The sequence below is a fragment of the Lampetra planeri genome, chromosome 21 (genome assembly GCF_965212315.1).
Source record: "Lampetra planeri chromosome 21, kcLamPlan1.2.h2, whole genome shotgun sequence".
Lineage (NCBI taxonomy): Eukaryota > Metazoa > Chordata > Hyperoartia > Petromyzontiformes > Petromyzontidae > Lampetra > Lampetra planeri.
Window position 1 is genome coordinate 1,123,303 of NC_136127.1, and position 103,275 is coordinate 1,226,577.

Genomic DNA, 103,275 nt, shown 5'->3' on the forward strand with positions numbered 1-103,275 from the left:
TATTACCACCTTTGGACTTTGGAGCTCATACATTGAAATGGTTCAACTGTTACTGAGTTTCATTAGAGCAACCAGAGACTCTGACTGGAGCCTTCACTTAGCAACAGTGAGACGTATGCTGGCATGGTATTTTGCATATGACTGCCAAAATTATGCAAGGTACCTATCAGCATATTGGGTCGAGATGATCAATCTTCCAAAGACTCATCCACACTGCTATGAAGAAGTTACTGCAAAAGGAAACTGGACAGTACAGCGTAAGGATGCTAACAGGTTCTCATCCATAGCTTGTGACCAAGCAATAGAACAAACCTGCAACCGTGATTCAAAGACCAAAGGCGGCATAATTGGGATAACATTGAACAGAGGTGCCGTCCAGCGATGGATACTGTCTCATCCTGAACGTTCTGCAATCACAAGGCAGTGTGAAATGATGGCTGGAATGCAACATGAAGAGAGGGGTCATAAAGAGTTGGATGCAACAAGAATTGCAAAAGACAATGCTGCTGTTATATCTTTGGTTTCACCGGTTGAGTCTATGATCAATCCCTTCCTGCCTCGTGAAGATCTTGTATGTATTAGCTCTGGTGTTGTTGCTACAAAGACTGTCAGAGATGACATACAAAGTGCTTGTGATAAAGGTGAAACAGCTCTGAAAATTTTCATCCAAGATCGAGTCCAGTCATCAAAAACAGACTTCTTCTCTCCAATAAAGTCCTTGAAGCTCACTACGTTTGGGGATCAAATGAAGAAATCATCCAAGACAAAAGATGGAAATCAAGTCATTCTAAAAAATGATAGGAGACTCTTTGCACGACTGTTAGTGATAAGTCAATCCCGGTCTGTAAACTTGAAAGAGATTCTGACATATTTACTTGGCAATATCTCATCCCCGCTAGCAAGCACTGATGGTTCATTAGCCAAAACAAATAAGGCTGCTCTTCTAGCTTGTTTAGAATCAAAGAACAAGGACTGTCATGTGAACAAGACTGTTGGTGATAATGGTGCCCTACTGATAGATGGCATGGCATGGCATTGATCAGGAGTTTCAAGAATATACCAGACACATTCGGTGAGCTTGCTGATGATCTTCTTCAACTTATGATTAAGATGGGTAGAAAGTTCAGTTGTCCAAGGGTCGATTTTGTCATTGATCGCTACCCGGCAGTGAGCATCAAAAATGCTGAACGATTAAGACGTGCTGTTGCTGGACAACAATTACTGCAAATATACAGCATCAAGCAGAAGACTCCAAGTCAGTGGACCAAGTTTCTAGCCAGTGGTGAAAATAAAGAAGCCTTGACAGACTTTCTCTTTGAGACATGGAGAACTGTGCCTTTACAAGCAGCTGGAAAAGACATAGCTATCTTTGTGGTACACAGAAATGTATGTCATCAACTCACTCTTAAAGATGGCATTATGTCTGTCAAAGAGGTAGAATCTTTGACTTGTGACCATGAAGAAGCTGACACGAGGCTCCTACTTCATGCAAAACATGACTGGAGTGAACTTTATAATAAGATAATCATCTAGAGTCCTGACACTGATGTTGCTATCATTTCACTTTCAATAATGGCTAAGCTTCCCTCAGCAAAGATGTACTTCTGACAGGAACAAAAGACAGGCAAAGAATGTTAGATCTCCAGGCTATTGGTTTTGCTTTGGGTCCTTCACTAACAGAGGCACTGATAGGACTACACACATTCACTGGCTGTGACTCATCTAGTTCCTTTTATGGGAAAGGAAAAGAGAAACCACTAAATATAGTGTCTGGAAATGCAGAGTACATCAGTGCATTTGTTGCTCGTGGGAGGCAATTTGAAATGGACAGCACCACATTTGTGACCATAGAACGTTTTGCGTGTGAGCTGTATGGAGAAAAGGTATCAGATGTTAATTTGGCCAGATACAATAGGTTCCTGTGTCCAGGCCTCTTCCGAACAGGCATTACCTCCAACAAAAGATGCACTTACAGAGCACTTCAAGCGTGCTAACTACCAAGCTGCAATCCAGAGGAGAGCATTGGATCCTTTTATAAATGCTCCCAGTCCAGACGGCTTTGGATGTATTGTCAAGGATGGTGATCTCATCATATCATGGATGACTTAAGATCCAGCTCCTCAACAGATTTTGGGGTCACTCCACTGTGGGTGTAAGTCTGGTACGTGTACAGGTGGAAGGTGCTCATCCCACAAGACTGGCCTGGCCTGCACTGACCTATGTAAATGTGTTCATTGTGACAATGTGAGATTAACTGAGGATATTGTTTCATGTGAATCTGATAGTGAGGACAGTGATCTTGATATTTAGTGATGTGTATATGATAATAAAATTAATATAGGACATATATATTTAATATAAATCAATCAAAATTAAATCTTGTTTACAATAATCATTCCTGTGAATATGTACATGTAGTGCAGTTACTGCTCGTGTATGCGAATTGACAATTCACCATTAAATGTGTTATTTTGAAAAAAATGTTTTTATATATTATATTTTGGCTTAATTCTATTTGTTATTCAGATTTTACCTCAAATATTACCTTTGAATTGGAACAACATAATGAGAAGTAATTGGGATGTTAATGCTACAGTAGAAGTTTTCTTCATAATCTTATGTTTACTGTGCATAGATAGCAACTTCAGGTATATCACACATTTCAAACTGGTTTATTTTGTACTTCAAGTGGTAATTCTGCATTTTTGGGTTTATATGATAAACAGGTTTGAAAGTGCAAAATTCCCTATGGTTTCCCTTTTTTTCAAAATAGGCACCTTTAGCATCATTTTTCACAAAAACTGCAAGGTTGTGTGCGGAGAACTTTTTCCTAAAGAATCTCTATATATTTCTGATGTTAAATATAAAAAAGTAGGTAGTGCCCCACTTGGTGGAACGAAACCCTATTTCTAGGCCTCTTTTAGGCTACCGACAGCGGCCTAAATGGAAATCGTGCAATTTCCCCACGATGGAGCACCTGGGGAGTCTATCGCAGGAACCATTGGCAGTCTTTACAACAATGTGGTTCCCCTCTGTCGACTTGTGTTCTGACTCCTCTCCATTACGCACACTTTACCAGGCACCGATCTCTTTTCCCCCTTCTAGTTTTCCCCTTTGCTATCCCCCCCCTCCCCCCTGGCTCAGCTCTCCCGCCCCTCGTCCATTTTCCTGTATCACGGTCAGGGTTCCCAGATAAGTATATCCCACTTGTGCTTTACGAATTTGACTGAATTTCTGCCAGTCCTTTGTACTTTTACATGACTGAAAATCCTAAACAATGCACAGACATCAAAGGTAAAACAATTTTTCAAGTGTGTTTATAATTAAACTTTTAAGAAAGTTTACAGTATATTTGCAAACTTTAAAAAAAATATTGCCAAGTACACCATAGTGTATACATACTTCCATGCTCTTTGTCAATGCTAAATATGGTACTTTTTTGGAATAATTCAAAAATGTATGTTGCTTTATACCTCAACCATGCATTTAAAGGCATTAACACTTTAAGCATTCTATTTGTAATATTTCATGATATATTTTTTTCAACCAGCAATTATTCACATTGAATCATGCATAGATAATATACAGTTTCGTATTTCATAGTGCAAGGGCTGTACAAAAGTTACGTATCGATGCAAAGTTTTAAAAATATGGCATCAGCAAATCAATCCAACGGCGTTGAAACGGTTTATATGGGTCCTTGAGCAGCATCTCTTCTTCTTGGCGCAGGCCTTTCCAGACGCAACACAAGGCAAACATTACAAGCGAGGTTTTAGACTTGCAATACAAAAGTCGCCCGCTCCATGATACATGCCGTAGCTTACATTGCGACCGAACCTTTTGATAGCAAAAGAAAAAAACACGATTCCAACTGGTATTAGCTCGTTATTGATTTTGTGTGCGCGATATAATATATTTTGCTGTCATGCATCTTACTTAAAACCCCATCCAGTTCCTCCAATGACAATAGAAGCCACCAGTATGGCACCTGCAATGGATCCAATGATAATATTTGCAGCACTGGGCCCTGAAAATAAAATGACAAACAGTCAAATGCCATCAATGGCTGAGTAAAAGGGTCCTTCGACAAGCGCCAACCAACAGTTTAATCAAGGCCAAGAAATATTTTATAAAAAAAAAAAAACTAAATTATATTCATCATCCATTTAATCTCTGGATCCTTGGACATATTAACAAGATGGTAAAGGCACAGCCCTGCGATTGCTTCCATCACTGCTTGCAGAAGGGCCTCCACGAGGGAACTCCAGAGATCCCAGCTTGAAGGTATTTTGGTCTACTCTGCTAAATGCTTGTTAGATATCTTGAAAGGGGTGGGAGTACCCATGCTTTACCCCACCACGTCCACCCTACAGATCCATCCACTTGACGTGGTACCCACTGACACTGCTGGGTGGACAGAGGCCGATATAAGACACTTGCACCAATGTTTCAACTGCCGCAACCGAAAGACTGAACTGGCAACATCCGTATTGCAAGTCAAGTTTGTGCTAACCGTTACACCACAGCAGCATCCAGATATAATAATTATTAGTTGGATGGTTAAAATATTTTATTCCGGACGAAGGGAGCCGCCACATTGGTGTAATGGCACACTGGACGTAACCAGAGGACACCGGTTTGGTTCCATCTCCTGGCGCTCTCGCCACGTCGGGCCGGATTAAGGTTCTTGTAGGCCCTTGGCACTTCCGTTTCATCGGTCTTCAGTGATACATTTCAACAGTTGGTACTGCTGCTGTCACTCGCTTGATTGTGCAACAAACATTTTAAGATGTAATTGGTATTTTTGCAATGAAAAAAATATCAAAAAGTTAATCTCTGGTGTTAATTTCTCTGACCTCATGAAAAAAAAATCACATTGACATGACTCCTGACTTTTTGTATATACACTGTGCCTATCCTTGCTATAGCAATATATATGTAATGCGAGCAAGGACAGGGTCACGTGAGTGTGGGCGGAGTCAGGGTCACGTGTGGAGGAGGAGTCAGGGTCACGTGAGGGGGAGGATATAAGGGGAGACCGGAAGGGGATCGGGAGTGGAGACAGAATAGAGAAGGGAGAGGCCATGCAGAGTGCTGGCGAGGAGTGGCGCGATTGCCACGAGGCAGGAGTCACGGCACCGTCGGCCAGCGGTGTTCGTGGAGCAGCGGGGGTGTCTGCAGAGTGTGCGGGAGCACACGGAGCAGCAAGGGGGCTGCGGAGTGTGCGGAGCACACGGGCAGCGGGGTGGCTGCAGAGAGAGAGAGTGGGAGCGGAGGACTCAGACGGCGTGCGGAGGCACGAGGCGGAGAAGGTGCGGGTCGGAGCGGAGACATCGCGGGGTGCGAGCAAGAACCCAATAAAGGACACGGAGAACAACATTGGCTGAGAGTCCTTTATTACACTGGGGTCAGAAGTGAGACATGTCGAAACAGCTCAGAAGAAAGGCCTTACCTGCACCATCTTCTGCGCCATCTTCTGAAGCAGACGACGAGCTTTCTCCGGCGGTGGCGCTACCAACAATGGAAGGCGGAGGCGAGACAGGGACGGGCGACGCGCCGAGAGTGCTGGATGTCGCCGGCGCGGCGGGACCGTCTCCAGGGGTGGGCGCCGAGGAAGGGTGGCGACACGTGGCGGCCCAATTGGAGTCGCTGAAGGCTGTTTTAACTCAGCTTTGCACTCTGGTGACGCCCACGACGAGTCCGGGGAGCCCGAGCAGAGGGCAGCCGAGTGGGGCATTGTCGTCGCTTCCAGCCCTCTCCGCCACGCGGCACGGGGCCGCCATCTTGGGCGTGGTCGGGGAAGAACGGCGGGAAGACGCCATCTTGTCGCTACCGCATGGGACATCATCGGCGAATGAAGGCGGCGTGGGGACCCGCAGCCAGCGTCTGACGACGGTGAAAGAGTTCTCCATTGGTGGAGATTGGAGCGCATTCACCTGCTGTTTTCAAGCGGCGGTACGATCCGCTAAATGGACTGATGCGGAGGCTTTGGAGGTCTTGCCAATGGTTCTTGACGACGAGTCCGTCCGGTTCTTTCGCTCCATCAAAGCCGCTAAGAAGACGACGCTACAGGGGGTCTTTCAGGAAATGGCGGAGGCGTACGAGCCCCCGGACGATGCACACCGCAGGTTCGTGCAGCGGCAACGGGCACCTGAAGAATCGCCGGTGGCATTCCGGGGCGCGGTGATCGAGTTAGCAATGGCCGCATATCCAGAGACTGAGCCCGATTTGTTGGAACCCCTGATACTGGGCAAAATGTTGGAGTTATCCCGGGATTTGGGCATCCCCATGCCCGTGTGCGGCCACGATAAGTTGACGTCCCGGACGGCGGCCAAGTGCCTGGATGCCCAATTCAATCTTCGCCGATGGAAACAGGTGACGGCGTGGACAAGGAGCCCTACAGTCGACGGCGGTGCAACAGGAGGGGTCCCGAAGGAGGCCGTCTACGTTCGGGACGAGAGGGGTCCTGACGGGCTGACGGTGGCATCGACCCACTGGCCGACTCGGGAGAGAGCGGGGTTGCGACCAGGGCCACCGGCGCGGGAGCGTCAGGACAGAGGGGGTGCTGCACGGCGAGCCGATCTGGCATGTTTCCGCTGCGGCCGTAAAGGCCACTTCATCAGGGAATGCTGGGCTCGCGTTCAACAGCCGCCCCAGCAGGAGGCCTCGGTTACGGACGCGACGGGGAAGGACCACCCACGACAGGCAAGTCGGTACGCATCAGACACCCGGCAAGGCCTGTCACCTCATGCATCACCATCGATACGCGGGCCGGGTGCCATTACTGACGGGGGGGGCGTTCGGTGGTCAGCGTTGCTCGCTGACGCAGTGGCACAAATTGGCACGGAGAGTAGTTGCGGCCGCTACGGGCTCGTCGACCGTGCCGGGGTCGATCCAAGGGATCGACGTGCGCATTTTGGTTGACTCGGGAGCGTCAGCGACCATTATCTCCGACATGATATTTCACCTCTTGTCCATTCCGCCGGGGCGCGTGAGGCCAGTTTACGACTCTTGCATAGCGGCGAACGGGGGTAGTATGGGCATTGTGGGTCAGGTGGATGCCAATATATCGGTTGGGGGTGTTTCGGCTACTGGGACAGTGTTGATTTCCAGGTCCCTCCTGGTGCCCTGTTTGTTGGGAACCGATTTCCTAGCCAAGATGCCAATTCAAATAAGGGTGGATCATAATTGTATTGAATTGCCGGGGGGTCGGCGTGTTTCATTCTTGCCGTCACCCTGGGGCCGGGCAGCTCCTGACCGTCAGGTGCAGGCGCTGTCCGAGGTATCGGTCGATATTCCGCCTGGCTCGCAGATGCTTATTCCGCTGCGGTATCAGAAACCGGTGCCTGGAATCGAAGGGGCGGCGGGTGTTTTGTTATCACCGTCCGCTGCTGTAATGGGTGGCTTGACGCTAGTGGAGGCACAGACGATTGTCCGGCCGGGTCAACCTCCGTTTTTACAGGTATTGAATGGGAGCGCGGAAAATGTTGTTGTACCGGCCGGAACGGTTTTGGCTCACGCTACAACTGCTTTCACGAGCCATGGCGATCGTGACCGTCGAGGCCTTGTAGGGGGGATATCGGTCTCGACGTCACAGGATGATCGATGGATTGCCGAGTTGTGCCGTGAGAATACGTCTTTGACTGCGGACCAGCGGTCCGCGCTCCGCGCACTGTTGGGAAGGTATTCCGACGTCTTTAGTGCGGACGATTTCGATTTTGGGTCGCACCTCCTTGCTTTCCCACCACATTGATACGGGGGATGCCGCTCCGATTCGGATGAACCCGCATCGGTTGAGTCCGCCGGAGCGGGATCACATTCGCGGCGCAGTGGAGGAGATGCTGGCCGCCGACATTATTTCCCCGTCAAACAGCCCGTGGGGTGCGCCGGTGGTCCTTGTGAAAAAAAAAAAATGGGAAGCTGCGGTTTTGTGTGGATTTTCGCAAATTAAATAAGGTGTCGGTTGCGGATGCGTACACCCTGCTGTGTATGGACGATTCCCTCGATGCCTTGTCTGGGGCGAATTTTTTTTCTACTCTTGATCTCTCATCGGGATTCTGGAAACTTCCCCTAGACGAGTCCTCGAGGGTAAAGACGGCCTTCCAGACGCTGCAGGGATTATTTCAATTTAATTGTCTGCCCATGGGCCTGAACGCCGCCCCCGCGATATTCCAGCGCCTGATGGAGCTCGTGTTAACGGGTCTGCAGTGGGAGACGTGCTTGATATATTTAGACGATGTTATCGTTTTCAGCCGCATGTTTGAGGAACATTTGCGGAGGTTGGACACAGTGTTTGCCAGAATGCGTCCGACCAATTTGAAATTTAAGCCCAAAAAGTGTCACCTCTTACAACGATACGTGCGCTATTTGGGCCACATTGTTAGTTCCGACGGGGTCGCCACGGACCCGGAGAAGACGGCGTGCGTCCGTAACTGGCCGACTCCGGCCTCAGTGGGCGACGTGCGTCGGTTCGTTGGGTTCGCCTCATACTACCGCCGGTTCGTTCCTAACTTTGCCACGATCGCGAGGTCGTTGCACCTCCTTACGGCTAAAGGCTGGAGATTCAGCTGGGGACCAACGGAAGAGGCGGCATTTCAGGGCCTGCGCGATCGTTTGGCGTCGGCACCGACGTTGGACTATCCAGATTTCACTCGACCTTTTATTCTGGATACTGACGCTAGTGACACCGGGATTGGGGCTGTTCTCTCCCAGTCTAAGAACGGCGTTGAATGCGTGGTTGCGTACGGTAGTCGCATGTTGTCTCCTGCGGAGACCCGTTACTGCGTTACTCGCCGCGAACTTTTGCCCATTGTACATTTTCTTCGCCAATATCGGCCGTATTTGTACGGCCGTACGTTTATTGTGCGCACGGACCATGCGGCTTTGCAATATGCCCTGCGAGTCGACCAACCGTCTGGCCAATTGGCACGATGGTTGGAGACTCTGCAGGAATTTTCGTTCGATATTCAATATCGGAAGGGCACGCGTCACGCGAACGCGGACGCACTCTCCAGATTGCCGCAGGGGTCCCCTTGCGCTTGCGCTTCGGGCACGAACAGATGTACGCGGGTTCAGCAACCCCCTCGGCCTGTTGTGTCTGCTGTAGAAGTGCCCGAGACTCCCGGTTGCCCGGGACCAGTTGAGGTGCCCGAGGTTCCCGTATGCCCGGTACCAGCTGAGGTGGCCGAGGATCCCGTGTGTCCGGGACCGGCTGATGGCGTTTTGAACCTGCCACGTTCGGTATAGCTTCGCGAGTAATTGCTCGATGAGTCGCTGGGAGCCATGCGGAGTCGGGCTACAAAGGGGATGGGGGGCCCGCTGTCCGGTGGGACGCCGGGAGCCGCTCTCCGGGATGGGTTGCTAATGTGGAGAGAAGGGTTGCACGATCGCTGGCGCCTGGTGGTGCCGTCGTCGTTACAGTACGAGTTGGTTCGGACTCTGCACTCCGAGACGTTGTTACATCTCGGGGTGCAGAAAACCTTGTTAACATTGCAGCGGGACTACTTCTGGCACGGCATGACGACCGATGTCGTCGGGCACATTCGGGCGTGTCCCGACTGTGCCCGGCGGAAGCCGCCTAAACACCCATATGTTCCACCAGTGCAGTCCATACAGGTGTCCCGGATTAACGAGTTGGTGGCGTTAGATATTTTGGGGCCTTTCCCGCCGTCCGCTCAGGGGAATAAATTTTTGCTGGTCGGGGTGGAATATCTTTCCCGCTGAGCTATGGCTTGGCCCTTGCCCGATCAGTCGGCGGCGTCTATCACGGACGCGTTCCTGTTCGGATACGTAATGGACAAAGGGGCGCCGGAAAGGTTGCTCACAGACCAAGGGCGAATTTTTTCTTCTAAATTATTGGCTGAGGTGTGTGCTGCACTGGGGACCAAGAAAGTTCGAACGTCTCCCTACCACCCTCAAACGGATGGCATGGTGGAACGGCTTAATCGGACCCTGTTGGCTATGCTCTGTCACACGGTTAGCGAAAAGCAGGCTGATTGGGATTTGCACATCCCTGGGGTGCTCTCTGCATACAGGATGACACCTCATGCATCGACGGGGTACTCACCTTTTTTTTTAATGTACGGCCGTGAGAATGTGCCGCCGATGGACGTGCAGCTGGGTACGGGGCGAAGGGTCCTGTTAAGCCTCTTCTGGAGTACATTCGGGATGCCGTTCGTCGCATGGCGGAGGCGCGGGAGGGGGCCAGATTGGCTACGGCTAAGACCCAGGCCCGGAACGAACGTTGTGCTCGGCGCTCGGATGAGGAATCCCCCTGGCGAGTGGGGGACATGGCCTGGCTGCACTGCCCGCAGGTGCGGGTGGGGACCTCCCCTAAGTTGCACAAACCGTGGCAGGGGCCGGTTGTGCTTATCGAGGTGCCTAGTCCGCAGTCCGCGCGTGTTCGTTTTGGATCGCGGCGCTGGTACGTACATACGTCTCGATTGAAACCCTACATGGCCCCACGGCCGGATGCGTCATCTCCTAACGTTGCCTTGCCGGTGTCTGTTGCGTCCGATGCGCCACTGACTTTGCCTGTTCAACCTGCGAGCGCGCCTGTCGTGCCTTCTACAGACGGACCAGCCGTGACACGGACGGAGACAGTGAGTTCTGCTCCGGGTGGGCCTACCACGGCGACGGGGACACTTGGCCCCGCCGCCCCTCCAACCCCGCCGCGGACACATTTGCTGGAGACCCCGGCGACGGGTCTCGCTGGGGTACGGGACTCTGACATTGGCGGGACTCCAACAGCGGCGGGGCGGTTCCGATCCCGCCGCTCCTAAAATCCTGTCGCGGTCACGGTCTATGCGGGGGCCGCCCCCCGTTCAGTACGGGCCGGCGACCCGCACGCGTTCCAAGTCCCTTTCCTTTCGTTAATTGTGCTATTTATTGTTGTTGTGTTGTTGTGTTGTTGTTGTTATAATATCCGTTGTCTTGTTAGGCCTGTTGCTGGACTTTTGCTCGCATTATTTTGCTCTGTTACAGCCGGGGACGGCTGGGTTTTTCTACACGGGGGGGGGGGGGGGGTCATGTAATGCGAGCAAGGACAGGGTCACGTGAGTGTGGGTGGAGTCAGAGTCACGTGCGGAGGAGGAGGAGTCAGGGTCACGTGAGGGGGAGGATATAAGGGGAGAACCGGAAGGGGATCGGAAGTGGAGACAGAATAGAGAAGGGAGAGGCCACGCGGAGTGCTGGCGAGGAGTGTTCGTGGAGCAGCGGGGGTGTCTGCAGAGTGTGCAGGAGCACATGGAGCAGCAGGGTGGCTGCTGGGTGTGCGGAGTCACACGGAGCAGCAAGGGGGCTGCGGAGTGTGCGGAGCACACGGGCAGCGGGGTGGCTGCAGAGAGAGAGAGCGGGAGCGGAGGACTCAGACGACGTGCGGAGGCACGAGGCGGAGAAGGTGCGGGTCGGAGCGGAGACATCGCGGGGTGCGAGCAAGAACCCAATAAAGGACACGGAGAACAACATCGGCTGAGAGTCCTTTATTACATATATGTGCCTACTGGATAATTCAGCCCTGCTGCCACTGCTGAGGCTATTTGCAGGTCGAGTTGCTGCTGCTGCCCAGCCCAACAACTGTTTCCTGACCCTATCTCCCGCTCTGTTTTTATTTTCTTTTCCCTGCCTTCTTTTGTGATAAATTCTGTTCATCTCTGGGCTGTCTCTCACTACCTCCGATTTCTTTCCTAACCTATCCCCTGCCCTGCCTGGCCCTCGGTGTTTCCAGCCACCTGCAAGGAGCGCTGCCCTGGGCCTCGTCCGTCAGCTGGGCTCTTGCCTGGTGTCAAAGGCTGTGATGATGATGATGAGCTTGACATCTCGATGAGCGAGTTGAAACACACCACTTTCATAACTATATTAATTACGACTATAGGTAAAGGCAAGTTTATATCAATGTACGCACACCTGTCAGGCTAAGAGATGGAATGTTAAAGTACAACTCTGCAATTGCTGGCTTACGCCACTGCTGGTGAGAGCAAAACGAAGAGGGTATTTGGTCTATTCTTCCACGCTGGCCAGACCTGTGGGCATACCCACAGTTTACCCCACCACACGTGACCTACTAATCGAAAAACTATGGTGTACCCTTTTATACTGCAGGGCAAACAAGGCTGCGGGCATTTAAGGACAATTCCCCAAAGGTTATAAATTAGCACGGTTGGGTATGTACGGTGCAAAAGAAGTCAAACATACATACAAACATAACTTATAAATGTACCATTAAAACAGCAGACCTGGAATTGGTTTTTCAGTTGGAAGTGGTGCCATGATGAGAGGATCATAGACGCTGCAGTCGCTCCCAGCCCACTCGTGATCACAAACACACTTGGCCATGTTGCTGCAAATCTGAGAATGCAGGGCAGTGTTAAAGAAGCACATTTTATTAAATGTTTAAAACTCAAGGACTTCATATTGTTTGGCATTCAACACAGACCGTGTTCAACCACCGTACTGCAGGATTATAGCACTTCTCTGGCTGCTTCTTTCTCCACACTTCTCCACTGTGGAATTCCTTCCCATCGTCTCTCCCCTCCCAAGCTCTCATGATAATACTGCAATAATCTTCTACAATACTGCAATATCCCAGAAATGTGTGTAACGCGCGTGACGTCACTCCACATGAATTTTTACACTCACGTGGAAGAAGGTCGAGCGAAAATATATTTGTTTTCGCAAAGTCGCTTCAAATATGACGTTTCTTTACAGAAAGTCAAATAAATATATACGCAGCACAGTGCTAAATCCGTACGTGATGTCACTACAAAAATGACCACCCCCCCCCTCATTAATAATCATGAGCGGGTGGATTTTTACACTCCCGTAGGTCGATCGGAAATTAAAAAAATGTTTACGCAAATTCGCTTGAAATTTGACGTTTCTTTATTGAAATGTAATTAAATTAATATTTCTACGCAGCAAAGTGTATTTAGTGTCTTTATTTATTTCTTCAGCACTTGAAACAAAAGGTAAGTCTATTTTTTTCTTCTAAATTATGATAAAAGTAGCCTACTGCCCGTCCAAGGACGGTTGTATTGCAGTTAATCTGAAATATTCAATCGAAAAGAATGACCCACTCATGATTATTAATGAGGGGGTGGGGCCGGGGTCCACATGAGTGACGTCATCATCAATGATTATTGATTGGGAGGGCGCTCCATGTGGAGTGACATCATCCGCTCTTGATTATTAATGAGGGGGTGGGGGCGGGGTCCACATGAGTGACGTCATCAGCTCATGATTATTGATGAGAGGGGGGGAGCTCCATGTGGAGTGACGTCCTCCTTTAATGATTATTAATGAGGGAGTTTGCGTCCCGCGCGTGACGTCACTCCACATGCCGCACCCCCCGTCATTAAGAAGGTCGTGCGTAAATAATGTTTTCGCAAATTCGCTTCAAGTTTCACGTGTCTTTATTGAAAGGGAATCTAATTAATGAAAGTGAATCTAATATATAATTCTACGCAGCAACAAAGTGGATTTCGGGTCTTTGTTTTTTTCTTCAGCACTTGAGACAAAAGATAAGTCTAATTTATGCTTCTACATTTTGGTTAAATATATATTTATCGGTAATTTTCCAGATATTTTATTGCAATCCAATTTATTTGAACCCCAGGGACCGAAAGCAGAAGCGAATAACGTATCAGACCAGTGAATTAGAAAATCATTGAAGGCCAGTTTAATACAGTGCTAGAGTGAAATGCAGTGAAGTGTTTTATGACATATGTTCGTTATTGAAAGGGAATCTAATTAATGAAAGTGAATCTAATATATAATTCTACGCAGCAACAAAGTGGATTTCGGGTCTTTGTTTTTTTCTTCAGCACTTGAGACAAAAGATAAGTCTAATTTATGCTTCTACATTTTGGTTAAATATATATTTATCGGTAATTTTCCAGATATTTTATTGCAATCCAATTTATTTGAACCCCAGGGACCGAAAGCAGAAGCGAATAACGTATCAGACCAGTAAATTAGAAAATCATTGAAGGCCAGTTTAATACAGTGCTAGAGTGAAATGCAGTGAAGTGTTTTATGACATATGTTCATGCAAGATTCACTGTCATTCAATTTACACAAGATAAAATTATACTCTGCTCATTTTTTTCATAAATATTACAGCTTCCGTCCGAGGACGGGCAAAGAAGCTCGTAACAATAATAAAGGGACTTTGAAGTCGTTACGTTCGTCTCGTGTTGCGCACGACCATGTGGAGGACACATTGACAGATCTGACGACGAAAATCAAAGCATCACTGATTTGGGTGTCAGTGTGGTGCAGTGGTATCACTGGTGCCTAACAGCAATAAATCATTGGGTTCGATTCCCGACTTGAGTGCCTTTCTGTATGAAGTTTGTATGTTCTCCCTCGTGCTACATGGATTTTGTCCGAGTTTTCCGGTTTCCTCCAATCACTAAAATAATATATAATATAGTAATATATAATCTAAGCGCTATTGGCCAAAGCATCCCAATGCTGGAACCTTACCTGCAAAAATGTTTTCAATTGGGATTAACACACAGCAACATGACCCACGCTACTGCGAACAACTTGGCAGAACACTCCTGAAACATCGTCTTGAGGATGTCTTGGGTAAACCAGCGTAATCAGTTTAACAGATAGTATTAACCTATTTTTTGAGGTTAGATCGTGTAAATATAAAAGTGTCATTAAACCCGCCACCACCCGACACAGCCAATTAGTAAGGGTTGTCATGTAAACAAAACATGCCCATTCGTGACTAGTTCGGCACACCAGTGTGTTGGAGAGTAAACCCACAACATTTATAATTTGAGTAAGACGTTTCGCCGGTAATTACAACCAGCTTCATCAGGTGACAGCAAGAGTTGTACAGAAATCCTCCTCCTGTTTCGGTCTTAAATTTTGGAGGCATAAATGTGATGTCGTCACTTGTGAGCCAATCAGGTGCGAAGACTAGTGGGGGGTTAGTGTAATCATATAAATTACAATGGATATCTATTATTGGTTGGGTTATTCATAGTTATTCAACATTACTGTATGTACATCACGCATGCATATTAAGTGTAATAATAAAAACAATTCAAAAGAGACTAATTTTAAATTCAGTATTGATTGGTGCATTGGTGGCACGTCGCCCGTAAAAGGTCAAGAGCAGATGAAAGAGCGTTTTTACCCCACGTCCTGAGCAGCTGTCCTCCGTATTCGATGGGCACGCCGTGAGGTTTAGGCTACGGATTGCATTGCACTTTTGTCTCAAGCAGATCATATTGTGTCCACAGGGGGCTCCATCTGGAACATATCCCAGGTCCATTCCGTCAGCTAGTATCACGTGGCCACCACTGCAACAACAACAAAACATAGCACACAATGAGCATTTTACAGAGCAAGCGTATTGGTTACGTAAGCTGGCACACACTGGTCTTGTAATGCCTATTGATAAATGTGGACTGCTTTAGGAGACGCATGATTTGTGTAGAAATGCAACGCATGCATTATATCAGAACACTTACTGACACATTAACGTCACCGTGTACATTTTTATACTCAGAAATAAAATAAAAAACGGTCATTCTGAGAGCACACTGAAAAACACGCACAAATTACTACTCCCGTTTGAGTCACTGCATTTAACTACAAGAAACTGCAGTTAGTGGATGCATTTCTTGCAGATCTCTAAAACAACAGTTCGTATATCCCAGGAATCTAACTCTTTTTCAAATTAGAGATGAAGGTTCAAATGTCATACTTCAGTGTCTCATCAATGACGCCAATGATCACTCTGTGTTTTATGTATTATTTGGTTTTGCAACGAACCAGGACCCATATCTAACAGAACGTCCTTGTCTATACAAACATCTCGCAGTTCATCATCGTGGGTTTAAGCGAGCCTCACTCTGTTGATGAGACACTGAATGTCAAAATCGGTCCGAGTTTGCTTGAAAATTCAACTCCCAGAAGACCATGTACTTTGACTTTTTTACTATTTCATATTTTCATTGGTTAGGTGAATATAAATATGGGAGGAAGGCGTATCTGTTCATTCATTTTGTTACTTATGTAATAACATGCTGGAGACGGCTTGTAGAATCGGTCCTTTTATTTCACTTTCTTTGCAGTTCACAAACACTCCCCGTTGCTGGCAGGCAACGGGAAGCGGGCAGACAGTCACCAGAGACCCACCACCACGTGGCACCCAGAGCCCCACTCGCGCGTGGCCTCTCCCTCTCTTAGTTCCGTGTCTGACCCCATGTCTCTCCTCTCTCCCCTTATTTAATGCCTGGGTCACGTGGTACCCTCCAGCCAATCCTCAATAGCCTGCGCCGAATGTTCCAGATCCCCCATCAACTCCCGGGACCACGCCCCTGACTTGTCTTCCCATTGGCTGAGGCCAAGTCCACCGAAACCAATCACCTAGCTGACATCCCGTGATCACGCCGGGACCATGCTCCCAGGCTCTTCCCCCATTGGCTGTAAAGCGGGACCGGCCAAGCCGATCACCACGTGAATCTGACATAGGCTCTTATTACATCACCCCCCCCCCCCCCCCGGTGAAAAAAATCAGCCGTCTCGGCTGGGAAAAGGGTGACAAGCCGATTCCATAAAATTGCTTATTAGGGCGTCGAAGACGCATTAACCATGAAGGGCGAAATGGGCGTCTATGCGCCTGAACAACAACAAAATTCACCCATGAATAACCATACATACATTAGGGCGCCCCTGCAGCGCGGTAACAACAGGGAAGAGACTGCAAGGCAATCAATGCTATCGAAATGGAAGAGATTTCGACCGCGTACGCGATGCGGGACCCTCTCCGCTTCCTGCGCACGGTCGCCTTGCCGCCAGATCAACAGGAGGCGGTTGGCGTGAAGAAGAAGAAGGAGGATTTCCGATTTCGGTCGTGTCCAGGTCAGGTCCCGTTGGAGGAGGGACGGCGGGGGTCTCAGCAGCCCTCAAAACCTGTTCATCTGCGGGTGGCACAACACAGTCCCGCTGGGGATCAACGGGCGAGGCAAGCGGCATATTCGGCACAACGGACCCCGGCAGGTCAACAAGTGGAGATGAGGTGTCGGTACGCAGGTCAACGTAGGGTTTGAGTCGCGACGAATGGACGTACCACCGACGTTTTTCGTATTGGACGCGAACACTCTGTGGATTCCGAATGTCCACCAACGTGACAGGTCCTCGCCAAGGCCTGTGCAATTTAAGGGATGTGCCCACCGGCACCTGAGGGCAGTGGAGCCATGCCTGATCGCCCACCGACCAGGGCATGTGGGTACGCGATCGACGTGCACACCTCTCATTCCTTGCCTGCGTACGGGCCGTCGCACACCTGGCGGCTTCTCGCGCCTCTGTAACTCGTTCAAGCGAGTCCCGTACGTGATCAGGCAAGGAAAGGGACGGCTGTTTCCTCGGCGTACCCAGTTGTACATCAATGGGGGGTACGTTCTCACGACCATACATCAAGAAAAATGGCGAATATCCCGTGGACGCGTGCGGAACCATGCGGTATGCCGCTAAGACGCCCGGTATGTGCAAGTCCCAATCGGTCTGCTTTTCACAGACCGTGTGACAAAGCATAGCCGAAAGGGTGCGGTTAAATCGTTCCACCATGCCGTCCGTTTGCGGATGGTAATGGGAAGTGCGGATTTTCTTTGTGCCCAGCGCATCGCAAACATCCTTGAGCAATTTGGAGGAGAAGTTACGCCCCTGATCCGTGAGCAGCCTCTCGGGTGCTCCTTTATCCATGACATAACCATTCACAAAAGCATCGTTAATGGACGCGGCCTTCTGGTCAGGCAGAGGCCAGGCCATAGGCCATCGAGAAAAATATTCCACCCCGACCAGAAGGTATTTGTTGCCCCTAGCGGACGGAGGAAATGGGCCGAGGATATCCAGAGCAACTAATTCGTTTATACGGGTCACCTCAATGGAACGTAATGGCGGCACATAATGTGTCCGGGGCGGTTTCCTCTTCGCGCAATCATGGCATGACCGGACAAAGTCGTTGACGTCTGCCGTCATGCCGGGCCAAAAGAAATCTTTCTGCATTGCGGCCAAAGCCTTTTGCACGCCGAGGTGCATTAATTTGTCAGCGTGCAGAGCGCGAAGCAGATCATGGCGAAGGATTGTAGGCACGACCAGGCGTGGTCGGTCAGACAATCCATCGGTACACATTAATAGTCCCGCCTGGCCCCGGAACACTTCCATCCCGCCAAATGAGCTCTCGGTTTCCCGATCAATTTCCGCAGCGGAGCCAGAGAGGCATCGGCCTCCTGTTCGCGCAGCCAAACCGAGTGCGGCAGCCGCAGAGTATCATCAGTATCCACTGGTACATCCTGGCCGTCCTCGTTCAACATCGCCCCCATAACCGGACAGGGCGAGGTAAGCGGCGCCCCACAGCGATGCATACCCGTCAGACAAGTGCACGGGGGAATGGGTGGTAACCGGGGAATGGGTGGTAACCTGGAGAGCGCGTCCGCGTTGGCGTGGCGAGCACCCTTGCGGTACGTGATATCGAAGGAAAATTCCTGTAACGATTTTAACCACCGTGTCAATTGGCCTGATGGTTGGTCCAATTTCAACGAGTATTGCAAAGCCGCGTGATCAGTGCGAACGAGGAATTTCCTTCCATACAGGTACGACCGGTACAAGCGAACAAAATGCACGATCGCCAAAAGTTCCCGCCTCGTCACGCAATATCGTGTTTCTGCCGGGGACAGAACTCTACTGCCATATGCAACCACTCGTTCAACCCCATCTTTACGTTGCGATAAAACGGCCCCGATGCCGATATCGCTAGCATCCGTGTCAAGGATGAACGGCTGGGAAAAGTCTGGGTAGTCGAGCGTAGGCGCCGTGGCCAGGTGTTCCCGGAGCGAGTGAAAAGAGCGTTCCTCCTCTGGACCCCATTTAAACCTTTGATTTTTGCCCGTCAGAATATGCAGTGGTTTAGCCAGCATGGCAAAGTTCTTAACAAATCGGCGATAGTAGGACGCAAAGCCTATAAAGCGCCGAACGTCGCCCACCGAAGTGGGTGTAGGCCACTCTCGGACACATCGCGTTTTCTGAGGGTCAGTGGACATGCCGTCGGAACTGACAATATAACCCAAGTAACGGATGGAGTGTTGCAAAAGGTGGCATTTCTTTGGTTTAAACTTTAGGTCAAAGACGGTCTCCAGGCGTTGGAGGTGTTCCTCGAACGTGCGGCTAAAAACGATAATATCGTCTAAATATATGAGGCATGTCTCCCACTGTAGTCCCGCCAGCACCAGTTCCATCAGGCGTTGGAACGTCGCCGGAGCCGCATTCAAGCCCATGGGTAAGCGGTTAAACTCAAAGAGGCCTTGTGGCGTGTGGAATGCCGTCTTGGGTTTGGACGCGTCATCGAGGGGGAGCTGCCAAAACCCCGAGGACAGATCGAGGGTGGAAAATAATTTTGCCCCTGATAAAGCGTCCAATGAGTCATCCATTCGTGGTAAAGGGTATGCGTCCGCCACGGATATCTTATTCAACCGGCGGAAATCGACGCAAAATCTCGTCCCACCATCCTGTTTCTTAACCAGTACCACCGGCGCGCCCCACGGACTGTTGGACGGCGAAATAATATCCGCCGCCAACATCTCGTCTACAGCGCCGCGCACGTGTTCCCTTTCTGCAGGGCTCATGCGATGCGGATGCATACAAATCGGAGGTGTCGCACCGGTGTCAATATGGTGCGACAAAAGCGACGTGCGGCCGAGATCCAAATCATTTTTACTGAAAACGTCAGCATACTGTACTATCAACGAATGCAAAGCGGACCTCTGCGCGTTCGATAAAGATTAATTTTCTCCGCACAAGTCCGCGATCCACCGTTCCTGTGAACGATCGCATGGCGGTCCATCGGTGTGTGTTTTAATATGCGGTTTTCCGTCAAAAGTGGCGAAATCGGTAGTGGCGTGAGCCAATACCGATCCAGCCGGATCATTTGGGCCGCCACCAAGGAAAAAGATTTAGACACCGAATTCGACGGGGATAATAACACACCCAGCGTACCATCCTTAACCTGAAGGGGCTTACGGTAACGCAGCGGGATAAGCATTTGTGAGCCCGATGGAACTTCTACTGTGGCAGCGACCATGGCGTTAACAGCGTTACCCGGCGGCGAATGGGCCAGCAGGGAAGGCAGGAATAACATCCTACGACCCCCCGGCATTTCTAAACAATTCTGATCGACCAGTATCTTAAGTGGCATGCGGCGCAAGAAGTCAGTGCCTAATAGGCATGGGACGGCCAGTGAGCGAGAAATCAACACCGATCCTTCGGCGGTAATATTACCAATAGCAATTCGCACATCAACTTGACCGAAAATACCCATGCTACCTCCGTTCGCGGCTACACACGCGTCATTAACCCTGCGGATTCGCGACGTGGGAATAGACAAAAGATGAAAAATAACATCTGAAATGGTGGCAGACGCGCCAGTGTCCACCAAAATCCGGACGTCGATGCCGTCAATGGTACCCCGTACCGTCGACGAACCCGACGCCGCAGCCACAACCCTACGAGCCAATTTTTTCCATTGTGTAGTAGAGCGTGGTAATGACACCGAAGAATCACAATTATCATTGGAAGTGCAACTATGTGTGCGAGTGGATGAATGATGTGACACGACCTGCCGGGTGTCCGATTTGCGCCGACTCGCCCGAGGGTGTCGCGGCTCCGCGTCCGGTGAAGGAGATGGAGGCCCACTCGGCGGAAGCGGCGAAGGCAGAGGTCGGCAGCAGCAGTCACGGGCAAACTGGCCTCGTCGGCCACACTTGAAGCACGTGGCCGTCGTCGGCCGGCGGTCAGTCGACCCGGCCCCCGCAAGTGGTCGGTTTGCGTAGTCACCACTCCGGTCGTTCAGCTGTCGTCTCGGGATCCAGTGTGGAACAGCAGCCACCAACTCGTCGTCGCCGGAGTCGTCGGAGCAATGGACAACCCGTCGTGGAGACCACCCTAAAGGTGGGACGTCGATTTCGGGTTTACCCGTCCATGCCGCCATCTGATCCCAGCGCTTGATGTTAAATTTAGCGTCCAAGCAGCGCGCCACCCATCGCGATGTAAGCGGTTCGTGGCCGCATACCGGCAGCGAGATGTTTAATTCCTGAGACAGCTCCAGCATACGGGAAAGGAAAAGGGGATCGAGGTGATCCGCCGTCGCGTCGGGGTAAGCGGCCATGGCCAACGCCACCAGCGCCCCCCGGTAAGCCAAGGGCGACTTCTCTGATCCTCGACGACGCGACATAAATTTCCTCGTGGCCGCCGTCGGCGGGTCGTAAAACCCCACCATTTCTGCGAAAGCATCACGAAGCGTCTTCTTCTTGGACGCCGGGACGGATCGGAAGACCGCCAGTGAAACATCGTCCAGCAGCATGGGCAGTGCTTCCAGCGCCTCTGCCTCCGTCCATCGCACGGATCTGAAGGCCGACTCAAAGCGCCACGTAAAAGCACTCCAATCGCCCCCGGCAATAAATTCCTTAATCTGTGGAAGCCGATGTCCGCGGTGGCAGGCAGATGCCGCGGGCGTCTCCACTTGCGATTCCCGCGTTCTGCGCATCTCCGACAAAATGGCGTCCGGAGGCCGCGTGGTAGCAGCCTCGCGCAAGATGGTGTCGAAAGGCTCCGTCGCCGCCGCCCCGCCCAAGATGGAGGCCTCCCCCCGTGTGGCAGGAGCTGTGGCGGACGTCGTTTTCCGCCGAAGATCCTGGTCCTCGACATCGAGCTGAGCCGCAGGCGGCCGACCCAGGGCCGCAGAGGACGCGACCGCCGTCACCAGATTGAGCAGAATCGCTCGGAGCGACTCGATCTGCTCCGCCATCAGCCGCCATCCTTCGTCCGCCCTTGAGGTGGTTGCCTCTTCCTCCCTTGGGCGATGAGCGGCGTCGGGGAGAGCGGCCGTCGGAGATAGAAGAGCCGTAGCTCCCAGCAGATCGTCATCGTCCGTCTCCACAACTTCCTCCGATGGAGGGTCGGGTGGGTTCTTCTTCCTGAGGTGCTTGGACATCTTGAAGATCGTCCAAACGGTCCCAGAAGAACTTCTGACACCAATGTAATAACACGCTGGAGACGGCTTGTAGAATCGGTCCTTTTATTTCACTTTCTTTGCAGTTCACAAACACTCCCCGTTGCTGGCAGGCAACGGGAAGCGGGCAGACAGTCACCAGAAACCCACCACCACGTGGCAACCAGAGCCCCACTCGCGCGTGGCCTCTCCCTCTCTTAGTTCCGTGTCTGACCCCGTGTCTCTCCTCTCTCCCCTTATTTAATGCCTGGGTCACGTGGTACCCTCCAGCCAATCCTCAATAGCCTGCGCCGAATGTTCCAGATCCCCCATCAACTCCCGGGACCACGCCCCTGACTTGTCTTCCCATTGGCTGAGGCTAAGACCACCGAAACCAATCACATAGCTGACATCCCGTGATCACGCCGGGGCCATGCTCCCAGGCTCTTCCCCCATTGGCTGTAAAGCGGGACCGGCCAAGCCGATCACCACGTGAATCTGACATAGGCTCTTATTACACTTACATTCTCCACAACGACGCTAATGATTGTGTTGTTATAAGGATAACGTGGGCCTGTGTTGGCCCACACCTTTCTGAAGACCTCCGACCTCTCGGCCAATGGGTTGAGTCATATTTGTCGTCGAGTAAAACCTTCCACATTGTTTATCTTGCGATGGTCTAAATGGTGATTCGTCAATATCCATCCAAAGCAACACGTAGAACATTTTACCTGCAATCGATGTATCTTCCTTCCTTGTACATCTCCACCTTGGTAATGTCTCCATCCATTTCCCCTACTCGGGGAGGCCATGCGATGCTGGAACAATGCAAGTATCCGCACAGGATGTCACTGCAATGACAAGACACCGATGGCAGCTGAAGTGAATCCAGAGGAATTCAGTTTGGCTTCTTCACTTCATCGACATGAACCACGCAAGGGTCCATTGCAGCCTGCAAATCCGCCCTGCAGGCAAAGAGTAAAATACTCGGCCAGGTGGCTCTGTGGCAGACCGAGCAGTTCACAATCTGAGGTTGTGATTTAAAATCCTGGTTGGGGGTTGACTCAGCCCATCATCACTCCCATCATAAAAATGTGGAATTTCCATTACTGGTTTAAGGCTATAAATGGGAGAGAGTACCACCTCAATGCGTGTTTAAGTAGCAACTTAACATTCATCAAGAGCTGGCAATGTTGTTCATTACCAAAGAGAACAGGACTGCAGCTGGGCCAAGCCAGTATGAGGGGTTACACTTCCGTATGATTTACAAAGCGTGGTTTCTGCTGTATGGCGCGCAGCGTGCAATACCCCCTACAATTACGACAGAAAGCCCATCACGGGAGCGTGCATCGCTTCTTCTCAGCTCGGCATTCGCTCATCGTCACATGGGGCCCAGACCGTACAACCATTTCAGTCCTCCAGTAAATTTACCTTCCTCTGAGTTTGCATGGCCTCGCACACATTACGAAATATTTCTAAGCCCAAAGTAAGCAGATTAGCTGGCCTGAGTTTTCATTCGGTCTTCCAACCGACATACATTGGCCAAGAAGATTTGCAGCCTCGCACCGATTAGCACGGTTAGCTACGCATGGTGCGAGAGAAGTTCAACGTACATGGTAGAAGCTGTGAAAGAAGTGGCCTGCGGAACACACGCTGGGCATTGTGGGTAACCATGTGGGTCGCAAGACTACAGCCAACCTCGAATATGAGCACGAGATGAATAAACATGATACATGACCGATTCTTGGGTTAGGCAATGTAATAATCCGGCCAAATATGTGTCTTGAGACAATCCACCACCGGAGAGAACCAATTAATGAAATTGTCACGTAGTGCATAAGCATTTATCAACGCGTCAATTATCTTTTGTTTCCTCTCACTTGCTGGTGAGTTGAAAGATAATTCTGAAATATAATAATTGACGCATTGTTAAACACCCGCATGTGTGGCTGTGTGCGGTGATGGAGTGTTGTATGACACTTATTTGGCGAGGTCATTCCCTGGCCAAACCTAATAATCTATTAATAATTATCATAGCATTGACTGTGAAGTCATACGTGCTAAGAAAATAAACATGTATGTAGGTTAGAAAGGCCTTGGTGTGTGTGCATGACCAATCCTAAGCTTATCTTAAAACGTAGGTTTTTGTATCCAATGCAATGATCCATTATTATTTGGTTCTTTCGGTTAAGTCACGTCTAAAGATAAAATAATAAATTAAATTAAATAATAGAATACGACGTTTCGATTGCAACACAAGCAATCATCATCAGGTATAATGAAATAGCGACATAATATCTAACCAGAAAACTATAGACAGACATATTAGCAGACAGATATCACAAGATACATACATAGCGAGAGCAACACAGGTGACAGAGAGGGGTGATCGTCTCTGTGGGGTGGCCTTAAATAGACAGAGGGGGGGCGGAGGCAGAGAGAGGGAGGGGGGTTAGAAAAAATTAGCATATCAATGAGTGGTCCAAAAGAAAACGTGGTGCTGCGAGTACGATGGCACAGCAAGCAAGCCTGAAAATCAGGAGAAAGACACACTAAAATTAAATAACCTAGTAAAATATCGAAATGTAATGTAATACAACACAGAGGGTCGGTCAACACACAATTAACGCATAGCCTGGTTGATTACGTATTTCAAAGATTGCTAAGTTAGAATTTAAGTGTGAACATTCTAAAGAGGACACAGGCAGAGAAAACAAGTCGCCAGAGAGAGAGAAAAAAGATAAGCTTAAAACTTCCCCGTAGAAGTGGTTCAATCTTAATTTTTTTTTTAAAATGTATGTCGGTTGGAATAATTCCTGCAGTCACGAAAGTTCTAAAATTAAGATTGCAATGATCCATATTTGATTTTGGGTCAGGTAACATGATAGTTTTACGCCACCTTTCTTGTCATTAACCCTACACCGCCTGATACGATTGGTACCCGCCGTGACCTTCACGGCGGGTACCTGAAGCTGTGGCCTTCACTATGTTGGGGAGACCGGCAGCAAGGTCGGTGTGCGTATGAAGGAACACCAAAAAAACAAACGCATCAGATACGAACAGCCGAATGCACATTCGCACCTCCAACTGGCACGGTTCGCTACGTATGGTGCGAAAGAAGTTCAACATCATACATACATTCTTCTGTGGCAGGACCTGCATGTCAAGGAGATGGACGCACGGTGGATTTCTATCAAGTGGATGTCCTGTGCAAATCCAGTTATGACTGGTAAAGTGTGATCACACAAGCGATTGAGGGAGAGAGATAAATAAAAACAACTTCAACAGACCAGAGAGTTATAAACAAAGTGCTGCATGGTGCTCCAACATCAGTGGCCAGTAAATATTTAAACTCGATACTAAATCAACAGAACCAACACAACTAAAAACATATATACGTAAGCTGACAAACGCACAAATCAGTGCCATGAATAAATGGAAAACATCTTTGAAATAATTAACGTATTTGAAAGTAGCCAGTCCCAATGACCCAAAAAATGGAATGATGCATTCGGTGGCAGTTGGCGATGCCACGGCGGGTCCTGAAAGCACAGGGTGAGCTGAAGCCGCCTCAACTCCATTTCCGAGCTCACTGCCTGACGAAGCTCACAGCAGTTTGAGCGACATCTCGTGTTGCATGAAATTCAGCTGTGAAAAGTCTTCAGCCGCAGGCGAGGAGGAGCTTCGTCGGTCACAATTTGATTGGTTACATCGGCACGCGTAAATAAATACTCTCCAACACATCGGTGTGCTGAACTTGTAACTAATTTAAAATCTGATTTAATAAAATTCGGAAACAAATAGTTGGTCCTCCCCTAAGAGATGTAGGCCTGTATTCTTAGCCATGGCTCAGCTCAAGCTTGGTTCTGACTCAAGTGAGCCAGCTCAAAGCCACGCTTAACTTGAGCCAGCTCTAAGCATGGTCCCAGCCACGCTCAGGATTCCAATCGGCCAAACCCTGAGCCAAGTCACCGCTGAGCTGCTCACTCACTCATCTTTTGAGTATGACGTTTCGCTGGTAATTACAAGCAGCTCCATCAGGAGATTTTTCCCAGAATTGTGGCAAAACTGCCTATTGAGGCTGGTTGTAATTACCTGCGAAACGTCGTACTTAAATTGTAAATGTTGTGGGTTTACTCTCCAACACACCGGTGTGCTGAAGTAGTAAGTAATTGGCACGTTTTGTTTACATGACAAACCTTACTAATTAGTTGTGTCGGGTGGTGGTGGCCGGTTTAACGACACATTTATATTTACCCCCAAAAAAACCTTCTATTGTGGGTAAATAATATCTTCATAAATGTAACAATCTTGTCGAGTGGAAGATGATCAATAATGAGAGTTGTTTTCAGAAAACTAGTAAGTGCCTTAACTCAAAAACAAATACGGATCACCCTGTGCTACGTGGGGTTTACGTGGCGAGGATTTTGTGCCAGGGCAGAACTGCCGCACCGCGCCCCACCCCTCTCGTTCCGGCAGCACCGGTCGTCGCTCACCGCCGCTGTCCACCCGTGGGACCGTGCGCAAATTACCGCGCTCGTCCAGCGGATGCCACGCAGTGGAGCGTTTTCTCCGCAGGATGCGGAGCCTGCCGTCACTCTTTCGCCGACACGGCAATTTTTGGCTTTGCACGAGGAACACCGAGGAAACGTTTTGGCCGAGAAGGCTAAATACAAAATGCTGCCTCAGTGATTGCATAACAAAAAATTAGGGGATAAATAAGAATAAAAACACGGTATTTTTAACCATCAGTGATAAAATACAGAAATATCACAACATTAATCTGACTGCCATTCGTCAGTAAATATTGGCTTGAGTTTATCTTAATTGTATCTTAATACTGAGCCAAATGGCACACTTGGCTGCATGGGAATTGTATCCGGTCAATAAAGGGACAAGGTAGCTGAAATATCGAGGGCCTCCTTTCTTTCAAAGCGGCAGACGAGAGTAAACTATGGGTAACAAAGTTGCATACTTACTCTTTTTGACACCGTATCCAGCTGCTATCACGTTTGCCACAGTTGCCCTTCTCATTGGCTTCGACGTTGAGTTTTTCATAGCAGTGCTTATCGGCCGACACCACGCCTGAAACAAGAGAGGAAACAGCACGAAGAATGCAAAAGCATGTAGCAGCACAACGCTCGACGTTACCGCCATGCTTTGAACGCAAGCGCTGCTTTACCCTTGCCGGCAAGAATACAGTCGTGTTCTCCTGTAACGTGGTGGTAGTTGGGTTCCTGAAGAACAACGCGTTATGGAAAAATCGCGTTATCATGAACAATATCGGGTAAAGAACAGTCCGCGATAACACATGAGATGCGTACGCAGGCCGAACAAAGACTGAGGCGCTTTGGGTAGCATCTAGAAGCATCCAGCAGCATCCCGCCTTGTGTGATGCTACGCCGAGGCAGCCGTACGACTGCTCATCCCTACTCGCGCGACGTAGTTCTGTTCGCTGAAGCGCGCTATATCCAATTAGCATCCACGTTATAAAAAATGTGTTCCCGAATGCATTCATTGCGTTATATCCAATTTGCGTTATGAAAACATGCGGCGTTATAGGTGAACAGACTGTACTGGCAAAAAAGAGTCCTGAATATAATTGCTCAACCCAAGCTATTTAGACTTTTATGTTTGCGTTGTATTTGTGCTGTTCGCCTTTTGACATTCTTCGGTCTGACACTGGTGAGACAGGGCCATAAAGGAGGTTGTCACTGGTGTAGGCCAATTCGTTTCAAGGACAATTAATCTATTATCGAAGCATCTTTGCATGTTTTACCACAAGCGAGTATGGTTAATGCAGACTTGATGCCTTGTGATGGATGTCTATTTGGTGTTTGGACTTCTTATCATCGCGTCTATTCTTTCCGAAAAGGGTAAAAAGGCAATTTTGTCCATCATCTTGATACTGGCAAAAAATGCTGCCATAGATACATGTGTAGCATCGGAAATACATAGCACACACCGCCCTATGTACACTTACCTGTAGTTGCGGGCTCGGGTATGTAGGGAGTGCCACCATGAGATACAGAGAGAGAGCCGGACCGTTGAGAGGCCAAGTTCCCCCCGACTCCAGGAGAGGGGTTGGGGGGTTATCCCAGAGCCCCCTGGAAGGTTCCAGAAAGGGGGCGGTACCGGGGGCAGAGAGTCCCCGAGGTGGATATAAAAGACGGACCTCAGGACGGCTTGGGGGCAGTGCTCTGAAGACGAAGACTGAAGACCAGCTAGGCTAGGACCCTAGTGACCCCCCGGGACCCGACGTTTTTTTAAGGGCCGGGGCCGAGTGCGGGCCAGTGGTCGAGACCCGCACCTTGGCTGGGTCGGGTCAGCATAGCCTCCCCTAGGTCACCCTTAGCCTGAGGACTCAGAGCCCGTAGTCCATGTGATAGGGCACGTCAGACCGGAGGCCATACCTCCCCAGGTAGCGGGGGTAAAGTTTCCTGGTTTCCGTGGGAACCCACTACATTTGGTGCCAGAAGTGGTTATGGAGACACGCAGAAGAGGACGCACCCAGAGCCCGGACGGCAACGATGGTGTACCGGCGGCCGGGGTCCCTGCAACCCTGGCTGCCGACGAAGAGGCGCTGCCGGCTGTGCAGCTGCCCATCCCGGTGCATCCAACGTGCACCTCTTGCTGCAGCGGGAGTCTACCGTTGCCGCCTGCACCGGCCCGGCCGATGCCTGCAGCTCCGAGAAGGCGCAACATCCCGACTGGGCCTTCGCATCATCCTCAGTGAGTGGCTGGAGGTCCAACAACTACCGACCTTGGAGGGACCCGCACCGGTAAGAACGGACGACTCCACACTCTGACCTACTACAAATGCGGTCTGCGGGCCACGTGTCATCCAGCTGCCGGGCTCCCGGTCACGGCAACCTCGGACCACGGACCCAGGAGCAGCGATCGCCCTCAACTCCGCGTCAGGCTCAGGCAAGTCACGGCACCTCACGCTCTTGGCCCCCACGCGCTACACACGCACACCATCACCTTCCTTGGGACGGGCATGCGTCGGACGGTGGGGAACCGGGTCAGTGGTCCCAATTGGCCCACAGAGTGATCGCCGCAACTGCAGGTTCCTCCGCTGTAATTGGCTTCATAGAAGAGGTTGAGGTCCGGATGTTGGTCGACACCGGTGCTTTGGTGACCATAATCTTGGACCTCATCTTTAACATACTCCCCAAGACCTGTCGTTCCTTGCAGCCAGTTGATGTTCCGTGTTTTTCCGCTAACGGGGGTTCGTTGGGCATTTTCGGATGGATCGACGCGCAAATTCGGATTGGCGATATCAAATTGAAGGGCCCTATTCTTTCATCAACCCTCACCGTTCCTTGCCTGCTCAGCACCGACTTTTTGGCAAGATGCCTATCAAAATCCTGGTCAGCCAGGGTTGTATCGAGCTCCCCTCCGGCCAGCGCATGTCCTTCTTGCCCTCTCCCTCTAGGCTGCGTACGGCCTGTGCAACCATGCAGGCATTGGCATCGTGCACGGTCCGTATCCCATCCAGGTCGTATATGCTCGTCCCCCTTCATTTGTGGAAACCCCTCGATTCGGACACGGTTGCTAATGGAGTTTTGTTGGCACCCTCCAACATGGCTATGCGTGGGTTGAAATTGGTCGGGGCACAGACACTCGTTCCTGGGGAGCGGGAACCTTTCATCCAGGTCCTTAATGCGGGCTTGCGTACCACCATCATCCCCCAAGGCACGGTGCTCGCTCATGCAACACCGGCACTCCTGGGGGACTCGGTGGTGGGCCACGTAGGGGATGCTCGTGTGCCCCACCTGCATTCAGCCCTCGATGATGAGTGGATTGATGCCCTGTGCGCCGGTTGCATTGACCTATCGGACTCCCAATGGGGTAAATTGCGCACGTTGCTCGGAGACTTCTTCGACGTCTTTAGCAAGGGAAAATTTGACATCGGGTGCACCTACCTGCTTAGTCATCACATCGATACGGGGGATGCGGCTCCTATTCGGCAGAATCCATTCCATCTCAGCCCCGCCGAAAAAGAGCATGTTCGGGTGGCCGTTAATGATATGTTCGCAGCAGATATCATTTCCCCATCCACCAGCCCTTAGGGGGTGCCGATCGTCCTCATTAAAAAAACAGATGGTAGCCTTCGGTTTTGCGTGGATTTCCGCCGTCTAAATAAGGTTTCCGTGGCCGATGCGTACCCCCTGCCCAGGATGGACGAGTCACTCAATGCCCTGGCTGGCGCACATTATTTTTCTAATCTCGACATTTTGTTGGGATTCTGGCAATTGCCTCTGGACGACGCTTCAAAACCCAAAACGGCGATCCGCACCCCACAGGGGCTCTTCGAATTCAACTGGCTGCCTATGGGTCTCCACTCGGCCCCAGTGACGTTCCAGCGCCTCATGGAGCTGGTCCTCGCTGGGCTCCAGTGGGAGACCTGCTTGATCTATTTATATAATGTCATCATTTTTAGCCGGACTTTCAAAGAGCACCTGGAACGACAGCGCGCCGTCTTTGAAAATATGCACGCGGCACGCCTCAAATTCAAACCACAGAACTGTTTTCTGCTGCGGAGCTGATTGTTAGCCAATCAGAAATTGCCACAGATCCCGCAAAAACCAGCTGCGTGCGTCCATGGCCGATCCCTACTTCAGTAGGGGACATGCGTAGCTTTGTAGGATTCGCCTCCTACTATCGGCGTTTCGTCGCGGGCTTCGCGTCCATTGCGAAGCCCCTTCACGCTCTTACGGCCAAGGGAGAAAAGTTCCATTGGGGTGAAGCAGAACAAGCCGCGTTTGACGCCCTTCGCAATGGCCTGGTTGATACCCCTCCCCTGAGTTATCCAGATTTTTCAGCGCTGTTCCTCCTGGATACAGACACTAGCAATACCAGCATAGGAGGGGTATTGTCTCAGGTCATTGATGGCGTGGAGCGTGTGGTCGCCTTCGGCAGTAGGGTGTTGTCGCCCGCTGAGCAACGATACTGCGTCACCCATCAAGAGCTGCTGGCTATCGTTTTCTTCGTACAGCAATACAGACCGTACCTGTACGGTAGACATTTTACCGTCCCCTCCGACCACGCAGCTCTCCAGTATGCTCTCCGGGTTGATCAGCCATCAGGTCAATTCTTCCACTGGTTAGAAGTCCTACAGGACTATTCGTATACTGTAGTCTACCATAAGGGTGTCCAACACGGAAACGCCAACGCGCTATCACGGTTGCATATATCGGAACGGTGCGCTTGCTTCATGGGGTCGGGCCGCTGCAAGCAGCCCATCGATAACGTGCCTCCTTCCCTCACTGCGGTGGCCGAGTGTGTGGTGGATCCCCCTCCGGAGCCCGCTGTGCCCGACGTGCAATATGCTTTGTTGGGCCTCAGCTCTGAGTGGGACCACCTCCACGTGGAGCACGGTTCCCTCCTTAGGATGCGCCGTCGAGCCGGCGAGGTCCACAGGCGAGCGGATCCCGAGGGCCCGGTCTCCCCTGCTCATGAGATGGGATGGCAGCGACCAAAAATAACAAGTTAGTCGTGCCCACATCCCTGCATGGGTGGGCTGTGTGGGCCGTTCACGAGCGCCTTTTACATCTGTAGATACAAAAAACCCTTGCCACACTCAGGCTGGATTTTTTCTGGTCGGGCATGGCGGGGGACGTCGCTAACTTGCTTCAAGGTTGCCCGCAGTGCGCTCGGCGGAAACCTCCGTCGAGACCGTCGTGTCCTCTTCAGTCCATTCATGTGTCCCGCGTGAATTAACTTGTTGCGCTTGATATCTTGGGCCCTTTTCCTGTCACTCCATGTGGTAATAAGTACCTATTGGTTGGGGTAGAGTACTTCACCTGCTGGCCTATGGCCTGGCCACTCCCCAATTAATCGGCAGCGGCCGTCATGGAGGCCTTTCTCCAGGGCTATGTCCTGGATAAGGGTGCTCTGGAGCGGCTGCTGACCGATCAAGGGAATCATTTTTCATCTACTTTGCTATGGGATGTCTGCAACCTTTGGGCACGTAAAAAGTTCGTACCTCACCTTACCATCCACAAATAGACAGCATGGTTGAGTGGCTACACAGGACACTTGCCTCCATGCTTAGCCACCAGGTGTCCGAATCACAGGAGCATTGGGATCTCCACATCCCCAGGGTCTTGCCCGCCTACCGAATGGCACCTCATGTGGCTACGGGTTTTTCCCCATTTTAGTTGATGTACGTCAGAGAGGCAAACCCCCCAGTGGATGTTCAATTGCGTGTCACGCAGACCTCCCCAAAATCCAAGGTTGCCGAACACATTCGGTGAAATGTTCGGAAGTTGGTTGAGGCGCGAGAGGCTGCAAAGCACAACTCGGAGGCCCGCCATTTAGCCAATGAGAGATTGCGGAACCACCGGGTTTCTACTCACAAGTGGTCTGTGGGTGACAGAGCATGGCTCCATTGCTGCCAGGTGCCCCTGTCAACGTTGCCAAAACTGTTGAAACCCTGGAGGGGCCCGGTCAACATTGTACGGGTCGTCTGGCCGCAGTGCGTGAAGGTCCGCCACGGGAAGCGGTGCTGGTTTGTGCACCCATCGCATCTTAAGCCCTTCTTTCCTCATCACATTACACCCACTCCATGCGGGGGCAGAGAGCGTGACGTGTCCGACAAGCCGAGCCGTGCAATCGCCGAGCCTAACCTTCAGCCCAGCCATGTTGTTGCTCCCTCAGATGCCTCGGGAGTAGCGCCTCGGCAGCGCGTTGCACCAACCACTACAGACGCCTCCCGCCCGCCTGACACACCACTGCAGGACCGCTGTCTTCCACTCCATGCAACCCCACGGCCACATCTTTCCCCCACTGCTTACGATGGTCCATCGACCAGAACTCGATCCAAATCAAAAACTTTTTCATGAACACTCCCGCGCTCATCCGGCCTCCGCAGCTTTGTCATCACCATCGGCCAGTTCATGTGGGTTGCGTCGTATGTTTGGAGTGCGCTGGTTCATGGTGGTTTGTGTATATTTCTGTGTATAATGTATATTTGTACAGGCGGGTTGGGTTATTTATGTGGGGGTGTTCGTTTTTCTTGTTGTTGATGATGTTTTTTTTTTATTGAGGCACACGTACTCGTTTTTAGTTCTTGCCGGTCTTTATTGTTATTTGACAGCCGGGACAGCTGTGTGCTACGAGGGGGGGGGGGGGTGATGTAGCGTCGGAAATACATAGCACACGCTGCCCTATGTACACCTACCTGTAGTTGCGGGCACGGGTCTGTAGGGGGTGCCACCCTGAGATAAATAGAGAGAGAGCCGGACTGCTGAGAGGCCGAGTTCCCCCTGCGACCCCAGGTGAGGGGTTGGGGGGTTATTCCAGAGCACCCTGGAAGGTTCCAGAAAGAGGGTGGTACCGGGGGCGGAGAGTCTCCGAGGTGGATATAAAAGACGGACCTCAGGACGGCTTGGGGGCAGTGCTCTGAAGACGAAGACTGAAGACCAGTTAGGCTAGGACCCTGGGGACCCCCGGGACCTGACATCCTTTTAAGGGCCGGGGCCGAGCGCGGGCCAGTGGTCGGGACCCGCACCTTGGCTGGGTCGGGTTAGCGTAGCCTCCTCTAGGTAGGACCCTGGGGACCCCCGGGACCGATGTCTCTTTAAAGGCCGGGGCTGAGCGCGGGCCAATGGTCGAGACCCGCACCTTGGCTGGGTCGGGTCAGCATAGCCTCCCCTTGGTCACTCTTAGCTGGAGAACTCAGAGCCCATAGTCCCAGTGATAGGGCACGTCAGCCCAGAGGCCATACCTCCCCAGGTAGCGGGGGGTTAAGGGCCTTGTGTTACGGTATTTAAATAAAACGTGTTGCCTCTAAGCTCCGTCTCAGGTCTCCTTAGGAACCCACTACACATGCACTGTTTCTGTAGCAACGTTACAGCATCCGAGAGGGCGACCGCCTTGAACCCCCCACACTGCACCCCCCACATGTGATAAGGAGGAGACCTTTATACTAGCATAAGAAGAATTATTACGGCCTTTTGTTTCTGTACAGGAAGCATAATTGCAAGCGTTGGCACATTGAGCGTTGTAATTAGGTAACCATGATTTAAACTAAGGTCGGTACTGTGTAGTAACAGCTGTACCTTCGCATTGACGCCCATGAATTATAGCCTAACAGCTTATTGGGCTCTTCCTGTTTAAATAAATACCTTTGAATACATATAGTGCATCCATCTAATTATCGTATTTTGTACTAAGCATTGAAATGTGTGTGGGAGTCTCAACAGATTCCAAGGTAATTTTCACGACCAATATTATCCATAATAGAGGTTGTTTTTTTGTTATACTCTGGTTGTTGCCTGATTATGCTGGTTGTAATTACCGGCGAAACGTCGTACTCAAATTGTAAATGTTGTGGGTTTCCTCTCCAAAACACCGGTGTGCTGAAGTAGTAACTAATTGGCACGTCTTGTTTACGTGACAAACCTTACTAATTGGCCGTGTCAGGTGGTGGTGGTGTTGGTGGGTTTAATGGCACATTTATATTTATGGAGATTCCAAAGTAGTTAGATGTGCTGTGATAAAAAATAAGTCAGTGTCTGTACCCATATAATCAAAGGAGCTCATATCAGCAGGTAATGTTGGCCCAGTAATGGGAATTATACATTTCTATAGCGGAGGCCAGTTCATGTATTAACACAACAAATTTTAACTGTGTTAAAATGTCAGCAGTTTATATACGGCCAAATCTTTTGAACTTAAGAAACCGATGACGAGTGTGCTACACGTGTCTAATTGGAATACATCAGCTTGCAGAGAATATTTTTGTATTCGGTAAGCATTACGATAAACTGTGAAAACAAGGCTGTTTGGAACTAAAATTTGCACATTTTTAAATTCCACCATGTTTACCAGTGCATGGTAAGTTTTGCATGAACTATGGAATTTTGTGTTGTGGTGCTTGTACAGTCCTGTGGGTAGCGGGGACCCGATTTGGATTCCCGCTCACAACCAACACCAGTGATGATTTTCTAAACCGGTCCTGGACCTCCCCCAGGTCGACTCATCCCAAGATGAGTACTTGGTGCGGTTTGTAAACATCGCCACTAGGGCATGGTGCTGGCCACCCAACCTTCTCGTGTGCCACAGTGCCGGCCTTCACAGGTGCTACTCGCTAAGAGCACTTGCCCCAACAGTCTGTTAAGGGTTATGGGGGGGAATCTTTGTCTTTGCACAGTACTGTACACAACTCACCCTGGACACCACTCATTTAACAAAATCACGGATATATGTGGCAAAGACCTGTGAAGAGTGCCACCACAGCAATGTTGGGATTTGCCAAGCATGAAACAATGAAATACGCTACTCACGAGATCCCCATATGTACTTGCAATGTCCATCTCGTGACTTGCACTCTCCTTGATAGCAGCGTCCCTGGAGGACGCACAGTGACAGTTGGTCACAGTCAACATGATGTGGCTCGGTAGCGCAGCAAGGTGGCTCATCGACAGCACTCGTGGCTCACAACATGAAGTGCCTGGGTCCGATTCCCGAATCGGGTGCCTTTCTTTGAGGAATTTGTTTGTTTTCCCCCTGTTCTGCGTGGGTTTCCTCTGGTCTCTCCAGTTTCCTCCCAAAGCTAACAAAAACGCCACACACTGTAACTGGTATTGGCCAAACATCCCAATACTGGAAAAAAATACCTGCAAATTACTCACTTGATATAAAAAAGTGAGGCCTTCCTGAGAAAACAAGCTTAAAACTGGAATAAAATAAGATGAAGCTTGCAGTACAATGATTTTAAAGATGATGGCAGCAAGCAATGATCGTACCTGCTGGTCGTTGCACCAGTATCCATCTTGCTTGTGCACATTTTCTGGACACTAAAACGAGACGCAGTGAAACGACACAGACACAACCTCATCTACACAGAGGTCACGCGCAAAAAAAAAAAACATCCCCAAAATCGCGACGAGCATTGTCACACTCACACGATGAAATGCAAAGGGGATGGAGCATGCGCCGATATATTAATGAAGTTAATTTGTACATTCATGCACTGAGTCAGACTACTTTTGCAAATGAGACTATCCTAGCTTCTTAAGGTCCAACCTGGTTAAATAAAATAACCTTTCACTGTGAAAAATGTTCATGCAGTAATTCAACAGAGACCAATAAGGCGTTAGTTATCAATGTTCTGTATTTAAAAAATCACAGCAGAAAAATGTGTTCTCTGCAGATACATTAGCCGAGGCACTTGCCACAAGCAGTGTGGCAGACCCAGCCTACTACATCCCAGCGCACTGCTGTGGAGTTTCCATCGCCAGCTTTATACCCCGAAAAAGTAAACTGCACTTGGGTTAAACTTCTCCCATTGATGTCCCCGGGCACAGGGCTTCAATTCGAAGGGAGGTAAAATCAGCAGAGCAGAGAGGATTATCGATACATTTGGCATCAACATTAGGGTCTGCAGCCACCAGGGACATGGAAATAATGAACAACTTTTTGAAAAGAGACAAAAAAACTCAACAGATTTGTCAAGAACACCTCAAAGAATAAAAACGTTAACACTTTGGTGATTGAAGGAGGTGACTGGGGGTGGGAGGCTTGAGGAGTGAGAAGGTTCCATTGGGATCAGGCGTGGAGGTGGAGTTCGTGAGAGTCACTCTGCTTATTTGGCCTGTCTCTGCGCCGTAAAAAAGGGCTATTGCCTGAAACGTGGCTTATCGTAAACTTTTTTTTCTTTGCAAGGCCCAAGTAGTAGTATTTTTGTTGTTATTGGTGAGTGTGTTGAGTGTTTTTGTTGTTGTCTGTGCTTGTGCACCACTGCCAACACAGCATCATCATCATAATATTTTTTTAAAAGGTGGCTTGAAAATAGACACGGAGGAACACAGAAAATAGCGAAACTATAAATGAAATGTCCGACATTGTTAAAGATAAACCCCAGAATTTCCAGATATATTTCTGTAATCGACTTCCCTGGGTACACGTTCTGCTGCGTGTGTTTTTTCATTTGTGTCCCTCCGGCAAGGAATTTTCATTTTAACTTTAAATTTGTACGCCACGGTGGCTAGGAGATGTTTACTACCTCGCCTGGTATACAGGAGGTCATGGGTTCTATTCCGACCCCGACGCTTGCTGTATATTAGGAGTTTGCACCCCGTGGTCGCATGGATTTTTCTCCGGGTCTTCCGGTTTTTCCCTCCACATTTAGAACCAACACGCATTTCGAGTATTTGGTTGCTATAAATTTCATCATTTGTGATAGCCAAGTCGCTTCTGAAAAAATGTATATAGTTGAGTGGGCTGGGCCTTACCTGGTAACAATTAAACATAGTTTTAGTTTCGTTTTTAATTTGTAACCAGAGTGGAGGTGGCTCCCACCACTGGCACCACACACGCACTCTGGCAAAGGAACAGAGGAGGACACCGTCTGGGGCTCACCTGGCTGGAATCTCCCGTGCACGTTTCGTTGACGTCACAATCATTCACCGCCTCCCGACACACTTCTCCCCGGGAAAGCAACTGCAGAAGAGGGATGTGGGTTACCACCAATGCAGGTAAAGTACAATTTGGCCATTCTTGCGGAACGTGGGAATACACTTTACGTTGAAGTGATAGAAGCCAGAGTTGTGGAAACAAAATTAAGTTCCACTAAAACACCGGTTATGCGTACGGAACACAACACATCCAGCAGTTCAGATGAGAAAGGAAGAGAGCTGCCACAGCGGTGAAACTGCTATCACATGGGGAATTGCGATCCAGAGGTCGCCAGTTTAATTAAATCTCGCAGTGCGACAGTTGAAACAATGAGGTAACGTTACTTTCATTCACCATTAAAATCCCACGGAGATTGGTCACCGGTTTCTGACTTTTGGAACTGGTAACCAATTCTGAAAAGCGCTTACCCATTTACAGGTTGTTCGTTGAGCAACCCGAGTATGAACTACATAGAACAACAACAAAAAATCACACTTCGGTCCACAAAGCTGCTCACACTAAATATGTACAGCTTGGGCTTTGACGAGCGTGCAAGCAGTTGCACAATTTCTGGCACATGATGCGTGCGCAGGTTTCACAAGATCTAGACCTCATCGTCACGAGCGTGTGCTTGCACAAAACCACATCGACACATGCATTCGCAAATTGCTCATGCAGTTACACTCGTACAAACAAAGACAAAGATCCCTCACGTAGCCTTAACAGACTTTTGAGACAAGTAGTGAAAGCGAGAACTTATGAAGGTCGGAACGGCACGCAAAGGGGGTGGGTGGCCAGCACCAGGTCCAGCCGCCTTTGTCTCCCTGGTGGCGATGTTTGCACATTGCACCAGGTACTCAATTGTGGCTGAGTCGATCTAGGGGAGGCCCAGGATCGGTTGAAATAATCGTAACTGGTGTTGGCCATGAGCGGGTTTACAGCGCAGCGCGCTAACCGTTGAACTACCGCTCCCCCGGACATACACACGCCACACACACATGTGCAAACGCAAGTCAAATACAATTCACACCTAGACGATTCCCTCGCATGAACAGCAGCAGCGACACTGTGAAATTGGTCGTCACAACAATGGATGGTGGAAGCAAATTCTACTCTGTCAGAAAAATGTGCTTTTCACTGTGCCGAAAACAAAGAAGGCATCACAGGGCCCTACTCGCACTCGTGGACACTCTCTGGATGTAGTCTGCTCCACTGGCTTCCCATTGCCGATGCAGGCCTATCTGATCACCCTGCACTAATCTTCGAGATGCCCTCACCTTGCTCACTCTCTTCCCGTCAACGCCAGATTTCTTATCGCCTGCTAAACTCCATTACTTCCGTATCAATTACGGATGTCTTTGCCCTTCCCTTCCTCTCTGTGAGCCCAGCCTCCCCTTTGTCGAGGAGACTGCTTTGTTAATTCCACTCTTTTGCACATTTTAGATCACCGAGCTCCTCTCATGACCCAACTCATTTCCACCACGAAGCCCTCCCCATGGTATTCAGCAGAGGTGGGACAAAGTCATTGTTATGCAAGTCCAAGTCGAGTCGCAAGTCATCAAATTCATGACTCGAGTCTGACTCGAGTCCAAGTCACATGACTCGAGTCCACATCTCATAGGTGGGACAAAGTCATTGTTATGCAAGTCCAAGTCGAGTCGCAAGTCATCAAATTCATGACTCGAGTCTGACTCGAGTCCAAGTCACATGACTCGAGTCCACACCTCTGGTATTCAGTCGAGCAACGGACGATGAAGTCAATGGCTCATAAATCAGAGAGGGTCTGGAGGAAGTGAGGTCTTAACCATCCATCAAATGCTCTTTAAAACATCACTCCGCAACAACAAGGATGCTATCTCTAAAGCAAAATATATACGTCTTGCAGCCATGATTGCCACTGGAAATAATACTCCGAGAGTTCTATTTGCCACTGTTAATCACCTTCTGAATGCAGGCCAGCAGGTTAATCTCAAATGATCATTGCAATTTGCTGCAACAGTTTTTTTCCTGACAAAATCACCACCATCGGCTCTTGATTACTGTCGACACCAATGGTCCCTCTCCCTCCTAATTTCCACAAACCTCTTTTTACCTCGCCTGGTATACAGGAGGTCGTGGGTTCAATGCAAACCCTGATGCTTGCTCTAAGATTTGATAGCCAGGTCACTTCTGAAAAAGAGCTATATCGTTCACTGGTAAAATAAAACTAGTTTATAGTTTTAAGGGCACGGTATTAGCCGAGTTCTCTAGTTATCACTCTTTCTAAACTTACCGCACTTATTGCCAGGTCTCATGTCCTACTTGTCGTCCTTCTAGACCCTTTCCCTACCGGACAACGTAGGCAGAATCTTTGCTCCTTTGGTCCCCTTTGCTTTAGATCTATTCAGCAGGCCCCTCAACACTCGGTACGGTTCCCTCCATTTTCAAGACGACAGAAAGTTGCACTGCTTTGTGAAGAAAGCTGGCTGAGACCTGGAACTCCCCCAGCAATTTCTGTCCAAGTTCAAATCTCCCACATTTGTCCAAAATACCTGAGCATGACGTGGCCGCAGGGTTTCATCAGAATGTATCCTTTGTACGGCACCACTAAAGACAGCTCTGCGAGGGTCGCCAATGATTTGCTAACATGTGCAGACGAAGGTTTCCCTAGCAATTCTTGTTGATCTAATCACATATTTTTATACAACTGTAGAAGAGTTCCAGCCCCGGTTAAGTCTTGAACCTCGTCTTTATTACGTCTTCCGCACAGCACTTCACACATCAGGGAATCACTCCGTTCAGGCTCCCCAAACCCCCTTCTATCCTTCCCTTTATTCTCTTCACTATCCTCTCTGGAATTTTCTATGATTCTCCACCAATCCCATTCATTTCTCCCAACGGTTCCCCGACCAACCCTGCATTTCCATTTAGTTTTCCCTGACGACCAATCTATTTTTTTCCTGCCCTGTTTACAAACTGGGAAACTGAACTAGGCCCAAGTTCCCATGGAAATGGTACCAGGCTGTGTCAGCACTGAATTATGAAAGATGAAAGTAAGAACAAGTGATCTCTCCACGTCTGTCAACTCAATCCTTCAGATCCTCTCCCCACATCCCTTAGGACTCCCTCCATTTTGTGTGTGTAGTTTCTGTTTTCATGGTATTCTCTGTTACGTTCCCATGCACGTTAATTTTCTACACAGACACACACACACACAGCTATGTTTCGTCCCTTTAACACGTAGGCTTTCGCGACCAATATTATTCATAATCAACGTTTTTGGGTTTAGATCGCGTTATTTATAAATGTGTCGTAACCCTCCACCACCCCAATCAGTAAAAAAGTGTCACGTTGACAAAAGACAAATAAATGGTAAAATAACACACAGCGTTTACAGAAAGCAAACGCACACTGATGCCTATCTGAATGCAGATTCACATCATCACCCAGCTCAGAAATCCTCTCTTATCAAGACGCTCATACATCGGGCTAAAACAGTGTCAGATGGTGAAAGTCTAGTGAGAGAGATTAAACATGTTAAAGAAGCACTAAGACAGAATGGCTACAATAATGCTCAAATTAACAGAGCACTAAATGCCAAATCGCGATCGCAAAGCAACACTGCTGAAAGCGATCAGATTATCGAAACAATAAAAATACCATTTATCTCAGGAGTAACTGACAAATTAGCCCGTGTTTTGCAAAAGCAAAACATTACAGTAAGATTTGGTACAGTACACAAAATTCAACAACTAGTAACGTGCACTAAAGACGAATTACCTAAATTATCAACAGAAGGTGTATATTGGATTAATTGTGTACGTGGCAGATGCTATATTGGACAGACAGGGCGTAACGTTAGTGTAAGACTAAAAGAACACCAGAGAAATATTAAACTATTGCAATCACAACTGTCGGCAGTGGCAGAACATGCATGCCACCAGGGACACTCAATTGATTTTGACAACGTTGAAGTATTGTGTAAAACTAGTTACTACTGGCAAAGACTAATTATATAATACATTGAAATTGAGAGAAACAGAAATAACTTTAATCGCTCAGACAGCGTATTATTAAATAAGATACATTACAATTCCTTATAAGGGAAACAAACACTAACTGATTACTAATGTAGCATAATCACAATAAAACACATGCCAAATGATTACTAATCTACAACTCGCATCGTAACAATAGCCTGATTACTAATCTAGTATATACTGTAATTACAATAACCCCCCCTCAAATCTTTGCACCTGACGAATTAATGAGTTAATGATGACGTCACCTTGCTGCTGCTCTATATAAGAACGGGAGACACAGCAGAGCCTCACCATTCTGGCGAATTGCCCGATGACGCTGAACGCAAATACCAGCGAAACGCGTTCCTGAACCGGTTCTCCCTGATACACTGCTGCGGCTCGTCGGTGTCCCGTGGGTTCTCCAGCCACCCCGGGGTGTGCGAGGGCCCCAGACCGGGTGGTCTGGGGTGGCCTTGCTGCCGGAGGGTGGGTGAGCCGCGGGCGCTGTGGGAGGAGTGACCCAGCTGCAGCGAGCACATGGAGATGGAGACGGAATCGCGGCGCACGGCGCAGCCTGAGGAAGACGCCCGGGGCGCTGCGAGAGACCGTAGGAGCGGGGCGGGCCCGTCTGGTGCGAGGGTGATGTCGGGTGAGGCGCAACAAGGGAAGAGAGTGGGGGGGGTGGAGGGGTTGGGGAGCGCGGGGAGGGAGGAGCGGGGAGGAGAACGAGGGTGAGCGCCGGGAGGAGGGGGTGGGAGTACCCCCGATCGGAAGGGGGAGGAAGGGGCAGGAGAGGCGCCCGCAGCCCAGGGGCCGGGAGGGGGGCAGTGGAGGTAGAAGACGGCGGGGGTTGGCCCGGTGGGTGCGGGGAGGCCCGGCGGGGGAGCGGGGAGGTGGCGCGGTGGAGCTGGGGCGGGCCTGACCCCGTTGCAGGCCAAGAGGCACAACTGCGTGCGGGTCGAGTTTAAGGAAGATGTGGAAGAGGGGGTCACCCTGGACAGGACGACCTTCGTGAGGTCGGTTGTGCTGGGAATGCTGCAGGTGGAGGTGGAGGACTTGTACTGCCTGATTGCCCTGCCGGGGGGGAGGGCATTCGACGTGAGCTTCACCACCAACATCCTGCTGCAAAAATTCCTTGCCCGTTTCGAGGAGAAGGCGGGGGAGAAGCCGCTGGCGTCTATGAGGACGCGGTTGCTATCGGACCTGGAGACGAAGGTCGTGACCGTGTTCCTTTATAATGAAGCGTTGCATGATCAGGACGTGGAGGTGTGGCTGCGGCAGCACTGTGTGGTCCTGTCGGGCTGCAAGAGGGTGCTGGATGCGGCGGGGATATGGACGGGGGCCAGGCAGTGGAGGGTGCGTCTGAAGACGGAGGGGGGGGCACTGAAGCATGTCCCGAGTGCTCTGAACATCGGCGGAAACAGGGGCTATGTGGTGTACGCGGGACAGCCCAAGCTGTGCAGGAGGTGTGGGGGAGGGGGGCACCTGGCAGCAGCATGCGTGGCGCGCGTTTGCTACAGGTGCAGGGCGCTGGACCACACGGTGGAGGAGTGCGGGGAGCCAGCCCTTTGCAACCTGTGCGGCAGCAGAGCGCATTTGTACAGGACCTGCCCAGAATCCTACGCTAACAGGGCGCGGGCATGGCGGAGTGGCCAGGTGGAGGAGGCGACGGAGGCTGCCGGACGGGAAGCGGGCCGGGAGCGGGAAGGGGAAGGGAAAGGGGAGGTGGAGGAACCGCGGCCCCCCGAGGAGGGTGAGGGAGGGGGATCGGCGGGGGAGGGAGCACCACCACCACTGGAGGGGGCGGAGGAGGGAAGGGGAGACAGCATGGAGGGGGAGGGAGGGGGATCGGCGGGGGAGGGAGCACCACCACCACTGGAGGGGGCGGAGGAGGGAAGGGGAGACAGCATGGAGGACTCGGGAACGCCGCTGGGGAACTGGTCGGAGGTGACAGGAGAGGAGGGCGAGGTGGGGCAGCGGGTGGAGGAAGGGGCGGATGAAGCATGGGAGGAAGTGGGGGGGAGGAAAAGGAAGCGAGACAGAGTCCTGATAGGAGCTAGTCCCCAGGAAGACACGAGCCCTTCAGGATCCGCGCCGGACTCGGGAGAGTCGGGGTGGAGGTGGGGGGAAGGGGGGGAACGTTTGATCCGGGGAAAGCCCCGTAAATCAAAGGGGAGGAAAACGGTTAAGGGGAAGGCGGGCAAAGGCAGGAGGAGGGAGCGCGCGCCGGAGTCCGACACGGGATAAATCACGCCCCGGCATGGACATATCCGCAGCATCGGTCAATGTGAGAGGGATGAAGGGGAAGGGAAGGAGGGGGGCAATCATGCAGTGGCTGCAGCTCACCAGAAGCGATGTAATCTTCCTCCAGGAATGTCACCTCCCCTACACCCTAGGGTCGGAGGCTCTGCTGGACGGATGGAAGGGACAGTACTTTTGGTCTGGCAGCAACGAGAGCAGGTGCACAGGTGTGGTCACCCTTATAGGAAGACGGGGAATGAGTGTAGAAGGGACCCAGGAAATAATACCGGGTCGGCTTCTCTGTCTAGACGCTACTTACCAGGGCGTGCAGCTTCGGCTGATAAACGTGTACGCCCCGGTACGGTGCATGGAAAGGAAGGAGGTGTGGGAGAGCCTGGCGGGCCTACTGGCCACCAGGAGGCAGGTCATCGTGGGGGGCGATTTTAATTGCCCGTTAGGCCTGGCGGACCTGGTGTCAGTGAAGGGGAGGAGGAAGTTAGATTCCTCTTCCAGGGAACTGAGGGAGCTGATGGGGACCTTTGGGATGGTGGATACGTTCAGGAGGATGCACGGCACGCGGCCAGAGTTCACGTGGGCGGACAAGAGTGGGGGAGCACAGTCACGCATTGACTTTATCTTCGTTTCCGACAAGGTAAACGTGGGCAGCGCGGGGGTGGAACCTTTTCCCCTCTCGGATCACAGAATGGTGGTGGCGGAGCTTGTGATCCCGGGGGGGGTGAAGAGGGGGAAGGGCGTGTGGAAGATGAATGTGGGCTTGCTGGCGGAGCAGGAGTTGGTGGAGGATTTCAAGCGAGCGTATGCCACCTGGAGGACGCTGCAGGTGTGCTTCCCCACGAGGGTGGAGTGGTGGGGGCATGTAAAGTGTAGGATCAGAACGTTCTTTCAGTGTTACAGTAGAAGAAAGGGGGTGGGTAGGGATTTGAGACAATGGAACGCTAGGTTAGAAAGGCTGTATGGGCTGCTAGGGCTAGGGTTCCCGGTGGGAGAAAGGATAGCAGAGATGAAGGGGAGGGTAGCCTCAGTCCTGGAAAAGAGGGCTAGGCAATTAGTGTATAGGGCGAGGGTCAGGGCAACAGAGGATAGGGAGCAGTGTACACGTTTTTTCCTTAAGGCGGGTAGGGAGGGAGACAATGAAATGAGGGAGCTGGTTAGTCCTACTAGGGGTAGACAGGTGACGACGGAAGGGATGATTAGTGTAGCGGAGGACTTTTATGGGGAGTTGTATAAAGGGAAAGGGATAGATGGGGGGCGGCGGGAGGAGCTGCTGGGAGCATTGGCGAAGAGGGTTGAGAACCCGGAGGCGCTAGGGGAGAGGATTCAATGGGAGGAAGTGGAAGGGGCGGTGAAGGGGCTGAACAAGAACAGGACCCCAGGCCCGGACGGGATCCCGGCGGACTTTTACATAAAATTCTGGGAACTCCTGAAGGAGGATGTTGTGCAAATTTGTAGGGAAACGTTGGAGGAGGGGCAGGTACCGGACGACATGCAGGAGGGCCTGGTGACACTGATTTATAAAGGGAAGGGGGAGCGTAGGGACCTGGGAAGTTGGAGGCCAATAACCCTCCTGAACGCGGACTATAAGATCGTGGCAAGGGTGGTGGCAGGGCGACTGGGGAAGGTGGTGGGTGAGGTGGTGGGGCCGGACCAGACGTGTGCGGTCCCGGGGAGGAGGATCGCGGACACTTTGGTGGTCTTGAGGGAGGCGATTGAAGGCGAGAGAGAGAGGGGGTGTCCGTTGGGGATCCTAAGTCTGGACCTGGACAAGGCCTTCGACCGCCTCTCTCATGAATTCATGCTGGCGGTGATGGAGAGGATGGGGGTGTGCGGGCCCCTGGTGGAGTGGGTGAAGCGACTCTATGGGGGGCTCAGGGCCAGGCTCCTGATAAATGGGGAATGCTCCGGGATCATCCCAGTGGGATCGGGGGTGCGGCAGGGATGCCCGATGTCCCCAGTGCTATTTGTCATGTGCATGGAGCCGCTGGCGCAGATGATAAGGAATGACCAGAGGATTGGGGGGGTGGTAATACCGGGGAGCAAGGAGCAGGGAAAGGTGACCCTGTACATGGACGACGTGGCCGTGCTATGCAGGGACGTGGCATCGGTATGGAGGGCAATGGAGGGGATGGGGAGGTTCTGCGCGGCCTCCGGATTGAAGGTCAGTGTGGGGAAAAGTCAGCTCATGGTTTTTGGAGACCCGAGGCTTTTCGAGGGTCGGCCGCCGGAGCTGAGTCTACAAACAGAGGGGATAAAGATACTGGGGGTGTTTTTCTGTGGGGATAGGATGGGGGAAGGTAACTGGGAGAAGGGGGTGAGGAAGGCAAAGGGCTGCCTGGGTAAGTGGGCTGGGAGGCGGCTCACGATGGCCGGTAGAATTATGGTGGTTAAAACAGAAATATTACCACCCCTAAACTACTTGGCGCAGGTGTACCCGCCAGGTGGGAGGGAGGCTAAGGCCTTGACCACGGCGATTTTCAGGTTTATCTGGGGGGGAGGGATGGAGAGGGTGAGGAGGGCCGTGGTGTGTCTGCAGGTCCAGAATGGGGGGAGGGGTGCCCCAAATGTGGGGTATACCCTGCAATCGACCTTTGTCTGCAATGCGCTGCGGCTGTTCTTCTCTGCGGAGCCGCGGGGCAAGGCAGCGTGGTATATGAGGTACCGACTGACGTGGCGGTTGCGGGGGCTCGGGATGACTGAGGCAGGAAGGAGCACCCCTTTGGACTGGCCGGGGGGCTGGGTTAGCGACGTGGTGGGGAGCTACGTCGGGCAGCACGGCCTGAGCCGGTGGGGGGGTCGGTGGGCCCCCAGGGAGGTGCGGGCTGCGGTGGAGAAGGAGGAGGCCTGTGACGAGGTGGCCGGTGCGAGGAGGGAGACGCACGGGAAGATTTGGAGGAATGTGGCGTCGGCAGTGCTCACGAAGGAGCAGCGGGACCTGTCATGGCTGGCTGTCCGAGACAGGTTGGAGACGCGGGGTTTCTTGTACAGCCGCCAAATGGCGCATACCCCCAAGTGCCCGAGGGGCTGCAACGCGGATGAAACTGCGGCGCATGTGATGGTGGCGTGCCCTTTCGCCCAGGAAGTCTGGAGGAGGAGTAAGCCGTTGCTGGCCCGTTTCGCTCTATCAAGGGTGACGGCACGGGACGTCATGTGGGGAGAGCTGCGGGGGGTGGGGAGGGAGGACAGGGACCGGGTGTGGGCTGTAATAGGAGCGACGAAAGAGGCGCTGTGGAAAGCGCGAAAGAAGGGGCTGGAGGGGTCCCTGACGTCCCCGTTGGAGACATGCTATGCTGCGAGGAGACTGTTGGAAAGGGTGGTAGAGATGGACCAAGGGAAAATGGGGCGCGAGGCCGCAAGGGAACGATGGAAGTGGCCGCTGCCCAGGGTGGGCTAGGGCGGGGGGGGGGGTGGGAGGTCCTCGCCGGCATCCGGGGGTGAAGGTGTGCATGGCTGGAAGGGGAGGCTTCCCCTCCGATGCTGTGGCACGGGTGATCCCGGCCCAGAGGATGGGTCGGTGACTGAGCGGGACCTTTAGGGCGCGAGTGAGGGGGCGCCCCCTCGGGTTTCGGTTTGTTTTTCGGTTTGTTGTCACCGCCGAGATACTGAATAAAACTTAAAAACCGCAATTACCAGCGAAACGTCGTACTCAAATTGTAAATGTTGTGGTTTCACGCTTCAACACACCGGTGGGCTAAAGCAGTGAACTATTTGTCTTTTGTCAACGTGACACTTTTTTACTGATTGGCCGTGTCGGGTGGTGGAGGGTTACGACACATTTATAAATAACGTGATCTAAACCCAAAAACGTTGATTATGAATGTTTCGTCCCTGTGTACCCTACAATTCCCCCTGCCCCTCTCTCTCTCTGTTTCATATACCTCTCTATCCATCTCAATCATTGTATATTTCTAGCATCTCTCCATCAATTCGCGAGCTCCGCACACGATGTACGTGACTAGACGGCTCTCTCTGCCTTTTCAATTGCCCCACACATCACGCCCACCAACATCATCATCACCTCGCCTTATTCCAGCTGCACCCTGACTCCGAATCCACGTCGACGACGACACGTCTCATCTCCCCACAGCTCTCTTAACGTTTTCAGGATCTAATTGACCTTTCCTTCTTTAATTGAATCTCTCATCACTGACCAGCTCTCCCACTCTCCTCCCATCTCTATCCCTCTCAAGTCTTCTTAGCACCTGTCTTCATCTCCCTAATTGTTACGGTATTTTGTTGTTCTTATAATTTAACTTTTTTACGTAAACAACATCACGTGCCCACTGTACACATGTTCACCGTAACAAGTCCCTGGTTGTCAAATGTAGCCGGTCACCGTATGACTGACACTCGCCACACGTGAGAAAGTAACTTTTGGTATCACTGTCAGTAACAGCGACTTCGTGGACAATTGCAATGCGGTTTACGAACCTGACATTCCGAGTCGCAGCAGAGACCATTTCCACAGAGGGCTTCGTGTGTCAGGGTGCATTTCTTGCAGCAGTTACCACCCATCTTCTCGCATTCCTGAAAAGAATACAAGGACAACGTGTTAGGTCAGAGGTTTCCAAACTGTGTCCGTGGACAACTGGTGATCTGCAAGGCCGTGGTGAGAAGAAATACTGTAATTTAAGGCGTAGTTTTTATTATTTTATGTATTTATGTATTATTTAACTTCTTTCGTAACCGTACATAGCTAATCATGCTAATCGGAGGTGCGATTTTAAGCATGTTATTGATGCATGGAGGTCCGCGACGAGGCCCCTGGGTGAGAAACGTGACTCGGCGTGCTAACGTTACAAACACGGCGTCGTTGCCAGGCTGAGAGTATCTCCCCTCTACTACCCTATCAGTGCAGCCAAGATGCTTGCAGGGAACCAATATTGTTTGTGGGCCGAATCTAAGCGTTAGGCCTCATGTGGTCAGTGGTCGTAAGAAATGAAGTCGTGGGCCGTTTCTGGCCTGCAGCTCCTAGATCCCACACCCCTAATCTATGGATGAGACATTTAAATGGACTCTCAATGGAACTGTTTTTTTCTAATATAAACAGTTGATTAGCTTTCATTAGCCCATTCTATTTGCCGTTCCATATTCACATATATTTTAAAATCTTCCCCATTGTGGAAGTGTTGCAATGGTAATGTGTCCGTAGCGTCAGCAGCAGATCCAATTATGTATGTAGAATTTATTTCGCACCGTACATCTACAACCATGCTAAGGGGCCATTCATTTAGTACGTACGCATGGAGGGGGGAGGCGGGGGTTAACCCAAATGTGTACGCTTGCGTATGGGGAGTCGACTGGCAATGTATGTACGCATAGGAAACGGGGGGGGGGGTGAAGCCTCGATAATAATTTGTCTACATTGGCCTTCAAATCAGTTAGATAGTCCGGCGGTGGATTATCTGTTCGCTTAAACACGTTGATATTATCAATCCTTGATAGTTTCTGCGTGGATTAAATATCGGCCGTTCTATAGGATTCGGGGGGGGGGGGTGCGTCAAGCGTACGTACGCAGGTGGGGGGGGGGGGGGTAAAAAGTACGCGTGCATACAGGGAGCGGGGGAGGGGTCAAGTTTCGACCGATTTTTGTGTATGTACTAAATGTACAGCCTTGGGCTGTACATGGATTCCTCTACTCACGAAGATTCGACACGAACTTTCAGAGATACGTATGTCCAGTTGCCTGTTTGGACCGAGAGCCGTAAGGTCAACCGCCGCACAATAGATGGCGGTGGTGGCATTTACATCTGCAGGACATGCAGAACCAGTGGCATCTACAGAAGATTGTACAACTTTTAAAGCCATTCTCCCTGTTAAGTGTACATGCCATACAACGTGTTTGGAATCGACATGAGTAAAGTTGGACTTACGAAAAAATCGACTTAGGAACAGACCTCTGTAACCTAAGTCGTTTGTAAGTAGAGGAATCCCTATAATAGGGAATCAACACACAGAGCCGTCTTCTGAAAAGCGTGAAACACTCACAGCGGAGGAGCCACAGTCGCATTCTTCTCCATGCTCCACAAATCCGTTCCCACATTCTGGAGGCTGCAAGAGCTACAGAACAGCATTAGACCACTCTTAAGACACATTTATACTTACGCAATCTAACCCAAACACCTTTATTAGGAATATTGGTCATGAAAGCCTACGTCTTAAACTTAGAATATTTACGTTGCCACCATTCCCATGAAGATCACTCACAGATTCCTCCACGAGCGATCAACCAGACGACCTACCACCACTCTTTCGAATGATTGACATCGTGTTCATCCATCACAGAGCAGGCCGCAACAACTCACTCACCCTCTGGTGCACTCGCCGCCCACTCACCGATTCACTCACCCACTCACTCCACTCGCTAACTCAACAACAGCAACAACCGCCATTCGACACTAAGTGGCGGTGACATCACCATGACGCTTGTGTCAGGCTATGTGCCCCTTGAGGCCACGTGAAGTGTTGAATGCCCGCTGCCAGGAGGTCTCGGGGCAGACCCAGATGCCACGGGTCGACTGACTGAGACGACTGGCTGATTCACCACCTGTGCCTCCTACTGTGCCAACTTGCTGTGCTTTAGCCACTCGGCGCTCCGCTCATTGTTGTGAGCATCGCTCCTCCGCCCTCCGTTGTTGTTGGAGGGCGACTGCCTCCAACTGCCCAGTAGCGTCCTTCACGAGCCTCCTCCACAAAGGCCGATCATGACACCGCTGTGACCAGTCATCGGCAAGTCCACTCAGCTCCACAACCTCCTGTACCACATCACTCCATGTCTTCTCTAGCCCGTGCCACACCCGTTTTGCCCCCTCGATCCGGCCAAACAAAAGTTTTTTAGGCATGTGGTGGGTGGGCATGCGGGTTACATGACCCAGCCAACGCAGCTTTGTCCGCCGGAGGAGCTCACCGATGGGACTTTGTCCAGATTTTTCAAGGATTTGTGAGCTCCTCACACAATCCAGCCTGGTTAAACCCAGGATGGATCGTAAGCAGGCCAGCCTAAATGTTTCTAAACGGCGAAGATGATCCATTAGGGGGGTCCACGTTTCGCATGCATAGAGAAGGGAGGGAATGACTGTGGCCGAGAAGACCTGAAGCTTAGTGTGGAGCGAGAGACCAGGTAGCGTTACGCAACCGATGAAAAGATAATGCCGCTCGACTGATTCGGAGTGAGATCTCTGCTGTTAAACCGGAGTCAGTCATGAGCACACTGCCAAGGTATGAGAAACTCTCCACTCTCTCCACAACTGCCCTATCACCAATTGGGAGTTGTGGAGGTGGAGTGTCTGATGGTACAAAATACCCAAACAGGTGCTTAGTTTTGGTGGACCTGATGGTAAGGCCCCAGCTCTTGGTGGCAAGCTCCAGGTTCAGCAGCAGCGCCTCCAACTCCTCCTTTGAGTGAGCAGCAATCACCAGATCATCGGCATACATAACGTGGTTGACCAATAGGGAGCCATCAACTTGACCGCACCCGGGCATCGATCAGCCTCCCATTGTATCTGTACCAGATGGAAATTCCTCTGGTACAGCTATTGAAGGCTTCACGAACTACGTGGTCAAAATATAAGTTAAATAATGTGGGAGCCAGAGGACATCCCTGTCACACCCCAAGGTGTACAGGGAATGGCTCTGACTCCCGGCCACATAGTTTTAAGCTGGCCCGCTCACCATCATGAAGGTCCTTAATGATTGTGAGCAGAGGTTCAGGTACTCCGAAAGCACGAATAACAACCCAGAGCCCAGGCCTACTGATGGTTTCATAGGCCTTGACCAGCAGACGTAGAAAAAATATGGCATGTGTGCAGGACCGCCCTTTCCTGAAACCGCATTGGGGCTCCGCAAGCCTCTCCCAGGCGTGCCTAGCAAGGCGGTGCTGAATAATCCTTGCCAGGACCTTTCCTGGCACACTGAAGAGTGAGATGCCCCTGTAGTTGTTACAGTCTGTGCGGTCCCCCTTTTTAAAGAGGGGGACACCGGGGCATCCTTCCAATCCTGCAGAACCCGTTCAGTGCAATCTGGGCACACCCTCCCTCAGCATTTCGCTTGGGAGATCATCTCTGACCGGTGCCTTTCCTGGTCTCAGACTCTGGATCGCCCTCAGTACTTCCTCCACAGATGGCAGCTCAACCAGCCACCCACAGGGGGTGACTTCTTACAATATTTGAGGCACCGCAGCCTCGGCAGGGTCATCCTCACTATGTCCCACGTTGTTTTCCTGGGTGAGGGATTTCCCCTCGCCCAGGACCTCACAGAAATTATCAGCACATCTGCAAACCTGTTCCTGGGGGTTGGAGATTGGATCCCCGTTCTTTCCCCTAATGATGGTAATAGGTGTGGCGCTGTAGGGTACTTTTTTGAAGGAGTTAAAGAGTGATTTGTGATCGTGAGCCACTGAGGCAGACTCCATCTCCTCAGCAACCCATGACCACCACCCATCCTTGCAGCGCCTCATGGCTCTCCGAACCTCCGAGCAAAGGCTGCGGTAAGCCTCCTCATTCTCCGACGTGGGATGCTGTAGCCGATGAGAGTGGGCCTGTCGCTTTTTCTCAGCCAGCTTGAACACCTCCTCTGTCAGCCAGGGTCTCTGGGTAGGTCTGGACCGTGTACCCAAAGTAGCCACAGTCCTAAACCTCGCCCATCATAGACGCCTGTCCCCCCGGGGCCTCCGGCACAAGCTTAATAAGTTTTATGCATCGTAGTTTAGTGGTAGTTAATTGAAGGTGGAAGGGTTACCAGCCTCTTGCACCCGTCCAGAGCCCCCATTTGGCCGCTGTGGTGGCTACAAAAGCCATGAGGGGAAAGACCAATCTGAATTGGCCCTCCCCCCACGGCACTGCCCACGACAGCGTTGCCCGTCCGGCACCATGAGGAGGTAGGGGGTTGTTAACTCACCTACTTAGCCACCCACTCACCACACTGTAGACCACACCACTCCTCTACTCTTCTTCCTGCTTCTTCCCTAGCACTGCTCAACTGTTGAACTTCCTCCCATCGTCTCTTTCCCCCATCGTCTCTTTCCCCCCCAAGCTCTTAATAATAATCCGGCTCAATTCAAGACACATACTACAACACCCTTATCTTTTACAACTTTGGCACGTGCCGTCTGTCGCTGACCCACTTGACGTTGTTTGAACTTTGGGCCTGTGCTCAGCAACTGAGTAACAAAAATATTAAGAATATGATGCTCAATGATGTATTGCTTTACAAACACGATTAACCATTTGGATGTTGCACCATTTCTCACATAACGTGTCATTGTTTTGCCATTTAATCATCACCATCATCACCACCATCAGCTATTGCCTCTCCACTGCTGGATGAAGGCCTGAAATACACCATCGCCATCACTCACAAGACTGCAATGCCACGATCCATCTCCGGATCCAGATTTGCTGGGGAATGTGGCCCGTGGATTTAGGCTGTCGTAAAAGGGGAACAGTTTGGCCAAACTTAACCGATGCATTCACATTAAATGAGTAAAACAGCGGCAAGCCGTGGCCTTACTGAATTTAACACTGCACAGAGCACACGATACAGTGTGTGGGCAATCGGGCAGTGTCGTGGTTTAACATTGAGAGCCTTACAAGGAAAAACAATATAACAGGTGACATCTTGAGAAATGGGCCATTCTTCATAGCACGTAAAATGGAATGTAGCTTTAAGACGGATGACGGCTGACAAACCTAGCTGTTGTGTGTCAATCAGCTCATTTTTTTGCAGCTTGCTACTGATGTGTCGTACGGAGGATAGACACTGACTCTTGAGAATATTCGTGGCTTTCTTGAGAGAAGTAATTTTCTCGTCCCGATGCCTCTATACAAATACTTTCACTGTGACAGCAACGCTGCAGGCAGTAGACCGACGTTGTCATGGGATGCCGTTTGACGAGTTACTCTCTTTACTCTACATATTATCAACACTGCCCTGTGTAATAGTATCCATTATTGAGGTTTTTGAAAAATATTTGTCGCGAAAGCCTACGTGTTAAACTGTGTAAAAGTAATCAACATGAATATTACTCTTCTTTACTGACAACTTTGAAGATTAATGCTGTCTTCTGTTTCCCTGGTCAGTGCATCGTTGGTGTCGTATGTTCTTGTATAAGCTGCTCAGTGTGCACGTACAGATTGTTACGATCGAGCGTTCACACTGACACACCATTACTCGCTTTTACATACATTTTACGTCTTATGTATTTACGTTTCTGACGGTGTTTTGATGCTTTCCGGTTGTAATTATTGCTGTTGATGCAATAATTGACAATCTTTTCTATGATCATTACATTTTTACGTAAAGCGCTCTAAGAGGCGATCTTTTCGCGGAAGGCGCCGTACAAAATAAAGATTGATCGATTGATTTGATGCGGTTTATTTACTGGTGAACTATACGGACACAACTCGAACCAGAACACCGACGCTCTCGTAGCAAAGCCAAGGAGAACGTCTCAATCCTCAGATGGGTGTCGGGGATCCGCATCGCGTAAGAATATTGTGAAGACACACACCTACGGTTGCCAATTCACTTTTGGTTTGCTGACTGAAAACTCAGCTTTTGCATTGTCCATTCGTTTGTAATTCGTCCAAGTATTGTCGAGCGTTGTATTGGGAAGCCAACGAGAGAGGAGACAATGTTTTGCCAATATAAGTAGAAATGTTGAACTTTTTTCGCACCGTACGTAGCCAACATGCTCACCAGGCCCTCGCTTGCTTCATGAGCTCACAAGAAGATTCTCAATCTCTCTCTTCTTCGTTGTCATACGGCTGACGTCGATGTAGAGCAATAGAGAAATGGCTGTAATTTTACATTGAGGTGGTTGATGAACCAGATTATTGCGTCAAGGAGTAGCGGAGTGGTTCTGATCTGGGTGACCATAGCCTCCGCATCTGCTGCCACGGTTTGTGTGCATGCGGTTTAGAGTTGTGGCCATTAGCTTGGCGGAAGATCGAAGCCAGGAACGGGTCTTTCACACGAGGTGTTTATAATAGGGACAGAGTTACGAGCTCCTTCGGAGCAGAAATCGACATCTCATCATTCTACGGATTCGTGCTGTAAATACCACGTATAGTGATTTACACGCTAAGCAATGCTTTTGTAAATAGCCTTGAAAAGTCTTGATGTTGCTTTTTATTCTTATCTTCGTTTTCTCTCAGACGCTAGGTACCTCACTCACTCCATGAAGCACCTGATTGAGCTCTTTAAATTAAATCTCCTTAGCAGACCATATATATGGCGTTCAAGCGCTGCATTTAAATTGCACTCATTTTCCTTTTGGAGATCTATTGGTTCGAAAAGTTGATTTAAATTGCTTGGTTGTATACTGGAACAGTGCCCCAGACAACATGTGAATCATTGACAAGATTTTAAGTAAAAAACAATACTAATTATTCTTCATTGTATAATTTTTTTTACTTGTACACCCTTAAATCCATGTAACTGTTTGTTTTTATCGTGATACATTAAGAAACACCTAAGTCCGTGCTCTGTGGTCGCCTGGGTGAAGAAAAGAGTCGGCGACGTCTCTACCCCAATACTGGCCCAGCCGTGCTCGACGCAACGAAGGGAACGCGGCATGCGCTCAAAGGGGAACAAACGCCGACACGACGAGCACGTGCGCGCGTGCTGTGGCGACAAAGGTGGCACCCAGTGCCGGATGAAGTTAGTGAGGGGCCTATGTTATAAAGGGACCCTAAATAAATAACACTAAACATTGAAAGACACATTTTTTACTCGCATAGTAAATTAATTGTATTTTTTTTCATTTTCTATACAGTCAGATAATACGACAAATCGCTAACCTTAAACACCCAGTCGTTCATAAAAGTTGAAGGCAGTATACCTACTATAATCACCCAGGAATGTATGTCCTTAACGCTCGTGAGGTCACTCCACATCGGTCAGCCACCCTCATTAATATTCATGAGCAGGTGACGTTCGCCAAATGGACACCCCCCCCCCCCACCATTATTATTACCTTCTATAATGAGCCAAAAATGTCTGTGTGCAACGCTCGTGACGTCACTACACATTGACCAGCCAGCCTCATTAATAATCATGAAGAGGTTACGTCCTCCAAATGGACACCCCCCCCCCCCATTCATAATAATGAGTAGGTGACGTCACTCCACATGGAGCACCCTCCCCCTCATTAATAATCATGAGCAGGTGACGTCACTCCATATCGAACTGCCCCCCACATTAATCATCATGAACAGTTGACATCCTCCAAATGGACACCCCCGCGCCATTCATAATAATGAGCAGCTGACGTCACTCCACATGGGGGGCTGAGGCGCCTCCTCCCCCCTCCTCGGCGTCAACTCACAACCCTCACTACAGGGGCAGAACCCTCACGTCACGCGATCTCCATAACGCTGTTGAGACATCAAAGTAAAAAGGACGTCATGATGAACAAGGGATTATAACCTTAAACTGAAATAGGTCTGTGTCACTGCACCCTTACAAATTGCACACGAATGGATGCAATGAACATCGCGTCGTGGTCTGCTTTTCGCTTGCAAGTTTCAGATGTACTGCAATACACCCGTCCTTGGATGGACAAAAGGCTAGTAGTACTATAGTAATCGAGCAAGTGCAGAATCACTGAACCGGAATTGAAGCTTGAAAGCATTTAGCGCGGGGCTCTTGAAAGTGCGGTGCCCGTAGCATATGTAGCCACTTTTGCTATGAGGATAATCCGGCACTGGTGGCACCTGTGTGGGCTTGTTGAAGAGGCAGGCGCCACCACCCTGCTGCAGCAGCTCCTGGTATTCCACGAGGCTGCACTGGGAAAACGTCCGTGGGAGGTGGAACCTGGGTGGGGGGGGGGGACGAAAACCGAGGCGTTCGTTTACACCTCGCATCAGTTTCAATGCTCTTGTTATTTGATTTGGTTTTGGTATTAAATGCCCTGATGATTTGTGCATCATTGTAACCGTTCATTTGCAGAGCTTCTTGAATTTCACTTCTCAGGCTGTCACCATCTGACAATTTCTTAGCCCGATGAATGAGCCACTGCATTCAAATAGGCGTCAGGATGCGTTTTCTTTCGGTAAACACTGTGTGTTATTCTAGATTTGAAGTTTTCGTGACTGCAAGGATCCATACGTTTTGGTTCTTTCGGTAAAGTCACGTAGGTGGAAAAAAGAATAACGACGTTTCGGGCGCAACACAAGCGTCCGTCGTCAGGTGGGGACAACCACAGCAAGAAACAATTGCTGAAGTAGGCAACCAAAGCAAGAAACAACTGCTGAAGTAGGCAATTGTTTCTTGCTGTGGTTGTCCCCATCTGATGACGGACGCTTGTGTTGAAATACAATGCAATACGTCGTGATTTAATTTTTATTCATTAAAATTTTATTTTATTTATTATTTTCACCTACGAGACTTTACCGAAAGAACCAAAGAGTACTGTGTGTTATTTTACCATTTCTACCCCGTCCGAGTTCTGTCAGCTTCCACTTCCATGGTAAACTGGATGGATGGGTTTTGTTGTTATTGTTGTTATGGCAAATAACAAGAGCATGGAAACTGCCCAAGTAATTAAAACGATCAAAATACCGTACATTGCGGGAGTAACTGATAAACTAGCCAAAAACAAAACATCCGAGTCAGATTTGGCACGGTACATAAAATACAGAATGTAATATCTGGTACGAAAGATGTATTACCGAAGCTATCAACAGAAGGTGTGTACAGGATTAACTGCACGTGTGGTAAATGTTATGTTGGGCAAACAGGACGAATGATCAGCACGAGACTAAAAGAAGATCAGAGAAATATTAGATTATCCCAAATGCAAATGTTAGCAGTAGCAGAACACGCATGCCAACAAGGACACTCCTCTCTCTCTATTTAAGGCTTCGACACAGAGGCGTTGTGTCTCTGTGTGTCTCTGTGTGTCTCTGTGTTGTCTCTCTCTGCTTGTGTGTCTGGCTGTGTCTCCGTGTCTGTTTTGTCTCTCTATCAAATTTAGCAATCTTTGGAAGAACGTAATCAACCAGGTAGGGTGTTGACTGTTGTGTTAGCCAAGTCTCTGTGTTGTATTGCATTGTATTTCTAAGTTTACTAGGTTTATTTTAGACCTGATGACGATTGCTTGTGTTGCAATCGAAACGTCGTATTCTAAAATTTAAATTATTTTCTTTCGACGTGACTTTACCGAAAGAACCAAACAGTAATTCCTGCAGTCACGAAAGCTTCAAATAAAGTTTGAACCACCTCTACGGGGAGGATTTAAGTTTGTTTTCTCTCTCTGTGTCTCTGTTTGTCAAATTACACACTTAACTTCTAATTTAGCAATCTTTGGAAGAACGTAATCAACCAGGCTATGCGTTAACTGTGTGTTAACCGACTCTCTGTGTTGCATTGCACTACATTTCAAAAATTTTGCTAAGTTCGTCTTCTCAAACTTCCTATTTCTCTCTCTAAAATTTACCAGGCTTGTTGGGTCTTTCTCTCTCCCGGCTTCCGCGGGGTGGATTTCCACACAACTCTCTCATTGACATGCTAATTTCTCTGCTCCAGTAGACCCAACTCTCTCTCTGCCCCCCCCCTCTCTATTTAAGGCCTCGACACAGAAGCGTTGTGTATCTGTGTGTCTATGTGTGTGTCTCTCTCTGCTTGTGTATCTGTCTGTGTGTCTCCGTGTCTGTGTTTTGTCTCTCAAATTTAACAATCTTTGGAAGAACGTAATCAACCAGGTAGGGTGTTGACTGTTGTGTTAACCGACTCTCTGTGTTGTATTGCATTATATTTATAAGTTTACTAGGTTTGTTTTCTACCTGATGACGATTGCTTGTGTGGCAATCGAAACGTCGTATTCTAAAATTTTAATGATTTTCTTTCTATGTGACTTTATCGCAAGAACCAAAAAATAATTCCTGCAGTCACGAAAGCTTCAAATCAAGTTTGATTTTTATACTGTTGAAGTTTTGTGCAAAACTAGCTACTACTGGCCAAAAATAATTAGAGAATCCATCGAAATTCAAAGAAATCAAAATAACTTTAACCGTTCGGATAGCTACCACCTTAGTGCTGCGTAGAAGCAAATCGTCAAACAATACATTATTTAGATGCATGCCTACAAAGGGGAGCGTACTTCATTAGGGATTACCGTTGGTACGGCTATTTTAATAAACACAATAGACAGGAAGGACAAGTTCAAAGGGCTCGCATAATGCACATGCATAATGTACGTTGTCTCAGTAATCCCCCCCCCCCCCCACATTGTGCAAGAACGCAGAAGGGTGGTCAACACATCTACGCCTCTATATACGTGTAATAAAGGTCGTGGAAGCGACTTCTGGAATCCGGTCTTTATTTGTCTTTCTTTACAACACTCCTTCACGCTGCTGACAGACAGCGTGAGAGGGATAGAGAGAGAGAAACGCGCGCTGCCACGTGGCAGCCTGGACCCCCGCTCTCGCGTGGCCTCTCCCTCCGTTCGTTCCAGTTCTGACCACGTGTTGTTCGTCTCCACCCCTATTTAATACCCGGGTCACGTGGTACCTTTCCACCAATCCTGGTTAGCCTCTATGGAATCTTCCAGACTCCATCGTAGGCTCCCGGGACCACGCCCCTGACTCGTCTCCCCATTGGCTGTGGCTAAAGCCAGCAGAACCAATCCTCTACTTACAGCTGTCACCTTTCCATTATGTCAGGGCCACGCCCCTAGGCTTCCCCCCATTGGCTATGGACCAGGACCGGCAGAGCCAATCATCGTGACGAGTTGTGATCCGTCAGTGACCCAGATATATCCTCACATTACATAAGGAACGAAACAGTAAGACTTCTCCACAAATCTGGCTATCGCCTGATGAAGCTAGTTGTAATTACTGGCGAAACGTCGTACTCAGTTTGTAAATGTTGTGGCTTTGCTCTCCAACACACCTGTGTGCTGTACTAGTGACGAATTGGCACGTTCTGTTTATGTGACAACCTTTACTAGTTGGCTGTGTCAGGTGGTGGCGGGTTTTAACGACACATTTATATATTTACGCGATCAAACCCAAAAACCTCTGTTATGGATGATATTGGTCACGAAAGCGTACGTGATAAACTCGCTCCTAAACTGTTCAAGCAATGGCCCTTCTTCAGAGCAAAAAAAAAAAATCAAGTAGACTATTGGTACCAAAACGTCACCTGTTATATTTGTAATATTTTAAGGCCACAGTGTTATTGACGAGCTTGTTGAGTTTTTAAGTCTAAATCTCGGCTATGGAACCACCGGACAGATTTCTCCACAGAAAGCCTAAGTGCTCTCCTTCGTCTTATTATGTAATCGTTCGATCCCGATCCGCCTCCAATACTCGCCCTGGGAACACATTATGCCCTGCGTTTCACAGTTGTGCCCATCCAACAATGATTTCGATTCGTTTCGGCAAAAAAAAATTGTTTGGGGAATTTAATTTTGCTCATATTTATCTTGAGCCCAATTTTTTTTTCCTATCAATGTTTGCTGGAAATCTTTCATTTTCTTACCCAGAATCCTCCATCATGATGCATCCGTTCCATTTGTCCAGACACTTGCAGCTCACTGCGAAACAACCAAACGCCGTGTTTAAGCGCAAGAGGAGCTACCGGGCACTGCTTGGGCGCACGCTCAGTTCACCTGGCGGCCGCCGCCACAGGGTTTGGTGGTAAACTAGAGTTCGATTGTCATTGAAAAATAAAGCCACCGGGAATCTGCCCGGATGAGCCATTGTGCTCGCAACGATGACGGGTTTTTTACGACAGATTCCGGTAGCCGCTGTTACATGTTGTCACGGTTTGATCCGGGAAAACAAGATTTTTGTTTGATTAAAAAAAAGAAATTTGGGCAATACACAGTTAATTCACGCCTTAAAAGATGAATATGGCACAAAATACTCTTGAGGAGGGTATATTAAACCGTGCATGAAGGATACATTTTTGTTTTATAAATATCATCAGTCATCATCATCATGATCCACGGTTAATCCACTACTAAATAAAGGTTTTCGCAAGCCATCACCATCTCTCGTGAGAGCTAGATAGCAGAGGTATATTTAGAATGGATACACGAACGATAGAGGGGAGGGAGGTGTATTTGGAAGAGGATAGACGAGCAATGATAGAAGGTATATGTACTGTGTAAGAGGATAGATGTGTGGAAAGGATAGATATGTTTACAACATTCTGCAAACACCTGAATCATCTGCTGAATGTCTCGGCTCCCACATCATCCCAAGGTTTTGTGCAATATTTTGAGACAGTGTAACAGCCATACCTTCAGGATTGCTATACTGAGAGAAACAAAAACACAATAAATCATCAACATCACCTCCACCATAAAATCACGTGTGTATGTTGAACTGCTTTTCCACCGTATGTAGCCAACCATGTTGATCAGAGGCGCGGGGCAAGCACAACAAACCAAACAAAAAAAGCAGTTCTAAAGAAATTAGTTTTCAATAAAGATTTAAAAATGCATCGTTCCAGTGGCTTCATTCAAGTTCATTTAGCTCAAGTTCATTTATTAGGTATAGCCCTGTGAGCCATTCAGCTCTTGAATCGGGTGCAACCGCAACAAACAAAAAACAAAAACATTAACAAAAAACATCTTAAAGTGAATATGCAAACAGAAAATCCAAGAAAAGACAGCAAAAATATTGCAGAAAAAACACCGTACACCAACGCTGTGTGCAAAAATCCCAGTGGGATGCAAGTCAAACAACAACAACAACAACCACAAGACAGCTTAGATTAAGGCCATCAGGCTAACTCTGTACTACAACAAACAAACATGGCTAAACCAATACACTTTTCGAAATCACCAAAAATAAAGCCATGAAAGCAATGAAAAAGCAATCATAGGAACTGTGACGGAATTTTCACAATAAATGGCATAAACAACATGTACTACCAAAACCCTGCAGCCATAGCTGGCTGCATGAGTCACTCCACAACAGCAGGAGCATCAATCGGAGTATTGTAATTTTTCAATGCACCTTTAAGATCAGCACACTAAATCAAAACACAGGTCATACTTTGTAGCGATCATCCGGAGCGAAACATTTTATTTTAGGTCACTGAATAGCACTGGCAGCTAGGGGTGTACAACTCCTCTAGAGCAGTTTTGAGTCAAGATCTCATAGGTAGTGACTCAAGTTTCAATTTATTGGCAACAGCATTCATAATAACGGAAGGGAAAGCGTTTCAGACAGCAACAGTTAGAACAGCCATTGACATCAGCACCCGTCGCATCGGCGCTTCCCAAAACACAATCCTGTGTGCGCTGCCGTGGCAGACTCGTGATAATACAGAACACACACACAAACTACGAATAAAGGGCCTTGTCTCAGCACCACAAACAAAACTAAATGGCATTAGAGTCCATCGGCCAATGGGCCTTCTTGGCAATGTGTGTCCAACCCGGCATTTGTTTTAATAACTAAACAGTGCTGATGAGACTTACAAGATCGAAACTGGTCCAGTGTTTTCCTTTCAGAACAATCCTCCAGAAGGCCCATAGCCTGATAGACCCCAATGTCATGTTTTTTGGTCCCCCCCAATGTCATGTGTTGTTGACGTAATGTCTAGAGAGGAATAATCCATTCAGAACACCATCAGGGTAGTGCATTACCCTGTACTCGAGAATAATCTGTGGAAATGAATATCACATAACTACTTATGAAATCTGTTCAAGCGACCTCCTATCTGCATGAGAGGTCAGCACTTTTCCACCTGGCCTGCTGTGGAGAGAATTGTTTGTGGAATGGCAGTCAACGGAGGTAAGTAATCCCAAGGGATGTAATTCATCCAAATTAAATCAAAGGCACATTTTTTATTCTGGGATTTTTGTGCATTCACTGGTGATGAGGTCACCACGTCACTACACCTGGCCGAATCACAAACAGCTCCCTGGGTCTCAGGACTATGTTTATTGGAGTGTTCAGTCAATTCCAACTTCACGAGTGTGTTGCATTTACCCAGAGAAAACCCACACATACGAAACGTGTATCAAACACCACATTATGAACTGAAAACAAATACAGTAGTCTCTCGATTATCCTCGTGAGGTTTATCCGATTTGCGTGGCTTTGCTGTCCACTTCGTGGGCGGAGTCGTCTGCGTGGTAGCAGGAAGTGTTATCACTGAGTACGCGCATCGATCGGTCGATCGTTCGTATTTGTTATAAATCGAAATTGACTTTTGTAATAAAACATTCCTTACTCGAAATTGTAGTTTTGTTCATTAACAAACTAAATTTTCTTAACTTAAACATAATTTATATCTATATTAGTGGCTTTTGGCATAGAGATCGACAGGAAATATATATTTTATCCACGATTTTGAAATATATCCACGGCCGCCTCCCCGTCATATTTATAAATAAGTGTATCTCTTGTGCTAAAAGACACCTCCTGCCGCATAACATGAAATACAGCTAAAATACTCCCCACAACACCACAGTGGCTCGGAGATGTTCACTACCTCGCCTAGTATACAGGAGGTCACGGGTTCGATCCCAACCCTGTTGCCTGGGTATTTGGAGTTTGCATTTTCTCTCCCCGTGGTCGGGTGGATTTTTCTCCCTTTTTCTGCCTCCACATTTAGAAACATGCGTTTAAAAGTATTTGGCTGCTATAAATTTCCAAATGATAAGCCACTTCTTTGAGCTATAATTTGTGGATAGGTCGCTTCTGAAAAAGAGCTATATCGCTCAGTGGGCTTTACCTGGTAAAATTTTAAAAACTGTAAAAAAATTGCATGAAAAGGGTTCAAGTTCAAGTTCAAGTTCATTTATTAGGTATAGCCCTGTGAGCCATTCAGCTCTTGAATCTGTGTGGCCATTGTGGACATGGACCAGAGTGAGACGAGCCTGAAAGCCTGGCCTTTTACCATTTCATGGCAGTGGAACAAAAGGAGCGATGTGTACTGGTTTCACTTTCATTAGAGACATCAGTCAAGTTTCGTCACGGTTCACTTGCCACCTTCACCGCTTTAGCATATATACAATGGGAGCTTTGGGATGCCTGCGATGAAGGCCCCAGATAGCGGAGCATTAGCCAAGCTCTTACCTCATTGATGCCTCCTCCTTTTGCAGTGGAACAAATGCTTCCAACAAACGCAGCGCCACTTCTGCTGTTCAGAAATGTTCTCCCACTAAAAAGCACAAACACATGTGTAGAGGTATTATCGTGCACTTCCCGTGCTGTTAGCCGGTAGTATCTCACACGTGCCAATAGGGGGCGGAAGAGGGGCTGAGCCCCAGTGGTAATGGACTATGGGCCACGGAGCCCAACGGTAACCAAGATGTAGACCCCAGACCCCAGGAGAGGGGCTGGGGGATGACATCACCCCCCAGGTCCTGATAGAAGGATCGAGAAGGAAGGTGTGGCCGGGGCGGAGCGAGCCACGGCCCTGCATAAAAGCCGGACCTCTGAACGGTCCCGGCAGTCGTCGTCCACCCGCAGATCGAAGAGGTCTCCTGAAGAGAAGAGCCAAAGGGCAAGAGCCGTACCAGTGAAGACCAACAAGCTTCACGCAAGAAGGGTGTAGATTAGCCAGTGAGAGGCGTATTAGTCTGGAGGGGCTACCTCCTTATTGTATCGGGTGTAAGGGGCCGTTACCCCTTTGTGTTAAGGAATTATTGTGAAATAAATTACGTGTTGCCCCAGAGAGACTCTCTAATCATTTAACCCACTACACATGTATTTGCATCCACTCCGCAAATAGTCCCTGATCAGGTCTTTAGAGGATCACAGAAAAAATTCACCCAGAGGCCCAAGTCAAAGTGACTTCCTGCTCAAATGAGCATTGAGGCATTGGCACTCATCTCTTGTTCACAGCCCTGAGCCAGTGGTCTAAATTCCACATTGTCATGGCGGGGAGGGGGGGCATGTCTATTCCATAAGACAACCACTGTTGACTTCCACACATAGTAATACTAATTTTATCGACCCCGATGGGATCATGAGGCTGAGCCAACCCCCAACCACGATATTAACTCGCAACCTTCAGATTGCGAGCTGCCTTGCTCTACCACGGGGCCACCTGGCCCAGAGTTCGGAGTTTACACAGTATAAATGAACTGTTCATACTGCTTTGTTATAACCCGTAGTTGCTGTGGGTGCATTCACAATACGCTGCACATCGTCTGCTCCACGCTCTACGGTGGACGTTAAAGATTCCTGACGCCTTTCGAACCGAGTCGGCCACTGTGTGCCGGTGTCATGCTAACAACAACAAAATAGAAGTTGTAAAAATTACCCCCCCCTCCAAATTACTCAATTTGGATTACACAAAGCAATCATCGCTCCCTACTGGAAGACTAATACCCACTTGCAGGCCAGGTGCTGAGTAACCCTTGTGCCACACAGGAACAGCTGGCACTGGGGGTGCCCTTTTAAAAGTGTTGTGCTGAGATGTGATGTAAGTCGCTTTTGTGGCATGCACAGCACTCTTAGACGGCCCAGACATAAAGGAGGGAGGCTCTATCGAACACAAACTATTGTGGCTGCGATTCTAGCAACAAAGAAAAAAGTCAACCTGACTAAAATCATTCAGAGTCTCGCTACGGCGGCACCTTGGGTGACGTCTCGCCACCGTGGGCCTGCATGCAGCACCGCCGCTGACCCTCACGTCTGACAATGGGTAGGGGGGGGGTGCAGGCAGAAGACGCTACGAAAGTGACTCGCGAATGCTAATCAGAAACGTGGCAAGTATTGATCGCGGTTGTAGTCAGGAAGACGAGATCGCAATGGGTCAGGGGCAGCGTGCAGATTAGAAGGGGGCAGGCTATGGACACAGGCACTGGAGTGGCACCCAGAGGGCGATGGTGGTCGCGATGGTGATGAGACCATGCAGGTTGGGTGTCGACCGTGCAACAACTTCAGGCTGTGTCATACAACGTGAAGGCAGCAGCGAGCTGTGGTGGCATCGACAGCATTGCCTGCGATGACCTTTTGACTTTGAACACTTACAGAAATTAATCTCAGTAGTGTTGGTATATTGCACGAATGACAAAGCAATGTGCCCCTGGAGCAGTGAGATGTTGAGAAAACAACTAATTTCCCTGGGAAAGCACAAAGATCTGATATTGTTGTTTGTACGTGGAAGCTTTGAGACGCAGCTGCACATTATCCTTGGAGATGATGGGGCACCACGGTGTAGAGATGTTAACTACCTCGCCAGGTATACAGGAGGTCGTGGGTTCGATCCCAACCCTGCCACCTGTATGTTTGGAGTTTGCATGTTCTCCCTGTGGTCACGTGACTTTTTCTCTGGGGCCTCCGGGTTTTCCCTCCACATTTAGAATCGTGTTTAGAGTATTGGCTTTTCTAAATTTCCACGCGATAAGCCACTATCATTTGTGGCCAGGTCGCTTCTGAAAAAGAGTTACATAGCTCAGTGGGCTTTAAGTGGTAAGATACAATTTTTTGTTCTTGTTTTAATTGTCAATTTTAAAGTGATTTGTTTACCTTTCCTGTACTTTGCACCCCTATCGTGTTTTTTTACTATTTGTTGTTGTAACATTCTGGATCCGCCTGTATTGGAAATCAGTGAAATAGAGCTATAGAGCTCATCGGATTCCTCAAGTATACATGAATATTCTGATTCTGAAGACAACGGCTGTTTATGTATGATGTATTGTATGTATGTTGAACTTCTTTCGCACCGTAGGTAGCCAGCCGTGCTAATCGAAGGTGCGGGGGAAGGACAGCAAACTAAACATAAAAAGCAGTTCTAAAGGAATGAGTTTTCAATCTAGATGATGATTTAGAAGTACATAGCTCCAGTGGCTTCCTAATATCGGGAGGAAGAATGTTCCAGACGGCCGCAGAAGTGCATCCGAAAGCACGCGGTGCGGTGACCGTCTTTGTTAGATGGTTAGCCAAAAAAATAAGTTGATCACCCAGAGAAGCCAATCAGGCACAGTCGCAGGATCCCGTAGCAAACAGAGGGAATGGACTCACGTGAACAGGTGTACTGTGTCACTCCTGCCCGACATGTTCTGCTGCCGGTACTGCATGAAGAGGTGCAGCATATGGAGAGGATCGTCGCTCTCCACCAGCCGGTTGCGGTCCGTCCACGTTTCCATGGACACCAAAACTATCCGAGTGTTCAGCTGCTCTTTATAGATCTGGAGTGAATTTAAAAAGACAGTAATTTTTTTTGTGTTGCTCCAGCAATGACTCATGCATACTGGCGCATACTAATAATTGTTCACAATTGTTCACAATTATTTTAGTTTTTCAGCTATTTGTCACTGAGCAGAAAGCTACTGGGGTTAACAAGATTGTTATTTAATTAGTTATGTATCGGCACACTACGTGTGATAGCCATGTTATTTATAGATTGTGCTACACACGTAAAATATAGAAATGCATGTGATATTTCAGTGGCTCTTCTCTGACAAAATCTGATACACTACTGAGAATATTGAAAACACATTTCTTAATCTCATGTGCTGATGACTTCAGTGTCAAAATCAGAACACAGCTGGTGACGAAAATGAAACGTGTGAGTTTGTTCGTTATTCACATTTGAATATTTCGCTTCTTATTTCAGCAGATTCTGGAACTCGTGAGACTGTCCACCGAGCTCCCTTTACTACCACAACGCGCACGAGCAGTGACACAGCGATACTCACGGCATCCACCAGATTCACCACGGACTTAGCAAAGCTGTTCGTGTGCGTCAGCGACAAATGATGTTTCTTAAACTGCAAAAACATATCCACATACACAGCACGATTTAAACAACTTTATAACCGTGTAATTTTGTTTTTATTATTCACAAACTTCAATCAACGGTTCAGAAAACGTTGGCCGAACAATTCACAAAGCCTACATTCGGCATTCGAGTGAATAACAATCTTTGTGCGCATCACATGCGACAAGCCACTCACACCCACCACACCTCATCTCAAATCTTCGAAAGGCAGGCCCCATTGACAGCGGCCCCTGTGCGGCACACGGCAGCTCAGCACCTGGCTTGGAAGCGTGTGCAATGACTGCTGCCATCTGTCATCCTTATTGGGTAATGCGTGTTGCCACTGTGACGTTGACACTGAAGGGACACGCCTCCTCCTCTGCTGCTACTGTTACCGGTGAGGAAGCGCGCGCTCGCTCGCCCGACCGCCCACAGATCAATCATCCACGGGCTCCTCCGAGCACATCCTGGGGCCTTGTCACCAACCCCCTAATCTGGGCCGCGTCGGCCCCATGGCCTACCCCAACCCCAGGTCACCCCTTAGCACGGCTAGCTGTCTCCCAAGTCCATGACCTCACCCGCCGTAACGTCGCCAACTTTTCCACGAAACTAAAACCAGACGTGCATCTCAATCAGCTCAGACTCAGCCTCGGGCTATCAAAATAAACTCCAACAAAATACCGCTATTCATAATACAGATTTTTGGGTTAGATTGCATACATATAAATGTGTCGTTAACCAACCACTACCCGACACAGCCAAATAGTAAGGGCTATTAGTTACCCACAAAATGTGTAATTTGAGTACGACGTTTCGCTGGTGATTACAAACAGCTTCATCGGGCGATATTGTTCGTGAAAGCCTACAAAGCAACTGCTGCCACCCGAACACATGCCAATTCCTGGACTGTCCACGTCCAACCCGGACAGGTGGCAACCCTGGCTTGCCGCTGAGTCAGCTCCACCCACGATTCTCGCCTTCCCCCAGTGCTTCCCCCACTCTGGTGCAACGTCTCGACATTCTTCTGCATTTAGATACTTACAAAAATCAAACTTGTATTGTACACTGTTGTTGTTGTTCTCATAAACCATGACCCTAAAGTGTTTAAGCTCACTCAATTAGCATCCTTGCCTCGCCTGCATGGTAGCGCAGATCTGCCACGTCACAGCCTAGTTACTGAGCTCTTGGTAAATTAGGAGGCAGTTGCATATCATAGTACCCCCTCTCCAGAGGGTGGAGAGACTCGACAGATCAAACTCAATGTTTTCACGAAATGGAATTGACAATGGAATAAAAATGAGCACTCGATCACGTTCCAAAAACCATGTGATGGATTTCACAGAATTGTGTCTGCGTGTCCCTCTGTAATAGTAATTGCCCTCAGAATATAGGGCTCGAAAGATGAAAGCAAACAGAGGTATTTGAGGATGATATTAATAATAATGGACGTCTTAGCGTGTGGAATCTGCAGGGACAGTTTGTCCTCCTGAGCACTGCACGTCCAACAGACACTTTAATTACGTTGTGTAAAGTTAACAGAGGAAAATGTGACCGCTATGCGCCAACAAAAACGTGTTCACATTCACGAAGTGATTGACTTACCATGAAGTAGTCATTCACTATGGCCAGCTCCACATATTTTGTTTCATCATAAGCACTCTTCGTGTCAATCTAAGAAGGAAAGCTTTCAAATGTCAGTACATTTCTGGTATGAAGTCGTGACATTGTGAGTATTTTGATATGGCTCATGGTACATTTGTATATGCAGCACTCGTATCCGGATACATCACATTTAGAGCCCAGGACACAGAGGGCGCACACGAGGATATTCATGTATGTTGAACTTCTTTGCCACAATTCTGAGAAAAATCGCCTGATGATGGTCTCAAACGGTGTTAGACCAGAGGACTCCGAAGGCGTGTTAGACCAGAGGTCGGCTTTGGCGTCCTCTGGTCTAAAACGAGGCTCAAAAGAAGCTGTCTCTGGTGTGGACCAATCAGTTTCAAGGACAATGCATATATTAATAGAGTATGTTTTTTGTTTGCATTCTGACCACAAGCATTGTGGTTAATACAGACATGATTCCTTGTAAAAGGTTTCAGTTTGGTGTTTTAACATCTTAATACCTGTTTTGTTGCCTGAAAAAATGGGAAAACCCTATTATCATGAATCATAATTTAAATTGATCAACTTGGACTACATCCTGATCGGCGGTTTGAATATATATTGCTGTAATGTATGTATAACGGTAAATTAATATTTAAACAATGGCCTGGTGTGAATCTAAACAACCAACATTGCCAAGAATATATTTGACCTACAGTGGTATGAATCCATTGCATCTCCAGTGGAGTGAATGTGTAATAACAGCCATAGAGGGTTCACGTGGGGATTGGCTTGCCGGTCCTGCTTTGTAGCCAATAAGGGTTGAGACAAGGAGCATGGCCCCGGCGTGATCATGGAATGTCAGCAGGGGTGATTGGCCTGGCCATTCGGGGCCCCAGCTAATGGGGAGCCGGATCAGAGGCGTGGTCCCGGGATTGACAGGGAACCATCGAGAACGGTCAAGGCTGTCCATGGAGGATTGGCTGGGGGGTACCACGTGACGAAGGGATTAAGAGAGAGAGAGAGGGAATGATCGAGAGCAGACTTGGGAACGACAAGAGCAGGGTCACGCGCGTACGGGGGCTCTGGGTGCCACGTGCGCGGTGGGGACTTGGTGTGAAGTCTGCCCTCTCTCCGTTGTCTGCCAGCAACGGAGAGTGTGTGAGTAAAGTGTATTTGTGGAAGTGGAAATAAAAAGGACTGATTCCGAAGCCGTCTCAAGAAGGATTATTACAAATGTATTGAAGCGACGGTGGTTTGAATCAATGAAATCTACAGTGGAGTGATTCCATAGTATTCATGTGCCCCAAACGGGGTTAATAAGTAATTTAGTGTCCTTATGCACACACAAGGAGACAAAAACTCAGAAAATTGTGCAAGTTAAGAGTTTATGTAATATTAAGCGATGATATAATTGTCTAACTTCCATATGGAAATGCATACATACCATCCTCTTTATCCTTTTGATAGAAATTGTACGCAGTACATCACTCTTCACGTCAGGATCTTGTTTGAGCGATGTGCGTTCTGTATGCAAAGATATTTGTATCAATAAAACACCGAACCACAGCTACTGTGGGTGACTCGTGAGACGCCATTAAAATCACAAAATGGACACATACACTTACCGACGCTATAAACAGCAGTTTCTTAATTCCTTCTAGATTTGAAGCTTTCGTGACTGCAAGTATTCATATTCTTAGGTTTTTTCGGTAAAGTCACGTAGGTAAAAAATCTGAAGACGGAAGCTTGTGTTGCGTCCGAAACGTCGTGATTTTTATTTTACTTTTATTAATTTTGATTTTTTTTACCTACGTGAGCATGTTTCTTTCTATGTTTTGCCACAAGTACGTGTGGTTAATGTCGACTTGATGCTTTTCAAAAAGGTTTCTATTTGGTGTTTGAACATCTTAACACTTCCTGTTTTATTGCAAGCAAAGGTAAAAGCTAGTCTTATTCTAGCTCATGGCTATTTATATTTATTAATTCAGTTCAACCAAGTAGGCAGAGCCATACCAACGTTGCATCCCTTGATGAATGTAATCACGGCCAAAAGTGTCATTGTTGTGCCAGATGCCCAGTTCATCTCGCCCAGTAGCCATTGCAATGGAGAGCTACAGCCTGGTGACCTCGTCCCTTGGATGCACTGGGCAGTAAACTTGCGGAGAGCCATGCCACGAATCGCACGACACGAGTTGAGCGCCACGCCGGCAAGATCAAATATATGATAGGTGACATTTCGGGTAATGACCCGGCATACAGGAGGTCGTGGGTTCGATATATATTTGAAGTTTGTATGGTCGCATGGATTTTTGTCTGATTCCTCCGGTTTTTCCCTTCACATTTAGAAACATGTATGTATTAGCATTTGGTTACTATACATTCCCACGCGATGAGCCGCTTCGTTGAGCTATCAATTGTGGTCAGATCACTTCTGAAAAAGGGCTATATAGTGCAGTGGGCCTTACCTGGTCAAACACAAAACAGCAAAAAAAATACAACAAACGGTATTTCCATTGTCAAGCCCACCTCTAAACATAACCCTCGCCACAGTATTCCCATCTGGGTTCAATTGTGAATAACAAGCAGTGTTGATCACTCTTCTTATCAATTTACAAAGGAGATGAATAACATAATCACAATTTACAGCCATTTGTCAATCCACTGCTGGATGAAGGACTCCCCCCAAGCCCTGTCGATCGTGGAGGTTGCTCTGACTATACTTCACCACGCTGTACAGCGTGGGCTGGTAAAGGAGGGTCATGCAGGATCGGTTCAGACGTCACTTGCTACAGACGTTTGTCGTCACCGGAGAATCAAACCCAGGTCGCCGGGTTAATCGCGCAGCGTGATAATCACTGCGCCACCGCTCCATTGCAAAGGGAGGTACAACGCGCACGCACTGAAGAGATGCGCGTGCGTGTCTGCATGCGGCGTGAGATGCCAAAATAAGCGGGGAGATGTTTTTTTCGTTTCTGACCGTAAGCAAATGGCCTGACCGCGGGGCCCAGTCCCGTGTTTCTGTAGACGGCATGTGGGTGCTCCTTGTCCTGCACACATCAAACGTGAATCATCGAGTTACTTAATTATTCATAATAGTGTCTGACACGTCGCAGTCCGTCCTTGTAAAGCTATATAAATATATAAAAATACATTTACAGCCCTTTGTTAAGTCACTGCTGGATGAAGGCCTCTTCCATAACTGGGGTTGTTTAACCATACTTCACCGTGCTGGTCAGTGCGGTTTGTTTAAAAGGAGGGAGGGACCAGGACTGGTTTAAAAATCACTTGACACTGATGTTAGCCATGGCCGGGATTGAGACTCGGATCGCCGGGTTCATAATGCACCCATCCACCTATTGCAGCACCGCTCCACTGAACACAGATTATGGACACCCATTGTACATACGGCATGGATAACAAAATGGAAATTTAAATCACTACACTCTTCTTGGTAAAATAACATCAACTGTAATCGGTATGCCATTGTTAACATGGAACAATCTTAGTATGCACAGCAAACGTCACGCATTGTCCAAATAGCGCGTCAATGACATTCTTGCGCTCATAAACACCCACATATACAATGAACCCCCCGATCGCCTTTGTCTCCCTAGTGACAATGTTTACACACCACACCAGGTGCTCATTTGAAACAGAGTCGACCTAGGGGAGGCCCAGGACCGGTTCAATTAATCGTCACTGGTGTTGGCCATGAGCGGGAATCGGAACTCGGGTTTCCGGGTTCATAGCGCAGTGTGCTAACCGCTACACTACCGCGACACCTAGTATCTCTCTCTAACACACACACACGTGGCCCCAATTTCCCATGGCACTGCTCCGGCTACCAATTGGCGACAGGATATTTTGGGGAATGAGGCTCAATTGATCCCTCATGGCAAAATCTAGCAGAATCACTTTTGCAGAACTTCTGTAATTCTGCATAAAGTGTGAAAACTAACTCTATTTGAATCAGGCCCAAAAGATCAACCACCTCGTTTAATATATGCTGTGCAGATCTTCGAACTATAACATCATATTCATCTTACCTCTATATAAGGAACGAAACAGGTAGACTTCTCCACATATCTGGCTGTCGCCTGATGAAGCTAGTTGTAATTACTGGCGAAACGTCGTACTCAGATTGTAAATGTTGTGGCTTGGCTCTCCAACACACAGGGGTGCTGTACTCGTGACGAATTGGCATGTTCTGTTTACCTGACAACCCTTACTAGTTGTACGTGATCTAATCCAAGAAAACCTCTATCATGGATTAATCTTACCTGTTTACTGCTCTTTCTCAAAGGAAGTATCAGGTAAGTAAAGTTCCCATCACCAAACATTCCACTGCAAAATGGAAAACAACAGCATTGATTAGAAATATGGTCGTGCACATCTATAGCTTTACACTTTGCTGTTTTGTTTTACAAGAATATATTCCTGAGAATGTTTCAAGGTACTGCAACAACAACACATTGTTGATCGTAACAAATGAATATTTGGTGACACCGCATCGGCAGTGGTGCACAAGCACAAATAACCTCCACACATTTGTCAACAGCACTGTGGCCTTAAAAGGAAACGTACATAATTAATAGGTGATATCTTTGGAAATAGTTCACTCTCGCACAGCAAAGACATAGAGAGCCCCTCTATATGCTGTGAAGAATTTACTTATTTACAGTGGAACCTCGGTGTACGTCGTTAATTCGTTCCAGAAGGTAGGACTTATACCGAAAATGACGTATACCAAACGAATTTTTCCCATAAGAAATACAGTGAAAGGAAATTATCCGCTCCAGAGGAAAATAAATTATATTTTATATGGCATATTATACATTAATGGGGTTGTATAAAATAATTTAGACACTAATTACAAAAATGCATACAGAAGCCACGTGACCGCGCTGCTGCCAGCTGCGCTGGTCACGTGGCGTGCCTCAACCCCACACGTCGCGCGTGCCTCGACCCGGGGCTTCACCCTCCATGGGGGCAGCCCACGACGCCCCCCGCCCCTCTCCCCCACGTCCCCCGCCCCTCTCCCCCACGTCCCCCGCCCCTCTCCCCCACGTCCCCCACCCCTCTCCCCCACGTCCCCCGCCCCTCTCCCCCACGTCCCCCACCCCTCTCCCCCACGTCCCCCGCCCCTCTCCCCCACGTCCCCCGCCCCTCTCCCCCACGTCCCCCACCCCTCTCCCCCACGTCCCCCACCCCTCTCCCCCACGTCCCCCGCCCCTCTCCCCCACGTCCCCCACCCCTCTCCCCCACGTCCCCCACCCCTCTCCCCCACGTCCCCCACCCCTCTCCCCCACGTCCCCCGCCCCTCTCCCCCACGTCCCCCACCCCTCTCCCCCACGTCCCCCGCCCCTCTCCCCCACGTCCCCCGCCCCTCTCCCCCACGTCCCCCGCCCCTCTCCCCCACGTCCCCCGCCCCTCTCCCCCACGTCCCCCGCCCCTCTCCCCCACGTCCCCCGCCCCTCTCCCCCACGTCCCCCGCCCCTCTACCCCACGCCACCCCGCCCCTCTCGCTTTGTTTCAGTCGTGAACAGGGCATACGCGGGTACTGTACGCGGTAACTCATCCCGACCCATACAAGTTCTAGCAAACGCGTCGTATCCCAAGCAAGACGTCGTATCCCAAATCATTTTTCTCGAAAAAAACACGACGTATACCAAATTCGACGTATTTCAAAGCGGTCGTATACCGAGGTTCCACTGTATTATTATTTATCCAAGAGAGGCACACTGAGCCAACGGACTCTTTGTCAGGTGGGCACCGCATTGGGTTTTTATTTTCAGATGGTTTCAAACTAATTAGTGTTCATATGTGTGATAAAAAAAACCGGAACACCGGGGATAAAATCCACACGTGCAATGGGGCAACACGCTATCCCCTTACAGATGGAAACAGAATGGCGTCTGGTCCACTTGCTGAACGGCCTTCTCCCGGTGAGAAGGCCGTATGGCACCGCGATGCCCAGGATGTTAAGGGAGTTTCACAACGTCTGTGTGCGATTCGCCAACCCTCGTTGCTGCCTCCACAGTACTCAAATACAGGCCACCTGCGTAGCCACTACTGGCCAATAAGGGCCATTACCCGAAATGTCACCTATTATATATTTGTTCCTTTGTACGGCAGTGTTATCGACGAAAGTCCGCAATTTTTGTAATAAATGATGTACGGTAAGTCCTCGCTTAACACATTTTCGTACAACTCGTTTTCGCAATGGCACAGTTCTTCTTTGCACAGAGCGACAACGCGCCTGTTATAACGCGGAGCGCGTCCATTATAGTGCAGAGCGTAACCATTATAATGTGGAGCGCGCCCTTCTGAGCGATCGACAACAAACTACTGTTTCCAGCTACGCGTCTGAGCGGTTGTGGGAATCTGGGCAAATGCGCGGAATGATTCAGTAGGCAGTGGCGTAGTCTCGTCTCAGTCCTTTGTTGTAATTGTGACACAACGCGATACGCCAATCGGCATTGGAAGGGAACAGAAACTTCCCGAGCAGCAACTCGAATTCGACACGGCAGGACTGTGCGAAGGGGTGGGGGAGGGATTGGACTCGCTGCCCCAGCCAGGTGTGGACCACGATTAGGGAAACGAAGATTTTTATGGGGAAGCTCATCTCAGTTCTTTGTCCTGCCATGGGATGACGGCAGGCTGATTATATAGTGCAGATGTGATTCGGTGACGGCAATTCTTCGCTGCACGCGGTTTCCTCTTAACGCGGACATTTTCAGGAATACATCTGCCGTGTAAAACGAGGGATTACTGTACCTTTAGAGTTGTGGGTAATTGCAACTTTGACTACCGCTCACGCCTTGTTGTTGCAATGACGCATGTGAAATTCACTTTGAACAAACTGTTTTCACGGAAAGGCCGTTGTAATTACTGCCAGGCCTCATTATAACACATGGTTACATCTATAAATTGGTTGAAAGTAATATTGAAAAACAAAAAATGCTTCGTATTATTAAAGTTTGTGAAAACGACGTGAATATTTGATTGTTTCTTTGTTATCACTCTCCAGCTCAGGTTGGATGAGTGAATCTGTTATCTCTGTCCAACTGTCTGCTGCTTGTCCGTTTGTTTGTAAAGGGGGGGGGGATAATAAGTCTGGTAAACCGAAGCTATATGAACATATGAAGTGATATATGACTTTATTATATTTGGCACTACACCCCCACTGGTGATTAATAGTGGGCTTCCTATGGCCAGCGAGATGTTATCTTCCTCGCCTGGTATGCAGGAGGTCGTGGGTTTGATCCCGACCCTGACGACTGTATAGTTGGAGTTTGCATGTTCTTCCTGTGGTTGCGTGGATTTTTCTTCAGATCCTCCCTCCACATGTAGAAACATGCGTTTAGAGTATTTGGCTGCAAAAATGTCCACATGATAAACGACTTCGTTGAGCTATAATTTGTGGCCAGGTCACTTCTGAAAAAGAGATAATAGCTCAGTGGGCTTAACCTGGTAAATACAATAGTTTAGTTTATTTAGAATGCTTCTACTTTTGTATGGCATTTGAACAAAACAAAACAGGCTACAATTGTATTTTAAATGTTTACATTGGCCAGCTCCACATATAGTACTTTATTCCTTCATAAGCACATGCAAATCATATTTTAATTTTACGTGTACTGTATATAGCGTTATTCATGCTAATAGCATCCCATAACGATGTAAGTTAATTATATCATTATATATGAGGACCAAATCCAATATCGAGGCGAAATCCAAAATTAATAAAGGTGTGAAATGGAAGATCGAGCAACCGCCAAATGTGTGAGTGCGCACCACGAATGACTGCCCAAGACACCAGGCGTATTCTGGTGGCACAATCAGGGACTCGTATACTCAGCACGCCCGGATGCCGTGTGTGATGGCTTTGCAAAATTAAACGTTTAGAAGGCTGGGACGCCTATTCGATCGGCAAAGCTGGCGCTGTATTTTCCGACTCTTCCGTTATCCGGATGGGCACGCCACCGTCCCAATGAAGGCGCTCCCCGTGGGTGGGAGAGGTTTTGTGGCAAAATTAAACTCGCTTGCAATCACCCAACAAAAAACGGTTTCAATCGGCTTCAGTGCTCAATGTGCCTTCCAAAAGTCATTGTACAGTTACGGACATTTCTGTACAGCAAAGATTTACGGTGGTTGTATATATTACTTGTCTAAATTTACATATTTTAATCTATTTTTATAGGTTTGAAAAAAAACGAATACTCTAGAACTCTTCCAAGCATCACCCCCTCATCTGCAAACCCTATTATCAGCAAGGCACAGTGCAGCCATTATAATTTCCATTGTCAGTGGCTTCCCAAGTAAATTGTTGATATATGACAAATAAATGAAACTTTGTTTACGACTGACACCTTGCCCTCTATCTCCTATTTGTACTCTGAAGCGAAATCAATCGACTGCCAACCCCCCATGGGGCCCAATCCCCACCTACGGAGGGCCCGTGTCGACCAATCACGCTGCGATCTTTGTGACACACGTGCACGGCAGCGTGTGCTCACATACACGCTCAGCCATGCACATTAGGGGAAGCAAGTCCACACTGCTGCAGCTCTCCGATGCCCTCTGCACTCGCAGAGGCTTGGGCAATGTGCGAGAGGCCACAATTCTGCACATTGCCCAGCAGCTACAAACTACAACTGAAAATTACTTAACAAATTTTATTTTACCAGGTAAGGCCCATTGAGCTATGTAGCTATTTTTCGGAAGCGACCTGGCTATCACAAAATATAGCTCAACGAAGTGGCTTATCGCGTGGAAATGTATCGCAGTCAAATCTAAATGTGGAGGGAAAAACGGGAGTGCCCGGAGAAAAATCCACACGACCACGGGCAGAACATGCGAACGTCACCGTTGGGATTGAACCCACGACCTCCCGCATACCAGGCGAGATGATTAACATCTCCTAGCCACAATGTAACAGGTATTGTATTGGCCAAAAATCCGATTGCTGAAAAATTACCTCTGCAAATTATTATACAAAGCAGCAACATCGCCCCCTATAGCGATCATTTCGTAGGACCCTCCTGAGCAACATCATTGAGGCTTTCCTGGGTTAAGAAGCGTGAATAACATAAATAAGTTGGTCCTGGTGCCGCGTTTTCACTCAATCATTTAAAGATAGCTCAGCGTGTGAAGCAAGCCCCATTTAAAATCATACAACGGATAGGCATGTGAAGAAAGCCCCATTCAAAATCTTACAACGGACAGGCCATGTGCCATCTGGGAGGGGCTGTGAAGGGAGTGGGGGGGTTGACGAAATAACCGCAAGCCCTCGAAATAATTTATTACCGTTCAATCTCAAAGGGCTTCCCGCTCGCGAGCGCGTGTGTGTACATATCGTAGTGACATATATGGGGAGCGGCAGTAGCGGTTAGCGGTGAACCGAGTTTGATTCCCGTTCTCGGCCAACATCAGTGGCGATCATCTGAACGGGTCCTGGGCCTCCCCTAGGTCGACTCAGCCTAAAATGAATATCTGGTGCGGTGTGTAAAAACATTGCCACTGGGGCCGTGGTGCTGGCCACCCACCCCCTCGTGTCCCGACCTTCATAGGTGCTCGCTAACAACACTTGCCCCAATATTTTTCTAAGGCTAGACGAGGGATCTTTGTTTTTATATAGAGACAGACTCACATTTGGATACGGTATACTTCACAAGGTCAAGACCGCAGCATAGTCAAGGCACTGAGACTGCTATAACTCGCCTTTAATTCCGTGAGACCCTGCATTTGTTGCATAACCCACACCTGTCTTCCAGGCTCAGCTCTCACTCTGATCGCCACCTTGGTTGTAAGCCTCTGGGTGCCTATTTTACTTCCTCCTTGGTTTCCCACCTCCATCCTGCTCTCGTGCTTCAACCCATCTCAACGTCCTCTTCTTTACGAAGACCACTGACTCGCAACAAGCTCGTGCCGCTCGTGTTATCGGCCCACCGAAAGAAAATGGGCCAAGTCGACACCAGACTTTGACTTAAAGACTCGCGACCTTTTTTTAAATCTAGAGTTGACTATATTCTTAGGTTTTTTCGGTAAAGTCACGTAGGCAAAAAAATTAAATTAATAAAAGTAAAATAAAATAAAACAAAATAAAAAATCACGACGTTTCGGAAGCAACACAAGCCTCCGTCTTCAGGTGGAACCGTCACAGCCACGACAGTTGTATCAAGTAAATGAGAGATCACAAGAAATACCACCCCGTATATATAATGGTTAAGGGGGAAAGGGCCAGGAACGGCACACTTTTTATTAATATGGTAAGGTGAGGCTTGAGACTAAGAATAGACTGCATAACAAAGGACTGAGCCTTTGTTATGGAGAGGTGCGGTTTGTAACTAACACCGAGCATACATAACAAAAGTGTGAAAAAAGAAAGCAAGTAAAAACTAAAACTGGTAAAACAACAAACTGGCTGTCTATCAATAACCTGTAATAGTTGTCTGTCAAATAAGATGGTCCAAATGAGTGTAGTTACATCTTTTTTGCATGGTTAATCACATCTTCCCAATGATTACTCAGTTTGTAAGCTTCAAATCTAGAATTAATGCCCTCTACGGGGAGGAATTCCACCTATCTGTTAGAGTTTTTAGACTCTCTTACAAACACACACATTTAATGTTAACACAAAAAATGTCACCTTCCGATTGGAACCACGGTGATAACATGACTTCTGCTTCTGCTGACTCAATGTCAGCCAAATGCAAAGTTAACCTGATTTCTAAATTCAACCTCCTATCTAAAAAGAAACCAGAGCCACACATTACAAAGCTGGATGTTAACAAGACCGTGATTAATCAGAATAACATCCCAATTTCTGACAATCTAAAAACGGTACTGGCCAAAGGACTAAATTTCGCCGTCACCCCTAAATATATACCAGTAGAGGATGTGATTTCTCAGATTGATGTAGCCCTCAGAGGCATAGGACACATCCATGCGGATGTAGCAAGAGCTGAAATAGCTACTATTCTTAAGAATGCTAAGAAACCCACTAGTAACATCAGCAAAAACGAAGGCTCTGAACTCGCGGACCTAAAAAAGAGAGATGATGTAGTCATCCTCTCGGCAGACAAGGGCAATGCCACGGTCATCATGGATAAAGATTCATACAACAACAAAATCCTGGACCTACTTAATGATGGGAGTTACTCCAAAATTAAAAACGATCCCACTAAAAGCCTAACGACAAAAACCAACAGCATCATCACGAGTTCGAGTTCCCTAATCGAACCAAGCAAACGTCCCTCTCTAAAACCATCGGCGGCAAGACCTCCCAGACTCTATGGTCTTCCCAAGATCCATAAAGAAGGCACCCCACTACGACCCATCGTGTCGACGATAAACTCCCCTACTTACAAACTAGCCCGGTTTCTATCAGATACTCTGCTTCCCTTCATAGGCAAGACCTCTTCGGCAGTACTCAAAGCAACCCAATTAGTCTCTATGGTTAAGGACATGGTACTATCTCCTGATGACATCCTCGTTAGTATTGATGTAGTATAATCTGTTTACCAAAGTCCCAGTACCGGACACCCTAACATTAATTGAGGACTTAGTCCAACATGGATTGAATACTGATGTACCTGCGCTGGTTAGGGATTGCCTCACCAACACCTATTTTACCTGGAATGGTACCTTCTACAAACAGAATGAGGGTACCCCTATGGGCTCCCCCTTGTCACCAGTGATAGCCAACATGTTCATGGAAAAGTTTGAATCAGACGCCATCCAGACATCCACCCTGCGTCCTTCCCTGTGGAAGAGGTATGTGGATGACACTTTCGTCATCTGGCCACATGGCCTCCCAGCATTGAACCACTTCTTGGACCACATCAATTCCAGACACCCATCCATCAGATTCACCATGGAAGTGGAGAAAGATGGTAAACTACCATTCTTGGATATTCTGTTTGAGAGGAGACCTGACGGATCCTTGGGACATTCTGTGTACAGGAAAGCCACCCACACAGATTCCTACTTGAAACCGGATTCCCACCACCACCCATCTCAAAATAATCCTCTCATCAAAACGCTATACCACAGAGCCCATGGCATTTCTGACCAACACCACCTGGCCGGTGAATTAAGACATGTACATCGGGCCCTCAGGATGAACGGATACTCTGACCGCACCATACGCCAAGCTGTTTCTCCCACCATACAGAAACAGCCACATGAAACTCCAACCAAAACTATCACGTTACCATACATCGCAGGCGTGACCAAAAATATCTCCCAAATTCTAAACAAACATAAGATCCAAGTCCGATTCAGTACAATGCATAAAATCCGTGATCTGATTCCATCTGTGAAGGATGTCGTTCCTGACTTACAGTATCCTGGAGACTACAAACTGAGTTGCAGTTGTGGTGATTGCTACATTGGAGAAACGAAACGTCATGTTTCTGATCGTGTCCGCGAGCACAAGTCAGATCTGAAACATGGCAGAACTGATTCTTCGGCTGTTGCCGATCACTGCTACAACTCTGTGGGCTCTCATGAAATTGTCTTTTCCGAGACCAAGGTGCTCTGCAAACCTCCTGGCTACCATCAAAGGTTTGTACACGAAGCCATACAAATATACAAACACAGACATAATTTCAACCGTGATGAGGGTTACAAACTGAGTAATCATTGGAAAGATGTGATTAACCATGCAAAAAAGATGTAACTACACTTATTTTGATCATCTTATTTGACAGACAACTATTACAGGTTACTGATAGACAGCCAGTTTGTTGTTTTACCAGTTTTAGTTTTTACTTGCTTTCTTTTTTCACACTTTTGTTATGTATGCTAGGTGTTAGTTACAAACCGCACCTCTCCATAACAAAGGCTCAGTCCTTTGTTACGCAGTCTATTCTTAGTCTTAAGCCTCACCTTACCATATCAATAAAAAGTGTGCCGTTCCTGGCCCTTCCCCCCTCAACTATTATATATACGGGGTGGTATTTCTTGTGATCTCTCATTTACTTGATACAGCTGTCGTGGCTGTGACGGTTCCACCTGAAGACGGGGGCTTGTGTTGCTTCCGAAACGTCGTGATTTTTTATTTTGTTTTATTTTAATTTACTTTTATTAATTTACATTTTTTACCTACGTTACTTTACCGAAAAAACCTAAGAATATGAATCCTTGCAGTCACGAAAGCTTCAAATCTAGAATTAATGCCCTCTATGGGGAGGAATTCCACCTATCTGTTAGAGTTTTTAACAGACAACGAGACAAGAAGTCACAGATTCTCTAGACGCTGGCCTTCCTCAAGAGATGCCGAGATAACAAGGTAATACCCATCGCTTTCACACTCACATCCGCTGCTGTGTCCTCACCGAACTCTAAACAGATCTTATTTAAAGCTAGTCTATCACTAATCTCGGAGAGAATAAGGTTACTCCGATCTGAACTCGATAATTTAGACAAGACTCTCTTACAAACACATTTAATGTTAACACAAAAAATGTCACCTTCCGATTGGAACCACGTTGATAACATGACTTCTGCTTCTGCTGACTCAATGTCAGCCAAATGCAAAGCTAACCTGATTTCTAAATTCAACCTCCTATCTAAAAAGAAACCAGAGCCACACATTACAAAGCTGGATGTTATCAAGACCGTGATTAATCAGAGTAACATCCCAATTTCTGACAATCTAAAAACGGTACTGGCCAAAGGACTAAATTTCGCCGTCACCCCTTAATATATACCAGCAGAAGATGTGATTTCTCAGATTGATGTAGCCCTCAGAGACATAGGACACATCCATGCGGATGTAGCAAGAGCTGAAATAGCTACTATTCTTAAGAATGCTAAGAAACCCACTAGTAACATCAGCAAAAACGAACGCTCTGAACTCACGGACCTAAAAAAGAGAGATGATATAGTCATCCTCTCGGCAGACAAGGGCAATGCCACGGTCATCATGGATAAAGATTCATACAACAACAAAATCCTGGACCTACTTAATGATGGGAGTTACTCCAAAATTAAAAACGATCCCACTAAAAGCCTAACGACAAAAACCAACAGCATCATCACGAGTTCGATTTCCCTAATCGAACCAAGCATACGTCCCTCTCTAAAACCATCGGCGGCAAGACCTCCCAGACTCTATGGTCTTCCCAAGATCCATAAAGAAGGCACCCCGCTACGACCCATCGTGTCGATGATAAACTCCCCTACTTACAAACTAGCCCGGTTTCTATCAGATACTCTGCTTCCCTTCACAGGCAAGACCTCTTCGGCAGTACTCAAAGCAACCCAATTAGTCTCTATGGTTAAGGACATGGTACTATCTCCTGATGACATCCTCGTCAGTATTGATGTAGTATAATCTGTTTACCAAAGTCCCAGTACCGGACACCCTAACATTAATTGAGGACTTAGTCCAACATGGATTGAATACTGATGTACCTGCGCTGGTTAGGGATTGCCTCACCAACACCTATTTTACCTGGAATGGTACCTTCTACAAACAGAATGAGGGTACCCCTATGGGCTCCCCCTTGTCACCAGTGATAGCCAACATGTTCATGGAAAAGTTTGAATCAGACGCCATCCAGACATCCACCCTGCGTCCTTCCCTGTGGAAGAGGTATGTGGATGACACTTTCGTCATCTGGCCACATGGCCTCCCAGCATTGAACCACTTCTTGGACCACATCAATTCCAGACACCCATCCATCAGATTCACCATGGAAGTGGAGAAAGATGGTAAACTACCATTCTTGGATATTCTGTGTGAGAGGAGAACTGACGGATCCTTGGGACATTCTGTGTACAGGAAAGCCACCCACACAGATTCCTACTTGAAACCGGATTCCCACCACCACCCATCTCTAAAGAATTCTCTCATCAAAACGCTATACCACAGAGCCCATGGCATTTCTGACAAACACCACCTGGCCGGTGAATTAAGACATGTACATCGGGCCCTCAGGATGAACGGATACTCTGACCGCACCATACGCCAAGCTGTTTCTCCCACCATACAGAAACAGCCACATGAAACTCCAACCAAAACTATCACGTTACCATACATAGCAGGCGTGACCAAAAAGATCTCCAAAATTCTAAACAAACATAAGATCCAAGTCCGATTCAGTACAATGCATAAAATCCGTGATCTGATTCCATCTGTGAAGGATGTCGTTCCTGACTTACAGTATCCTGGAGTCTACAAACTGAGTTGCAGTTGTGGTGATTGCTACATTGGAGAAACGAAACGTCATGTTTCTGATCGTGTCCGCGAGCACAAGTCAGATCTGAAACACGGCAGAACTGATTCTTTGGCTGTTGCCGATCACTGCTACAACTCTGTGGGCTCTCATGAAATTGTCTTTTCCGAGACCAAGGTGCTTTGCAAACCTCCTGGCTACCATCAAAGGTTTGTACACGAAGCCATACAAATATACAAACACAGACATAATTTCAACCGTGATGAGGGTTACAAACTGAGTAATCATTGGAAAGATGTGATTAACCATGCAAAAAAGATGTAACTACACTTATTTGGACCGTATTATTTGACAGACAACTATTACAGGTTAATGATAGACAGCCAGTTTGTTGTTTTACCAGTTTTAGTTTTTACTTGCTTTCTTTTTTCACACTTTTGTTATGTATGCTAGGTGTTAGTTACAAATCGCACCTCTCCATAACAAAGGCTCAGTCCTTTGTTACGCAGTATATTCTTAGTCTTAAGCCTCACCTTACCATATTAATAAAAAGTGTGCCGTTCCTGGCCCTTCCCCCCTCAACCATTATATATACGGGGTGGTATTTCTTGTGATCTCTCATTTACTTGATACAGCTGTCGTGGCTGTGACGGTTCCACCTGAAGACGGAGGCTTGTGTTGCTTCCGAAACGTCGTGATTTTTTATTTTGTTTTATTTTATTTTACTTTTATTAATTTAAATTTTGTACCTACGTGACTTTACCTAAAAAACCTAAAAATATGAATCCTTGCAGTCACGAAAGCTTCAAATCTAGAATTAGAGTTGACTATCTCACTACTCCACCACCTCAAGTAAAGTTTCCACCTTCTTCACTGTATACCAAACCTGGACATGTTTCTCAGTCAACCTGGGTCTATCAAAACTGTGCAATAAACTGTAAAGCAAAGTTCCACGCACCACCACCAGATAGATCCCAGTTATAATCAATTCCTGTCACCTGAACACAGATGCCAATCTTCATACTGGCAGCTTCTTCAGGAGCTGAATCGGTTCAGTTTAATCGGTTGCCGAAGAGGCCCCCATTACGTGGAACGAAACCTCCAAACGTCGTGCCGAACAATGCGCAGTGCAACATAAGGACACGTCAGAAAGTTGTACAGCAGGAAGCACGAAAACCCACGCAGTAGATTTCACATCCCTACAGCCGAATCTCTCTACTCGTGTTATCTCTCGCCGACTTGAACCGGTAGCCAGAGTGTGGAAGCTGGCTGACTTGAGCAAGTACGACTACACGTGGTCTGCTGCTCAAACGTTCTGCTTCTGGAGCGCCAGACACATCCTTAAGTTGTTACATATATATATTAAACGTGGCATGGGGTGTTAATGAATTACCCCCGTACAGTCGTTATCTGTCTGTCGCCCATTGAAGCTATTTGACATTACTGGCAAAACGTCGTACTCAGATTGTAAATGTTGTGGATTTGCTTTTCAACACACCGATGTGTTGTACGAGTAACGAATTTGCATGTTCTGTTTACGTGACAAACCTTAATAATTGGTTGTGTCGGGTGGTGGTGGGTTTAACGACACATTTATATCCACGCGATCTAACAAAAAACCCCTATATTACAGTCGTTATATAAACGCACGCATAAAAGGGGCGTTTTGCCACGTACTGCAATCCCTGGCAAGTGGAGATGGCCACAACGGAGAAGACGACTCCACGTATCTTCCCCTGGTAGTAGCAGTGCTCTCCACCCTGCAGCACACAACGGGGCAATGCGTTTACACCGCGCAGAATAACAGAGAAGAGGAAACCGCACGACATATATTAAACTTAAAAAAACAAAACCCGTTGATTGATTAATGTCGGTCATATTAAGAAAACATAATTCCATGACCCAAACCAACTGACTTCTCTGGGGGATATATTAGTTACAATGCGTTACAATACAATTTGTATTAATGTAGCGTTTAAAATTGATCACATCTCGACTCTACAGAAACAGTGGGCATCTCTTTAAAGTGGCCTTCCCTATTTAGTATGCGCATTATACAGTTGAATTATTATTATTATACAGAGAGAGGCGAAAGCACGGATGGCTGGGGGCAGTTCCAGACCCTGGGGAATGAGTGACCCCCCACTGAGTCCCCTAATGTAAACCTTGATGTTGGTACAGCAAACGAGACTGCACGATCGAGACAGGGCAACAACAACAAAAAACCCAATACAAACTAAATGGAAATACGAGGACAAAAAAATTACACATTCTTCAATGGGATCACAACCTTGATTTGTATAGATCATTCATTATTTTTTACCACACACACATACTTCCAAGCAGATTCTAGAAAAAGATAAGTGAATAGCAAACACCGCTATTCCTCGCATTTGTCAACAATGAAAAGGCATTGCAATGTAAAATGATGTAGACATCCAGGCGCTTACAAACTAAGAGCTTAACAAAAAAATGTACAGTATTAATCTAAACCATGTATAAAGACGGAAGAGCTACAATGACAGGTTGTATGAAGATACTAACAAAATACAAATCTGAAGAGGCTCAGGCGCAGGGATACATGGCCACCAAGGCTTATTCAAGGCGACATAAGAAGATATTGTCCAAAATACAGATTGGAGAAGGGACATTAGTATTATTAGATGTTATTTGCCATTAAGTTGCACATTCACACTTCAAAAAAATGGAATTGTTAGCATTAATTTTAAGCCGTGAGACAGTGAGTTTGCCTCTGGGGGTTTATAAGGACTGCTTAAACATATTGTAATTTCTTTTTAAATGTTAAAAGTTTCGTGGCAATGTTTCTTTATAATCTACCATTGAGAAACAATCGTGTTTCCACCGTGTTGAAACTTTCGTGTCCGCTCCGGTATCGTTGGTCACTCAACTTAAAAAAATGTTTTCCAAAGGTCAAGCGTAAACAAAAAAAACCCATCCACACCTGTGACATCACTTTGTGAAGTGTGTATTAAAAGCATAAAAATATATATATATATTTCACTAGAATAATCACCTGGGATGGAACATCTGGTGTCCAAGGTGGCAATCGACACATGCGTAATAGCAAACACGTATTGCGATCTCAATTAAAAAAATAAACTAACATTGATGACATCGTTTCTTACCTTCGACAGCAGTGATCTTCCTTCACCGTTAAAATGTTTTTCCATGTAATTTGACGAAAGCAGATCGCTACAAAACAATAACATGGGATAGACCTGTCATTAACCACTTTAATTCTCATGTGTCCCGACAATGGTTCAGGTTTTCATTATCAAACAAGATGCGTGCAATGCATGAACGCACGTCACTGATAATTCACGTCTACTGACATACATTCTTGAGAGAATGCATTTCAGCTGGCTTAACATGAAATGATAATCCATTGGCAGTCATTGCGACCGGAGTTAACACTGTTCTAACATGTAGATTAAAGCCATAATTAAACGCTATTATTAACAGTGTTTTTTATTTATGTTGTGAAAATCTATTATCTTCTGAACTAATTCTTTTTACGAGATGATTGTCAAAAGGAATTGCGTGGTACTCATTTTTGTTCACGATTTTGAGCAAGTGACTGCACGAGCATTCGTTAAACATGCTTTGTGCAGTCCACACAAGATCCGTAAGATCATTCCCAAATGGTCTTCTTCTCTACATAAACACACATAGGAGTAACACTTTAATGGCGTTACACATGGGCATCGTCAATTTACTTTGAAGAAGACGCTATTGATAGCTTGCGTTGACACTCGTATTAGAGCACAAGGGCAGACTAATGCATCGCGTATGCATTATTAATTAAGATCCGAGGAAACTGATTAATGCACATTTTAGAGGTCAACCAACCATAACAAGAAGTTGAATTAAGAAAAGGTTTCTCTACCATTGACCAAACACATACTATTATCAAGAAGATTGAATAGAAAAGATCAATGAGTGATGGATATCATTATGGCCGGCTTTTATTGATGATGAGGAGCCACGTTCGATTCAACAGAAACTGATTGCAGTTATACAGGTTCTCACAGACAAAGGCGTAATCACAAATAGACTTACATTCGCTCTCGTTTACAAAGAAGGAACCGCTGCATTGACATTGTATGAGGAAAGCCAGTCGCGGACTGGGACTAGAAATCGATCCAGGCTTTTGTAAATACACCGGGCCCAAATTTCTGTACGATCTCTAAGGTAACCTTTGGGCTGGTCCAAAAAACAAATGGACCGCTGAGGAAGTATCTTGGTGGCTGCTGAATATGGGTAGTTAATGTTAATTGAAAGTGTAAATAGGCAATGAAGCGTACACATTAGAGGTAATGAAATATTTAAATGAACATTTTTTTTTTTTGGATCACATTTTCTATTTCCCCACACCTAACGACTTACCGGCCCTCGGAGTGAACCGATCCACTGGGCATTTGCCAGGGCCAGTCTGGGCCTGAACAGAGTAACGTAATACGGGTCCCAAGAGTTAAACAAGCAGTAAGCAGTGGTTGTCCTAACAGCTAAAACTAAACGAATCTATTTTTTTATTTTACCAGGTAGGGCTCACGGAGCAATATAGCTCTTTTTCACAAATAATATGTCAATGAAGTGGCTTATTGCGTGGAAATGTATAGCAGCCAAATACTCTAAACGCATTTTGATTCAAAATGTTGAGGGAAAAACCAGAGAACCCGGAGAAAAATCCACGCCACCACGGGGAGAACATGCAAATTCCAAAAATACAGGCGTCAGGGTCGGGACTGAACCCATGAACTCCTGTATACCAGGCAAGGTAGTTAACATCTTGCCACCGTGGCACCCAGCGGCTGCATGCTCTGTAGAGAAACTGACCCCTATAGCAATGCAGAATTTCCATCACTGGCTCAGGGCTGACCAATGCAAATTTTGTATCGCAATATGTTGACTGTAGAGAGAATAAACAAATACAAGCATTTGAGTTATCACTGTGATCTGTGCGATCTTCCAATCGTTCTCCATCATGAGCAGGTACCGAGTTGGTTTTAGGATCAAACAGCTAAAATTAGATGTGAATGGTAATAAAATGCAGTGTGTGTGTATAACATGTTAAATAGGGGGTCACTTTTTCCTAGGAATAGTAGACTGCTAGATTAAGCAAAGCTTTGAATACTCACTGGTTTAGATGTACGTCCAGGATGAATGCTAATCCAAACACATTGATGAGGAAGCTAGCTTGAGCAATGTGGAAGATCTGTAATATAATGACACACAAGCATTCAATCAATTATATAGGTTAAAAATATACTTTAAAAAAGAAGACGTATGCGTACATCAAGCAAATTATATCAAGGATATTCATTCCAACGTTTGGACTAAATGTGCTCTTTCACAGCCTCTCGTACTCAATTTGAGAGATTGCCACGATCATGATGTCGTGGTAGCTAAACGTTCTTAATCTATAGGGCAGGAAAACTACCAAAGGGACCGCGATACCGCCGTGCAGAGGAGCAGCCACTGTGGTATCGTCTGTGTTTTTCGACTTCGATACGGCGAAGGGACATGTACAACATGTAACGCCCATGGGCAGCAAACACACACCATCCACACATAGACATGCATGGTTAGTACAGATACACATGCACACATATTCACACAGTTGACACACACGCACGGTCAAACGCATATTTGCACAGTGCACACATCCACACGGTCAGCATACGTACAACAACCGCCGTTCGCCGCTAACTGGCGGTGACGACACCACGGCACTGCTGTGCCTTGATGCCACATGCAGTATCGAAGGCTGACTGAGAGCAAGTCATGGGACAGACCCAGGTGCCATGGGTTGACTGACTGAAATGACTCACAGATGCACCACCTGTGCTCCCTACTGTGCCAACGTGCTGCGTTGAAGCTGCCCGGCGCACCACTCGTTCTTGCAACCATCGCTACTCTGCCCTCCGTTGTTGCTGGAGGGTGATTGCCTCCAACTGCCCAGGAGAGTCCCTCATGATCCTCCTCCATAGCGGTCTATCTCGACACAGCTGGTAACAGTAATTGGCAAGTCCACTCAGTTCAACATCCTGCCTGCAGGAGCTCACCGATGGAAATGTGTTCAAATTTTTCAAGGATCTGTGAGCTCCTCACAAGCGAGCATGAATGTTCCAAACCGGTGCAGATGTTCCTTGAGAGTGATTCAGTTTTCGCAAGCATAGAGAAGAGACGGCATTCCTGTGGCCGGGAAGACCTGAAGCTTCGAATGGGGCGAGAAGCCAGGTAGCTTCCACACAGCGTTACACAGCCCATGAAAAGAGAATGCTGCTCGCCTTATTCGAAGTGAAACCTCTTCTACCAAACCGGAATTAGTAATTTGCACACTGTCCAGGTATAGAAACTCCTCCCACAACTGTATGTATGAATGTTGCACTTCTTTCGCACCGTACGTAGCCAACCGTGCTAATCAGAGATGCGGGAAACTGCCCCATCACCCATGGGGTGGTGAGGGGCTGGAGTGTTTGATGGCACAAAATACCCAGGCAGGTGCTTAGTTTTGGTGGGGCTGAGGGTAAGACCTCACCTAACGAGCTTAGTTTGGTGTTTCCACGGTGGTGCTGGCAGCATACATAAACACAGGCACACAGCACACACATAATTGCATCCAAACATAAACTGCATAGACATGCAGTAATTGAATATTCAGGATATATGACCCAGCTAATGCTTCCTCGTCTGCTGAAGAAGTTAACTAAGGGGAACCATATTTACATTTTTCAAGAATCTGAGCTGTACACACTATCGAGCATGGTAAGAACCCAGTATGGAACTGAGACAGGCTGTCTGAGTTTTTCAAGCAAGCACAGGTGTTCTGATAAAGGGGTCTACCATTCACAAGTGCACAGATGACAGGGTTAATCAGTCATCCTTGTTGCTTATTTATCCAGGAAAGCCACAGTAAATTGTAGGACTTTTTTCACGAAGATCCTGCATTTTTTGTACATTTAAATATTTTCTGCTAATTAATGTTCATACATGTGGGAGGAAACCGAAGCACATGGAAAAATAACACGTGAGGGGACTACACTATCCCCGCACAAATGGAAATAGATAGCAATAAGTCCACTTGCTCTACTCCCTCCTCCTCCTCCTGGCGAGCAAGGGTATGGCACCTCGACACCCATGGGAAGGAAGGCTAGGAACATTTGTGCGATCCACCAACCCCTGCCTCCACAGTACTGGACTACAGGCGTGCACCACGACCGCCCGGGTTGAAAATATCACTGTTGAAAGCCATAGAAGTCTCCTCAAACTACGCGGTCAAAAAAGATGGTAAATAATTTTGAGGTCAGAGAATATCCCTGTCGCATCCCAAGGTCAACAGGGAATGGCTGACTCCCGGTCACGCAGCTTTACGTGGGCCTGACCACCGTCACGAAGGTCCTTAATGATCGTGAGCAGAGGGTCATGGATCCTGAACGTATGAGTAACCCAGAGCCCAGTCCTCGTTATGGTATCACAGGCCTTAGCCAGGTCAATAAAGCAGAGGCGTAAGTCCTATTGAAATTTCCCATACCTCTTGTAGCAGACTGACAGATTATATGGCACCTGTGCAGAAGCGTCCATTTCTTAATGTAAAGTGTTATTTTATGATAGCGACATTCATGCAAATTGCATCTCACAAAGCTGTACTGTTTGTAACCCGTGCAGTTTTTGAACACAGAGGTGCGGGGAACCGCAGACAAGAGAGAAGGCAGCCAGAACCGGAGCCAACAATGATGGCTCAAGCGATGCGATCTTCCAATAGAGGCCGATTCTTGCAAAGCATAATCCAAATTTATTAATTTGTGGATGACCTTCTAATTTGGACTATGACAATGGCACACAATGGCCTACTCTTGCGATAGATGTCACGAGATCTTGAACGTCCACTTGAAATGCTCCACTGGTTGCTACAATCTGTGCGGTCCTACTTATAAAAGTGGCTACCGGGCATTTTCCTCATTCATTCTCACCATCTTCAGTACCCAACAGCTGAAAATGAGGGGTCATATAGCAACCTCTACTCAGACGGTTTGCTCGAAGTGTGGAGATGCAAACTGACTTAGCGGTCCATTATCACAAATCACTGTTTATGACCTTAACATCAAAACTCATATGTACATACAAATACACACACAACTATCCATAAACACCGAGACTAAACATACTTACAACCATGGAGAAAATTAACACACTCAACCATGGACAATATCCCGCCAGTTTTCAGACTTGGAATATCACTTGAATTATTCATTACTCGAGGGCCTATGGACAGAGTAATGCTCAGCCAGTTAGCCCGCTCCTGCCCATTCACCCCCGCCCTTCTACTGCTAATCTATAAGTACAATGCTGTACGTTACAAGTACAGTCCTGTATATGAGACGTGTAAAAACCATACCCTTCTCCCAGCGATTCTACGAGTTACTGAAATTCCACCTCACGATTTGATTCAACGTTGTTTTTCACATCGTCAATGTTGTGGCCTCCAGTGGCTGCCAGGGTCACATAAACGTTACATGCAGGTTATAAAGAACCACACACTCGGGGGCACGGGCTTGCACACATCACCTTCAGGGTTCGTCAGCTAAAGTTACATTTTGAAAATTTCACGTTGCAATTTAATTGGATATCGGAAGCTAAGCTGGTTTGAGTCTGGTGTTTAAATGGTTTATCACCAGTGCTTGCCAGGTGTTATAGGCATGGGGGCTAATTCGAGACCCAAACATTGCACCCTCTGGCTTTGACCACTGGTCTAACCATCAACCGCATCAGGACATCAACCGGCAAGTGCGCACATCTCTGTTCACGAATGGAAAATTAAAGACAGGCCGCAGTGTGACTGCAGCCATGCAACCCAAGCTATTGACCATATAGTATACCATTGAAGTCTACGCTCCTTCAAAGGAGGAGGGATATCCACACATTACTCGAACTCCCCTGAAGCCCTCTCATTGCTAGCAAACCTTGACATTGGCATTTAACTCCTGCACATACTACTGTATCGCAAGAACAGAATAGGCATTGAGTTTGTGAGGTGACCAGATGCCATTGCTGGGTGTTATCCCCTCGATTTTCTCCCTTGGAGCTCCAACTTTCTCTCACGTCGTTATTTAGATCTGCCAATTTTTTTTTACCAATGTAGCGGGACTTCTGCTGCTGAAAAAAGCCTGGAGACTCGGCGAGGCTTTCCCGAGTAATTTGGCTTATGATCCTAAGTGGTGGTACGGTGGTTAACGCACTGTGCGGTTACATTTCTGACCACGGGTAACATCAGTGGCGATATCTGAACCAATACTGTGCTCTCCCCCGTGTCATTCGTCAATCCGGACTGACAAACAATCCCCATGACAGAATCAACATGTTTCAGAATCGTATTTATACTGGAGGAATGCGATGATCTATAATGCTCTTTTTACAGATGGCATGAAGATGCCTTCATCTAGCAAAGGACTGACACATGCTGTACTTAAACAAGATGCATATCATCATAAACAAACTTTCATCATTCGCTTATTTGTGATTTGTATTATATGCTGCGTCAAATTGAGACCCCCATCTCGTAAAGATTGATTCAGTTATTGATCCAAGCGAACCTGCTGATGAGACATTGCATGTCAAAATCGGCCCAGTCCTGCTTTCCCTGAATCAAATGCTGCTACTATTATTGCACTCCCAGAGGGTCGTAAAAGCTGATGGGATGTGTTTAAAAAAAGGCTTTTTATGTTGTGGAGAGACGGTCACGTGAAGGGGGACATTGTCCGTTTGTTTTGCAACAAACTTGCATATGAGCGAGCTACTGTGATCATAGACACAGCACCGCGAGGCCCAGCCCCGGCCTCCCTCCCTGGGCCCCTGGGTAGCCCGGCCCAGGGGGCCATGTAGAGCCTTGAGACAAAATAAAAGGCTTCTTTTCGGCCTATGAATTAAACAAAAACGGGCCAGTTTAGATGCATATTATAGACGCACGCTAGATGATAGAAGTAGCATTGATGAGGTTAGCTTAATTAAGATAAATTCAGTGTCTAATTAAACACCTGTATATCAGCACAAGCACCCAACTAAAGAACTCGGCCACATTTAATTTAGCGTTGCCACGGCAACCGCTTCTCTGGCCAATCAGAGAGCGCGATTCTTCGGGAGAGTTCCGATTGGTCAGTGACGGACAATCTAAGTGTAATCTACGTGTCATCTAAGTGTAATCGAATCTAAGTGTAATCGAATCTAAGTGTAATCTAAGTGTAATCTAATCAATGTGTAATCTAATCTAAATGTAATCTAAGTGTAATATATATTTCTAAGTATAATCTAATCGAAGTGTAATATAAGTGTAATTTATATTTCTCAGTAAACATTATAACCTCAAATAACTCTCATGGCATATATAAGCCTCTTATTGTTACAGGTTCACTATGTCATGCTACGGTTGGCTACGTACAGTGCGAAAGAAGTTCAGCGTACATACAGTATGTTCTATAAAGTGGCAGTTGTGTTCCTGAAAAACACGGCGTTATGGAAAAATCGCGTTATAACAAAATAAAAGTAGGGTAAAGCACAGTCCGCGATAACACGTGAGATGCGTACGCAGGCTGAACAAAGCCTGAGGCGCGTGGGTAGCATCTAGAAGCATCCAGCAGCATCCCAATGCCTCGTGTGATGCTATGCCGAGGCAACCGCACAACCGCTTATCCCTACTCGCTCGACATAGTTTTGTTCACTCAATCGTAGTTTTGTTCACTCAATAATTTTGCATCCGCGTTATATAAAATGTGTTCCCTAATATACATTGCGTTATATCCAATTCGTGTAATGAAAATACGTGGCGTTATAAGAGAATACACTGTACTTTAGATTAAAATTTTCATTGTGTTATAATTCGCAATGCGAATGGAGTGATTTGGCATTCAATCAGTCCACAATACATCTATCTCTTCATGGCCTTGCCCCACCTTATCTCGCCGCTCTCGTCTCCTTCCATGTGCCCTCTCTTCCTCGTCGTTCTCAGTCTTCTCTCTGTCTCTCTCTCTCTGTCACTCCACCCTGTGCCCAATCCCGTTTTCAGTTATCCCTCCTTGCACCACCCTTCCAATGGATTTAACTTCCTCCCGTACGTTAAGCAGTCCTCGCCTCCATAACCACCTTCCGTTCCTCTCGTCAAGCCTCACTCACCTCTTCTCCACCGCACATTCCCTTCCTCGTCCCTCCACTCGCTCATCCACCCCTTACCGTCGCTCCCCTATCGCCCTTTCGTGATCCCCAATTACCCCGTCTATCGCTGTCACTCATTCCTCCAAACCTTGAAGCAACCCCCTTGCCGACTCCATCACACCATTTTGTGTCGCCGTTTTGTAAACTGTGTCATCAAGGGCCTCGAGTGAGGGCGCTTTCTACAAATATACATTTTACGAGATTCTATGGAAATATCCACAATGTGGTATTAAGTTGCACCAGTTTTGTTTCTATCAAGCACTTGGTTCACGTCGGCGCGGTGAGTAACAACTCTCGTTTGGCTGTCCTATGGTTAGCCCTCAGTCCACAGTAACCTCCCCACGTATAGATAACATACACAAACTCAACACGATTAGCATGGTTGGCTACGTACGGTAGGAAAAAAGTTTAAACATACATAGAACAATGCCGTGGCCTAAAAAAGAAAGAGTATATAATAGCCCGGTAACCATGCCACTGTTGTGTCAACTTTGATCCAACGTTGTGGTAGTGTGGTAGTAGTGTGCCTAAGAACACGAGGCATGCAATTATTGATGAATACATTCGGTATGATGTTCGGGTCACGTTTCGATTCTACGCAATATATTTTTGTCACATTTTTTTGTATTCTCATTTTCGCTCTCTCAATCGCATCATTTTGTTATCTCCATTTGCAAATGGAATGCACCCAATAAACATTTCCAACGTTGGGCCAACGTTGGACCGACGCTGCACATTTACTGGGTGCACACTGCAGCAAATCACCTATGATGGATTCTCACGTGTCATACGCGTCTTCAATGCATTTATCAAGAGTACAATTAGGGGATGTACGGCTGTAGGTAAGGGCCCCTTGCTCTCTTGCGTGTGCCATCAACGGCCGATGTCACCGGCAGGGAATCTCCGCTGCTTAACGATGCACGGCTCGCGGAATCGCTCGCTGCAATTCGGCTGCACTGACCTTCACTTCATCAGACGGGGCGAGTTCCAAGTCAGCATGTTATTAAAAGCTCGCAATGCAGTCGTGCTTACATTGCGTATAAGAGGGATGATATATATATACACTTTAACTCAATTGTAAAAGGGAACCCACCGTGAATACAGTGTTTATTGATTATGTTCTGTTTCAAATTCCTCCGAGATGTGTAGCGCCATAGCAACGTCTTTTCACCAACATGTTCCTCAGAACAGATTTTTTTTGTGCTACTTTGTAATTGGAAGTCGCCTCGCACCTTTACTGCTTCAGAATCAGCACATCAGAATATTTATTTAGACTGGAGGAATCCGATGAGCTGTGAAGCTCCTTTTCACGGATACGATACGAGTTCCAACGCCTCAGTTGCCCACAAAGACAAAGATACACATGCGCGCACGCATACGCACGCACACGCACACACATGAAATGAGGTGTCTCTGATCAACCACAGTTGGGTACAGGCAAGACATTGGAGCAGCCCACCGTCGGGGTGAAGACGGCTGCAATTCAAATGAACACTGTCACGGCAAATACCATGCCAGTGACTTTCGTTGAGCTTGCTATAATTATCAGTGCCATGTACCGTGAAGACCACATGTTTATTCTGGAAGTCCGTACACAAAAGAACACCTTATACAGTAAACATTATTTATAGGAACCTTATGTAAAATTGCTCTCAGAAATGCAGCAAAAGATTTACCTTTGTTAGGAGTCATTTGTAAAGAACTATAGCATGTTTATTGCTCCATTGACAGTGAAGATGTGCCCTGTGGCTCACTCTTGCCGGTTAGAGCCACAAACCTGGACCAGACCAGATGACTCTGTGTACAACCATTTTCATGAGATTCTTTGTGTGCGTGTTTTTTAAAATCAGTCACCACTATTGGTGCTAGGAGCATAATCACACTCCCTGCAACTGAGATCCAATTTTATCTGCAGTGCGCTGCACTGCGCGCCCGCCACGGAGGACCTGGGCTGGGAGTGCTGTGTCAGTGTCTACTCGGCCTCCTCCTGCCTCTTCACAGGGGCATCGCTTTACCCCTTGCCACACGAGGACATGGAATGTTTCCGCGACACATTAAGACGGTTGGGGGTGGGGGGGGCTTTAACACGGGGAGAGGTGACAGCACACCTAATGACATTGCATTTGTGACCAACGTAAAGAGTCCCACTGCAACGCGACGTCTTATGCTCGTCTCAGTCGTCACACTCAACTAAATCCCATTGACTTGTTTTAGAACGGGGACAAATCTGCCACCACTTGTTGTAATTATTAAGGAATGGCACCATTCCGTCACAGCAGAGCACACGCAGTGTGTAGAGAGGAGGTGGAGTCGTGGACCCAGCGAAAGCAGGCAGCGCGCGGCCTCACGCGTGCGGCAACATCTGCCGCACATCAATCGATCAATCGTAGGTGCTCGATCAAAATCAGTGGACGTTAAAGGCCCTCTAACGTCGTTAGAAACTAGCAAAGGCCATCGTCGCACTTGCACACCGGCGGCACGGTACAAATTGGGCCAGTTCGAAAATGACCCGTAACAAAAAAAACGACTCACTTGGGAGTGCACGTCAGAGCGGCCACGGTCGCCCCCTACTGACAAACTAATGCCGCTTTTCAGGCCAGGTTTGCTCATAGCCAATCAACGTTGTTGCCGCACAAGGGCACTGGGGGGGGGGGGGGGGGGGGCTGGTAGCGTTTTTAAAATGTGTTGGAGATGAGATGCGATGTTAATCTCTGACTTATGATGATCACCATCACCATCATCGTCATCGCGTGTCAAGCGTTCTGAAACACGCGTCTGCAGTGAGGGGAGGGTGGCTGAACCCAGAACGCAGCGTCGCACCGACCCCCCGCTTCGTGTACCTGCTGCTGGGCGCGCGCCGTCCTTTGGCGGATTTTTGTCGACAGCGCAGCCACGGCGGTCTCGTTGCCGTCTTCCATTCGCGTGACGAGCCGAAAGGGAGTGACTATCTCCTTGGAGACGAGGCTCTGGTGTCGGTGTACGCCACCGTCCCTGGGGTGCGCGCCGCCCAGACCTGCAGCCAGCAGGCGGGGCGGGGGGGGGGAGACGGGGGTCACCGTGGTCATGGCTAGAGGTCACGGCTAGAGGTCACGGCTCCCCACGCCTCATTGTCAAGGACAAGGCTGGAGGAGGGCACGGCTCGCTCGTGGCTTGGGTGGCCGGATGGGGGGGGGGGGAGCTGACGGTCAGGGGCAGTGATTTTTTTCTTCTTCTTAAAAGGGCAAGGCTGCACGAGAGGCTGCTAGGCGCCAGCCTCATTAGGGTCTCCCTTTGGGGTAGGGGGTGGACAAGGCGACTCCTGTAGCGTACAAACACACGCTCGGCTAATGAGCCCCGACCGAAAGCCATCAACGGTCTGCAGACATCGCGGCCAATGCTTTTGCCGAGCTTCTCGCTTTAGAGCAACGATTTTCCGCACGCCTCTGGCGCGTGAGCGGCGAGTCGCTGTCCAGGGTGCTGCCCAGCATCTTTACATCGTGACGCGGCGAGGCTCCGCAGTGCCCAGGATCTGTCTGGACGGCGAGCGCGATGGACGGACGGACAGACAGACAGATATACATACACCCCCTATGGATCATTCAGTGCCTCGTGTCTGCTGTGTCTGTGGGCTGCTGTGTCTGTGAGCTGCTGTGTGTGTGCTGTGTCTGTGAGCGGTATCTATGAGCTGCTGTTTGTATGGGGTATCTGTGATCTTTGCCTTTGTATGCTGTACCTGTGAGCTGCTGTGTCTATGAGCTGCTGTGTCTATGAGCTGCTGTTTCTGTGAGTCGCTGTGTGTACGAGACGTCTGTGAGCTGCTGTGTATGTGAGCCGCTGTGTGTACGAGACGTCTGTGAGTCGCTGTGTCTGTGAGCCGCCGTGTCTGCGCTGCGTCTCGGGATGTGTGTGGTTGCTGCTGTAGGCGCCGCTGCCGCTGCTGCTGCAGTGGCGCTGAAGCCGAGGAAGAGTCGCAGGGCGGAGCCCAGATTCGCAAAGAAAAGAGAACCACAGAGCGATAAAACCACACACAAAGACAAAGATCCCCCGTGTAGCCTTGAGAGACTGTTGTATGCCGTGCCGGCATACAACAAAGGCCGGCACGGCACACAAGGGGGAGAGTGGCCAACACCACACCCGGCCGCCTTTGTCTCTCGAGTGGCGATGTTTACACATCGCACCAGGTATTCATTTGAGGCTGAGTCGACCTAGGGAAGGCCCAGGAACGGTGTAGATAATCGTCACTGGTTTTGGCAGTGAGCGGGAATCGAACCCGGGTCGCCAGATTCAAAGCGCAGCGCGCTAACCGCTACACTATCGCTCACACACTCACTCTCTCAGACAATCACGCTCTCATGCTTACGTACCCACTCACTCACGCTCCCAGATACTGGCACTCACCCTCTAAGACACTCACTCGAGCACGATCTCACACTCACTCACTCTCTAAGAATGATCTCACTCACGCACGCAGACACACACTCATGCTCTCAGATACTCACACTCACTCTCTCAGACAACATAACGACAAAAAATTCCCCGTGTAGCCTTAACAGACTGCTTCTAGCGAGCACCCATGAAGACCCACACGGCACACGAAGGCCGGCACTCTCTCACTCACTCTCTCACACACTCACTTCCCCAGACACTCACTCTCTCACACACTCACTTCCCCAGACACTCACTCTCTCACACACTCACTCTCTCACTCACACTCTCTCACACACTCACTCTCTCACACACTCACTCTCTCGCACACTCACTCTCTCACACACTCACCCTCTCACTTTCTCTCACACTCTCTGACTCACTCACACACTTACCCTCTCTTTAATCATCTCACACTCACTCTCTCACACACTCACTCTCTCACACACTCACCCTCTCACACACTCACTCTCTCACACACTCACTCTCTCACTTTCTCTCACACTCTCTGACTCACTCACACACTCACTTCCCCAGACACTCACTCTCTCGCACACTCACTCTCTCACACACTCTCTCACACACTCACTTTCTCACTCACTCACTCACTCACACACTCACTCTCTCTCTCACACACTCACTCTCTCACACACTCACTCTCTCACTCACCCTCTCACTCACTCTCTCACAATCTCTGACTCACTCACACACTTACTCTCTCTTTAATTATCTCAAACTCACTCTCTCACACACTCACTCTCCCACAAATTCACTCACTCTCTCACACACTCACTCTCTCACACACTCACTCTCTCACACACCCACTCACTCTCCCGCACACTCACTCTCTCACTTTTTTCACACTCTCTGACTCACTCACACACTTACCCTCTCTTTAATTATCTCACACTCACGCTCTCACACACTCGCTTTCTCACTCTCTCACACACTCACTCTCTCACACACTCACTCTCTCACACACTCACTCTCTTACACACTCACACTCTCACACACTCACTCTATCACACACCCACTCACTCTCTCACACACCCACTCACTATCTCACACACTCACTCTCTCACACACTCACTCTCTCACTATCTTGGACACCTACTGACTCTCTCGGACACTCACCCTCTCACACACTCTCTTACTCACACACTCTCTCACAAACTCCCTCTCTCATACACTCACTCTATCACACACCCACTCATTATCTCACACACTCACTTTTTCACATACTCACTCTTTCACTCTCTAGGACACCCACTCTCTCACACACCCACTCACTCACTCTCTCACACACTCACTCTCTCACAAACTCACTCTCTCACTCATTCTCTCACACACTCACTCTCTCACTCATTCTCTCACACACTCACTCTCTCACTCATTCTCTCAGACACTTACTCTCACACACTCACTCTCTCAAACACTCTCTCAGACACTCACTCTCTCACACACTCTCTCACACACTCACTCTCTCACACACACCCTCAGACACTCACTCTCACACACACTCACTCCCTCACACACTCACACTCTCACACACTCTCTCACACACTCACTCTCTCACACACCTACTCACTCTCTCACACACTCACCCTCTCACTCATTCTCTCACACACTCACTCTCTCACACACTCTCTCACTCACTCTCACACACTCACCCTCTCACACACTCACTCTCTCACATAAGCACACTCTCACTCATTCTCTCACACACTCACTCTGTCACACACTCACTCTCTCACTCATTCTCTCACACACTCACTCTCTCACACACTCACTCTCTCACCTACTCACTCTCTCACACACTCACTCCCTCACACACTCTCTTACTCACACACTCTCTCATACACTCTCTTACTCACACACTCTCTCACACACACACTCACTCTCTCCGGCATCCTCTCTCTCTCTCACCCGCCCACGCTCTCACAACTCACCGGGCAGAGCGCCGCAGCTCCACGCCGCCAGGAGGAGGAGAGGCGTCATCTCGGCGCGAGTCCCGCACTGAGTCCCGCACCGAGGAGTCTCGCACCGAGTCCCGCGGGATGGGGGTCGCGGGGGGAGACGGGGTCCGGGAATACGGGGTTTGGGGGGTCGGGAATACGGCGTTTGGGGGGTCGGGAATACGGGGTTTGGGGGGTCCGGGAATACGGGGTTTGAGGGTCGAGAATACGGGGTTTGGGGGGTACGGGAATACGGGGTTTGGGGGGTATGGGGAAACAGGGGGTTTAAGGGAGACGGTTTGAGGGTCCAGGCGGAAGGGCGTCTAAGGGAGATGGGGCGAGGGATCGGACACCGGGGAGAAGGGGTTCTGGGAGAAGGGGGATGAGGGATAGCGAGTGCCGGGAGACAGGGTTTAGTGGCACGGGGGTTAGGGGGAAAGGGTTCCGGGAGAAGGGGTTAAGGGAGACAGACGGAGGAGGTCGGGGTGCGGGTTCCGTCCGTGCAGGTGCCGAGCGAGGAGAGGCAGCAGCAGCAGCAGCCGCGGGGCCCGCGCCGTGCCGCAGTCCGCCAGGAGGAGGAGGAGGTGCTGATGATGATGCCGCTGCTGCTGCTGCTGAGATCCACCGTGCACGCGGGGCGCAGCTCGAGTTGGCGCGTCCGCGTGTTTTTGCTGAGTAATGCTTTTCCGCAGAATCACAGAGCTTGCAATTCACATCTTACACAGCGCGTACATCTCACACTGCTCACGTCTCACGCAGCTCACGTCTCACACCTCTCACAGCTCACACATCTCTCACAGCTCTCACATCTCACACATCTCTCACAGCTCACATCTCACACATCTCTCACATCTCAAACAGCTCACATCTCCTACACTTCACATCTCTCACACATCTAACACAGCCCACATCTCCCACATTTTACATCTCTCACACATCTAACACAGCCCACATCTCTCACTGTCGCCACCCTCATGACCGTGTTGCTAAGGATACGCTGCGGCGCCTCCGTGCCGTGAGCTGCCGCTGTGTCAGCACTCAGCATTACCCCCCCGCCCCACCCTCGACCACTATCACCACCACCGTCGTCGTCACAGAGGCACGAGCAGGTCCACCCTCGCTGCAGTGAATCCCCGGGCCCCGCTCCACGTCGCCGCTGTGATCAGCACGCTGCAGGGTGAGCAGCAGAGTCTGCTCTCAAACGCCCGCAGTGGAACCGCAGCAACCGCACTCGCCAAGGCATTGTTTGCCTGCACTGAATAAGGGCCGTGCTTCGAAAAGTCATGAATGACAAATAACATCAGCAGCAGAAACAGCAGCCACGATCATGCGACTGCTGGAGGAAGGCCTATACCCATGCCGGGTCTTGATCTTTCGCGATGTTGATCCACCTTGCACCTGTACACGGGATGTGTGTGTTTGTTTGCACGTGTGGTTAATGCAGACTTTATTCCTTGCAAAAGGCATCTGTTTGGCGTTTGGATGTCTTAACACGACCTATTTAATTGCCAGAAAGAGTAAAAACCTATTGTTCTTTTTTGACTTAA

The 103,275-nt window shown here is 48.4% G+C and overlaps 1 protein-coding gene across 1 annotated transcript; it reads right to left on the bottom strand.

Annotated features, from left to right (window-relative positions):
- Positions 1-3,440: 3,440 nt before the first annotated feature.
- Positions 3,441-98,836, bottom strand: LOC144724778 (disintegrin and metalloproteinase domain-containing protein 11-like). The gene is made up of 26 exons (XM_078604165.1): positions 98,788-98,836; positions 98,210-98,382; positions 89,303-89,379; positions 87,290-87,356; positions 85,821-85,903; positions 73,236-73,299; positions 71,933-72,002; positions 70,400-70,479; positions 68,950-69,018; positions 67,286-67,357; positions 66,609-66,775; positions 63,711-63,795; positions 60,836-60,932; positions 60,151-60,205; positions 56,382-56,481; positions 49,657-49,728; positions 48,100-48,195; positions 37,376-37,456; positions 35,761-35,811; positions 35,299-35,362; positions 26,983-27,088; positions 22,735-22,854; positions 15,152-15,317; positions 12,234-12,345; positions 3,937-4,027; positions 3,441-3,731 (listed from the first exon to the last, which is right to left on the bottom strand). Exons 1-26 carry the CDS (start codon positions 98,834-98,836, stop codon positions 3,689-3,691), a joined length of 2,310 nt encoding a protein of 769 aa, XP_078460291.1. The 3' UTR covers positions 3,441-3,688.
- Between the last annotated feature and the right edge of the window lie 4,439 nt (positions 98,837-103,275).

Excerpts from the sequence above, each read along its gene's own strand:
- LOC144724778 (XM_078604165.1), bottom strand. The coding sequence starts at position 98,836 with ATGCTGGGCAGCACCCTGGACAGCGACTCGCCGCTCACGCGCCAGAGG. Across the intron at positions 60,933-63,710 it reads AAGGAGGAGGCATCAATGAG|TATAGCAATCCTGAAGGTAT; the intron begins GTAAGAGCTTGG and ends TGTTTCTCTCAG. Across the intron at positions 15,318-22,734 it reads GGAAGATACATCGATTGCAG|TGGTGGCCACGTGATACTAG; the intron begins GTAAAATGTTCT and ends TTGTTGTTGCAG.